A 144,179-nucleotide genomic window follows, 5' to 3' on the forward strand; every position below is an offset into this window, starting at 1 on the left:
AGTAGTCCTTATCGAGTGCGTCTTTTATATATATGTTTATAGGTAGTTTACTGTCTATGTGTTCATGTGAACCGCCTAACTTATATCTCCTCGCCACCGTTCTTTTTTGATAACCCTTTGTTTCCGTTGAAAGTCCATGGGTCTCTTTCTGTTTTTTAAACTATTTCAGTTGTGTGTATGTTTCCATTCCTCCTATAAGTGATATCATATGCTCTTGGTCCTCCTCTGCCTGCCTGAGTTCACTCAGTATTTTGGCATCCCAGGTCCATCCATGTTGCTTCCAATGGCATTATTTCATTCTTTCTCCTGGCTGAGTAACAGTCCCGTGTATACACGTAGCACCTCCTCTTTATGTATTCATGACTCGCTGGTCTATTTGTTTTTGTGTCTTGGCGATTGTAAATAGTGCCGCAATGAATGTTGGGGTGCATGTGTCTTTTTGAATTATGGATTTTCCCGAGTATCGACCAGGAGTGGGACTGCTGAAGTATAGGGTCGCTTTCTCTTTAGTTTTCTAGGAACTGGGATACAGTGCTTTCTAGTGGCGATTACCAATGTACATGTCCACTCATAGACTGGGAAGGTTCCCTTTTCTCCACACTCACTCCCCCATTGATTGTTTGTAGACTTCTTAGATTCTGGCCATTCTGCCTGCTGGGAGGCGTTCTGTCGTTACACTATGGATTTTTATTTCTGCAATAATGAGCCATGTTATGCCTCTTGTCATGGTGTGTATTTATTATTTTTTAAACAGTGTGAGTAAACTTTCCCTCTTGAAATTCGGCTGAATGAAAGTCTGTGTGTTTCTAATTTTATTTCGGTTACCTAACCCAGCTGATGTTTGAGGACACGTGTCATTAAAAGCCTCACAGGCTTCGTGAATATGAGGTGCCCTGAAGCACCGGTTGTAAAGTTGTTGTTACAGGAAATGTCCACAAGGCGGCAGCATTTCTTCGTGCCCAACACTGGCTCCTAGGCAACCAAAAGCTTTAGGAAAATTCATCGAACTGGGCTGTCAATTAGAGGGAAAGCTGCCAGAGGTAACACCCAAGGGCTTGTGTGTCACTACCTCTTCCCGGTTAAGCCTCACGCACCCGAACGTTTCGAACCCTGGCTAAAGCACTCTGCTGGGGTTCCTGCGGTGTGGAGGTGGGGTGACTCCTGGCAAGGAGGCTGGATGTGGGAACCCCACCACCAGCAGTTGTGGAGGCTCGGTCACTTTTTCAAGCTCCTGCAGCCCAGACGGTCCCCCATGGATTGGGTGCACTTGGCTTCCTTTTAACTCTGGGATGGCCCACCTGGATTCGTTTATTTTTTTTAAATTATTTATTTATTTATTTATTTATGGCTGTGTTGGGTCTTCGTTTCTGTGCGAGGGCTTTCTCTAGCTGCGGCAAGCGGGGGCCACTCTTCATCGCGGTGCGCGGGCCTCTCACTGTTGCGGCCTCTCTTGTTGCGGAGCACAGGCTCCAGACGCGCAGGCACAGCAGTTGTGGCTCACGGGCCAAGTTGCTCCGCGGCATGTGGGATCCTCCCGGACCAGGGCTCGAACCCGTGTCCCCTGCATTGGCAGGGGGATTCTCAACTACTGCGCCACCAGGGAAGCCCGGGCCACCTGGATTCTGAAGTTTTGGTTCCACCCAGAAAGGAAGCGACACTACAGCTTTAAGGGGATGCATTTGCATGCACATCTTACTCACCTCTCTGCTCTCCACCTCAGTGCTCCCTTGGGACCCTAGGCTGCTCAGGCTGCAGGGATGTGACACCAGTGCATATCACCGAGGCCGGAGGCGAAAAGTGTACCCATTCCTTTCCTTTTGCGTTCATAGTTCCTTTAATTCTTATGGTATGTTGTAGTAGACGTGATTTACAGTGTGCTGTTTGGTGTAGGTGTACAGCAAACTGATTCAGTTACACATGTAATATATCAACTGTTTTTCGGATTCCTTTTCCATACAGGTTATTGCAGAACGTTGAGTAGAGGTCCTGGTGTTGTACAGTAGTCCTTGTCGAGTGCTTGTTTTATATATAAGTTTATAGGTATTTTACTGTCTATGTGTTCATGTGAACCGCCGAACTTACATCTCCTCATCACCTTTCTTTTTCGGTAACCCTTTGTTTCCGTTGAAAGTCCGTGGGTCGGTTTTTGTTTTGTAAACGAGTTCAGTTGTGTGTATGTTTCCATTCCTCCTATAAGTGATATCATATGCTCTTGGTCCTCCTCTGCCTGCCTGAGTTCACTCACTATTTTGGCATCCCAGGTCCATCCATTTTGCTTCCAATGGCATTATTTCTTTCTTTCTCCTGGCTGAGTAAAAGTCCCGTGTATACACGTAGCACCTCCTCTTTATGTATTCATGACTCGCTGGTCTATTTGTCTTTGTGTCTTGGCGATTGTAAATAGTGCCGCAATGAATGTTGGGGTGCATGAGTCTTTTTGAATTATGGATTTTCCCAAGTATCGACCAGGAGTGGGACTGCTGAAGTATAGGGTCGCTTTCTCTTTAGTTTTCTAGGAACTGGGATACAGTGCTTTCTAGTGGCGATTACCAATGTACATGTCCACTCATGGAGTGGGAAGGTTCCCTTTTCTCCACACTCACTCCCCCATTGATTGTTTGTAGACTTCTTTGATTCTGGCCATTCTGCCTGCTGGGAGGCGTTCTGTCGTTACACTATGGATTTTTATTTCTGCAATAATGAGCCATGTTATGCCTCTTGTCATGGTGTGTATTTATTATTTTTTAAACAGTGTGAGTAAACTTTCCCTCTTGAAATTCGGCTGAATGAAAGTCTGTGTGTTTCTAATTTTATTTCGGTTACCTAACCCAGCTGATGTTTGAGGACACGTGTCATTAAAAGCCTCACAGGCTTCGTGAATATGAGGTGCCCTGAAGCACCGGTTGTAAAGTTGTTGTTACAGGAAATGTCCACAAGGCGGCAGCATTTCTTCGTGCCCAACACTGGCTCCTAGGCAACCAAAAGCTTTAGGAAAATTCATCGAACTGGGCTGTCAATTAGAGGGAAAGCTGCCAGAGGTAACACCCAAGGGCTTGTGTGTCACTACCTCTTCCCGGTTAAGCCTCATGCACCCGAACGTTTCGAACCCTGGCTAAAGCACTCTGCTGGGGTTCCTGCGGTGTGGAGGTGGGGTGACTCCTGGCAAGGAGGCTGGATGTGGGAACCCCACCACCAGCAGTTGTGGAGGCTCGGTCACTTTTTCAAGCTCCTGCAGCCCAGACGGTCCCCCATGGTTTGGGTGCACTTGGCTTCCTTTTAGCTCTGGGATGGCCCACCTGGATTCTGAAGTTTTGGTTCCACCCAGAAAGGAAGCGACACTACAGCTTTAAGGGGATGCATTTGCAAGCACATCCTACTCACCTCTCTGCTCTCCACCTCAGTGCACCCTTGGGACCTAGGCAGCTCAGGCTTCGGTGATGTGACAGCAGCACATGTTACCGAGGCTGGAGGTGAAAAGTGTACCCATTTCTTTCCTTTTGCTTTCATAGTTACTTTAATTCTTATGGTATGTTGCAGTAGAGGTGATTTACAGTGTGGTGTTTGGTGTAGGTGTACAGCAAACTGATTCAGTTCCACATGTAATATATCAACTGTTTTTCGGATTCCTTTTCCATACAGGTTATTGCAGAACGTTGAGTAGAGGTCCTGGTGTTGTACAGTAGTCCTTGTCGAGTGCGTGTTTTATATATATGTTTATAGGTAGTTTACTGTCTATGTGTTCATATGAACCGCCTAACTTACATCTCCTCATCACCTTTCTTTTTGGTAACCCTTTGTTTCCGTTGAAAGTCCGTGGGTCTCTTTCTGTTTTTTAAACTAGTTCAGTTGTGTGTATGTTTCCATTCCTCCTATAAGTGATATCATATGCTCTTGGTCCTCCTCTGCCTGCCTGAGTTCACTCAGTATTTTGGCATCCCAGGTCCATCCATGTTGCTTCCAATGGCATTATTTCATTCTTTCTCCTGGCTGAGTAACAGTCCCGTGTATACACGTAGCACCTCCTCTTTATGTATTCATGACTCGCTGTTCTATTTGTTTTTGTGTCTTGGCGATGGTAAATAGTGCCGCAATGAATGTTGGGGTGCATGTGTCTTTTTGAATTATGGATTTTCCCGAGTATCGACCAGGAGTGGGACTGCTGAAGTATAGGGTCGCTTTCTCTTTAGTTTTCTAGGAACTGGGATACAGTGCTTTATAGTGGCGATTACCAATGTACATGTCCACTCATGGAGTGGGAAGGTTCCCTTTTCTCCACACTCACTCCCCCATTGATTGTTTGTAGACTTCTTTGATTCTGGCCATTCTGCCTGCTGGGAGGCGATCTGTCGTTACACTTTGGATTTTTATTTCTGCAATAATGAGCCATGTTATGCCTCTTGTCATGGTGTGTATTTATTATTTTTTAAACAGTGTGAGTAAACTTTCCCTCTTGAAATTCGGCTGAATGAAAGTCTGTGTGTTTCTGATTTTATTTCGGTTACCTAACCCAGCTGATTTTTGAGGACACGTGTCATTAAAAGCCTCACAGGCTTCGTGAATATGAGGTGCCCTGAAGCACCGGTTGTAAAGTTGTTGTTACAGGAAACGTCCACAAGGCGGCAGCATTTCTTCCTGCCCAACTCTGGTTCCTAGGCATCCAAAAGCTTTAGGAAGAGTCATCTTACTGGGCTGTGAGTTAGAGGGGAAGGTGCCATAGACAACACCCAAGGGCTTGTGTGTCACTATCTCTTCCCCGTTAAGCCTCACGCCCCCCAAAATTCCAAATCTGGCTATACCACGCTGTTGGGGGTGCTGTGGTGTGTAGCTGGGGTGACTCCTGGCAAGGAGGCTGGATGTGGGAACCCCACCACCAGCAGCCGTGGAGGCTGGGTCACTTTTTGAAGCTCCTGCCTCCTAGATGGTCCAGCATGGTTTGGGTGCACTCGGCTTCGTTTAGCTGTCGGAGGGCCCACCTGCAGCTGGAGATTGTGGTTCCACGGAGAAGTGACCGACAGTACAGCTCTTTAGGATTCTCCTTTGTGGGCACATCCTCTCCTGCTCTCCCACCTCCACTTCAGTCCAGCTTTGGGACCCAAGTCTCCTCATGCTTAGGGTATATGATACCAGCCTAGATCACCCAGGCCGGAGGGCTTGTAGTAGGCATTTCTTTTTTTAATTTAACATGTATGGTATGTTGGTATATAGTTGATTTTCAATGTGGTGTTTGTTGTAGGTGTACAGTAACCTGATTCATTTATACGTGTAGTTATATCCTTTTTTGTTATCTTTCCCATACAGGTTTTTGCAGAACGTTGAGCAGACTTCCCTTTGCTGTACAGTAAGTACTTGTTCATTATTTTTTGTATATTATTGTGTATACATTAATCTAAAAGTCCTTATTTATTTCTGCCCCTGAGCTTTCCTGTTTGGGAATCCTAAGTTTGTTTTCTAAATCTGTAAGTCTGTTGTGTAAATAAGTTCATTTGTATCATTTTTTTTAGATTCTAGCTATAAGTGATATCATATGCTATTTGTCTTCCTCTGACTGACTTCACTTAGTTTATGATCATCCCTGTTCCATCCATGTTTCTTCCATTGGCATTATTTAGTTCTTGTTTACGGCTAAGAGTCCATTGTACACAGGTACCACATCTTTATCCATTCATCTATATGTGGGTATTTTGGTTGTTTTTGTCTTGGCTATTGTAAATAGTGGTGCAATCAACAGTGGGGTGCATATCTTCTTCAATCATGGATTTCTTCGGAAATACACCCCCATGTGGGACTGCTGGCACGTAGGGTAGCTCTCTTTTTAGTTTTATAGGAATTTCGATACTGCCCTTTATAGTGGCCGTTACCAATGTACATTCCCACGAACAGTTTAGGAGGATTCTTATTTCTCCACACTGTCTGCAGCATTTAGTATTTGTGGACTTTTTGATGATGGCCATTGTGACTGTAGTGAAGTGGTAGTTCCTTGTAGTTTTGACTTGCATTTCTCTAATAAATAACTAGTGATGTTGAGCATCTTTTCACATGTCTGTTGACCATCTGTACGTCTTCTTTATGAAATGTTTATGTCTTCCTATTTTTTTATTGGGTTGTTTTTCTGTTGTTGATTTTTATAAGCTGTTTGTATATTTTGGAAATTAAGCCTTTGTCGTGAGATCATTTCCAAATATTTTCTCCCCATCTCAGGTTGTCTTTTCGTTTTGTGTATGTTTTCCTTTGCTGCGCAAACGCTTTCAAGTTTTGTTTAGGTCATATTTCTTTGCTCTTCCTTTTATTTCTATTGCTTTGGGAGACTGGCCTATGAAAACATTATGTTGTATGTCAGAGAATATTTTACCTGTGTTCTCTTCTAGGAGTTCTGTAGTGTCATGTCTCATATTTAAGCCAATCTGAGTTTATTTTTGTGCATGGCATAAGGGAGTGTTCTAATGTCATTGATCGATCGATTTACATGCAGCTGTCCGACTTTCCCAGCACCACTTGCTGAATAGACTGTCTTTCTCCATCATATATTCTTACCTCCTCTGTCGAAAATTAATTGACCATAAGTGTGTGGGTTTTTGTCTGGGCTTTCTATTCTGTTCCATTGATCCATATGTCCATTTTGTGCCAATACCATGCTGCTTTGACTACTGTAGCTTTTTAGTGTTGTGTAAAGTTTGGGAGGGTTATCCCTCCAGCTTTGTTCTTTTTCCTCAGGATTACTTTGGCAATTCTGGGTCTTTTGTCGTTTGATAGAAATTTTAGGATTATTTGTCCTAGTTTTGTGCAAAATGTCACGGGTAATTAGATAGGTATCACCAGCCTGTTTTTTTGTTTTAAAAAGCAGACACACTAATCCAAGTACTTTTAAATAATTTTATTTAAAAAGATCATCCCAACAGCACCCCCCGCCCCCCACTCCCACGTCACTGCAAGTCGGTGGGGCAAATGTACACGTGGGCCCCAAGGAGACCCCAAGTGGCCTTTACAGTGCCACTCCCTGGCATGTTGTGCTTCCCGAGAGCCCTAAGAAAACCCCAAGTAGAAAAATACTTTACAAGGAATATGCTCCAATCTCAGCCAGAGAAAAATACAGCTTTTGGGGGGTGGAAGGGGCATGTCCCAGGGGCTGTACCCAAAATGCATAGGCAGGCAGGACGCTCACTGGGGGACAGGTGTCAGGAGGTGTCAATTCTGGGGTGAACGATCCCCATGAGAAGACAGAGGAATATTGCATATGAGAAGGCCGGCGTGGCCAGGAGATCCACCCACCGGGCCTGGTTGCATACATCTGGGGGAATCGCAGAGGCCTCAGCCCGAGGAGGGCAGAACACTGTTCAGGGTCAGGATGCATCTTCCTCGGCTGCTGTCGAGCATAGCTTTCCCAAGCCCAGCGGGCAGAGATGGTTCTGCCCTGACAGGCAGGCCAGTACCTGCTCAGAGACTGTCAACCCCTTAATTGTCCAGAGGGGGTCAGACCAGAGGGGTTCACACAGCAACGAGCAGTGACCCAGGGTGAAAGGAACAGATGTCTTGACTCCCTATCGAGTCCCTTGAGTGGAAGAGCCTTTTTCAGGCCTCTAGGGGATTCAGGGGTAGAGGAGGATGAAGGTGGGAGTGGGTGCCCCCTGTTTTCCTGAGACCCTATTAGGAGCTGGGAAGGGGCAGAACAGGTCCCAAGACCTGGCTGAATCCTTTCTGCCCACCTCCATCTCAGGGGCCACAGCCCAGACCACCAGGTGGAGACCCCGGGCCCTTCTCAAAACCAAAAGGGTTTCTGGACTGCAGAAAATGAGGAAAGCGATTTTAAGGGATGCTGGTGCTTCCAGATTTCAAGTGAGAATCAACTTCCTTGAATGACCACTTAGGACACTGTCGCTGCCGGGCGTGAGAAAGAATGGCCTGTCTCCCCTGCCTGTCTGTCCGTCTCTGCTTCTCTCTCCTCCTCCACTGATTTATTCGGCTAGGAGCTCCATCATCTTACATATCCTATTTATTTCCATGGTTTTCCCATCTTCACTGTAATAGCAGCTGAATGGAACCCCCTGGGTCTTTTGTCCTGAAATGACTCCCACCCACCCTGAGGGGCCTGGGCTAAGACGGGTGTACTCATCTGGTCCAGTGGCCACACGTCCTACTAAAGCAGCGGGAGGGGCTGACAGCCCAAAGCCTGACACCAAGCTCGCCCAACGGGCCCAGAACCGCGGCCTCAAACGACAGAGGCTTCGACCAGAGTCTCAGAAATGAAAGAACCCCTCAAAGGGCCTGTGCTTCCTGGGAATCCAGACACCCCAGTTCAGAGTCTCCTAAGTGGGGATGCTGGTGAGCCCTGAACACCAGACTCTGGAGAAGGGAAGCGGCTGGCCTCCTCCCCTGAGCAGCCTCCTTCCTGGTGGGAGGCTGTCCAGATGAAGTAGCCCCCACCCTCCCCCTCAATGCTCCCCCGGGGGACGCTAACCACCTGAGCCCGCACGACGCATCGCCGAGAAGCTGCACACCCCTGCCTGCGACCGCACAGGTGGGATCAGGTCCCGCTTGCTCACCTCCTGAGACAGGGCGCTCCCTCCTTCCTCACAGCCACTCAGGCCCCATAGCTCTTCTGGGAGGACGCTCCTCACGCGGAGCTGAGCTGTCCCCGCACTAGACGCTCTTCCCAGGGGGTTCTGCAGGGACTGGGGGCAGCCCCTGTACTGCCGGCTGAGCAGCCTGCCTCGATCCCTACTGGGCAGGCCCCGCACTGGGCATCTTGGAGGCCCAACTGGAGAAAGACCTCGATATCACCGCAACTGGGCCCGGGCCCCCGTTGCCGCAGACGTGGAGAAGAGAGTCTGGTCAGAGCCTGCCAGACGACAGATGGATGAGTGGGTGGCCACTTCTTCAGCCTGGCTGCAGGTGTGGGCGCCAGGTTCTTCCCAGGTGTCCAGACCACGTGCTGACTTCACAGCATCCGTGGGCCTCTGGGGCCCGGTGCTCGTGGGGCCCGGCTGCTCTGGGCCAGCGGGTTGCGGCTGATGACCAGCTCCACGACATCGCCCGCCTCGGCCAGGAGCGGCACCGTCAGGCAGCAGTCAAGGTCCCGCGTGCGAACGTGGTTGACCTGCACATGCACAGCCATGGGGCAGATGGCGTCAGCTCAGCCTGGGCTGAAGTGGGTGAGAATTTCTTCAAATACAGACCCTGCCCAGCCCAGACACAGGGTGAATCTGAAAACTCACACAGAGGAAGGCACTCTCATTTCAGTCTTTCAACCCTTCCATGCATCCTTCACCCTCCAGCACCTGCTTGTCTCCATTTTTTTTTCTCATCCGAAAAATCTAATTTTATTCATTTTTTTAAAATGTTTTTTTATTGTGGTAAGTCACATAATATAAAACATACTATTTTAACCATATTTAACTGTACAGTTCAGTGGCACTACGTACATTCACATTGTTATGCAACTCTCACCATCATCCATCTCCTGAATTTTTCACCTTCCTAAACTGAAACTCTGTCCCCATGAAACACTAACTCCCCATTCCCCCCCAACCACTGGCCCCTGGTATCTACCAGTGTACTTTCTGACTATATGAATTTGGCTATTCTAGGTACCTCATATAAGTGGAGTCAAACAGTATTTGTTTGCACCTCCTGTATATTGGAATGCATTTTTAAGGTTAACTTAATATATGTCCTGCAAACAGATTGGACCTTTTTTCCCCCCATGCTATACAGTAGGCCCTCACCAGCCATCTACTTCATATATAGTAGTGTACATACATCAATCCCAATCTCCCAATCCATCCCACCCCCCTACCCACTTGGTGTCCATATGTATGTTTTATACATCTGTGTCTCTATTTCTGTTCTGCAAATAGGTTCATCTCTACCTTTTTTCTAAATTCCACATATATGTGTTAATATACAATATTTGTTTTTTCCTTTCTGACTTACTTCACTCTATATGACAGTGTCTAGGAATAAACCTACTAAGGAGGCAAAAGACCTGTACTCAGAAAACTATAAGGCACTGATGAAAGAAATCAAAGACGACACAAACAGATGGAGAGATATACCATGTTCTTGGATTGAAAGAATCAATATTGTGAAAATGACTATACTACCCAAAGCAATCTCCAGATTCAGTGCAATTCCTATCAAATTACCAATAGCATTTTTCACAGAATTAGAACAAAAAATTTTACAACTTGAATGGAAACACAAAAGACCACAAATAGCCAAAGCAATCTTGAGAAAGAAAAATGGAGCTGAAGGAATCAGGCTCCTTGACTTCAGACTATACTATAAAGCTACAACAATCAAGACAGTATGGTACTGGCACAAAAACAGAAAAATAGATCAATGGAACAGGATAGAAAGCCCAGAGATAAACCCATGCACCTATGGTGACCTAATCTATGACAAAGGGGGCAAGAATATACAATGGAGAAAAGACAGCCTCTCCAATAAGTGGTGCTGGGAAAACTGGACAGCTACATGTAAAAGAATGAAATTAGAACACTCCCTAAAACCATACACAAAAATAAACTCCAAATGGATTAAGGACCCAAATGTAAGGCTGGACACTATAAAACTCTTAGAGGAAAACATAGGAAGAACACTCTTTGACCTAAATCACAGGAAGATCTTTTTTGATTCACCTCCTAGAGTAATGAAAATAAAAACAAAAATAAACAAGTGGGACCTAATGAAACTTAAAAGCTTTTGCACAGCAAAGGAAACCATAAACAAGATGAAAAGACAACCCTCAGATTGGGAGAAAATATTTGCAAACGAATCAATGGACAAAGGATTAATCTCCAAAATATAAACAGCTCATGCAGCTCAATATTAAAAAAACAAACAACCCAATCCAAAAATGGGCAGAAGACCTAAATAGACATTTCTCCAAAGAAGACATACAGATGGCCAAGAAGCACATGAAAAGCTGCTCAACATCACTAATTATTACAGAAATGCAAATCAAAACTACAATGAGGTATCACCTCACACCAGTCAGAATGGCCATCATGAAAAAATCTAGAAACAATAAATGCTGGGGAGGGTGTGGAGAAAAGGGAACCCTCTTGCACTGTTGGTGGGAATGTAAATTGATACAGCCACTATGGAGAACAGTATGGAGGTTCCTTAAAAAAACTAAAAATAGAATTACCATATGACCCAGCAATCCCACTACTGGGCATATACCCAGAGAAAACCATAATTCAAAAAGACACATGCACCCCAATGTTCATTGCAGCACTATTTACAACAGCCAGGTCATGGAAGCAACCTAAATGCCCATCGACAGACAAATGGATAAAGAAGATGTGGTACATATATACAATGGAATATTACTCAGCCATAAAAAGGAACGAAATTGGGTCATTTGTTGAGACATGGATGGATCTAGAGACTGTCATACAGAGTGAAGTAAGTCAGAAATAGAAAAAGAAATATCGTATATTAACGCATATACGTGGAACCTAGAAAAATGGTACAGATGAGCCGGTTTGCAGGGCAGAAATTGAGACACAGATGTAGAGAACAAACATATGGACACCAAGGGGGGAAAGTGGTGGTGGGGTGGTGTGATGAATTGTGCAATTGGGGTTGACATGTATACAGTGATGTGTATAAAATTCATGACTAATAAGAACCTGCTGTATAAAAAAAAAACAAAAACTACAATGAGGTACCACCTCGCACCAGTCAGAATGGCCATCACCAAAAAATCAACAAACAAGAAATGCCAGAGAGAGTGTAGAGAAAAGTGAACCCTCTTACACTGTTGGTGGGAATGTAAATTGACACAGCCACTATGGAGAACAGTATGGAGGTTCCTTAAAAATCTAAAAATAGAATTACCATACGATCCAGCAATCCCACTCTTGCGCATATACCCAGAGAAGACCATGATTCCAAAAGATACATGCACCCCAATGTTCACTGCAGCACTATTTACAATAGCCAGGTCATGGAAGCAACCTAAATGTCCACCAACAGAGGAATGGATAAAGAAGATGTGGTACATATATACAATGGAATATTACTCAGCCATAAAAAGGAACGAAATTGTGCCGTTTGCAGAGACATGGATGGACCTAGAGACTGTCTCTATTTTTTAACATCACAAGCAGACCACACGCTGAGCCTCCTGCCTAGAATGTGGGGCATGGGAAAGGGTGTGCCAGGGATGCCCCACAGCTTCTATCTGCCCACTCACATTTCCCAGGCTCCCTTGCTGTTAGTGAGATCACATGACTTAGTTGCCATGGAGTCCGAGGCATTTACTAGAGGGTGGAGCCTCCACCAGTGCAGGTGGAGCAAGGCCCACACTGGCCCACAGTGGACATATCATATAAGTGATAAATAAATGTTCATGTGTATTAAACCACTGAGATTTGGGATTGTTTGTTCCTGCAGCATAACTTAGCCTAACCTCACCAATACAACTGTGTTGTCATTCCCTTCTCTCAGATGAGAAACCTGGGGCTCAGGGCTTCCCTGGTGGTGCAGTGGTTAAGAATCCGCCTGCCAATGCAGGGGACACGGGTTTGAGCCCTGGTCCGGGAATATCCCACATGCCATGGAGCAGCTAAGCCCGTGCGCCACAACTACTGAGCCTGCGCTCTAGAGCCCGCGAGCCACAACTACTGAAGCCTGTGCACCTGGAGCCCGTGCTCCACAACAAGAGAAGCCACTGCAATGAGAAGCCCGTGCACCACAATGAAGAGCAGCTCCAGCTCACCACAACTAGAGAAGGCCCGTGCACAGCAATGCAGACTCAACACAGCCATAAATAAATAAATAAATAAATAAAATCTATAAAAAAATAAAAAATAAAGGATTATTTAAAAATAAAAAAGAAACCTGGGGATCAGAGAGGGGAGGCAACCTGCTCAAAGCCACTCAGCCAAGGTAGAAGTCGGGCTTTCTCCCCACTCTGGGGCTAGGAAAGGCCACTCCATCAACAGTGCCACCACCCAGCATTACCTGGAGGACCCTGTCAAAGGGCCGGAGACCCCCACGTTGAGCTGGCCCATCAGGGCGCACAGTGTGGACATAGACGCCCTTCTCCAGGAGGCCATCTGAGACACTAAAACCAAAGTCACTCCGTACAGGGTCCTTGTGCAGTGTCACCTGGGAACAGGAGGAGGAGGAGACCTCTGGAGCCCCGATCTTTCCCCCTAGCCTCCCAAAGTTGCCTAAGCCCCTTGGTCTGGCATCTGATGCCTCTGGGACCCAGCCCTAGCCCACCTGGCTGCTCTTCCACATGTGTTACTACCTTGGCATCGTGCCCAAGCCTTGGCTTCTGGAGCACCCCCTTCCCTCCACCTCCGCTGACCCTCCATCTACAGCACTCAGTCACAGTGGAAGCTGTAGGAAAAGGAGTTCCTTTTAGTTCTTTTTCAATCTTCCTGCTTCCATTCCAGGAGAAAGTCTCAGTGGGATGGCCATGTGTTTTCACCACCCTTTGACACTTCCCATCTCCCCATCCACCAAAGAGCTGGCTTCAGGCTCAGAGCCTTCTGAAGGCTATTATGGGCCGAGAGCTCTTTTTTCTCTTCTGTGTTTTGTTTTCCTAGACAGTAGCCTATAGATGACAAAAATGCTGGCCTCTCATTTAAGGTACTGATATGCACGCACACATACACATATATACACACATATTATAAGCCTTTATATGATACACACACACGATAACTTAAGTGGGGAAAAAGTGAGTCTACTTAAAGAAAAGTATCACATGTGTGTGTGTGTGTGTGTGTGTGTGTGTGTGTGTGTGTGTGTATCGCCCAAAAGGCAGGAGTTTTGGAAAACTCTACCTTCTACAAAATCTGTGTTTTATTGGTGGAGGAGAATGAAGTCCAGGGAGGAGCGGGGCCATCTGGAGCTATGGCGAATACCCACAGCATCAGGACGTGCATCCAGGCCTCCTGTGCTCCCCCAGAACCCACCTTGTGCATCTCCAAGGGTGTCGGCAGCAGCACCTCCTGCATTTCTTCTGGGGAAGCTCGTATCTCCTGGTTCCTCCTCCAGGGCCGGTGGCCAGGCCTGCCCTCGAGGGCCACGTTCTGCACGGTGCCTGTCATGATGGATGCCTGTAGGGACACAGCTCTTCACTCAGATGCTTCCCGCTCTGTGTGCGGTCAACATCTATGGACACCTACTGTGTGCCAGCCTTCAAGGTCACAATGGTGAACAGAATAGATAAGGTCCCTGCCTAGGGGACCTAGGGGACCTAGCCTAGGGCTCTCAGCCCAATGATAAGCAATCAAAATAATAATCATTGGCACTGAATTATTAGCATTTATACTGCGTTGGACTCAGTTCCAAGCACTTTATACACAGAACTCATTTTATGCTCTACAATATTATGAGCCAGGCAAATAACATTCCCCCCCACCCATTTTACAGATGAGGAAACTGAGGCTTAGAAAGATTAAGATTTGAACTCAGAGTCTGGCTCCAGGGTCGAGGGTCTTAACCACTCTGCTAACTTGCTAGTCACAAAACTAAAGAAGATGGAATTACACATGGCAGTAAATGTCACAGAGGCCAGGGTACACAGAATGTGAGAGGCTGGGACAGTGAACCTGGTCAGTGTGAGGGATCAGGGAAGCTTCCGGAGCCGAGATCTGAAAGATGAGCAAGAAATGGGGAGGAAGGAGAGTCCCCGGCAGGAAGAGGGAACAGCATGTGCAAAACTCCAGCGATGGATAGATGTGGACGGAGGCCCTGCATTTGAGAGGGTGCACAGGATGGGGCTGGGAGGGCAGAGGCTTAACCCTGCAGCACGTCCTCGGTGGCAGTGCTGGGGCCCCAGGGCAGTGGTTGGTGCCACGGAACGGGGAGAAGACACAGTTAGGGGCAAGCGGGACTGTCAGTGGCCAGCTAGAACAGGGGCAGATGACAGGGCGTAGAGAGCGGTGACACAGGACGCCTGGGAAGAGAGACAGACAGATGGAGAGACAGGCGGGGTGGGGGAGATCCATGGTGCAGCTCCAGAGGACAGTATTAGGAATTGAATAGACCATAAAAGTACAACTTAAAGCCTGTGGGAGGCAGGTAAGTGCTTACAGGTAAATTCCTACCTTTAAATGCACGATGTTAGGGAGCAAGAAAGACTGAAGACTAAGGAGTTAAGAAACCAGGAAAAGTATCAGGATTTAAACACAAATAAAGTAGAAGGAAAGGAATATCGAAGCTAGACATAAGAAAGTAAGATAGGGCTTCCCTGGTGGCGCAGTGGTTGAGAATCTGCCTGCCAATGCAGGGGACACGGGTTCGAGCCCTGGTCTGGGAAGATCCCACATGCCACGGAGCAACTGGGCCCGTGAGCCACAATTACTGAGCCTGCGCGTCTGGAGCCTGTGCTCCGCAACAAGAGAGGCCGCGATGGTGAGAGGCCCGCGCACCGCGATGAAGAGTGGCCCCCGCTTGCCACAACTAGAGAAAGCCCTCGCACAGAAACGAAGACCCAACACAGCCATAAATAAAAATAAAAATAATTTTAAAAAGTATAAAAAAAAAAAAGAGTAAGATAGGAAACAATGAAACATGAGACATAGTTAACAAAAACAAAACTTGGTTCTTTGATGAGCCTAGTAATTGGCAAGGCTGATAGAGAAAAAAAAAGGCTCAATCAATAATTTTAGGAACAAAAATAGGGCAAAAGCACAGATAAACAGAGTGTAAATTACTGCTCTCAGAATATGAAGGAGCTTCAGAATTGACCCAGTGAAATCCTCCCTAGGTCTCCCCAGGCAGCCTTTTCCATCGTGGGCAAGGCTGACCTCACAGAAAGCCGTAGTCACCTCTCGGCCTCTCATGTCCCATGCTGTTACTGATGTTGACATCCACAAGCTTCCACTGGGCATGCTAACGACATGCACACACAGACACCAAAACTGCCCTTATGCATCCAAATGTGCACACTGACACACGTGTTCTGACAATACTCAGCATTGTGCATGCATGAGCGTGCTCACCTGCATGCACACACACGTGTTCCCAGTGTGCACATACACGTTTTATGCCAGACATGCTCACATGTGCACACACCCCAATTAACGTGCCACACCACGGTGCTCTCAGTCACACTTGCACACGGGTCCATCCACAGTCTGTATGCATGTGAAGGCACCTTTACACGGAGGGTGCCAGGAGAGTACCCTTGTACGCGTTACACAAGAGCACAATGCCATCAACGTGCCACCTCCCACAGGGGCCTGGTGGGGGGGCAGGGCGTACCTCCAGCTCCCTCAGCAGCTCCGACTGACCACATGACTCCAGGTCTTCAAGGGCTTCCCCGAACATGCGCCAGAAGCCCTCCTCGCAGGCGGGGCCAGGGGCGGGGCTGTAACGTAGGAACCAGAGAGCGTCAGCTCCTGGCGGGCGGGCTGGGGCCTGAGGAGTCTTCGGGCCCTGGGGCCCTGCGTTGGGCTCAAGGGGCCATTGGGTGGGTGGGCGGGCAGGAAGGCAGGCGTCCTCGGTGGCAGTGCTGGGGCCCCGGGGCGGTGGTTGGTGACACGGAATGGGGGGAAGACGCAGTTAGGGGCAACCAGGACTGTCGATGGCCAGCTAGAACAGGGGCAGATGAGACGGGGTGGAGAGCGGTGACACAGGACGCCTGGGAAGAGAGACAGACGGACAGACAGACAGACAGACAGACAGGAGATCCATGGTGCAGCCCCAGAGGACAACCCCAGGCCCCACCCAGACACAAGGCATTGCAGGACAGCGACAGGGACAGAGCTGGAGCTGGCAAGGACACAGATGGATGGAGACGATGGAGTATTAGGGCTGGGGAAAGGGCTGCGCCACCCTATAACTTCCATCACAGGAGGTATGGCCCGTTATCAGCTCTAAAATCGGGTCTCATCAGAACGGTAACAAGCCACGTTTTCATGCGTCACCGTTTACAAAGCCCTTTGCTGTCTACAAAGCCCTGGACGTTATCAAGTGTGCTGTGGTGTGCAAAGCACTCTCACGAAGGCACGCAGGCTTTCCTCTGAAAGGGAGCCTCCAGGACAGTGATGCAAATTAGGTGCCTCCTTCCCTTCCCATTTCAGAGATGAGAAGACTGAGACTGAAGGCCATTTGCTCCAATCAAGTCAGTTCTACAAATGTTCTGAGCCAGGCCCTCTCCTGGGCACAGGGCTATGGAGGTGAATAAGGTGAAGGACCTGTTCTTAAGGAGCTGAGGGTCACTCATGGAGTGCGTGTGAGCAGCTACTGGATGGCTGGCTGAGCTAGGGATGCCAAGTAGAAGACACGACAGCCAGGTGATTAACAGGTAGACCCAAGGTGGCCAGTGCCACCAGGAGGCTCACGTGAGCAGCTGTGGGTACCAGCAGAGGGAGGGAGGATCAGGGAAGCCTTCCCGAGGCAGGGGAGTCTGAGGCTGGTCTAAAGGATGAGTAGGCATCGGCCAGGAAAGGGGAGGGGAGAGCATTCTAGGCAGAAGGAACTGCCCGACCAAAGCAGAGCCGTGGGAAGCTGGTGGCTGGGGCCGCACGAGAAGCAGCATTTCTCCACCAGGTGTGCTCCCCGCAGGAGCATCTGAATTCACTACAGCACCCACCATGTCCCCAGCCCAGGGCTGGCACTCGTGACCATGACCCGAGGGCCCCTGCAGGAGGCCATCACAATCTGGGCCAAGTTGGGAGGGTGTGGGTCCGGGCCCTCAGTGTCTGGGAACAGCTGATCACCAGGCGTGGGGAGGGCCGGCCAGGCTGCCTTTCCAGCCTCACCCCTTTGCCCCTGCTGTGCCCGCCGGCCAGCGTGCCCTTCCCCCCGCCTCGGCCTTCTGAGATGGCTCTGCTCCACACCTCCTCTCCTCTCCCAGGAGATGCCCTCCTGAGGCCAGACAAGACTTGCCCATCACCCCCATCGCCTTGGCACAGGGACCGGCTCCCCGCGCCCATCCTAGCCAAGAGGGCGAGCCGGTCTCCCTCGTGGAGTCCCCGCCACAGACCTAGCTGCTGGCTCCCAGTCCTCCTCCTCCTCCTCCTCCTCAGGGAAGCTCTCGTCGGCAGGGGCTGGGGTGTAGCTCGTCCTCCGGGGCTCGGTGGGTGGGGGACTGCTTCTCAGCCGGCTGCACCGCCACTCCTGGGGGGTCACGCCCCGGGCTGCCGCCTGCGGAGTGTAGGAACCTGGCAGGTGGACAGAGGGGGCGCCTATAACCTCTCTGTGCCCTCAGCTTGCCCTCCTTCCTGCCCCATCTCTAGCTGTGCTGGGTGGCCCAGGAGAGGTCTTTGCCCTCTCTGGGCCTGCCTGACTACCCAGAGTCCCCTGAGGACCCCTGCCACCCGGACCCCTACCCCAGAACCCCCTGGATCTCCTGATCAACAGCAGAGTTAATGCTGGGGCTCCAGGATCCTGTCCCAGCTCCACGGGGCTCGGCTTGGCCGACCCCTGCCTGAGAGGGAGGTCCACTATGTTAACCATCCCCTTCTCCCTGCCACGGGGAGCTCTGAAGGTCTTGCCCCAGGGGGTGATGCTGAGAGATGCTGACCCAGTTCTGGAAATGGAGAAGCTGAGACCGAGATCAGGCAGATATCCAGTGAGTGAGGACCAGGGCCGAGGGCCACCTGAGGCTACCTAGAGGCCTCACTCCACTGCTCCCTGAGCTGGGCCTTGGGGAGTCCCTGTGGTTCGGGGTCACAGAGGCCAGAAGGCCAGCCACCAGATTCAGATGCCCCCCAAGGGCACCCATGGGTCTCAACATGCATAGGCAGGGGAGCTTGTGTCCTTGGGGGCGCCCTGGGGGTGTCCACCCAAGAGGGCCTCACAGGATGGGGTGGGAGGGGGCTTTCTGCCTTCCTGTCTTCGATGGGATGCAGTCAACACCGAGCACTTGCTGTGTGCTGGCCGTCGGGCTGGGAATGAAGGAGGCAGAAGTAAGACCACTTGGTCCCAGGCCTCACGCGGGGGATCTGAATGGGCAGCTGCAGTGCTGTGGATGCCAATCAAAGCCCGGGAAGGCCTGAAGTCCACACTCTCAGGAGTGAGGCGCCCTCAGAATGGCTAATGGGGCCCAATCAGGTCTGCCTTCAGGAAGTGTCCCTAAAGGATGGGGCTAGCAGAAGGGGAGCAAGAAGAAGGGTTAGGCCGAGGGAACAGCCCCTACAAAGGCCCACGGAGAACACGGTGCTTGTCCAGGGGCCCGAGGTGTTACCTGGGCCCCCAAAGCCACCCTCAGTGGCCAAGCTGCCCCAGGACTCCACTGCGCTGTCCACACTGGGCACAGTGGACGAGGATCGGGCTGCCAGCAGGCTGCCTTTCAGCGCCTCTGGCGGGTCCTCATCCGCGTCGCTGGCTTCACTGAGGCTGCCCGATTTGCGGGGTAGGAGGGGGCCTGGGAGGAAAAGCGGGTGTCACTGCCACTGGCTTCTGACCTTGGAGACAGGTGCTCAACCAGCCTCAGTTTCCCCACTTCAGCCTGGTTTGGGAACTCACAAGCCCTGGGCTCCCTGAGCCTCCTGCTGGGCAAGCTGACAGGTGAGATGGGAGGCATGCCAATAGGCAAACCCATTTCAGAGATGTGAAAACTGAGGCTCAGAAAGGCTGCACAGCATGCCCAAGGTCACATGGTGAGCAACAGTGGAGCCCAGATTAGAAGGAAGGCTCTAAAGCTCAGGCTCCATCCACTCCCTACCAAAGAATGGGGGACAAATTCAGGGGAAACTGAGGAATGTGTGAGTGATGGCCACAAGGCAAAACAAGCAGGCACCTCAAGAGGCAGGAGGTGATGAAGAGCATGGTTCAGGCCCAGAGGGCCCCACACTGGCTGTATGACCTCGGGCCCATCGCTCTCATCACTCTGAGCCTTGTCTCCTCTGTCTCCACTGTCCCAGGTACCCTCCCACCTCCACAGGGTGAGCAACAATTCAGTGAGGTTGGGCCTCACAAAGCTTGGCACAGAGGCTGAGGGATCTCTCTTCCTAAATGGGCTGGACGGCGCCCAGGTGTGGGGTGAGGCTCACGGTCTAGCTGCTTCTTGATCTTCAGGGTGACGGTCTCACCAGCCACCTGCAAGAGGTGGATGGCCTCACTCAGTGGCCGGCCCTTGAGGCTAACACTGTTGATGGCCAGGATACGGTCCCCAATGTGGATAGCGCCAGTCCTGGGGAGGGGGCACAGGGTAGAGGATGGGAGTTAGACGGGCCTTGAAGTGGGGGTCTGCCCTTGGGGAAGTCAGGAACCCCAAAGCACAAGCCTGGCTGACCCCAGTTAAACCCACCTGTGGGGGGAAAAAAAAGCAAGTGTGATTGTATTAATAGAAGTATGAAGTCTAGCATCTGGGAGGGGATTTTCCTGCTCGACTCTAAAAGTTAGGTTCTGGAACCAGCGTCCAACATGAGTTTTGAGGATGGCTTGAATGCCACATACTAGCTGACAAATGCCATGTGGTCTTAGGCCAGTTCCTTAACTTCCCTGAGTCTCAGTTCTTTCATCTGTAAAGTAAGGGTGATAATACTTATTTTATCAAATTATAATTGAAGGATGGATGGGTGGAATGAATTCACGTTTCCCTCCAGCTGAAATCCATGTGTAGCCTTTCCCTCTCCCTGGGCCTCAGTTTCCCCACCTAGAGAATGAGCCTAATCCCCAGGGTCCAGCTGACTTCACAAAGGAGTATGGGGGGGCTGAAAAGGTCAAGCAGAAGCAGTGTACGAGCCCAGTGGTTTTCTACCTAAATACTATTAGAATTACCTAAGTAGCTTTTTAAAAAGTGCGGATGCCTGGCCCCTCCCCCTGACCAATGAAATCGTACCTCTGGGAGCGGGGCCAGGGAAGGTGATTCTGAGGAGCAGCCAGGGCTGAGGGTGGGGAGGGGGGCTGCAGCAGGTGCTGAGAATGCACCTGACCTGGGTGGGGGAGAAGGAAGCAGAGGACTGGAGTGGGGGGGGTCTTAAACTCTAAATGTGGATTTTGCCCCCAGGTGGGAGCTCACGGAGGGTCAAGCCCCTCCACGCCCAGCATTGCCCAGCAAGCTCCCCGAGGGCCTGGGGGAGTGACTGAGTCAGAATATGGTGGATTTGGGGAGGAAGGCCAGAGCTGTACCGTCCAGTACGATGGCCACCAGCCACATGTGGCTACTGGGCTCCTGAATTGCGGCTGGCCTGAACGGAGACGTGCTGGAGGTGTAAAATACACACCAGATTCTGAAGACATAATACGAAAGAAGAATGTAAAATATTTTGTTAATAATTTTTATACTGATGACGTGTTGAAATAAATACATATTTAAGATCTAAAAAATTTCTTTTTACTTTTCTAATGTGGCTGCTAAAAAGTTTATAAATAAATTTGTGGCTCACATCATACTTCAGTTAGACAGCGCTGACCTAGATCAGCCAGGCAAAGGCAGACAGGTTGTCTATTGTGCCCCGTAGGGCTGGCGCACAGTAGGTACCCAGAAAATGCCAGAGTGGATGAAGACATTTGAGGTCAGAACTGGTCCCACTGGCCTCTGCAGTCTGCTAGACACCCAGCAGGGGGCGATCCAGGAGCACAGACGCCAACAGGTTGACTCCTCAGCCCCAGAATACCTCCCATCCTCCTGCACCACCCCACCACGGTTTGGCCCCTTGTGCTGTGTCCTCCTCCAAGGGCCCATTCTGCCCGCCAGGCTGGGCAAGGCTTCCCTTTTACAGAAAGCTCTTCTCAGTGCCTGGAGCTCACTGCAAAGCTGTCCAGAGAAAGCCTGTCTCACCCACACTGGGATTGCCTCCCTGTGACCCCCGTGGAGACCAGTTCCACTTCTGGGCCCAGATCCACCTGCTTCCCCCTCCAAACTGGACGGCCTGGACACCCCTCTTCTCACATCTCTCCGTTCTGCCACAATTTCAGGAAAACTTTCTAGGGGAGAGGATAGCAGGGACCCCTGCCCCAGTGCCTCAAGAGAGGTGCCAGGCTGTGCTGGGACCCAGGTACCAGGGACTTGGCCCCTGTACTATGAAGGCACATAGCAGGTGCTCCAAAAAGACTCACATGCTGACTTTCCAGAAATGGGGTGATCTCCAGGTTTGGGGGAGCAGAGGGACGAGCATACATTTACCCAGCACTTACCTGAAGTCAGGAGGTCTGCCAGGGGCTGGCCCGCATCTGAGGAACTGAGGCTCAGAGAGGGATGGGACAGGCCCCATGTCACCCAGGCCATTGATGTTGGAACAAAGGTAAGATCCAGTCTGGCTGATCCCAAAGCCCAGCTCCTGCCCCATGGGGTCCCTGGGCTCACCTGTGTGTCCCCACAGAGCCCCGGCTCACCTCTCAGCCAAGCCACGCTTGGTGAGTCCCGAGATGACAATGGGATCGAAAGGCTCCTCTGTGCCTGAGATCGTGATGCCCAGGGGGCCCCCGTAGCGTTTCAACTCCACCGTGTAGCTGATGGCACCCGTGGTCTCCTGTTCATCTGCGGGGGGGCGGTAAGCATCAGGGCTGGGGGACGCCCATCAGGGGTAGGCGTAGGAATGGGCACTCCCAGAGCCCCGCCAAGCTTTAATGCACTTACACTCATCATACTCATCCATTAATTCACCCACTCCCTCAGCCATCAGTTCAACCATTCTCTCAGATTTAATTCAGCCATTCCCTCAGCCATTAATTCACCTATATCCCTCTGCCATTAATACACCCATTGCCTGAGCTATTAGTTCACCCATTCCATTATGCCAATAATACACCCATTCCGTCACCCATTAATTCATTCATTTCCTAAGCCACTAACAAACCCATTCCCTCAGCCAATAGTTCACTCTTTCCTTCATGCCATTAATACACCCATTCCCTTAGCCTTAATACACACATTCTCTCAGCCATTACTTCACCTATTTCTTCACCATTAAGCCTCCATTTCCTCTTACATTAAATCACTGATTCCCTCATCCAACAATACACCCACATTCCCTCAGCCATTAATATAACCATTCCCTCAGACATTAATTCACCCATTCCCTCAGGCATTAATTTACCCATTCCTTCATCCATTAATTGACCCATTCCCGCATGCCATTAATAGATGCACTCCCTCAGCCATTAAATCACCTAATCCCTCAGCTATTAACACACTCATTCCCTCATGCCATTGATTCACTCATTCACTCACCTATTAATATACACATTTCCACATCTATTACTTCACACACTCTCTCCCATTAATTCACCTATTTCCTCGGCCATTAATACACCCATTTCCTCATACTGTTAATTCACCCATTTCCCTCAGCTCTAATACACATATTGCATAGTCATTAATTCACTCCTTCCCTCAGCCATTAATTCATCCATTCCCACAGGCATCAATACACCCATTCCATCATGCCATTAATACAACCATTCCCTCAATCATTAGTTCACCCATTCACTCATGCTAATAACGCATCCAATCCCAAAGGCACTATCATACCCATTACCACAGCCATTAGTTCACCCATTCCTTCATGGATTTAATACACCAATTCCCTCAGCCATTAATTCATCCATTCCCTCAGCTATTGATTCTCCATTCTCTCAGCCATCAATTCACCCATTCCATCACCCATTAATTCCCCCATTCCCCCAGCCATTAATTTACTCATTTCATCAGCCATTAATTCACCCATCAACCAGGCATAATACACTAATTCCCTCATGGCATTAATACACCCATTCCCTCAGCGATTAGTTCACACATTCATTCATGCCATTAATAGACCCATTCCCTCAGCCATAGTTCATCCATTCCCTCAGCCATTCATTCAGTCATTCACTCTGCAATTAATTCACCTCTTCCCTCAGCCATTAATACAATTCCCTCATGCCGTTAACACCCATTCCCTCACCGATTAGTTGACCCATTCATTCATTCATGCCATTAACAGACCATTCCCTCTGCCATTAACATACCCATTCCCTCAGCCATACTTAATCCACTCCCTCTGCTATTATTTCACCAGTTACTTCAGCCATTAATTCACCCATTTAATCAGGTATTAATTCACCCACTTCTGCAGCCATTAAAACACCCATTCCCTTTTCCTTTTTTTTTTTTTTTTTTAAAGATTTTTTTGATGTGGACCATTTTTTTTTAATTTTATTTATTTATTTATTTATGGCTGTGTTGGGTCTTCGTTTCTGTGCGAGGGCTTTCTCCAGTTGTGGCAAGTGGGGGCCACTCTTCATCGCGGTGCGCGGGCCTCTCACTATCGTGGCCTCTCTTGTTGCGGAGCACAGGCTCCAGACGCGCAGGCTCAGTAATTGTGGCTCACGGGCCTGGTTGCTCTGCGGCATGTGGGATCTTCCCAGACCAGGGCTCGAACCCGTGTCCCCTGCATTGGCAGGCAGATTCTCAACCACTGCGCCACCAGGGAAGCCCCCCTTTTCCTTTAATATATCCATTCCTTCATGCCATTAATACATCCATTTCCTCATGCCATTAATTCACACCTCTCCTAGCCATTAATTCACCTCTTCCCTCAGATATTAGTTCACCCATTCCTTCATGCCATTAATACACTCATTCCCTCAGCCCTTAATTCACCCATTCCCTCAGTCATTAATACACACATTGCCTCATGCCATCATTTCACCCATTCCCTTGGCCACTCATTCAGCCATTCCCCCAGCCATCAATTCACCTATTTCCTGAGCCATTAATTCACCATTCCCTCAGCCTTTAGTTCACCCTTTCCTTCATGCCATTAATACACCCATTCACTCAGCCTTTAATTCATCCATTCCCTCAGCTATTAATTCACCCTTTCCCCCAGCCATTAATTCACCCTTTCCCCCAGCCATTAATTCACCCATTCCCTCAGCTATTAATTCACCCTTTCCCCCAGCCATTAATTCACCCATTCCTTCAGCCATTATTTCAGGCTTTCCCTCAGCCATTAAAACACCCATTCTCTCAGCCATTACTTCACCCATTCCCTCAACGATTGTTTTTCAAAGCACTTTACTTTTATTAAACTCACATAACCCTCATAACAACTTTATGATACAGGTGATATTTTAACCTTCATTTTGCAGATGAAGAAACTGAAGCACTGAGGTAAGTTGTTCACAGTCACAACTTAGTAAATGGTGTAGTTACAAGCAATCTGGCTCTAGAGTCTGTGCTCTGAAATAGAAGACTCTTGCCTTTCTAGAATATATGTAATCTGGGGGCTCTTACATTAGGTGAAAATTTCAAGTTATGTCATTATTGGGGTAAAATTGAGGATTTTTTTTTTTTTACAGTTTCTAAGGATCAGATTTATCAAAGCTGCATTGAATATCTACTGATATCCACTGTTCCTGTTCTTACAGAGACAAAAAAGCAACTGTACCCTGGGATAGAGAGCCAGGAACAGCAGTGAGAAGACACCTAACCAAACAAATACAAATCAGCAGAGTAACATAAGAAAACTGCTGGGTCCAGCCCTGCCTAACAGCCTCATTAGTGCCCCTACCTAAATATGTCTTATTTTCACTAATAACTTAGCAAATATCTGGTCAGATAGAATGGCTTGCCTTTCAGAGCAGTAAATAGGTATATCTACCAATTATATATATCGGGAGAAACAAAAACATTTCGAAACACATCACTTTTGAAAATCTCAACAGTAATATTCCCTTGTCAAATAGAAATAATCTAATATTCATTTCTTCTATTTTTTTCATGGAAAGGCACTTTATTTTTTAAATTTATTTATTTAATTTATTTTTGGCTGCGTTGGGTCTTCATTGCTGCACGCGGGCTTTCTCTAGTTGTGGTGAGCGGGGGCTACTCTGTTGCAGTGCACGGGCTTCTCACTGCAGCGGCTTCTCTTGTTGCGGAGCACGGACTCTAGGTGCGTGGGCTTCAGTAGTTGTGGCACGCAGACTCAGTAGTTGTGGCTCGCAGGCTCTAGAGCTCAGGCTCAGTAGTTGTGGCGCACAGGCTTAGTTGCTCTGCGACATGTGGGATCTTCCGAGACCAGAGCTCGAACCCGTGTTCCCTGCATTGGCAGGCGGATTCTCAGCCACTGTGCCACCAGGGAAGCCCGGAAAGGCGCTTTATTTTAAATATAGCAGTGTGTACATGTCAATCCCAAACTCCCAATCTATCCCTTCCTGCCCACCATCCCCTTTGGTAACCATAATTTCGTTCTCTAAGTCTGTGAGTCCGTTTCTGTTTTGTAAATAAGTTTATTTGTATCATTTTTTGGTATTCTGCATATAAGCAATATCATATGATATTTGTCTTTCTCTGCCTGACTTACTTCACTTAGTATAATATTCTCCAGGTCCATCCATGTTGCTGCAAGTGGCTTTATGTCATTCTTTTTAATGGCTGAGAAATATTCCATTGTATATATGTACCACATCTTCTTTATCCATTCTTCTGCTAATGGACATTTAGGTTGCTTCCATGTCTTGGCTATTGTAAACAGTGCTACAATGAACATTGGGGTGCATGTATCCTTTCGAACCATGTTTTTCACTGGATATATGCCAAAGAGTGGGATTGCTGGATCATATGGTAGCTCTATTTTTAGTTTTTTTTAAGGAACCTCCATACTGTCCTCCATAGTGGCTGCACCAATTTACATTCCCACCAACAGTGTAGCAGTGTTCCCTTTTCTCCACACCCTCTCCAGCATTTATTGTTTGCAGATATTTTGGTGATGGCCATTCTGACTGGTGTGAGGTGATACCTCATTGTAGTTTTGATTTGCATTTCTCTAATAATTAGCGATCTTGAGTATCTTTTCATGTGCCTGTTGGCCATCTGTATGTCTTCTTTGGAGAAATGTCTCTAGGTCTTCCGCCCATTTTTTGACTGGGTTGTTTTTTGATATTGAGCTACATGAGCTGTTTGTAAATTTTAGAGATTAATCCTTTGTCAGTCGCATTGTTAGCAAATATTTTCTCCCATTCTCTGGGCTGTCTTTTTGTTCTGTTTATGGTTTCCTTTGCTGTGCAAAAACTTTTCAGTTTAATTAGGTCCCATTTGTTTTTGTTTTTATTTCCATTACTCTGGGAGATGGATCGAAAAAGATATTGCTGCAATTTATGTCAGTGTTCCACCTATGTTTTCCTCTAAGAGTTTTATGGTATCCGGTCTTACATTTAGGTCTTTAATCCATTTTGAGTTATTCTTGTGTATGGTGTTAAAGAATGTTCTAATTCCATTTTTGTACATGTAGCGGTCCAGTTTTTCCAGCACCATTTATTGAAGAGATTGTCTTTCTCCATTTTATAGTCTTGCCTCTTTTGTTGTAAATTAATTGACCATAGGTGCGTGGGTTTATTTATGGGCTTTTTATCCTGTTCCCTAAACGATTAATTCACCTATTCCCTCAGCCATTAATACACCAAGTTCCTCATCCCAGTACATCCACTGCCTCAGCCATTAGTTCACCCATTCTTTCGTGCCATTAATGAACCATTACCTAATGGGTCACCTATTCCCCCATGCTATTAATATGATTCCCTAAGCCATCAATTCATCTATTCCCTCAGCCATTAATACACCCATTAATTCACTCCTTCCCTCAGCCATTAATTCACTCATTCCCACAGCCACCAATACACCCATTCCCTCAGCCATTAATGATTTCATTTCCTCAGCCATTAATTCACCCATTCCGCCAGCCATTAATTCAGCCATTCCCTCAGCCATTAACTCACCTATTCCCTCAGCCATTAATACACCAATTCCCTCATGAAATTGTTATACCCAACTGTCAGCCATTAGTTCACCCATTCATTCATACCATTAATAGACCCATTCCCTCAGGCATTAATTCATCCATTCCCTCAGCCATATTTCAAACATTGTCTCAGGCATTAATACAGCCATTCCCTCTTCCTTTAATAAATCCATTAGCTCATACCATTAATACATCCATTTCCTCATGCCATTAATGCACCCATTCTCTCAGCCATAATACACACATTCCCTCAGCCATTAATTCACCCATGTCACCAACTACTGATTCACTATATCCCTAAGCCATTAATTCACCCATTCCTTTAGTCATTAATTCACCCATTCTCGTCAGCCACTGGTTAACCTTCCCTCTGTTATTAAAACACCCGTTCCCTCAGCCATTAATTCAGCCATTCCAACAGCCATTGATTCACCTTTTCCCTAAGCTACTGATTGAGCCATTCCCTCAGCCATTATTTCAAACATTCCCTCAGCCACTGTTTCAAACATTCCCTCAGGCATTAATTCAGCCATTCCCTCAATTATTAACACACCCATTCCCTCAGCCATTAATACACCCATTCCTTCATCCATTAGTTCACCCTTTCCTTCATGCCATTAATACATCCACATCATCAACCTTTAATTCATCCATTCAGTCAGGCATTAATTCACCCATTCCTTCAGCCATTAATCACCCATTCCCTTATGCCATTAATTCACCCATTCCCTCATGCCATTAATTCACCCATTCCCTCAGCCATTAATTCACCCATTCCATCAGCCACTAATTCACCCATTCCCTCATGACACTGATACACCTATTGCTTGGCCATGGTTCATTTATTCCCTCAAAAACTAATACATGCATTTCCTCAGCCATTAATTCACCCATTGCCTCAGCCGTTAAACCACACATTCCCTCAGCCCTTAATACACCCATTCTTCAGCCATTAATTCATCCTTTCCTTCAGCTAATAAACCCATTCCCTCAGTGACTAATGCACTCATTTCTTCATGTCACTAATTTACCCATTCCATCAGCCTTTAAATCACCCATTCCCTGTCCATTAATTCACCACACCTCTCAGCCATTAATTCATCCATTCCTTCACCCATTAATATATCTATTGCCTCATGCCATTCAAATACCCATTTCCTCAGCCATTAATTCATCTATTCCCTCACCCATTAATACACCCATCCCACCATCCATTAATTCACCCATCCCTCAGCCATTAATTCAGGCAATCCCTTAGCCATTAATTCAGCCAACCCCTCAGCCATGAATTCACCCACTCCTCTGCCATTAATTCACGCATTCCCACAGCCATTAAAACACCCATTCCCTCATGCCATTATAGCTCACCCATTCATTCAGCGATTTTTTCACACATTCCCTCAGCTATTACTTCAACCATTCCCTCAGCCATTCCCTCATCCATTAATACACCCATTCCTTACGCATTTAAATCACCAATTCCCTCAGCCACTGATTGTCCCATTCTTTTAGCCATTACTCAACCATTCCCTCAGCCATTAATTCTGCCATTCCCTGAGCCTTTGAAACACCAGTTGCTGCAACCATTAATACATACATTCCCCCTTCCATTAATTTACCCATTCCCTCAGCCATTAACTCAGCCATTCCCTCAGCCATAATTCACTTATATACCCTCAACCATTAATACACCTATACTTTCAGCCATTTTTACACTAATTTCCTCATGCCTAATACACCCATCCCCTCAGCGATTTGTTCACCCACTCCCTCAGCCACTAATTCACCACTCCTCTCAGCCATTAATTCACCCATTCCCTCACCATCAGTTTACACCTTCCCTCAGCCATTACACACCAATTCCCTCTCTCATTAGTACACCTATTCCCTCCCACATTAACCCATTCTTTCCACCATTAGTTCACTCATTCTCTAATCCACTAATTCACCTAGTCCTTCAGGTATTAATTCATCCATTCCCTCAGCCATTAGTCACCCATTCCCTCAACTACCATAGAACCATTTACTAGGCCTCTAATGCACCCATCTCTCAGCCATTAATTCAACCATATTCTCAGCCATTAACTCAGTCATTCCTTCAGGCTGCCATACACCAATTACCTCAGCCATTAATACACACATTTCTCCTCCTGGTTTAATTTGCACACTCCCGCATCCATTAATTCACCCATTCCCTCACCTATTAATTCAGGCATTCCCTCACACATGAATTCATCCAGTCCCTCCGCCATTAATTCACCCATTTCTTGAGTCATTAATTCACCTAAACCCCCAGCCATTAATACACTAATTTGCCCATGCCTAATACACCCATCCCATTAGTGATTAGTTCACCCATTCCCTCAGCCATTAATTCACCCACTTCCTCAGCCACTAATACCTCCATTCCCATAGCCATTAAATCACCCATTCCCTCAACATTAATTGATCCCTTCCCACAGCCATTAATTCAGCCATTCCCTCAGCCATTAACACACCCATTCCCTCATGACATTGATACACCAATGCCATTGATCAGTGACGATCAATGGCATGGGTGTATCATTGATCAATCAGCCATTGATCACTTAATCCCTCAACCACTGATGCATGCATTCCCTCAGTCATTAATTCAACTATTCAATCGACCACTAATTCACCCATTCCCTCATCCACTAACTCACCCATGCCTTCAGCCATTACTTCAACTATTCCCTCAGTCCCTAATTCAGCTTTCCCTCAGCCTTTGATACACCAATTCCCTCAGCCATTAATACACACATTCCCACATCCATTAATTCACCCATGTCTGCATTCACTAATTCACCCTTTCACTCAGCCATTAATTCAGCCAATCCCTCAGCCATTAATTCACCATTCCCTCACCTATTTTCTCAGCCATTATATACTCATTCCCTCAGCCATTAGTTAATACATTCCCTCATCCATTACTTCACATATTTCCTCAGCCAATAATTCACCCATTCCCTAAGCCATTAACTCACATATACTTTCAGCCATTAATAAACCAATACCCACAGGTCTAATACATCCATTCCTTCAGCCATTAATTCACCCCTTCCCACAGCCATTAATACACCCATTCCCTCATGCCATTACTTCACCTGTTAATTCAGTGATTATTTCACCCATTTCCTCAGCTATTTATTCAACCATTCCCTCAGCCATTAATACACCCATTCCATCCGAATTTAAATCACCAATTTCTTTAGCTATCATTATGCTCATTCCCTCAGCCACTGATTCTCCCTTTCTTTTAACCATTACTCAACCATTCCCTCAGCCTTTGAAACACCAGTTCCCGCAACTGTTAATACACATATCCCCCCAACCATTAATTTACCCATTCCCTCAGACATTAATTCAGACATTCCCGGAAGCCAATAATTCAGCCAATCCTGAATTCATTAATTCAGCCATTCCCTCAGCCATTAATCCACTTATACCCTCAACCATTAATTCACCTATACCCTCAGTCATTTTTACACCAATTTCTCATGCCTAATACACACATCCCCTCATGATTGTTTCACACATTCTCTCAGCCATTGATACACCTTTCCTTCATTCATTAACATACCCATTCCCTCATGCCATTAATACACCCATTCCCTCAGTCATTAATTCATCTATTCCCTCAGCCATTACACATTTCCTCATGCCATTAATTTGCCAGTCCTCTCAGCCATTAATTCACCCATTCCCTCAGCCACTAATACACCTATTCCCTCAGCGATGAATTCCCCCATTCCATCAGCCATTGATACACCCATTCCTTCATCGATTAATACACCTATCCCTCATGCCATTAATACACCCATACCCTCAGGCATTAAATCGTCTATTCCCTCAGTCATTAATACACACATTTCCTCATGCCATTAATTTACCTATTCCCTCAGCCCTATACACACATTCCCTCACCCTTTAATTCACCCATTCCCTCCCCATTAATTCATCCATTCCATCACACATTACTATACCCATTGCCTCATGCCATTAATACATCCATCCTCTCAGCCATTAATTCACACTTTCCCTTAGCCATTAATTCAGCCAATCCCTCAGCCATTGATTCACTCTTTCTCTGCATCATTAACTCACCTATTACCTCAGCCATTAATACACTCATTCCCTTAGCCATTAATTCACCTATTCCATCAGTCATTAATATACCAATTCCCTCAGGCCTAATAAACCCATTCCTTTAGTGATTAGTTCACCCATTCCCTCATGACATTAATATTCCCATTCCCTCATGTCATTAATAAACCCTTAAGCCATTGGTTCACCATTCCCTCAATCATTAATTCACAGATTCCCTGAGCCATTAGTTTATCCATTGCCTCAGCCCTTACTACACCCATTCCTTCACCATTAATTCATCCATTCCCTCACCTACCAATACACCCATTCCCTCCATGACTAATACACCCATTTCTTCATGCCACTAATTTACCATTTCTTCAGCCACAATACCCACATTCCCTTAGCCTTTAATTCATCCATTCAGTCCTTATTTCACTGATTCCCTCAGCCATTAACTCACCCATTCCATAAGTCATTAATTCACCTATTTTCAGCTGTTATTCAACTATTTCCTCAGCCATTTATTCAACCATTTCCTCAGACTTTGATACACCAGTACCTTCAGCCATTAATACACACAATCCCCACATCCATTAATTCACTTTTTCCCTCGGCAATTAACTGGGGTATCCTCTCAGCCATTTATTCAGCCAACGCTTCAGTCATTAATTCACCCATTCACTCAGAAATCAATTCAGACATTCCCTCAGCCAATAATTTATCCAAACCCGAATTCATTAATTCAGCCATTCTCTCAGCCATTAATTCACTTATAACCTCAGCCATTTTTACACCAATTTCCTTATGCCTAATACACCCATCTCCTCAGGAATTGGTTCACACATTCTCTCAGCCATTGATACACCCACTTCTTCATCCATAAATATACCCATCCCCTCATACCATTAATACAGCAATTCCCTCTGTCATTAATTCATCTATTGCCTCAGCCATTAATACACACATTTCCTCATGCCCTAACTCATCACTCCTCTCAGCCATTAATTCACCCATTCCCACGGCCATTACATATCCATTCCCTCATGACATGCATACACCCCTTCCTTCAACCATTAGTTTACCCCTTCCCTCAGCCATTAGTACACCAATTCCCTCAGGCATTAATTCACCCATTCCCTCAGGCCATAATTCACCCATTCCCTCAGTCATTAATACACACATTGCCTCATGCCATCATTTCACCCATTCCCTCAACCACTAATACACCCTTGCACTCAGCCATTAATTCACCCATTCCTTAGCCACCAATACACCTATTCCCTCAGCAATTTGTTCTTCCATTCCCTCATGCCATTAATAGAGTCATTAGCTTGGACATTAATTTACCCATTTCCTATGTCATTATTTCACTCACTCCCTCAGCCACTAATTCACCCATTCCCTCAGCCATTAATTCACCCATTCCCCCAGCCATTAATTCACCCATTCCCCCAGCCATTAATTCACCCATTCCTTTAGCTGTTATTCAACTCTTCCCTCAGCCATTTACCCAGCCATTCCTTCAGCCTTTGATACACCAATTCCATCAGCCATTAATACACACAACCCCCACATCCATTTATTCTCCCATTCCCGCATCCATTAATTCACTCTTTCCATCAGCCATTAATTCTGGTATTCTCTCAGACATTAAATCAGCCCATCTCTCAGCCATTAATTTACCCATTCCCTCAGTCATTAACTCACCTATTCCCTCAGCCATTAATACACTCATTTCCTCAGCCATTACTTCACACATTCCCTCAGCCATGAATTCACCCATTCTCTCAGCTATTAGTATACCCATTTCCTCATGCTATTAATTCACACAAGCCATCAGTCCTAATACAAACTTTTCGTCAGCTATTAATACATCCATTCTCTCAGCCATTAGTTCTCCCGTTCTCTCAGCCATCAATACACCATTTCTGGAAGTCATTAATTCACCCATTACTTCTGCCATTAATTCACCCATTACTTCTGCCATTAATTCACCCATTCTTTCTGCCATTAGTTTACTTATTGTCCAAACCACTAATGCACCCAGTTCCTCAGGCATTAGTTCATCTGTTCCCTCAGCCATTAGTTCACCCATTCTGACAGCCATATTCACCCATTTCCTAAGACATTAGTTCACCCATCCCTCAACCACGAATACATCCATTTTTCAGCCACTAATGCAACCATTTTCTCAGCCATTTATTCACCCATTCCCTCAGCCATCAATTCATCCATTCCCTCAGCCATTAATAATACACTCGTTTCCTCAGCCACTACTTCACACATCCCCTCAGTCATGAAATCACCCATTTCTCAGCCATTAATATACCCATTTCCTCATGCCATTAATTCATGCAATCCATCAGTCCTAATACCTTTCGTCAGCTATTAATACATACATTCTCTCAGCCATTAGTTCAGCCGGTTCTCTCAGCCACCAATACACCATTTGAGGAAGTCATTAATTCACCCATTAGCCCTGCCATTAATTCACACATTCTTTCTGCCATTAGTTCACTCACTGTCTAAGCCACTAATGCACCCAGTTCCTGAGGTACTGATTCACCCATTCTCTCAGCCATTAGTGCACCCATTCTGACAGCCATATTCACCCATTTCCTAAGACATTAGTTCAACCATTCCCTCAACCACTCATACACCAATTTTTCAGGCACTAATGCAACCGTTCTCTCAGTCACTTATTCACCCATTCCCTCAGTCATTAATTCAGCCAATCCCTCTGCCATTATTGCACCCATTCCCTCAGTCATTAATACACCAATACTTTTATGCCCAATATACCCATTCGGTCACTGATTAGTTCACCCGTATCCTCAGCCATTAATTCAGCTAATCCCTCAGCCATTAATACACCCATTCCATCTGCATTTAAGTCACCAATTCCTTCAGCTGTTAATTCATTCATTCCATCAGCCACTGATTCTCCCTTCCCTTTAACCATTACGCAACCATTCCCTCAGCCTTTGAAACACCAGTTCCCCTCAACCACTAATACACACATCCCCCCATCCCTTAATTTACCCATTCCCTCAGACATCACTTCAGACAATCCCTCAGCCAATAATTTATCCAATCCCGAATTCATTAATTCAGCCATTCTCTCAGCCATCAATTCACTTATAACCTCGGCCATTTTTACACCAATTTCCTTATGCCTAATACACCCATCCCCTCAGGAATTGGTTCGCATATTCCCTCAGCCATTGATACACCCATTTCTTCATCCATAAATATACCCATCCCCTCATACCATTAATACAGCAATTCCCTCCGTCATTAATTCATCTATTGCCTCGGCCGTTAATACACACACTTCCTCATGCCCTAATTCACCACTCCTCTCAGCCATTAATTCACCCATTCCCACAGCCATTATATACCCATTCCCTCATGACATTAATACAGCCCTTCCCTCAACCATTAGTTTACCCCTTCCCTCAGCCATTAGTACACCCATTTCCTCAGCCATTAATTCACCCATTCCTTAGGCATTAATACACCTATTCCCTCAGTGATTTGTTCACCCATTCCCTCATGGCATTAATAGTCATTAGCTCGGCCATTAATTCACCCATTTCCTCAGCCATTAATACACCCATTTCCGCATGCTATTAATTTACCCATTCCCTCAGCCCTATACACACATTCTCTCAGCCTTTAATTCACCCTTTCCCTTAGCCATTAATTCAGCCCATCCCTCAGCCATTAATTCACCCATTACCTGAGTCATTAAAATCACCTATTACTTTAGCCATTAATACATACATCCCCCCATCCATTAATTTACTCATTCCCTCAGACATTAATTCAGACATTCCCTCGGCCAATAATTCAGCCAATCCCTAATCCATGAATTCAGCCGGTCCCTCAGCCATTAATTCAGCCATTTACTTAGCCTTTGATACACCAATTCCCTCAACCATTAATACAGATTCCCTGATCCTTTTATTACCTATTCAGGCCTCCATAATTGACCCATTCCCTTAGCCATTAATTCAGGCATTGCCTAAACCATTAATTAAGTCAATCCCTCATTCATTAATTCAGCCCATCCCTCAGCCTTTAATTCCCCATTCCCTCAGCCCTTAATTCACCTATACCCTCAGCCATTAATTCACCCATTCCCCCAGGCATTAATTCACCTATTCCCTCAGCCCTTACACCACCCATTCCATCAGCCACATTCACCAATTTCCTACGACTTAGTTCACCCACTAGTTCACCTGTCCCCTTAAACTCTAATACTCCCATTCATTCAGCCATTCACTCACCGTTTCCCTCAGCTATTTAACTAAGCCATTCCCTCAGCCATTAATTCAGCCATACTCATCACCATTAAGTAAGCCATTTTCTCTTCCATTATTTCACCCATTCTTTCAGCCACTAATACACTTATTCTGAAGCTATTCATTTATCCATTCCTTCAGCCATTAATGCACTAATTCTGTTAGGAGTAGTTCACCCACTCCCTCAGCCAAAATTCACCCATTCCCTCAGCCTTTAGTTCATCCATTTCCTCAGCCATTAATTCACCCATTCCCTCAGGCAATAATTCACCCATTAACTCAACTATTAATTCGCCTTATCCCTCAGCCAGTAACACAACTGTTGCCTTATCTGTAATACACCCATTCCTTCAGTCATTATTCATCTATTCCCTCAGCCATTAATACACCCATTTCCTCACGGAATTAATTAACAAATACCCTCAGCCCTAATACCAACTTTCCGTCAGCTATTTTAAATAATTAATTAATTAATTAATTTTATTTTTGGCTGCTTTGGGTCTTCGTTGCTGCGCACAGGCTTTCTCTCGTTGCGGCGAGTGGGGGCCACTCTTCGTTGCGGTGAGTGGGCTTCTCATCGCGGTGGCTCCTCTTGTTGGCGAGCTCGGGCTCCAGGCGCACGGGCCTCAGTAGTTGTGGCGTTCGGGCTCTAGAGCGCAGGCTCAGCAGCTGTGGTGCACGGGCTTAGTAGCTCCGCGGCACGTGGGATCTTCCCGGACCAGGGCTCGAACCCACGTGTCCCACACTGGCAGGCGGATGCTTAACCACTGCGCCACCAGCAAAGTCCTAATTCACCCATTCTTTCTGCCGTCAGTTCAGTCATTCTCTAAGCCACTAATGCACCCAGTCCTTCCGGCATTAATTCACCTATTACCTCAGCCATTAGTTCACCCATTCCATCAGCCACATTCACCCATTTCCTAAAAAATTAGTTCACCCATCCCCTCAAATTGTAATGCACCCATTCTCTCAACTATTAATTCACCCATTCTGTCACCCATTAATTCAGCCAATGTCTGAGACATTCTCTCGGCCATTCGTTATACTATTTCTTCAGCCTTTCCCCCATTCTCTCAGCCATTAATACACCCATCCCTTCAGCAATTAGTTCACCCATTAGCTCAGCCATTATTTTACCCACAACCTCATGCCCTTAGTTCACCCATTCCTTCAGCTATTATTTCAACCATTCCTTCAGCCATTAATTCAGCCATTCCTTCAGCCGTTAAATTCAACCAATCCCTCGACATTATTTCGGTCATTCACAAAGCCTTTGATACACCAGTTCCCTCAACCATTAATACCACATTCCCCCATCCATTACTTATCCATTTCCTTAGCCATTAATTCAGGCAATCCCTCAGCCATTAATTCACCCATTTCCTCAGTCATTAATACACCAATTCTTTCTTTCCTAATGCACCCATTCCCTCAGCGATTACTTCACCCATCCTCAGCCATTATTTCAGCCATTCCCCCCAGCCTTCAATACACCAATTCCCTCAACCATTAAAACACACATTATTTCATCTGTTAATTCACCCATCCCTCAGCCATTAATTCAGGCAATCCCTTAGCTCTTCATTCACCCATCCCCTCAGCCATGAATTCACCAATTCCTTCCGCCATTAATTCACCTATACCTTCAGCCATTTATACACCAATTCCCACAGGTCTAATACATCCATCCCCTCAGCGATTAGTTCACCCATTCCCTCAGCCATTAACACACCCATTCCCTCATGCCATTACTTCACCTCTTAGTTCAGCGATTATTTCACCCTTTGCCTCAGCTATTATTCAAGCATTCCCTCAGCCATTAATACACCCGTCCCATCCACATTTAAATCACCAATTCCTTTGGCTGTCATTACACTCATTGCCTCAGCCACTGATTGCCCCTTTCTTTAAGCCATTACTCAACCATTCCCTCAGCCTTTGAAACACCAGTTACCGCAACCATTAATACACACATCCCCCCGTCGACTAATCTACCCATTTCCTCAGTCATTAACTCACCTATTCCCTCAGCCATTAATACACCAATACTTGTAAGCCTAATACACCCATTCGGTCACTGATTAGTTCACCCATATCCTCAGCCATTAATTCAGCTAATCCCTCAGTCATTAATACACCCATTCCATCTGCATTCAAATCACCAATTCCTTCCGTTGTCAATTCACTCATTCCCTTTGCCACTGATTCTCCCTTCCCTTTAGCCAGTATTCAACCATTCCCTCAGCCTCTGAAACACCTGTTCCCGAAACCATTAATACACACATCCCCCCCATCCGTTAATTTACCCATTCCCTCAGCCATTAATACACTCATTCCCTCAGCCATTATTTCACCCATTCCCTCAGCCATTAATACACTCATTTCCTCATGCCATTAATTCATGCACTCCTTCAGTCCTAATACAACCTTTCTGTTCACTATTAATACTTCCATTCTCTCAGCCATTAGTTCACCATTCTCTCAATTATTACTTCACAGATTCCCTCAGACATTAGTTTATGGATACCCTCAGTGTTTAAAACACGCATTCCCCCAGCCATTAATTCATCCATATCCTCAGCTCTTAATACAGCCATTACCCCAGGGACTAATACACCCACTTCCTCAGTCATTATTTCTCCCTTGCCCTCAGCCATAGTTCACCTATTCCCTCAGCCATCAAGTCACCCAACCCCTTCGCCATAAATTCACCTATTATCTCAGCTACTAATACACCCATCTCCTGAGCCATTAAAACACCCTTGCCCTCAGCCATGATTCACCCATTTCTCAGCCATTAATATATCCATTTCCTCATGCCATTAATTCACGCAATCTGTCAGCCCTAATGCAAATTTTCTGTCAGCTATTAATACATCCATTCACTCAGCCATGAGTTCACCTGTTCTCTCAGCCACCAATACACCATTTCTGGGAGTCAGTAATTCACCCATTCTTTCCGTCATTAGTTTACTCATCGTCCAAGGCATTAACTAACGCACCCAGATCCTCAGGCATTAATTCAGACACTCCCTCAGCCCATAATTCAGCCAATCCTGAAATCATTGATTCAGCCATTCCCTCAGCCATTAATTCACTTATACCCTCAACCATTAATTCACCTACACCCTCAGCCATTTTTACACCAATTTCTCATGCCTAATACACCCATCCCCTCACCGATTAGTTCACACATTCTATCAGCCATTGATACACCCTTTCCTTCATCCATTAATATACCCATTCCCACATGCCATTAATACACCCACTCCCTCAGTCATTAATTCATCTATTGCCTCAGCCATTAATACACACATTTCCTCATGCCCTAACTCATCACTCCTCTCAGCCATTAATTCACCCATTCCCATGGCCATTACATATCCATTCCCTCATGACATCAATACACCCCTTCCTTCAACCTTTAGTTTACCCCTTCCCTCAGCCACTAGTACACCAATTCCCTCAGGCATTAATTGACCCATTCCCTCAGGCCATAATTCACCCATTCCCTCAGTCATTAATACACACATTGCCTCATGCCATCATTTCACCCATTCCCTCAACCACTAATACACCCTTGCACTCAGCCATTAATTCACCCATTCCTTAGCCACCAATACACCTACTCCCTCAGCAATTTGTTCTTCCATTCCCTCATGCCATTAATAGAGTCATTAGCTTGGACATTAATTTACCCATTTCCTATGTCATTATTTCACTCATTCCCTCCGCCACTAATTCCCCCATTCCCCCAGCCATTAATTCACCTATTCCTTTAGCTGTTATTCAACTATTCCCTCAGCCATTTACCCAGCCATTCCTTCAGCCTTTGATACACCAATTCCATCAGCCATTAATACACACAACCCCCACATCCATTTATTCTCCCATTCCCGCATCCATTAATGCACTCTTTCCATCAGCCATTAATTCTGGTATTCTCTCAGACATTAAATCAGCCAATCTCTCAGCCATTAATTTACCCATTCCCTCAGTCATTAACTCACCTATTCCCTCAGCCATTAATACACTCATTCCCTCAGCCATATAATACACTCATTCCCTCAGCCATGAATTCACCCATTCCCTCAGCCATTAGTATACCCATTTCCTCATGCCATTAATTCACACAAGCCGTCAGTCCTAATACAAAGTTTTCGTCAGCTATTAATACATCCATTCTCTCAGCCATCAATACACCATTTCCGGAAGTCATTAATTCACCCATTACTTCTGCCATTAATTCATCCATTCTTTCTGCCATTAGTTTACTTATTGTCCAAACCACTAATGCACCCAGTTCCTCAGGCATTAATTCATCTGTTCCCTCAGCCATTAGTTCACCCATTTTGACAGTCATATTCACCCATTTCCTAAGACATTAGTTCACCCATCCCTCAACCACGAATACATCCATTTTTCAGCCACTAATGCAACCATTTTCTCAGCCATTTATTCACCCATTCCCTCAGCCATCAATTCATCCATTCCCTCAGCCATTAATAATACACTCGTTTCCTCAGCCACTACTTCACACATCCCCTCAGTCATGAAATCACCCATTTCTCAGCCATTAATATACCCATTTCCTCATGCCATTAATTCATGCAATCCATCAGTCCTAATACCTTTCGTCAGCTATTAATACATACATTCTCTCAGCCATTAGTTCAGCCGGTTCTCTCAGCCACCAATACACCATTTGAGGAAGTCATTAATTCACCCATTAGCCCTGCCATTAATTCACACATTCTTTCTGCCATTAGTTCACTCACTGTCTAAGCCACTAATGCACCCAGTTCCTGAGGTACTGATTCACCCATTCTCTCAGCCATTAGTGCACCCATTCTGACAGCCATATTCACCCATTTCCTAAGACATTAGTTCAACCATTCCCTCAACCACTCATACACCAATTTTTCAGGCACTAATGCAACCGTTCTCTCAGTCACTTATTCACCCATTCCCTCAGTCATTAATTCAGCCAACCCCTCTGCCATTATTGCACCCATTCCCTCAGTCATTAATACACCAATACTTTTATGCCCAATATACCCATTCGGTCACTGATTAGTTCACCCGTATCCTCAGCCATTAATTCAGCTAATCCCTCAGCCATTAATACACCCATTCCATCTGCATTTAAGTCACCAATTCCTTCAGCTGTTAATTCATTCATTCCATCAGCCACTGATTCTCCCTTCCCTTTAACCATTACGCAACCATTCCCTCAGCCTTTGAAACACCAGTTCCCCTCAACCACTAATACACACATCCCCCCATCCCTTAATTTACCCATTCCCTCAGACATCACTTCAGACAATCCCTCAGCCAATAATTTATCCAATCCCGAATTCATTAATTCAGCCATTCTCTCAGCCATCAATTCACTTATAACCTCGGCCATTTTTACACCAATTTCCTTATGCCTAATACACCCATCCCCTCAGGAATTGGTTCGCATGTTCCCTCAGCCATTGATACACCCATTTCTTCATCCATAAATATACCCATCCCCTCATACCATTAATACAGCAATTCCCTCCGTCATTAATTCATCTATTGCCTCGGCCATTAATACACACACTTCCTCATGCCCTAATTCACCACTCCTCTCAGCCATTAATTCACCCATTCCCACAGCCATTATATACCCATTCCCTCATGACATTAATACACCCCTTCCCTCAACCATTAGTTTACCCCTTCCCTCAGCCATTAGTACACCCATTCACTCGGCCATTAATAAACCTATTCCTTAGGCATTAATACACCTATTCCCTCAGTGATTTGTTCACCCATTCCCTCATGGCATTAATAGTCATTAGCTCGGCCATTAATTCACCCATTTCCTCAGCCATTAATACACCCATTTCCGCATGCTATTAATTTACCCATTCCCTCAGCCCTATACACACATTCCCTCAGCCTTTAATTCACCCTTTCCCTTAGCCATTAATTCAGCCTATCCCTCAGCCATTAATTCACCCATTACCTGAGTCATTAAAATCACCTATTACTTTAGCCCTTAATACATACATCCCCCCATCCATTAATTTACTCATTCCCTCAGACATTAATTCAGACATTCCCTCGGCCAATAATTCAGCCAATCCCTAATCCATGAATTCAGCCAGTCCCTCAGCTATTAATTCAGCCATTTACTTAGCCTTTGATACACCAATTCCCTCAAACATTAATAGATTCCCTGATCCTTTTATTACCTATTCAGGCCTCCATAATTGACCCATTCCCTTAGCCATTAATTCAGGCATTGCCTAAACCATTAAGTCAATCCCTTATTAATTCAGCCCATCCCTCAGCCTTTAATTCCCCATTCCCTCAGCCCTTAATTCACCTACACCCTCAGCCATTAATTCACCCATTCCCCCAGGCATTAATTCACCTATTCCCTCAGCCCTTACACCACCCATTCCATCAGCCACATTCATCAATTTCCTACGACTTAGTTCACCTACTAGTTCACCTGTTCCCTTAAAGTCTAATACTCCCATTCATTCAGCCATTCACTCACCGTTTCCCTCAGCTATTTAACTAAGCCATTCCCTCTGCCATTAATTCAGCCATACTCATCACCATTAAGTAAGCCATATTCTCTTCCAGTATTTCACCCATTCTTTCAGCCACTAATACACTTATTCTGAAGCTATTCATTTATCCATTCCTTCAGCCATTAATGCACTAATTCTGTTAGGAGTAGTTCACCCACTCCCTCAGCCAAAATTCACCCATTCCCTCAGCCTTTAGTTCATCCATTTCCTCAGCCATTAATTTACTCCTGCCATTAATTTACCCATTCCCTCAACCATTAATGCACCCATTTTCTCTACCATTAGTTCAACCATTCCCTGATGCCATTAATACACCCTTTCCACCTGCCTAATTCATCTACTCTCTCAGCCAGTAATACACGCATTCCCTCAGCCACTCATACAGCTATTCCTCCAGGCATTAATAGCTATTCCCTCTGCCATTAATTCACCCATAACCTCAGCCATTAATTCACCCATTCCCTCAGCCATTAATTCACCCATTACCTCAGCCATTAATTCACCCATTCCCTCAGCCATTAATTCAGCCATTCCCTCATGCCCTTACTCCACCCTTTCCCTCAGCCATTATATCATGCATACCTTTTCCCACTAATACACCTATTCTCTCATTCGTTAGTTCACCCATTCTTTCATGCCATTACTACACCCATTCCCTCAGCAATTAGCTCAAACATTCTGTCAGTCATTAGGTCACCCAGTCCCCCGTGCCAGGACTTCCGATGGCACCACCTGAGGCCATCTTCTGCTTCTAGAAATGTCTCCTTCCACCCAAACAGCTATTCTAAAAAGAACAGAAATGTGGAAGCAGCGTTTTATAATAAAGATTTCACACACCACACAAAATAACAAGGATATGGTGGTGATGATAATATCGATAAGAAGACCCCAGATTTCCAGTTTTCCTTAAAAAAATTGGAAAGCTGCCCACAAGTGATCCTCTTTCCCAGGGTAGGAGCTGGCAGCTGCCTCTCTGAACAAGAGATTCTCTCCCCTTCCTTCTGTCTACCCAAACTGTATTGCTTTTCTTACCTTCAGCCCAATTCACTTACTCCTGTCAGCTGTCCAGCCTCAGATGTGTCTGAGCTTGCAGCCTCAGCTTACTCACAGCCACCCATGCAGTGGTACATCCCCCACCCCCACCCATTCATCGTCCCACCCAGTCATTTGCCCACAGAGGCTTTGCGCAGGGCTTGTTGGATCCAAGCTGCCGTCAAACCCCAGCCAACCTCGCAAGGGCCCTTGGAGAAGCCCAGACTCGGGGGTAGGGAGAAATCTGCCGTCCACCCCCCTGCATCTTCATTCAAGCGGTCACCACCAGCAGCCCCTGGGTGGCACCCACCACGCTCCCTCCTTGGCCACAGGGAGCCCCGGATTGCCAGCTGGGCACTGCTGGTCAGCGCGGGCAGGGTCGGGGGCTGGTGGTGGAGCGGTCGGAGCCCTCACCGGAGTTGTCCTCATCCTTGCGGATCTTCAGCTTCACCAGGTCCTCACACTGGCGCAGGATTTGTACAGCGTCCTCCATGGGGCAGTTGTCCAGGCGGATGTTGTCGATGGCCAGCAGCTTGTCGCCCGGCTCGAGGGTGCCAGTTCTGCAGGAGCAAGGTGGGGACAGGAAGGAGCCTGGCACACGCAGGCCCCGAGCCCACCCTCGTGGGCCAGCCCCCCGCCCTGCCAGGGGCTCCCCTACCTGTGCGCCACGCTGCCTTTCTTGATGTCAGAGATGACCAGGGGCTCCCCTCGCTTCCTGCTGGCCGCTGGAGGGAAGGAGCCATGAAGCCCACCTTTGGTCACCTCAGCCTTGCGGGGCCCAGGAGCTGGGCGTAGACTTGGAGCCACGCGCCCTGCTCCCACAGCTCCCTGGCTGGGTGACTGTGGGCAAATCAGCTCCCCTCTCTGTGCCTCAATTTCCCCTCCGTAAAATGGGGATGAGGCCACAGAGTTCACGGGGACATCAGAGATTAACTAGACAAAGTGGGACAACACCTCCCATGCTCAGCCCACCTCCCAGCAAACAGAGCTCCCTGAGGGGCTGTGCCTGGCTGGTGTCTGTGTCCCCAGCACCTGGCACAGGGCCAGGTCCCAGAACTAGGTGACTTCAACGACTGAGTTCTTCCTTCCCCAATGCAGAGAATGCTGGCTGCCATGGCTCACAGCAGGATCCTGCTGGGGAATGGCTTTTGGCTGAGGGAGCAACCTCACCCAATAAAATGCCTGCACCCAATGACTGGTTCACGCAGTGGTGCCAAGGCATGGCTCCCAGCCTCAGCTCAGGACAACTCCCGTGGCCTCCCCAGCAAAGAGCTCCCCGTGGGATTGGCCGAGCCCTCTGCTGGGACTACATCGCAGCACAGCTCCTCCCTTTGCCTGGTCCTGAGGCCTCCTCGGCCCACAGGTGTTGATCCTGAGAGCCCTCCTCAATAAGGCCCCTGCAGGTAACTCCTAGCGTGAAAAGCTGTTTCCCGGGGAGCATGATCTAAGACAATGGGTGGCTGAGTTTTCCTGCAGAAAGAATCCATTTGGGCTAATGGGTTTTTCCATGAGTGACCAGGTGTAAGGCGGTCCTTCTAGCCCATGCAGCATCTTTGCAAATGAGACAAAGGTGCCCCTTCTAATTAGTCTGTTGAGGAAATGTTACAAAACTGTAAGTGGGGCTTCCCTGGTGGCGCAGTGGTTGAGAATCTGCCTGCCAATGCAGGGTACATGGGTTCGAGCCCTGGTCCGGGAAGATCTCACATGCCGTGGAGCAACTGGGCCCGTGAGCCACAACTACTGAGCCTGCACGTGTGGAGCCTGTGCTCCGCAACAAGAAAGGCCACGATAGTGAGACGTCCGCGCACCGCGATTAAGAGTGGCCCCCGCTCGCCGCAACTAGAGGAAGCCCTCGCACAGAAACGAAGACCCAACACAGCCAAAAATAAAATAAAATAAATAAATAAATTTAAAACAAAACAAAACAAAAAAACTGTAAGTGTACCTTGAATGGGCACCTTGTGTCCTGTACAACCTGGGCAACTGCACCTGGTGGCCCTGCCCAGAGGTTCCTGGGCTGGAAGAAGCTTCTCCCCCTCAATTGCTTAAACTCCCACCGCCACGGACTGCAGGGTCCGGGGCAGGAAGGAGCTGCAGCTGCAGCCCTTCTGGACAGTTACCCCTCCGGGGCGTGATGGGGAGACGGCAGGAGATGAAGTCAGAGGACTTCAGATTTTCCTGAGTGAGATGCAGGCTGGGAAGGGTTCTGACTGTTCCCATGCTTATGTATTCTACCTTTCTCTTTCCATTCTGCAGTCCCTCACTTTCATTCCTTTGACAAACATGAATTAAGCACCTACTGTGTTCTAGGCCTTTTCTGGGCCCTGGGAACACAGAGGCAAACAGAAAACTAAACCTGGCCTGTATGTCTGGTGCCTTACAAACCACTTAACTACCCATGGAGACTAAAATGGCCAGGAGATTCCCATTGTGCAGAACGGGAAACCGAGGCCTTGAGAAGCCTTGCCTAAGGACACACAGCTGGGCACTGCGGTGGAGGAAAGCCACGTCAGCCAGCCCTCCCTCCCACCCAGAGCCTTCCCTCCTGGCCAGGTGCTGGGCGTTTTCTCGGGGCAGGCAGAGAGCGTGCGGGGAGGGGACTCACAGCTGATGGTGATGCCCAGCTCCACGCCACGCCTCTTGGGCAGCTTCACGTGGAAGGTGCCGCTACTCGGGATGACGGACTCTGGGTGCAAACACACACACACCCACGTGAGACTCAAGGGAAGGGCCTTAGGGAGTCCCTGACCCACACCCATTCTGGTCCAGTGGGGAGGGACCCCAAACAACCCCATCCTGCTTCTTGCAACCACAGATGAGGAAACTGAGGCACGGTGCACTGACTTGTCGCAGACAAGCACCCACCGGGTCAGAGCAGAGTCAGGACTAGAACCCAAACTTCATGGCTGCCGCCCTGCCGGGGGCCCCATGGCCCAGCCCAATCCGTTCGGATCCAGCAAGGACTTACTGGGCGCCTCTCACGGGCCGGGCCTCAGCTGGTGCTTTCACACGCTTTATCTCATCTAATCTGAACAACGCCCCTTGTGATAGAGGATTCTATTCACTATTTTACACTGGGGGGAACTAAGGGTGGGGGAGGAAGGGTCCTGTCCAAAGTCACACTGTCCAAATCACAGAACCAGAATTCTAACCGAGTTGTTTGGGGGTCTTTGCATAAACCCTCACCCCACCCCACCCCCCAGCTCCTGTTCCACTGCAAAAACCCTCATCAACCCTCACACTGGCATGTGCAATTCCTTCCACCCCGGCCAGTGCCTTTCTCCCACCATTAGTGCCAGGGACACATTGCAAATGCGGGGAGAAGGATCAGGGCAGGGCGGGAGGTTGCAGGGAGCAGGGTAGTGAAGGGGGGAGCACAGGGTCCCGAAGGAGAGGAGGACGCTCGGGGCACCCACTCACCGGCTACGTCAAACTCCACCTCCAGCACGACCTTGTGGGCCAGCGCCGCGTCCCGCAGCAGCTGGTTGGCTTCCTCCATCGTCCCGTCCTCGGTGGCAATGCCATTGATGGCCAGGATGCGGTCCCCTACCTGCAGCAGCCCACACCTGAACCCGGCAGCCCGGCAGAGAGAAGAGGCCCCATTGGGAGACAGGAGCATTGTGCGGGAGCAGGGCCAGGACAAAGCCTGGGCCCCGCCTCCCGGGCGGGGGTGGAACGCTCAGCTCCTCCCTGTGCCAGCTGTAGATCCTCAGGCAATTTACCACAGGACTCTGGCTAAAGTGTGACCTTGCTGGGCCTCAGTTTCTCTGTCTGTCAAGTGCGGATGATGCCATGCCTTAGGAGATGTATATAGAGGACCCTGGCTTCAGACACACAGGGGTTCACGTCCTGGGTCACTCGAGTTGTGTGACCCTAGGCAGGTGAATCAGCTTCTCTGAGCCTCAGATTCCTCATCTACAAAATGGGGCTGGTAATGGGGTTGACGTGATAGTTGATGAGATACAACTGTGCAGCCCGGCTCGGTGTGTGACTTGGTTTCCCTGGCTGCCCGTAAGCCCCCCACCCCCGAACTGGAGAGTGGAGAGTGGTAGGCCCAGTGGGTTGGGGACAGTAGGCTCACCTCTCCGCCGGGCTGTCAGGCTCAATAAAACGCACGAGGGGTGGGGAGGACAGGGTCTCGGTGGCGAAGATGCCTCCCTGCAGCTGGAGACCGAAGCCGCTGAGGGGGTCTCCGCAGAGCACGACCTCGGTGGTCTCTGCGTGCACAATCTGGCCGCCTGGCCCCACGGTGCTGGAGGCCAGCGACACTGCGGGGCAGGCAGGCATGGCGCTCAGGGCACAGCCCCAGGGACGCCTTCCTGCCAAAGCCCATCCTCCCTCGGCCCAGACACCTGAAGTCAGAGAGGTGAGTGAGCGGGAGGCCTGACTGGCCCGGGGTGGGGCGGGTTAAGTCGAGGCTCATTCTGAGCCTTGGTTTCCTCACCTGAGCAATGGGATCATGAGTCCCACCTGGCAGAGCTGTGGCAAGGATTAAGGAAGACAGCTCCCGGGACTGCCGTGTTGTAAAACAGAGGCTCTGAGGGTCGTTGACATTATGTCATGTCATGTTGTGTGATGTTATATTTCAACTTATTCTATTATTATATCATATACCAAATATCACATTATATTACTATTAGATATGATAGTATATATTATGCCATTTTTGGTAACAGCTTTTTTGAGATACCATTCGGCTACCACAGTATACACCCACAGAGTGTACAATTCAACACTCTGTTTTTAGTATATTGAATATTTAGTACGTTCAAGCTGTACAGCCATCCCCTCACTCAATTTTGGGACATTTTCAATCCCTCAAAGAAACCCTGTTTCCTTTAGTTAATCACCCAAATCCTCCCACCTCTTCCAGCCCTAAGCAACCACTAATCTAATTTCAATGTCTTTACAGTTGCCTATTCTGGACATTTCATATCAATGGAATCATACTATACATGGTCTTTTGTGTCTGGTTTCTTTCAATTAGCATAATGTTTTCAGGATTCATCCATGTAGCACATATCAAAATTCCCTTCCTTCTTGAAGCTAATATCTCACTGTATGATGATACCACATTTTTTTAATCCATCCATTGATGGACATCTGGGTTGTTTCCACCTTTTGGGTATTATGAATAACACTGTATAAACATGTGTAAATATGTTTTTGGGTGAACATGACATATGTTTTCATTTTTCTTGGGCATTTACTTAAGAGTGTAATTTCTGGGTCATATGATAACTCTGTTTAACTATTTGATATGTTATTTAACATATTTTATTTTATATTCCGTATATAAAATACATTTGTATTATTAATATGGATAAGGATATCAATTATTAAATAAAACTTATTGCATTTCATTCTATTAATTATACTGTTGTGTCTTTATTATTTTCTTATACTATTATATATTATATATACATTACAATATATGTAACACTTTATTGTTGGGTATATTGTGTTATTATATTTATATTCATTATTTTTTTCACTGTTGATTTTTTCACTATTTCATTATTTTTTCACCCCAATGATAAGAGTTGTACCTGGAACATTGGAGGTGTTCAAAAAATTTTATTTAACTAATTAATTGTTATCATCAAGGAAGGAGACAGATAAGGGGTCCCAAGAGTCCCCAGGCTCCATAAGCTCCTGCCTGTGAATGACACTTCTGAATCTTTTCACCTACACACCCCCTGCTTCAGTGGGTGACAAAGGTGGCTGGTGAAGGTGTATTGTATCTCTCATCTGACTCTGAATTCTGTTTCCCTTTTCACCTTGGCTGCCAGGAAGCTCATAACCATATTTAGCGCTTTTCAGGTGCCAGATGACTTATATTTCTCTCTTCCCTCACCTGGTTCAATCTTAAATGGCCCAGTCTGACCTTCCATTCTTTCTGGAGGCCTCCCCAACTCACATGGAAGGAGGCTGGGAATACTTTCAACATCAACAAAGGAAAGATTCTTCCCAGGAAAGATTTCAAAATTCTGGGCATTCTTGTGACTTTTGCTACTTCCACATGTTTCCTGCATTATCATTCATTACTATTTGTCTTTACATTTATTCATTTTTAAAAGTACTTAAATACCTTCATTTCAAAAGGAACTATAGGGCTTCCCTGGTGGCGCAGTGGTTGAGAATCTGCCTGCCGATGCAGGGAACACGGGTTTGAGCCCTGGTCTGGGAAGATCCCACATGCCGCGGAGCAACTGGGCCCGTGAGCCACAATTACTGAGCCTGTGCGTCTGGAGCCTGTGCTCCGCAGCAAGAGAGGCCACGACAGTGAGAGGCCCGCGCACCGCGATGAAGAGTGGCCCCCACTTGCCACAACTAGAGAAAGCCCTCGCGCAGAGACAAAGACCCAACATAGCCAAAAATAAATAAATTAATTAATTTTAAAATAATAATAATAGTAATAAATACTCCCTCACTCAACCTGATGTGGTCTCTCCCCGCTTGGAACCCTTAGCCATTTGTTTAAAAAAAAAACTTAAAAAAAAAAAAAAAAAGGAACTATATATAGTGATCATAAATAAAGAGAAATGTTTATAAGCAAAAGTTAAGTAGAAATATATATCTAATAAAACTAAAAATTACTACACTCTGGATGGCTAGTTTCAGGCCTGTGTGTCTCTTTCTTAGGGAAAATTAACAAATGTCAGAGAGGTGGTAAAGACAAAGTAACCACACCCTGGAATGGATCAGAGGGCTGAAAGAGAAAAATGAAATGGAGTTACTGTGAGACCTTCGTGCAAATCTGAAAAGGCATCCTTTCCTCAAGACACTTTGCCACCACCTGCTGGGAATTTTTCATAATAAAAATACAAGACAAAGTGTACAAAGTAACTGTCACCCCTCAGGTGTGCCCTTGTGCAGTGCACAACCTGCCCAACCATCCGCAGCAGCCTGGTGTACCACGCATGCTATTTAATGCCCCCCACCCACCCCTGGCCCTGCCCCAAATACCACATACCCTTTGGCAAATCTCTCTCTCAGGCACAGAGGCAGCCCAGAGGGGAGGGAAGAGACCATGGCTTACATGAGCTCTTGTGTTCTCTTCTTCGCTGCCTCCTCCGCCCCATTGTGGTCCGGGGGCTCATGGGCTGGGATCCGCGAGGAAGGGTGCTGGGATTGGTGCAGGGAAAGGTGTGGTTCAGGGTCGGCGAGGAAAAGGGAGATGAGGACAAGGCTGGGGGAGATGAGAGCACAGAACCATGAGCCCCAGCAGAGCCCTCCACCCTGCCTCAGGGAGACACAGGGATGCCTTCCCCCCTCCACCATGCTCGCTGTGTGACCTCTGCGAGCCAGTCTCTCCCACTCTGGGCCTCAAAGCTCGCAGGGTTTTCACAGACCTGGTGAAACCCAGCTGCCAGACAGGGGCCCATCTCATCACTAATGTGTGAGGTGATGCTGCGAGGGCCCCTGACTTCTCTGAGCCTTGGCTTCCTTCCCTATAAAGCAGGCTCAAGCCCCTCCCTAGGAATAGGGGAGAGTGACAGCGGGGAGGGCACTTTACATCGGCTCTGGTCCTGGCTGGCAGGGGTGGCCCAGGTGGGTGTCCTGCAGTGGCCGGGCCGGGGGCTGTGGCAGGAGGGCACGCAGGGGTCCCAGCGATGTGGCTGCTCGCTCCTCTGCACCTTCACTGTGGCGGAGAAAGAGGAGAGACAGACGTTGAGGGCTGAGCAGGTCTGGATCGCCACACCCCTGAAGGATGAGCTCCTGTCCGCACAATGAGGGGAGGAGAGCAGGAACAGAAGGTCCAGAGTTTCCCGAGCCAGGCCAGGCATTCGAGATCTTGCCCGAACGTCCTGGATGCCCACCGTGTGCCAGGCACTGTGCTCAGGGCTCAGCCCGAGAGGCAGGGACAGGAGAGGGAAAGCTGGCCCAGACCAAGGCCCACAGCTGGGAGGTGCTGGAGGAGCAGGACGTGAACCAGGCTGACTGGCTTTGGAGCTCAAGAACTGACCGGTCAGCTCCGAGGAGTGCAGTTTGCAGACGGTGACCAGCTGCAGCACCTTCGGAGTCTGCCGCAGTGCTGCAGCCTGGGCCGGGGGCTGAGCACGCAGGGCACCAGGGCCTGGCATTTCTGCCCCACGCTGGGCTCTCGGGGGCCACCTGGGTCCCTGTTGGGTTGGCCCAGGCCTGCCCGGACCTGCATCGCGGTCTGAGGCTGTTCCCGCTTCCTCCCCTCCACCTTCCACAGGCCTCAACCCCAGCGAACTCTTTACTCCAGCTAAGCATCTGCTTCCCAGGGGACCCCGCAGACCCTCTACCAGATCCTGCCCCCCTCACATCCCCAGCCTACCCTTCCTCCCCACTGCCCCAGGCCCTGTACTGGTTCTTCCTTCTGCTGCAGGACTTGCGGGGGGGATGTCCAGCCTGGTGCAACATGTTCTTGGAGGGATGGGTGAGGTCTCGGTGATCTCAGCCCATTGACTCTGCCTCCCTGTTTGGTGCCCCCAACCCCACCTGGGGGCTGGGCCACTTCTGGGGCCAGCAGCCGGGTCCAATCCTGGCTCCATCACTGACCAGCTGTGGGACTGGGACAAGTCACTTAGCCCCTCTGTGCCTGTCATATCTGTAAACTGGGACAAAGACAGTGGCTACTTCCTAGGGAAGCTGGGAGGATCAGAATGAGTTAGCACGTGTGACGTGCTTACAGCAGTGCTGGGTGCTTAGCAGAGGCTTGTTCAGTGAGAGCCAGGGGGACTGTCAGCAGCTGTGTGCTCTCGGAAGGACCTGCCCTGCTGGGAGCCTCAGCGCCTCTGTACCAACCTTGTAGACTTGTCATGTGGGTGAACCCAGATGACCCGTGGGAAGCCCAGGCACCACAGCAGGGGGTAGGGGAACAGATGACGGTACTTCAAGCCCCAAAGCCTCCTCTATCAGCCCCTGCTGTGGCTTGTCGGGATCCTTACCGACCCTGGCAGAGACCAGAGATGCCGGTTCCCACACATCTGATCTGCAGAATTTGTCTCTTCTGGAAGATTGGGCTTGCAAAGGGTGGGGCAGGCAGACTCCATCCTCGCCCCCCTCCCCCACTGTGCCCCAAAGGCTGGAATTCACAGCCTGACCTCCTTGACCAAGCCTGTGCACTCGGGGTCCTGACGCTTATTTACAGATGAGGCAGCTGAGGCTCAGAGAGGCAAAGCACCTGTCCAGCTGTTAGGGACGAAGCTGGGATGTGAAGTCGAAACCCAAGGGTTAGGCGGCTGGAAGCACTTGCCTGCCCTGAGCAGGAGGCTGCCTTCCTACGACCACCCTCCACCCTGCCCCAGGCCCCCGCTCTGCCCTCTGGAGCCCCAGACCATCTGCTCCCTCCGCTCTTAGAACTGCCCAGCGCCTAGGTCCCTGGTCCAAGCTGGGAGCCCCCGACTCCGAACAGGGGTGGCTCTAGGCCCTCCCTGACTGCTTGGCTGCCTCCTCTGGACCTGCCGAGGGCCCTGAGCTGAGTCCAGGGTCCAAACTCTGAGTAGCACAGGGCACAGAAAGACTGTCCCCTCCCTTGTTCTAGCCCTTATACTTCTATTAATGTAACCAGGGATGGAACTAGCTTTTGGGCCATCCATGCCAGCCAACTGTCAAATCAAACACCCAAATTGTTTATCTGCCCCACCTCCCCACCCTTAGCTGCTGCACTTGACAGTTCGAGCTTCCCTGTGGGAATGGACATTTGTTCCAGTAAATTTTAGCCTGCCCGGGGATTTGGTCCGTTAGCCTTCAGGTTTGAGCTCTGAGGTCTGCCAAGGGGACCCACCTGCCTCTGAGGGCTTCAGGGGCCGCCGACTCTGGGGCGCAGGTAGGATCTCCAGCTGCACTTTCTCCGACACGCTAGCCAGGAGCTTGGTGGCCTCAAGCAGCGAGCAGTGTTCAGTGCTGGTGCCGTCGATGGACAGGATGCGGTCTCCGGCACGCAGGGCCCCACTCCTGGCCGGGTCAGGGAGCAAAGGGGGAGGCTGGTCCAGCCGGACAGAGCTCTGGGCGGCTCTCCCCCTGCAGCCCCCACGCCGTGGCAGCTCTCAGTGGGTGCCCACCTGTCCACCACACTGGCTGGCTTGATGCGGTCGATGGTGATGACTGGCTTGTTCCGGTGGGAGCCGGTGGTGAGCGAGATCCCCAAGGCGGACCCTGGCGTCTTGGTTATTTCCACTATCAAGGGCCCTGAAGCGTTGGCCACTGTGTCTGGTAAGTGGAAGGAAAGAAGAGTTTGAGATGCAAATATTGAGCACCTTCCTCCATCTCGACTTAATCCTCACTGCCAGGGAGGGATCACTGCACCCACTTTACAGACAAGAAAACTGAGGTGCGTGGAGGCAAAGACCTCGTCCAAGGTCACACAGCCACTCAGAAGCAGATGACGGGCAGGAATTCAGGTCTCAGGGGCTCTGAGCCCAGGCCTTTGCTGGACAATACTAATTTGCTCACATATTATTCGAGAGCCGACTGAATACACGGAACTGTGGGTTTCACTACGAGCCTTCCCCCTTTCAGAAAACGGCATCCCATTCACCCACCCAGTGGCGGGAAAACAAAACCCAGCTCCTCCTACTTTCACCCCCACCCCCATGTCCAAACATCAGCAAACCAGGCCAGTGGACCTTCATTGTATTTCCTGAATCTGACCCCGTCTATCCCCCCGCTCAGCCCCTGGTCCAGCCACCATCACCTTTCTCTCACCTGGACGGCTGCAGATTAGAGGGCATCACCCAGCCTTCCCCATCTCTCTCCCTGATTTTTTTACACACTTATCATCATCTGACACACTCTATATGTGATTTATTCCATCTATTGTCAATCTCTCCCCACCAGAATGTCAGCCCCATGCGAATGGAGACCTCATCTGTGTTGTTCTCAGGTGGATCCCCAGTGCAACAAACAACGCCTGGCAGAGTATTACTACCCAGAGAGGCTCAGAGAGGCTGTGACTGGGCCAAGGTCACACAGCCTTTGCAGTGGTGAGGATCTGTACCCGCTACCCCATTCCCTCTATCCCTGGGCCTCTTCCTGCTCCAACCCTAGCCCTTAGGCCCCCAACTCACCTGGAATGGCCACATCGTACTCCACCTGGAAGAGTGCCTCGTGGCTGCACTGCCGCAGGGTGGCCAAAGCAGTGGCGTGGCTGGCCCCATGCAGCAGGATCCCGTCAACGCTGAGTAGCCTGTCCCCCACCTTCAAGGAGCCCTCCCTGCGGGGTAGGGCCCAGTCAGTCAGCCTCGCCCAGCACGAGCCAGAGAACAGAGGGAGGGCAGGGAGCGGGTGAAGGAGAAAGGGACAGAGCAGATGAGGGAAGGAATGCACATGTGAGTGAAAGAACCAGGGAGGTTATGTGGAAGCAGCTGAATAACTGAAGCGGGCACTGAAGATGGGGGTCAGGTCAGCTCTGACCCCTCCCAGAGGTGCTTAATAAATTCAGTCCCAGCTCAGCCCTCCAGTGTCTGAGCTGGGGATGCCCTTTGAGGTCACCACCAGGGCCCTGACAGGGTCCCAGCCCTGCCGGGGCACTCAGCATCGGGGGGGCAGTCTGGAGGCTTCAAGCTGCCAGCACAGCAGTCCCTGCCCAGGGTCCCCAGTGATTCTGGGCTGGTGAGAAACGCGCCTGGGAAGGAATTCCACTGGGCCCCAGGGGAGAGGCCTGAGGGGGTTCACCTTGGTTTGGGTCACATCCCAGCTCTGGAATGCCTGCCCAAACAGGTGGCCAAAGCTATTCTGGGAGGTTCTATGAATAACTCATCACAGACCCGTCCCAAGGACAGGTTTAGATTTCTGACAAGGCCATTCCAGGCGTTTCTTAAAATGGCCAGGAATCTCCCGCCGGGAGGTCATGGGGTCAGGAGCTGGGAACTGGGTGTGTTCCTACTCCACACTCTCTCCTCCTGGCGCTTCTGAGCTTCTGAGCAGGGCTCAGGCAGGGTCAGGCTGGCAGCGCAGCCAGGACTGGGGAAGCTGCATCACAGAGGACCACAGTGACGCCGGTCACCATGCCCCACACTTCCTTCACAGCAGCTCGTAGGGGCTGCACTATCGGACCCACTCCACAGACAGGAAAATGAAGGCCAGGGAAGGGGTAACATGAGGCTAAAGCTCACTCTCCATCCCCATCCTACCCCCTGAGACAGCAGGACCTTGGGGAAGAAAGAGCTTGGGGGTAGCTCTCATTTGGGGTTTAGTGCTGGCTCCACCAATACTCCGCTGAGCAACTCTGGGCAGGGGTGTCCCCTGTCTGGACCTCAGTTTGCTCATCTGGAGAATGTGTATGATGTCCCTTCTGCCTTCTTCCTAGGGGAGCTGGGGGAGGGCAGTGCAGGGTGAGGCTGTAAGCTTCATCCCGGCTCAGGCTCACCTGTCGGCAGGGCCGCCGGGCCGCACGTAGGTCAGGACGAGCGGCCGGGACTTGTGCCCGTCTTCATGGGCACCTCCTGGACAGAATTCGACAGTCATCTATCCACTCCCTCCCTGGCGCCTGGAGGCCCCAACCCAGACCTTAAGCAGGCTTCCTTAATTAAATCTGCTTGAGGATTCTGTCCTTGCTATTCATAGTCTCTCCTATGAGATATCAACCGTAAATCCCACCCAGAGTTCGGACAAAAAGTAGGGAATGGGACCAAAGTCCTCTCTCTGTTAAACAGCTTGCTTCCTTTCCTGCGACCTCATCCTATTTCCTTTTTTCCCCTGGTTGCTAGGCAGCTCCAAACTTCATTTTCTGTTACAACTTTTCCCTCTCACTCCCCCCAATCATTTGTTGCTTGGCCAATTTTTCCGTTTAATACTTGATTTTAATGGTTCTTAAAAGTCAGAAGGAAGATTATACATGTATGTAATTCATTAGAGCAAAATAGAACATACATAGAATTGGCATTAGCCTTCCCGTCCCTTGACCCCAAAGGTGACTCTTACACTGACCTCTGAGGACAAAGCCAAAGCTATTGCCCTCCTTGTAGAGGGAGACATCCACTGTCTTTGAAACGATCCCTGGGTTGTTCTCAGGGGCTGGGGAGAAATGGAGGACTCCTTGAGTCCTTCAGTTGCATCACCAAGCCAGCAGATGTCCCCAAAGCTCATTCCAGGAGAGTTGGGTGACCAGTCAAAGACATTACAGGAAGGGTAAATTCCCCTTGCCCCATTTTACAGGTAGGACAAGTGAAGCTTAGAGGCACCCTCTTCCCTAAAACCCACTCAGTCCACCACTTAGAGAGGGGAAAGGGCCGGCCCATGCTCCCACAGAGATAATGGCAGAACTCAGGCTTGAGCCCATGGCTCGCAGTCTTAGGCCAGAGCTGAATTCCAGATAGTTACTCAAATTTCAAGACTTCAGACCAACTTTGAAAATTCAGAGCTAAGCTAAACCCTGGGCCACTGTACTCAGTGCAGCATGGGAGGGCGGGGAACAATTTATTCAGCGACATTCCCAAAACCTTCCCTCCTAAAGGAGAAGCATGTGGAAACTAAATAGGCAGGATGACAAGGGGTTATAAGCAGGTCCCTACCACCTCCTGGTGACAGCGTACTGCAGTTGTAGACAAGGCCCCAGGTGCAGCATGGGTGTTTGTGGCCAGTCTCCAGGTCCAGCCCACCCCAGCTGGCATGATCCCCACCCACCACCCAGGTGTTGGCAAGGAGGCAGCCTTGTCCACCCATGACCAAGGCAGTGGAGAAAGTTCCCAGTCCAAGGGCACCCACCGGGCGGGGGCAGCTCATACTCCACCTCCAGCACCACACGCTCTCCCACATTCTTGAGCAGAGTGATGATCTCATCGTGGCGGAGCCTGGTCAAGTGGATCCCGTTCACTGACCGAATGTAGTCGCCCACATTCAGCAGGTCACTCCTGGGAGAAAGGAGGCCAGAGCACAAGCGTGGTAACAGGTGCTGGCATTTCATATCCCCCCTCCCACTGAATCCTTATGGTCTCTGGATCCCCATGTTACAGATGGGGAAGCTGAGGTTCAGAGAGGTCAGACATGTCCAGGGTCAGACAGCGAGTGAGTTAGGAGAGTGGGGATTCTAACCTAGACCTGCCCGACACCCAGGCCAGCTTTTCCCCTGATGCTGGTCTGCCTGCTTTCCCTCCTGCTGAGGTGTCACCCTCATAGTTATAGCTCTAACCGGTCCCAGACAGCCCACAGAGTGGCCAGATCATCACCTCCTTTGTTATTCCTTAATGCTCTTCCTGGGCCCAGAGGGGCAGTGATAGAGAGACTAACTCCTAGGTTTCATGGAACTCTTGGTCCAAGGGAGCCCCAGAGGTAAAATAATAGGTGCAGGCAGTGTGTGCAGAAGTGGCACACAGGGCTGTGCCAGCAGAGCCGAACGCCTGCCTCAGCCTGGGGTGCTGGGGGCTTCCCAGAGGCAGTGTGGAGGGATGAATAGGAGTCTGCCAGGAGGATGCCTAGGGAACGGGCCTTCTGGGCAGAGGAAACTACATATGCAAAGGCCTGGAGGGATGATTAGGAGTCTGCCAGGAGGATGCCTAGGGAACGGGCCTTCTGGGCAGAGGAAACTGCATATGCAAAGGCCTGGAGGGCCCGAGAGCGGTGAGCATGGGATGCTGTGGCCGAGCTGAGTCAGCTCTGGTGTAAAGGGAAAGAAGCAGCCGGGGCCTAGAATCCCAGCCTCCACTGGGGGCCTTCCCTCCACAGACACCAAGCTCTTAGGTGCTCCAGGAAACAGCTGTCTGATTGCTCTGCCGAAGGCCCTAGTACCCTCCTCCACTGCCCCCTGGCCCCTTCCTGCTGCCCCCACTGAGCCCACTTCTCACCTGGCTGCGAGCCCCCCAGGCCTCAGGTTGGAGACCCTGGGCTTCCCATCCTTGTCGGTGCCACCCGAGATGGTCAGGCCCAGCGTGCTGCCTTCCTTCTTGGTCAGCTCCACCATGGTGACCCCTCGGAACTCTTCTGCTGACAGATAGGGGGTGAGTGGGCAGCGTGGGGCAATTCTAGGCCCCCAGCTCCAGGACAAGTGAGGTCAATACTTGGTAAGACCCCTCAGTACCCTTGGCTGCATGACATTGGGTGAAATCATGTCCTTCTTACGAAGGAGGATCAGAGAGATTAAGTGACTAGTCTAAGGTCACAAAGTGAGTTAGCTGCAGAGCCGATGCTGTCTGACCCCCACCTGGAGCTCTCTATGCTCCAGGACAGAGAGGGGGAAGGACAGGAGGCTGGTTACCTGGAATGCTCTGCCTGCGGCACGCCAGAGCCACATCAGCCCCTGCTGCGTCCTTGCCTCCTTTGGAGTAAGGCCCATCGTCTGCAGGAGAGAAAGAGAGGAAAGGCCCTGAGTTCCGCTGTCATTTCCATCAGGCAAAGCCCTCCTGCCTTGGGAATCTTCTGCTTCGTGGATGTGGCCTGTTAGAGGGGTTCCTTCCTGCCACCAGCTCCACCTGAGTCTCCGCTGGGGGAGCCTCATGGCATCTCCCCGCAAGGGCAACTCTGTTTGTGCTCTTGAGTAACGCTCTTTGGAGCACCCACCACAGACTGGGCTCTTCGCGACGGTCCAGGGATTAACCATCTTCACAACTATCATTCCACGTATACAGAAAGCAGCTGAGGCTCAGAGAGGGACAACTCGTGCCCAAGGTCACACAATCCTTGGCCAAGGCAGCCTCTGCAGATAGCCAGGACCAGACCCCAGGCGCCTCTGCCCACCCTGCCCCATGCTCCAGGCTCCCTTGACCAGGTTCTTTTTTTCACATTCCTTCTCCAAGTCCCTTCTCAGCCCTGTACTGAGATGGGTAAGGTCAACTGGCAAACAGTCAAGCGGGCCAGCTCTCCCATGCTGCCTCTGGGGCCACCCCTGCCCCTCCAGGCACCTGTACACCCCCAGGCTTCTGCTGCTGTCTCAGGCCTCACCCAAGCCTACACCCCGGCCCACCTCCCTGCTCCGCCCCCACCCCCATTCACCATTCACCAGCTCTGGGCAGGCCACTCCCTCCCCAGCCCCCTGGCCACAGCAAGGCCTCACTCACAGGACTATCCCCCTCCTCACTCTTCAGAGGAGGGGGAGAGAAGGGGCTAGGGAGGAAATCAGCCCCAGCAGGGGGCAGAAGCCTCTTATCCCATCCCAGCCATATCCTTTTCACAAAGTGGGGAGGGGCTCAGATTAGCGTTCAGCCAGAGGTGGTGTCAACCTGGGTCAAGATCAGGACACAGCCTGGCCAAGGTCCGGGCTCAGTCAGAACCAGGAATCTACAATCTACAATCTACAGCAGGTTTCTCAACCTCGGCACTATTGACATTTTTTTTTGCTGGATGCTGTACGATGTTTAGCAGCACCCCTGTCCTCTAACCACTAGATGACAATAGCATCCCACCCCAGTCACCACACCAAAAATGACTCTAGACAACCCACATGTGCCCTAGGGGAGCAATACTGTCCCCCCCAACCCCCGCCCTGCCCCTCATTGAGAATCGCTGTTCTAGAGTCAGGGGTGGGGCTCAGGCTGGGTCACGGTCAGGTTCAGCTTGAGGTCAAGGCTGTAGCTCAACCTGGGTCCAAGGAAGCCTGAGAACCTTTACCACCTGCAGCTCTAACCATTGAGAAATGGCTTCTCCAGACCGGGGATAGCCTCCCTTAGCTTTGCCAGAAGGTGGGAAATAACGAATCATTTCCAGGACTCCGGGAATTGGCCCCCAGCAGCTTTGCTCACCTCCTCCACCCCCAGGCCCTGTGTTCACATCCGCAGCCACGGATTCAGGCAACACCCCATTAAGTATAATGCCTCCTATTACGGTTCCCTAATTCACACCTCATTTAGATTCAACAAGGCATTTCTGAGCTAATAAAATTAAAAAGACTGGGTTCTATCAACTGTGCGACAGTGAACATCTCTGGTATTTCATGTGGGCAACTCTGGAATTAAAATCTGTCTTATCCCATGCAAATTAGACTCTGCCACTGGAAAATCTTTCTCTCCCCGGCTGTCCTGGGAAGACCAGAGATAAGCTTGCTGGCTCCAAGTTTAGGAGTCTGGAGGTGGGGGAGGGGGAAGATTATCTCCTAAGGACAAGAAAACAGAGAATCAAGTTTGCCAAATTCAGAGCCGTAGAATCCCAAAGAACGGAGGGGAACAGCCGTGGGTTAATGCTGATTCTGAAGCAGAGGGTGCGGGATGTTGGCTGCTGAAGCAGAACACCCATTTCCTGGGGTGTCTCTGTGGTGTGTCTTCAGCACTACCTCTCTGCCCCTTCCTCATCCCAATATTCAAATTTTGATCCAGTGAATGACACGGTGCCAAATTGGGCTGCGATGGCACACTTGGCACAGCTGAGATGTGGGGTCTGCTGCCTTTGGGCTCAGCTGTCAGACAGGCCTGACTGTGTGACGATGCAAACCAAGACTCATGCAACTGTGCGCAGAGTCAGTGGGCAATAAGTGAGGACTTGAGAGACTCTTCTGTAGAGAAGGCACGTGCATTTTAGGGTGTGGACTTGATGACCTCTCTTGGCGGTAGAGGCCGCTCAGGATAGCTGATGGCCCGATAAAGGGCTTCTGGATATCTAAGACCCCTGCCACATTCAGAAAGGCACCCATAAGGAATGCTACAATGTCTGCTGATGCTTGTTCAGAGGGGACAGTGCCCCACTCTCACAAACATCCTCAGGTCAGGGGGAAACAGGCAGCATTCAAACCAAGAACCAAGGCAAGGACAGAATTACTAGTTAACCGTGTGACTTGAGTCTCTGTTTCTCTATCTGTAAAATGGGGGTGTCTCCCCCTATCGCTGGCTCCGACCAGCCCAGGCATGAGAATTTGAGGGAATTATTTTATTTATAGAAAACCCCAGGAGGGTTCGGACCCCAGTCCTCCTCCCTCGGAGAACATGCCTGCTCACTCCCGCTCTCTTTTTTGTTCTGGGACCTGGTAATTATATGCTTAGAGATGAAGGCTTTTCAAAAACATCTTTCCCACCAATTTTCAGCTGGAAACGTGCATAAAAAACAGAGATATTTTTATCCGAGTGGTTTTTTTCCTGTCTCCTCCTTCCAGCAATGGGCAATTATGAGCTTTTGCCTTCAGTCAATCTGTCCTGTAAGAACTCGCTTCAGAGGGAAAATCATTCCGCAGCAGTGCCAGACCATCCGGCAGACTCAGGCTGGGCAAGTCGGGGGAGCAGGAGGGAGAGACGCCGTGCTGAGCACAGACCGTACACCTGGTCCCCGGCCCCCAAGCTGCAGCCCGGGTGGATGGGTTTCTTTTTTATTTTATTTCTCCTGAAAGCACTGCTAATTTGCCTTCATTATCTCTGTTTCTCTGGAGCCCCAGGGAGCCACTGAGCTTTGAGAAAGGGAAAAAGGAAGTCAGCCCCTGGCCAGGCTGCCTTTGTCAGGGTCCAGCCTAAGCAGGACAGGGGCTTGGGAAGCAGGGGCTGGGGAGGGCCGTCGATGGGGGCGTGACTGATGCCTGGCTCTGCGGGCCTCCAGGAGGGAGCGTTCAGCATCTGAGAGGGGCCACTGGGAAAACCAATGCCCGGAGGCTCAACTTGGGCTGAAGAGAAAATAACCGCTTGACAGAAAGCCAGCAGCAGGGCCAGCCGGCCCGAGTGCCGCTGGGGAGAAGGGGGCCCCCAGTCGCCCCTGGGTCCAACCACAACTGCACACAGCGGCCCATTGCTGCTTGCACTCCTACAAGTGATCGGCCAATCCTGGCTGGGTCGGCCCCACCTCTGAAGGCATCTCTGGCTCTATGGAAAGGGAAGGATGGGCTTTGGATCCTAAATCTGCTGCCGACCGGCTAAGGGATCTGGGACAAGTCGCTTCTCCTCTCTGAGTCTCAGCACAGTGGGCGGGCTAGTGCCCACCTCATGGGTTGGTGGGAGGCATCAGAGAGGTTATGTGGTACACAGAGCCAGGACAGACGGAAGTTCTCTCCCTGGCCCTTTTACTCACCTCGTTAGAAAGATTTTCCCATTAGTGATGGTAACAGCTCCTCCTGATTAAGTGCTGGTGCTGTGCTAGGTGCTTCACAAGCTTTGTCTCATGTATCCCCATCACCTTCTGAGGTGGGATGATAGTTATTTCCATTTTACAGATGGTGGAGCTGAGGCACGGGCAGGTTAGGTGACTTCCCATTGTAAGGGGCAGGGTCAGGATTTGAACCCAGGCCATATTCTAAGAAATTTTAAATTATTACCACTTTATCCTCATGATAATCTTACGTCGTGGGTGTCATGATCATCCCCACATTATAGATGAGGAAACTGAGGCACAGAGAGGTTAAGGGAACTGCCTAGGGTCACACAGCTCCCAAGTGGCGGAGCCACGGGCCCCCTCCTGCCTTCTCCCCTCACCCCATGACAGTCCTGGGGGGACTCAGGGGTAATGCCTGTGGCCCTCCTGGCAGCAGTCCCGGCTCCTTTGGGCACGCCTGACCCACTGAATGATCGCCCTCTGGCCATGGCGGGCTGGACCGGGTCAGACAGCTGGATGGAGAGGCATCAAAGCCGGTGGCAGGCTGACCTCGGAGTGACAGCTCTGATTTCCGTAGAAGACAGGCCTCCCCAGAAGCCGTGAAGAGATCGGCTCGGCCATGGGGTGACCCTTGCTCTGTTCAATGCATGTTTTTAAGGGAAACAAAAAGAAATATATCAATAGATTTAAAAAGCAGACGCCTGCTTCACTTGGTGCCAAGGACTGAAAAAAAAAAAAAAGACTGACAAAGGAGTCCGGGGCTTGGCCCGCCCAGTGCCAGGCCTGCTCCAAGCACTTGACCAGCACTGACATGTTTAACTCTTCTGCGAGCTCACTAACAATCCCATTTTACAGACAAGGAGACTGAAGCTCAGACAGGCCACTCAGCTGGGGAGCTGCAGAGGACAGACTGGAATTGGTCTTTCTGGCCCCCAGCAGACCACATCCTTAATCCTCAGCTCTGCTCTCTCCCTCCAAACACAAGGGAAACAGACCCCAAAAGAGGGGTACCCAGGGAGGCAGCACCGGCCCCCAGGAGGCCCATGTTAGCGCTCAGGCACACCACAGGCTGGACACAACCAGAGAGGTTGCCAGCCCTGCAATCCCTCTTCCACAAGGCGTGCGGGGCTCCCGGCACTGGGCCCTGAGCCCACGCTTGGGCTGACACCCCCCTCCATGGGACCATGATGGCCCCAACGTCAGTGGGGTGGGGATGCAGGCTCCAGAAGGGCCATGGCCTTTTGGGTCTGTGCTCTCCCACGTCCCTCTCAAACCCACAAAACTGGGTCACCAACGGAGCAGTGAAGACTCAGTTCACCCGGCGCAGAATAAAATCAAACGTTCTCCCCACAACTGACAGTCCCCGGGCCTCCCTGACCTCACCTCCTAATGCTCTTTCCTGGGCTGCCTCCACTCCGGTGCGCTGGTCTCCTCGCCGCTCCACACACCAGACTCAAGCTCACCTCAGGGCCTTTGAACTGGCTGTTCCCTCTGCCAAGAATGCTCCTTCCCAGACACCCACAAAACCCCCTTCCTCACCCCCTTCAGGAACCTGTGGAATCTTCACCTTCTCATCTTTCCCAAGCGGCCTGTTTGAACTTACACCTGCACTCCCAACACCTCCAGCACTTCCCATCACCTTCCTTACCTAGCAGACCTCACTTTTTTTTTTCTTTTAACTTAGTGATCTTATTTCCTATCTGCCCCTTCCCACTATGATGTCAGCCCTGGGGGGCTGGTTTTTTGCCTGTCTGTTCACTGCTGTTTTTGGCATGGAGAGTCTGGCACACAGTAAATTCTCAGTAAATCATGTGAAATTCAATTCCCACTTACAGATTAGGAGAATGGGGATCAAAGAGGTGGAATGAGTTGTTCAAGGTCATAGAATCAGGAAGAGGCAGAGACAGGATGCAAACCCAGGGCTCCCTGGGTCTGGAGGCCTTGGCCTCCGTGGTCTGGGAACTGGGGTTTCTCCCACAGCCATGGCCCTGAGGAGGTCAGCCCTGCCAGAAGGTCCAGGTGGTTCTGGTGAGGGCCCCCCGGAGGAGTGGGCAGCTCAGGCCATGGCAGAAGTACCCTTCCACCCACCCCAACACACACACACCCTGTCTGAGCCTTCCCAGGAGCTGGGAACAAAGACCACTTTGTGGCCAGGAATCAGAGGATAGCGGACACTGTGGGGCATGGGGGTTTCCTGCCCAAATCTGCTTTCAAGCCTACTGTGTGCCCCAGCCCCAGTCACATCTCTTCCTGCAGGGGCTCAGGGTTAGTGGGGTGAACAAGCCTCCCAGGACCAAGACAGCATGGCCAGGGCATGGGCCTGAGAAAGGACTCGTGCTGGCAGAGTCCCTCGGGGAGGAGAAAGGGCCCTGGGCACTGTGCCCCACTGGCCCCAAGCCCCAGCCTGGCTCTCTCTGAGGAGCACTGCATGTGGCCTGACTGCTCAGGGTCTCAGCCTGCTCTGTGAAATGTGGAGAGTGCAGGGAGTGGCCACCTGTTGGGGATGTTTGCTGAAACTATTGGAAACAGGTTCTCTTTCCTTGAGGAGGATCAAGCTGTCTGACCATAAGCTCTAAGGTACTAGGGGCCCTCTGGGAGCCTCAAGGAGAGGAGTCTGCCTGGAAATAAAGCTCGCCTAAAAAGAAGCAGAGACCTGGAGTCCTAATCACGCTGAGCACCTGGATCCCACTGTGCCTGAAGCTCCATCTTTAGACTTCTCTTTAAAAAAGCCTCAGTGCTGACACCAAGTGAGACAGGTGTGATCATGAAGCTCTGTGACCTGGGGAGGAGACTAGGGTGGGGGCTGCAGGGGTGAAGGTGGGGGTCAAGGAGGTCATCAGAGAGAGAAAAAGCCAGGGAGATCATGAAGGGCCTTGAATGCCAGGATAAGAAGCTGCGATCAAACCTGAGTTTTTAGCAAACTCCCTCCTACAGCAGCATGGAGGTGGGGTGCGGTGGGGGGTGAGGGCCAGGAAGCCAGGGAGGAGACTGGGGCTAAGGTCTAGGCAGGTGATGCTGAGGCCTGAGCCTGGGTAGAAGGGGCAGCACCATGAGGAAGAGGAAGACAAAGACACCTCCTTAGCGGTGCCCCAGGTGAGGTCTCCAGGGCACTGCTGCCCTTGTGGCTCTGACCACTGCAGGACGAGGTGACCCCATTTCCTGGGCCTGACGTTGAGAGGACAGATGTGCCCAAGCCAGGAGGGCAGTGGAGTCACCAGGAAGGGGCAGGGGCAGACCGCATGGGGTCAAATCCCAGCTGTGCTACTTCTAGCTCTAGCCTTGGACAAGTCACTTAACACCTCTGTGCCTCAGTTTCCCCAACTGTAAAATGGGGAGAATAACAGTGCTGAATACACAGTGGTGTGAGGATTAAACGAGAAAATGCACAGAGAGAGCTCCGAACAGAGCCTGGCACAGAGTAAGGTCTCAACAGCTGTCAGCTACTATTATTAATCACATTATTATGATCTGGGGACCTAGGGGTAACCCTGTCTCTGCCCTCTGCGACAGGCGGGGAGGTGGGAGCCTAAGTTCACGGGCCCTCGGAAGCATGGTTGGGGGAGCTCTGCTATAAAAGTCATCTGGGGGCCAATCCCGGCTCAGCCACTATGGGCCTTGGTCAGCCACTGGCCCCTCCGAGCCTCAGCTTCCCCATCTGTCTGTCCACTGGGACCACAGTCCATACCCTTGGAGCTGCTACAAGGAGGTAACACCAGGAGTACATCGACTATGGGAAGGCATTGACGGGACGGCCCAGGACATGGAGTGAAGGGTGACCTAGCCTGCCCCAGAGCCCCTCCCAGGGTCCCAGCCCTGGGCCCACCCAGGAATATGGCAGCTGAGCAACACCTGTCCCCTCTGCATTCCCAGAGCCTGAGGCTCACCGACCAGACAGCACCAGGCCGGGGCCTCTGCCTCCTGCCATGAGCCCATGTAGGAGCTCCCCCGAGAGCACCCTGACCAGGGAGCCAGCGCCCACAGCTCACGCAGGGGCAGGACGCGCCTCCCTGGGGCACGCCTGAGGCAGGAGCGCTGCCCTCTGGCCGTGACGTGCAGGACAGCCCAGCGGACTCAGTCCCCGCATCCACGGTCAGACAGACAGCCCTCTCCCCTGTCCACTGGCCAGGTGTCCCACGCCTGCCCTCCCTCCAAGCTCTGGGTCTGGGAGTGGCTGTCCCAGGCTTCGCCATCCCAGGCCCCTCTCTGAGTGGCAGTTCCAGAGGGTTCGGCCCCGCCACTCTGCCTACTGGTCCCCATTACTCACCCGCCTCTCCAGGGGTCTCCCGGCTGAGCCCACACAGCATGTCTGCTCTTGTCTCCCCAGTGCCACTGACTCCCTTGGGAGCCAGGGAGGGGCTATGGGAGGGGAGCTCAGAGCTCCCACTGGCTGGGCAAGAGTCCACCCACTGCAGCGGGCGGCTCTCTGCTTAAAGGGGACACGGCCCTTGTCACGGCTGATCCTTGGATGGGGTTCAACACCCCCCCCCCCAGCCTGAGTCTGGGCAGGGGTCTTTGAAGATGGCAGGCCTCCCCCAGGGCCCGCAGGCAGACAGACCCCTGAGGCCAGCTCTGCCCCTAACTCGCCCTGGGTCTTTGGTAAACGATTGCCTCCCAGCCCAGACTCAGTTTTTCTACCTGGAAAAGAGGAACAGGGCCTTCCAAACTTTTTTTTTTTCCTTTTTTTAAGTAGCAGATTCCAACAGAATCTTGCACAGAATTCCCAGGACATAAGCCAGATAAAACACAGCCGTGGAACGATGCCAGGGTGTGTCTCAGTTTAGAAATCCTTGCACTCAGAGTCCCCTGGGCCCTTCCACTGAAGTTCCAGCTACCTCTCCCAGGCCTCGGTTTCCTTTCCTGTAAGGTGGGACTTGGGGAAGATCAGCCCAGCAGCCTGTTATCCAGAGCATCCCCCAGCTCTGTGGGAAGACAGAGCAAGCTGTGCGTCCCGGGTTGATGGGCAGGGGCAGCTGGTCACAACTCCAGCCCCAGCTGGACCTCAGCCCGGCACACTCCTAGCTTCCCCCGTACTAGCTCAGGATGACCCTGACGGACACCCAGGGCCCCTCCTCCAGCTCTCTAGCTGCTCCTGCTCTCCACCCACCAGTGCGTGTTGGTACCAGCTGAGAGTCAGACACCGCAGAGGTGCTGGGGAGGATGGGCGATAGTGACTCGGGGTGTCAACAGCCTGTACAACTAACTCCTTATTGCATCCAGCTGAACGCAGCAGAGAACGAGACAGATAAGGTCCCAGCTCCCATGGAAGCTCTCAGATGCATGGGAACAAGGGGGCTCAAATTCACCTCTGTCCTGCAGCAAAGGAGGGTGCAGCCCCGTGGTTAAGGACCAGGGACTGCATCTGAGTTTCTTCCTCAGCGGGGATGCCCACCGCAGAGTCCATCCCACAATTCCTGGGTTGCCCATGCTGGCTCCTGCCAGACCCACTAGTGGCACATTCAGAACAATCCAGGCTCTGAGTATGGGGTGGGGTCTTTTGTACCCCTGTATCCACAGGTCATATTCCTTGCCCCCCTCCCAAGGGTGCCTTCCTCTTCGGATGATTTCAGGTATGTCTCAGGGGCAGGGGCCCTTGGGCCAGTAGTGAGGCCAAAGGTCAAAGAGAGATGCAAAGGTCTCAGCCATGGGAGGGATGGTGAGCACTGAGTCAGACAGGGGGGACCCGAATTGGGAGGCATTTGCTGGGAGAATCGGGCCAGGCAGGAAGGGAGTGCAGACTCTCAGTGTGGTCCACGGTGCCCTGCAATGGTCCCAACAAGGCTGTTGATGAAGACCCTGCCAATCCCCAGGGCACTGAGAGCCACCTTGGAGCAGTCCCAGCTCCACACCAGGCAGGAAGGGACACGGCTCTTAACAGACCCTTGCCCTCTTTCCCCCCATTTACAACCGCTTCAGGGAGGAGGGCCGTGTGGTGCACAGGCCTTTGGAGTTCCATCCACCCCCTCGTAAGAAAATATTTGCTCTCTGTACAGACGCATTTAAATGAGCGATTAAGACGGAAGATCCAAAACCTTGCTGTGGTTCTGTCTCTCTCGCTGCTCCTTTGGAATTTACTTTTGTGGACAAGAAGCTCCTGGAAAGGTCATGCCATGGGTTATGGGAGAGCTTCCACGCAGCGTTTCTCTGAGCACCTGCTCTGCCAGGCAGAGGGGACCGAGACACCGGGAGACAGGCGAGGATCAGCATCTTCCCTCTGTCCTCTGTCCCTGTCAGCCCGCCAAGCACATTTTCACTTCATTCATTTTATCCAAAAGTGGGTTTGGAAGCAACTGTTGGTCCATTCTGGAACAAGGTAGGGTTTAAATAAATATTTGGCACAGAAAGGTTAACTGACTCGCCCAAGGTCACCCAGCTGTAAGTGTGGAGCCAGGTTCACACCTAAGAGGTCTGTTCTTAAAGGCGCTGCTATGTGCCTCTCAAGATGAAGGGGTCTGGGAGTGCAGATGAGGGGCAGTCAGCTCTGTCGGGGGTCCACCGAGGACGTGTTTGTGAGCCTGACTTTGAAGGATGGGAAGGAAGGTGCCATGAACGCAGTCCCAAGTGACAAGTGAGGACGAGACCAGGCAGGAGACGCAGCTGGAGCCAGGCCACAGACGGCCCGGCCCCCCTCGCTCCCCCAGGGGCGGTCTGAGGGCCAGCGGCACTGCCGGGGAGTCCTCGCAATGCCGGCTCTCAGGCCCCACCCGGACCTGCTGAATCAGAACCTGCATTTTCACCAGCTCCCCAGAGGATGCATACGAAGTTTAAGAAATGCTGTATTATGGGTTTGGCTTTCATCCTGCGGGCAACGGGAACCGCAGATGGTTGTAGAGCAAGGGTGTGAGAGGCTCTGCAAGGACCTCAGGCACAGAGGGCCTCTGAGGGAGAAGGGAGGAGGGCCTGGGAGTGAGCAGCAGAAGCCCTTTCTGGGAGCCGAGAGTGGGTGAAGCTGCCGCTGGGCCCTGCTCCAAACACGACCCCTCTCCCCCAGTGCGGCCAAACCTTGGGGAAGTAGAGGAAAAGGGGGACAGATTGCCGGGCCTGCACTGTGGCTAAAAGCCAGGTTTGCTAGGGGCCCGGGCTACCAGCAGCTCCTGGTCACAGAGTTTGAGTGTTCTACATTTCCAACACTATGGATGACAGTGACGGGGACTGGGCCGCCTGGGGAAGGTGGCAGGGCCACTGAGCTGACAGGCAGCCCCTCCATGGTCAGGAGAGGCCCTGACACCTCCACGTCCTCAGGTTTTATGAGACAACTGAAAGATGGATTGCTGTATGACCTGGGGCATGTGTCCAAACCTCTCTGGACCTCAGCTTCCTTAGCTGCACAATGGGAATAATAAAAGCACCACCTTCTAGGGTTAGGGAGTCCACATATTAGGTCAGGAAGCGTTTATCCATCCACCTTCCTGCCAAGAGTCTCACACCAATGCCTTGGATGGATCCAGGCCAGAAAGGCAGAACTTCAAGGTAGATGAGCACACTGGCCAGATGCGCCTAGGTTCAAACCCCAGCCCTGCCACCCAAGAACCTTGTCATTCGGGCAACTCACTTCTTTCTGCCTGAGCCTCTGCTTCCCCACCCGTGAGGAGTGAGGGCGAAGAGACCTCGGAAGGTCTGCCCAGCACACACTCTTGCCCTCTTCCCCACATGTGGCCAGGCCTGCAGGGCCTTCTCACAGTCTCTTAATGGGGAGCCACTGGCACCACTGCTCACTGGGCTGTCCTCACACTGCAGGACACCGGCATCCCTGGCCCCCGCCCCCCCAGGGGTAGTGACCCCCACAAGTGGGAACCGACCCCATGCTGCACAGATGGGAAAACCGAGACCCAGAGAGGACGGTGTCTGAGGCCCCCCAGAGCAGAGAGGGCCTGGACCCTGGCCTCTGTCCTTCCTCTCAGGCCCCAGGGCTGGTTAGTCATAAGCACAGCAGACCGTGTCCCGAGCTGCCAGGGACCCTGAGTGACAACCGGAAATGAAGTCTGGGTGGGAAGGATGCAGAAATGGCGATTCGATAACAAGAGATAAACCCTTTGTTGCTGTTCTGCTGCTTCTCCCTTCGTCCCTTCCTCCCTCCCTCCCTCCCTCCTCACACCACCCCGAGGGCCAGGCCAGGACAATCCCTCCCCTCTCCTGGTTGTAAGACAGTCCCATAAGGTGGGCACTGTTGCCCCCATTTTACAGACGGGGACACTGAAACCCAGTCTGTGATGCCATCAGCCACAGGTGAGGGCCACGAGGTGACCCCGCCTTAGGGGGTGCTGTTTGGCTGTGGCCCCCCCACTCCGCCAAGCTGCCCCATAGCCCCAGCCCCATGGCCCATCACCTGACTGCAGGGGTAATGCCCCACCAGTGGGCTGCACCCGGGCTAGGCCCCCAGGCCCACACCTGCCAGTTCCCAGCGCCCTTCACCAAGGCTTTCCTCCGGCCCTGGAGGGCACAGGTGCAGGCAGGGCCACGGGGTCGCAGGGGGCTGCAAGAGCAAAGAACAACAGGCTGTGTGCAGAGACCAGGGAAGGGCAAGGCTCGGGGGGGAGGTGAGAGGAACCACAGCTGGTTCCTTACACAGAACCTCTGTACCAGGCCGTGTTCTCAGCGTTTTCCAAATATCTTCTCGTCGCATCCCCACCTCAGAGACGAGGAAACAGGGGCCCAGAGAGGTGAAGCCACTTGCTCTTAGTCACACAGAGTGTGAGGCATGAGCAGGGATTTAAGCCCAGGCCCTGCTGACGCCGTCTACACAAGCACCCTATCCACAGCCCCCTGAGAAATGCACACTCACGGATATGGGAAGAAAGAGAGGGACTGTTGGGGGGCGGGGTCCCCAAGCTGCTGCTCCTGGGGAGTCTCTCTGAATCCTCTGACTAGGGAGGGCCAAGGGGCTGCAGGCCCAGGCCTGGCCACAGATGGGGCAGCTCCTTGGGGCTCCCTCTTGGCCTCCACGCTTGACACTTGCAATGGCTTCCCTCCTGGAGCGGAAACATGGGGCCATAACCGTGCAGGGGGCCTCTCTGAGCCCCAGGTCCCTCCTCTTAATGATGAAGATGTCTGTCCTCACAGGGTTTTGTTGAGAAACTTGGTGAATAAACAAAACGCCTGAAAAACTGTAGAGTGCAAGGCCCGTGGAGGTGGTCAGTGTGAACACGGCCTTGCCCTACCTCTCTGGTCACTCAGTCACCCAAAAGCACCCACTACCTGCCAGAAACTAAGCTGGGCACGAGGTTTCCAAGCGGGCAAAGCAGATGTAGAGCCTGCCTCTCGGGCTGCTGGTCTAGGAGAGGGACAGAGATCAAAGGAGAAAAACCTGCAAATACAGATAAGTCATCGAGACGGTGTGGAGGGCGACGGGGGCCAGGACAACATGAGGTGGGGGGTCGGGGAGCCTCTAAGAGGAGGTGCCTCTAGGCTGAGACAGGATGGGAAGGAGCCAAGGGCGGCTGCAGGAAGAAGTCTCCAGGCGAGCGTGGGCTGTCTGGGGAGCAGGCAGGAGGAGGAGAGAAGTCGGGATTCTGCTCCAGATGCAGCACCAGGGGAGACACTGGAGGGTTTTAAACTGGGTCCTATGTGATCTGACTTGTTTCCAAATGGCAGCAGGAGGGGATGGGCTGCAAGGGTCCGGATGGCATGGGGGGACCAGAGGCGGGGGGGGGGGGCAGGCACCTCAGGGGCAGGAGACCTGGAAGCCAATTTTCTCTGTGCCCCGGGCCTGTCCCTTCCTGCTCTGAGCCTGTTTCCTTTCTGATGACGATGGCCAGCAGTGCGAGTTTGGGGACCTGCCAGGGGTAGAGGTCAGAAGCATGGAGTCAGGATGCATCGTGATGCAAAACAAGAAGAAAAAGGAAAAGGGGCATGACGATGAACAGGCAGGGCACTAGGCGTGAAGGAAACGGCCCCAAATTCATGCAGAGCCGGCTCCACTCACTGGTAAGCAGAGAAGTGAAGGGGAAATGATACTTCTCCCACTTGACTCTTCAGGGTGGCAAATATGAGAAATGCAGGCAAGACCAGGTGCTGGTGAGCATCGCGGAGATGGAGAGGCAGGGGCACTGCTGGGGGGGTTGGTAAACTGAGGCAGCCATGAGCGAGCCAGCGCCCTCCGTCCTGGTAGTTATCCTTGGGTGACTCCCCCCACGGATCCCTAAGGGGCAGGAATAGGAATGTCATTGGTGAAGATGACCTGCATCTCCATCCTGGGGGAGGGGACAGCTAATGCGATGGCCACACCCCATGGAGGACAACCGGGCTGAGAAGCACAGCCATGTGGATAGGTTTAGAGACACGGTGTGAGTTAAAGGGAGAAAGGAAGGGGGGAGGAGGAAGGGGAAGGGGCGGGGAGAAGGGAGGGAGGACAGAGCAGGGAAGAGAGGAGACAGGGAGAAGGCAGGAAAGAGAATGATATTTCCCTGTAATATTACTTATGTAAACTAAAAACATACATAAAGCACTACATGTGCTGTAAGGGCACATACAAGTGTAAAGACCTGTTTCACAGAGTGATGGTTTCGAGGGAGGTAACTGGGAGTGGGGGTAGGGCATGAAGGAAACAAAATAAGATAAAACAGCCAGAGCAGGTGCCAGCTGGCTCAGGACCATGTGTGCCACACACTGAAGAATTCAGCTCACCCCCCAGAGCCTGGGATTAAAAATAAAAAATAAATAATTGCCTTGAATGGCACGTTCAGAAGTCAAAGCTCTCTCCTGAGGATACTGGGGAGCCATGGAAGGGTTTAGAGGGAGGGAGGAATGAGGACAGCCAAGTTCCTTAGAAAAATAACTTAACTGGGTGCTGAGAGAGCCCCTGGGTGGGGGTGGGGGCCTTGGCTGACCTCAGTCAGCCTCAGCCACCCTCCTTCCCACGGGCACCACTCAGACTCTGCCCACCTGCCCTCTTGGTGCCTGAGCAAAACGGGAAAATAAATGGGCAGGCTGTCAGGGCTCAGCCCCGTCACGCGTCCTCATCTCAGGGTGCCAAGGACACCACAGCAGTGCCCTCCCCAACCCCCCCACATGTCCAGCCCTAGAGAGAACCCTGGGCTGGGGGTCAATAGACCCAGGTTCAAGGCCCAGCTACTGCCCACACAGGACCAACTCTGTGCCAAGAACATCACACATGATGCAGAACATCAGTGTCTCTTGTGGAAAGGACTACACTCAACAAGGATTCACTACGAACCCAAACAAAACAAAGGGGGCCAAAGAGTCAGGCCACTCAGGGAGGCATCAGGGAAAGCTGCCCGGAGGAGGTGGTATCTAAGCTAAGTCTTGATGGACATAGGAACCAAACCCTCCAAGATGATGCAGGGAGGGAATTCCAGGCAGAGGGGCAGCCTGGGCAAAGGGTGAGAGGGGGAAGGTGCGCAGTATGGTAGGGAGAGGCACCAGCCGCGTGGCTGGGGTCGGAGGTCCCGCAGGAGCAGGTGGGCTGGGCAGGCAAGGGGGTGGGTCCTGACAGATGGAGACCTGCTTCAGGGGAGAGAATGCACTGAATGGGGCGTCCCGGCACTGTGGCCGCCTCATGGATGACATTTAAGGAGGGGCGGGCTCTCCTGAGCCCCCTCGATGAGATGCTGGCAGGGTGACACATGGAGGGCCTGGGCAGCCACACAACTGAGCTGTCGGGAGCAGGGCAGGAGTGGAGCACACAGGAGCCTGAGGACAGCAACGCCCCCTCGCGGCTGGTGATCGATGAGGCTTTGGGAGCGGCAAGCGCAGCCCTCATCCTGTGCCCTCGGCATCCAAGTGGAGCAGGAGGTTGGACTCAGGTTCAGCCTGTGGCCAACACTGTCCCTGGACTCCCACCACCCACCCTCTTGATCAAGCATTACCCTTTGGGGCTTCCCTGGTGGCGCAGTGGTTAAGAATCTGCCTGCCAATGCAGGGGACAAGGGTTCGATCCCTGGTCTGGGAAGATCCCACATGCTGCGCAGCAACTAAGCCCCTGCTCCACAGCTACTGAGCCTGTGCTCTAGAGCCCACAGGCCACAACCACTGAGCCCACACGCCTAGAGCCCGTGCTCCGCAACAAGAGAAGCCACCACAATGAGAAGCCCGCACACAGCAACGAAGACCCAATGCAGCCAAAACAATAATAATAATAAATAAATATTTTTTAAAAAGTATTACCCTCTGTGTAAATGCCCCAGAAAAAGGGTATTTACACAAGGTTTTACCACTTTATTGAGTCAGTGTCTCATGGAATCTTTCAAGAGCCCTTTGAGGTAGGCATTGCTGCTCCTGTCTTACAGAGGGAAAACTGAGGCCCAGAGAGGGGAAGGGACTTGGCCAAGGCCCCCAGCTAAGATGGGCTGAGGGTCAGATCGTCAGAATCAGGTGCTCCCTCCTTGGGTCATTTACATGGGCTCTTCCTTCTTCCTGGAACCCCCTTCCCCTTACATCCTTAGAGCCCGACTGAAATGCCACCTCCACCAAGAAGCCTACCCTGACCACACCAGGTGGATCCCCTTTACCCTCTCCCAGCCTTTCCTCCAATGCATTTGCTCACCTGTTCTTTTCCACCAAAGAGGGAACCCTCAACTGTCTTGCTTATTGATTTTGACCCTATGCCCAGGGCTGGGCCTCACACACAGTAAGCACTAAGTAAGTGTTTGCCGAATGAATGAATGAGAAATAAATGATGACTATACATCACCTCTGGATTGCTATACTGGAAAGAAACCAATAATTCATCCCTCTTCAATCTGATGCAGGAATCCTTTCTGCTGTCTGGTAGAGCTTGCATACCTCCACAAACAGGGAGCTCACCACCTCATGAGCAGCGCAGCCTATTCCTGAACAGTCATGAGGATGGGAGTCACTCCATTATCCTGAGCTGGAGCCTGTCTCCCTGTGGTTCCTCCAGGCCCCTGCCCCAGGACCAGCCTGCAGAGACTCAGTGGCCGTGCCTGGACCCAGGCCATGGCCTCTGAGCCCTGGAGGGAGAGGCCACAGTTCAGAGTCTGGATGTGGCTCAAGTGGGGTCCCACCAGCGCCCCTCCCACCTTGAGGCCCTCTCCTAGGTGTGTAGCTGGAAAGAGCAGGTGGCCATCCAAACCGCCCCCCCCCCGCCCCCCACCAAGTCTGGGGCCAGGCTCTTTAATCCCCTCTGGACGTCAGTGTGTTTTTAACTTCCAGTGGCATTTGCTTCAGGCCCATGAGGCTGGCACAATCACCTCTTTTTACAGACGAGGAAACTGGAGTCCAGAGGGGCAGGAGACAAGAACCCAGGTGTCTGGCTCCAAAGCCTTAATCCCAGCCCAACAGACACACATTCTCAAAAGGGCTTTGTGTGATAGTCTTATGTTTTGTCCTCCTGGTGGACTATTTGAAAGAGAACGCTGCAGTTGTGGACTCATTAGTGGTAGAAGCTCAAGGAGGGAGAGAATTTGGGAAGGCCCATCCAAGGAGCCCATACAGCCCAGCTGAGACTATACCAATAAGATCCAGGCAGGAGGACCCCACTGGTGGAGGTGGGGGGCAGGGGCTGCAGGGTTGGGGTGGGCCCTGGCAGAGGCCACTTATTTGAGGACAAGGCTTGACCCTGAGATTTCTGGGCCAGCGCCTGCTACCTGAGGCACCCCACATTCCACGGCCCCCTCAGCACCATTTAGGAAGAATCCTTGGGAGGTCGCCAACTGGTATCCAAAACTGGCCACCCTCCTCTGCAGCCTCGGCTCCCTCCATTGCCAGCACCCTGAGCCCATTCCCACCTCCAAGCCTTCACACTCTCAGTAACCCAAGAATGCGCTGGCCCGAATCCCTCCTCTGCCCAGCCAAATCCTGCAAGTCCTCCAGGGTTGCCCACTGTCACCTCCTGGGGGATACTCCAGCTGGTTGGTGTCCCATCTGCGTTTCCAAAGCCCTCGGGCATCCCTCAGTCCCACTGTCAACTCCCCAGACATCCCCCTCTGCCTTGCCCTTCCATCCCCGGATAAGCCTGACTCCTAAGTGGTGATGAACATTCACCACGTTGCCAGCACCGCCCCCTCCAGCAGTGGCAGCATGGGGGCCTGAGAGGGGACCCTGGGTTCAGGTCCTATCTCCGCCCCTGACTGGCTGGGTGACCTTGAGCAAAACTGGCCTCAACCTTCTCATGTATAAAATGGGGGTACATGCGTGGGCTGGGGCAGGAGCAGGACCTGTAGTCTCTGGGGACTGCTTCAGCTCCAACCTTGCCAGCCTGGGACACCCTCACCTCTGTCCCCAGCTTGGGCTCCAAATGACCCAAACCTCAAACAAACTTTCCTCAACAGACTAGTTTGCAAACGGGGTACCAAGACTCAGTGAGGGGCAGGGACTGTCCTCAAGGTTACCTGCAGGGACCCCAGCTGCCCCAGTTGTGTGGCTGTACGAGGTTGCTGGGTAGGTGCCCGCTCCCCTGCCCACACATCTGCTTATGAGTCACCGTCACCTTGGCCAAGTCAGCGAAATGCAGGGGCTAGAGAGACAAGGTCAGCCGAAGGAGAGCGATGGGCAGACGGGGAGGAGGGTGAGGAGGCTTCCAGACACGGGAGAGCAGTGGGGGCACAGAAGGGAAACTGAGGAGCAGTTCTCAGGAGGAGCAGGGAATTGCTCCAGGACCACAGAGAGGGGGGTTATCCATCCAGCCCTGTCTGATAGATGTTCTTTCTGCTCCATCAGCCCATCTCCCCAGGGAGGAGACAGGACCGGCAGCCTTCACAATTATCTGGGCAATTAAGACAGGCAGATGGTCCTGCTGGACTGAACATTCAGGCTGACGAATGGAGACAATGCTGGAACGTTGGCTGACAAGATCATCACTGGTGCTGGTGGATGACACGGCTGCTCAGCCTGGAGGGGGAACCCTGGGGGACCCCATCGCTGTTTCTGTAGGGCTGTCCTGGGGCCGGGGGAGCAGAGGGAGGGCGGATAACCTTGGGGGAGCCTGGGGAAGACAGACCAGTAGCTACACGCTGGGAATGCAACAGAGGGGTCCCCTGCTCCTGGTGGGGAGGCCAGATAACTGACCACTGAGAAACACGCCCGTGGTGAGATGTTTGGACTTGGAAGTCAGACGGCCTGGGTGGGTGGGTGGGTGGGGCGGGGCCGGTGCACAGACTCCACCAAATCCTTCCTGGCTGTGTGACCTTGGGAAGTTGGAAAGTCACTTCCTCTTTAAGCCTCAGTTTCCTCACCGGTAAAATGGGGCGATTTAGTTCATAGCTCATAGGACTGTTGTGAGGTTGAGAAAGTACACATGAAGTACTTAGCACAGCACCTGGCAAACAACAAGTGCTTAATAAACGCTTGGGAAACAAAGAACAGGTCCAGAGGTTCACTCCAGGTTGCTGGGATTCCAGGAATTATTCCAGGGATGAGAGTTTACCCTTGGCTCTTTGATAAAAGGAGAAGCCCCGGGGTCTCTAGACACCATAGCTGATCTGAAATTCTGATGCTCCCAGCATCAAGGAGGGCAGAGGCCGGGGAAGTGGTTGCTGTCTAGGCACTGGTGGGAGAGGGCTCGTTTCCACATCGAGAGTCAGATCTGAGACCCCAACACAGCTGCCGCAGTGTGAGAAATGCTGGGAGCCGGATGTGGAGGAGAGAGGCAGACAGAGGAGAGTCTCATTACGGAGGGGAAGGAAGGAGTGAACAATTCAACACAGATGTGCGCCACGGAGTGGGGGCAGAAGGAGAAGACTTGGGAGGGCCCGCGCAGGAGACCCCACTCAGCCGGTGGGGGGATTACTATCCTGAATAACCTCGTCACTGGGCTTCCCTGGTGGTGCAGTGGTTAAGAATCTGCCTGCCAATGCAGGGGACACGGGTTTGATCCCTGGTCCGGGAAGATCCCACATGCCGCGGAGCAACTAAGCCCGTGCACTGCAACTACTGAGCCCGTGTGCCACAACTACTGAAGCCTGCACGCCTAGAGCCTGTGCTCCGCAGCAAAAGAAGCCACCACAATGAGAAGCCTGCGCACCACAACGAAGAGTAGCCCCCGCTCGCCGCAACTACAGAAAGCCTGCGCGCAGCAATGAGAACCCAACGCAGCCAAAAATAAATAAGTTAATTTAAAAAGAAAAAAAAAGGTCGTCATCCCTAAACTGCCCGTGGCTCCTCCAGAAGCACAGGGGCCAGACCAGAGGTCTCTCACCCACCCTGCTCCAGCCTTGCTGGTCTGGGGACACCCAACACGTCCACCGCCCCAGGGCCTTTGCACTGGCTGTGGCCTCTGCCAGCCGCATTCTTCCCCTGGATAGCCACCTGGCTCCCTCTCCCACCTCCGTCAGGGCTTCGCGCTAATGTCACCTTCTCAGTGTGGCCTTCCCTCAACACCCCATTTGAAACTGTACCCCACTACTCACACACCCCATGCCCTCTCCCTGCCTCATCTTTCTTCACAGCATGTGTCACTACCAATCTTTCCTAATCGTCACTGCAATCTTGGGAGGGTGGCTTCTCTTGGGTACATTTTACCAATGAGGAAACTGAGGTTCTGAGTGAGCCACACAGGAAGAAAGAGCCAGGGGCACGATTTGAATCCAGGTCTGTCGGGGAAAATACAAGCACTTCCTGAATCTCCAAGATCCAGAACCTGATTCACGGCATGTAGCTGGCTGTTCTCCATATCCTGGGGAACACTCAAATCAGAAGCAGGTCAGACTATCCCTGCATGTGTCTGTCTATCCCTCCAGCATGGGAGGATTCCACTGGGTTCTCGGGCTGTGGACCTGAACAGGAGGATAACAGTCTTGATGGGGGAGGGGACTTCTCCCTTGGGGACAGTCCCAGCACAGGGGTCCCTGGGAAGCCCCAAGGGAAATCCTGTTCCTAATGCTCTCCAGGCATCAGCTACTCTGTCCCCAGGGAAGGGGCTTCCGGGGACCTCTGGGATGTCAGACCACCAGCTGTCCGTGGCCAGTGCAGGGTCTAGAGCCCTCCGTCATCCCACAGATCCTGCTACCTCTTGACCACTCCTGAAGCAGCCCTTCCCCCCATGTAGGTCCCTCAGTGTCTAGAAAATGCTCATGGCAATTATAAGAATTGGCTTGAGAAAACCTCTGGATGTCAGCTGTGTGGCCATGGGCAAGTTACTTAACCTCTCTGTGCCTCAGTTCCCCCCGTGTGCATTCAGGATAAGGACAGGGCCAACCTTGCAGGGCTGTTGTGAGGAATTAATGAGTTAGCACAATGCCTGGCACACAGTGGCACTGAATTAATGTCAGTTACTCTTGTTCTTATGAACAGTACAATTATTCTTAGTTCTGAGGCCTGAAGCATAGAGGCTGCGAATCCACCACCTCCCACCACCCCATGCTGCAGATGAGACCGCACAGGCAGGCCACAGCTGAGACCTGGGGTCACAGGGCCTGGAGGGCTGGACTCCCTGCTCTAGACACTCCTCCCTATCCCCCCTCCCACCACAGCCTCGCCTCCTTCAGGAGCCCCATTCTGGGGCTCAGGCACCCAGGTCCAAGTCCTGCATTTGCCCACGGCCCCCTGCACCAGCTCCCCACCACACACACACACACACACACACACACGCACGCACGCACGCACGCTGCTCCAGCTCCACCCGGACAGCCCCATGCCCTGAATCAGGAGAAAAGGAAAGGCCACCAGGGACATGCCATGTGAGGGGGCGATGAAGGAGACGGTGGCAAAGAAAAGTAGAGAGCAAGGGAGACAGTTGCAGAGAGAGCAGGAGAAGACAGACAGAGACAGGGACAAAGAGAGCAGGACAGAGTGGGAGAGGAGACAAGGAGCAGCAGAGGTCAGCTCAGAGACAGAGAGGTGGAGGGAGGAGAGCGAGAACCAGACAGAGAGACAGAGAGAGACAGAGGTGGAGAGAAAGGTGAAGAGATGGAGTTAGAGAGACCCAGATAGACAAAGAGATGGAGAGATGGGGAAACGGCCAGGGCAGAGAAAGGAGTCACACGCACAGATTCAGGGACAGAGACCCAGAACGAGCGGCACACAGGCAGATAGGGTCGAGGCGGAGCAAGGGGTAACAGGGCGGGGAGGGGAAGCCGGGACTCCCCAGGGCCTTTCGGCCACCGCCCTCCATCCGGACCCCGGTCCAGCCCCAGCCCCGGGGCCCCGTACCTTTGGGCCGCCGCCTCACCACGCCCAGCCGCCACTTGAGCGACACGGCCAGCATCACGCTGCCTGCCCTTGGGGCCAGGACCCGGCTGCCCGAGACGCCCGGTGCTGCTCCGCGTTCCTCGGAGCTGCCTGCGCTACTGGCAGAGGCTGGGCGCTCCCTGCTCCGCCCTCCCCAGTTGCTAAAATAGATAATCCTCCCCGGAGCCAGCAGCAGTGGCATCAGTAGGGCCCTTCCTCCCCCACAGCCCGGGCCTGGGGAGTGCGGTTCCCGGCTCCCAGCTGTACCAGACCCTGTGGTAAACCTCCACCGCCCCGATCTGGTCCTCTTCCTTCCAAAGTGCTCGCCTCGCCCACCCCTTCTTTTGCCAAAAATCTGCCAATCCCCCTCCTTCCTCCCTAGGCTGGGCTGTTTGATGCCCCCAGGCCTTTGCGCTGCAGGCCCTCCCCCTGGAATGCTCCCCCTCTCCGGCTTGACGCCTTGAATTTCTCTGCACAAGGAGGCTTGCTCAGCCTTCAGAGATCCCTGCCTGCTAGAGTCCTCGCCTGCTGGGTCTCAGTAATGCTTTCCAAACTAGGTTGAGATTGTCTGACCCCCTCCAAACCTGGAAGCCCCTGAAGACAAGGACAGGGTCCCCTGAGGTCAGCACAGGCATCTCAGGGGCCATCAGTGTAGAATGCTGAGTCCGAGGCCCTCCCACCTCACCCCCAATTGCCACGCTTACCCCGGTTTGTAACACAGGATAATGAGAGAATCCCCACCCAAGTGGCTGGGTGGGTGGAGTCAATGGATACCTATGAGTGCTCCAGGCATCCAGCAAGTGCTCAATAAATGCATCTGGCATCCCTTCCTGTCTCACACACAGCTAGCCTCCTTTCTGACCCCACCCCCACCCCCCATCCCCCCGCCTAGCCCCTGAGGTGGGCAGGACAATCAGCATTACACTCAGAGACAGGCAGGGGCGGCAGGGGGCTCAGGGTCACGGAGCAGATGCGTGGCAGAGGTGGACCGGATGCCAGGCTCTGGTCCCTCCCCACCAGGGCAGCTCATGCTTCCTCGTCCTTTCTCCAAACCACTGAGGCCCCAACAATGGATCAGGCCACAGAACACCTTCACGGGGAGGGCCAGATGCCCTCTCGGGAATCACAGCGTCACACAAATCAGAGTTCATGCTTGAACCAGCAGCTGGGCCTCCATTCAGAAAGTCGGAGGTTTCTCCCACACGCAGACTTCCTGCCAATCCCTGTCACTCTGCAATAATCCCACCTCCAGGCCTTGGCCCCATGTTCTCCAAGGTGCAGGATCCCTACTATGGATGGAGTGCAGGGCAATTTCAAGTAAACAGATCCAGCAGTTACTAGAAATGAATTACACAGGGAGACACTGATTCCCTCCTCACTGATCTCCCAGTCCTTCTCAGTCCACCCAGGAGTCTCCATTTGGTTCTGTCACGCCATAATGCCTCCCTGAAGTTTGCAGATCAACCTGTTTTAACAAAGAGAGCAGGCCCTAGGCTCAGAGTACCTCCCCAGCGTGGATTCCAGCCAAATGCATCGGGAGACTCTTGCTGGCAGAGATCAGGCTTGGGAAAGCCCTGTTGGGGCGACTCAGTGAGGCCAGCATTCCTGGGTCCTTTCTACTGACTCCAGTGGGGAATTCTGTCCCTTCATCCTTACGGCGAGGGTGGCAGGGGCCACTAGGGGGCAGCCCAGAAAGATGGAAGCAGGCACCTGAGAGAGATCACACAGCTCCTTCCCGAGACACGAGACAGGGTGTGGGCCACCCCCATCCCAAACCTACCCACTCCACCGCAAGCTCTCCCAAGAGAAGGGAGGCCCAGCGTCTTGCTGAACAGCAAATCTCCAAGAGAGCTGTGCAGAGTGAGGGGAGAAATCAGAGAACACAAGCCTTCGAGGATGGGCAGGCCTGAGTTTGAATCCTGACTCAGTGTGCCCCACTGAGCTTCAGTTGACTTGTTTCCCAACTCTTCCCAAGTTCAAAGTGCCGTGGGTTGTCTCCATCTAGAGGGGCAGAGGATCCACTCAGAAGTCACTCAAGTCCAGCCACTCGGCGCTGATTTGGGAGGTGGCTCCCTGGGTGCCAGAAGACCCAGGTCCTACCAAGAAGCTCCCTGGCACTGTCAGGTGCTACCCAAGGAGCAGAGCGAGGAGGACGTGGTCCCTGTCCTCCAAGAGCTCCCAGCTGAGGAAGTTTCCCCATCTGAACCCTGGGGGCAGGAATCTGCACTGCACGATAATTTTACATATTGGAGCATCTGTATACAGTAGGTGCTCAACGCTCACCTCCTCTCCCCATGCGCAGTCCAGCTTCTCCTCTAGACCATGAGCTCCCCGAGAACTGGCATCTGCACGGACCCCTGCTCTTTCTGCCTCCTGTTCCCTCTTCTTCTGGCAGCATCATCCCACTTTCCTGGGGGAGCTGCTCCTCCCCTGCACTCAGGCTGGGTGGAGCTCAGCCCCCCAGCTCCGGGAGGGCCCTTGACCCAGAGCCCGCAAACCAGCACACTCCCAGCCCGGCCATGGTGATGGGCTCAGGGACAAGCACACAACCCAAGTCAACCCAGTGAGAGACGATCCCAGGACTCAACCAAACGCCTGGGAAGAGGAATTCTGTCCACTGCGGGGTGCAGGGAAGTGGCGTCATGCTGGAGCTGCTAGTGGCCACTGTGACACCAAAACAGAAGGGGGGGGTGGTGAGAATGATCACATCTTGATGATGAGGTCACCTCAGCACCTGGAGACCACCGTGCCTGATGTCAGTAATATCCCTTTTCTGTTACTTTAGCCAATAAATTCCCTTCTTTGCTTAAGCCAGTTGGGTTGGGTTTTTGGTAACGTGGACCCCCAAAGAGTCTTCCTCATCTCAGGTTCCAGTGCAGAACAGGGCCTCAGTAAATGCAGAATGAATGAATGAATGAACGAACAAGTAAATAGAACATAGATTGATATGCTCCTCAAACTCTGCCTTCAGTGGTGATCCCAAACCCTGGACTTGAGTTCAAGGAGGCCACAGCTGGATGATGGGTTCCTTGCTGGCACAGGAGTCCTGACTGGCAGGGCTTGAGAAGGGAGATTGGGGGTTCTGGTTTCCAGCCATCGAGAGCTTGCCTGTTATCTGATCTGCATCTGCCAAGTGCTCCACTCCATGGTCCCCAGATTTTCACAGGGCTCCTTCTGCAGAAATGGTACCTTCAGGGAGAGTGTGGGAGAGCATACGACCCCCTCAGGGAGATGAGACCAGGGATGAATGAGCAGATCAGCCCAGGCAGGGAGCCAGGAGGCCTGAGTCCAGGTCCCAGCCAGCCCTGAGCTACAGGGTAGCCCCAAGCAAGTACCTGCTGTTCTCTGGCCTCATGGGCTATAGTCCATGGTCTTCCCTGGGTTCACCCTCCCTGTGAGTCTCACTTCCTCTGCCCCGAGGCCCGGAGATGTTCCTCCCATCACCTAAGGTCACACAGCCACTGAGGCAGCCAGGCCAGAATTCAAACACAGGGCCATCTGACTTCCCTCCAAAATGAGGTGACAGAGCCCAGGAGATGGGCTAAGAGAAGGAAACCAATCACAGAGGGATCCAGGCCGGGCTCCACCCTGGTCTCTGCTTTTCCATCCCTGCCTCAGCCTCACAAAGCCCCAGAGGCCACGGGTTGTTGCCACCGCTACCTGCTTCCCGAAACAAATCAGCATCTCATCAGACATACCTTTCATCTTCCCAGCCTGGCCCTTTCTTCCCCCTGGCCCTTTCTTCCCCATGGGCCAAGTGTGACATTTCTGCTGCCCAGCTCTGCTGATCTGAGTAAGACAGAGGCCCCCAGGCTCTGCAGGTGGAGGAGAGGGGGTCGGGGGCAGACCTCTCTTAACCACTTCTCCAGGCTTGGGGAGGGAGAGGACAATGGCCATCCATCCATCCATCCATCCACTCTTTCAACAAATGTTTGTTTTTGTTTGTTTGGGTTTTTTAAAAATTATTTTATTTATTTATTTTTGGCTGCGTTGGGTCTTCGTTGCTGCGCGCAGGTTTCTCTAGTTGTGTCGAGCGGGGGCTACTCTTCGTTGTGGTGTGCAGGCTCCTCACTGCGGGGGCTTCTCTTGTTGCACGGGCTCTAGGCGCACGGGCTTCAGTAGTTGTGGCGCATGGGCTTAGTTGCTCTGCGGCATGTGGGATCCTCCTGGACCAGGGCTCGAATCCATGTCCCCTAGCATTGGTAGGCGGATTCCTAACCACTGCATCGCCAGGGAAGCCCCTCAACAAATGTTTCATTAAGTGCCTTCTGTATGTCAGGCCGGTTGGTACAGCCACAAACAGAACCAAGCCTTCACAGTGCTGATATTCTAGTGGGAAGACAGAGAGTAGATGACCAATGTAAGAATCAAGTAAACGTCACAGGATGTTAGAAGGTGAAATATGCTAGAAATAAATGGAGCGGAGTGAGGGGTATCTGAGCACAGAGGGAGATGTTGCCAATTCTAAAGGGGGTGGTCTCCTCAGAACCCAGACGGTGGTCTCTAAATACCTTTTCCCACTAAAAGGGTCCCCAGGGCTCCTCCGAGAAGAGGCTGATTCCAGGACTGGTGCAGGGAACGTACAAGACGAGCCTGGTACATCTTGTGTTGCCATAAAGTAAGGACACGCTTGAAGGCTGATGGGGAGGGTTGAAAGAACACAGAAGCCAGCTTGAAGGGCTCCCACCGGCCACATGTGGGCCAAGTTGAGCATCAGAAAGACTAATGACTGCAAAACTGTAGAAATCCATGTGTTCAAAATTCTCAAAAGAAAGAAAAACCTCCTTGGTTCCTTTGGAGGTAGTCCAGGCACCAACTGAGTATTCTATAAACAGAAAATGCAGGTAAAGAATGAAGCATTTATCCTGTCTTCCTGTATGAACAGTATTTTAGGGGAACCTAATAAGGGAAAGTCATTCTTTACAGAAGAACCACTGCAAACAGGTGCAGAAGAAATAACAGAATTGGAAATCCTAATGAAATAAAGGATCCAGCATTGGACATCAATGGAATGTTGAACAGAACTATATGACAGAGGGACCAGGCAGACCGCACTTGAACCCCTGGACTGATCTTAGCATCACCAAAGGTGGAACATGCTGGCACATGTGCGTCTTGATAGGATGTGGAAGGAAGCCCAGAGCACCACCTGTGACATAGCCTTGCCTGCAAAATCGGACCTGAATTAAATCCAGCTCTAGATCCAAATCCTAGTGGACAGAAAGTACAGGAGACAGAAGAATATATTAATGACACCGTGAGACCATTCCACAGGCCAAATGACGGGTTTTGCCAACAAATAATTAGAGTGGGAAAAAAAAAAAAAAAAAGAGGGAGAAGGCACTGTTACAGATTAAGAGAGATTTGAGAGACTGATCAACCAAATGCAATTCTAGGACCTTGGCTGGATCCTGATTTGAATAAACCAAGTGTGAAAAGACATTTTGGGAGACAACGGGGGAAACTGCACAGGGACTGAATAGGAGGCAAGAGTAAGAAATATGGTGAATTCTGTTGGGTTGATGCTGTTATTTTAATTATATATATTAAAAAAAGTCTTTATCTGTTGGAGATACAGATGAAAGAAAAAAAGTTCATGATTTGCCCTTAAAATGCCTCAGGGGTATTCCTGGGTTATATGCGCCATTTAGAAGTAAATGAAACATTGAAATATAAAATAAAAAGAAATAGGGGGGTCCTAAAAGGCCTCACTTAGTGGGGGGCATTTGAAGAAAGGCTGAAAAGAAGGAGGGGATCATGGGGGGTTCTCCAGCAGGGAGGGGCCAGAGACAGCCTGGAGTATCCAAGGAGGAGGGGGTGCACTGGGGAGTAGAGGGGGTGTAAAGCTGGGCCTCCTAAGGACTCTGGCTTTTCCTCTGGGGAAGGTAGGAGCCACTGCAGTGTACGGAGCAGAGGAGGGATGGGGCCTGGCCTGTGATTTAACACCATCCTCTAGCTGCTGGAGGGAGAAGGGACACCAGGTGGCGAGGGTGTCGGTAGGGAGACCAGGGAGGGGGTCCCTGCACAACTTGGGGGAGGGCCGAGGGTCTCTGGCCCCAGGTGGGGACAGAGGAAGTGAAGAGATGGGTGGAAACTGGTTTCTTTTGAAAGTCACAAAAGCCTTTGTCTGCCAGGGTTAAACATTTGCAGAATGGGAAACAGTCTTCGGAGTGTGAGCTCTGGGGTCCAAAAGGCCTGGCTCAGAGGCCAGCTTTCCCCCCACTCTCTGTGTGGTTGCTTCCCCACTCTGGGCCTCAGTTTCCCCATCAGTATAATGAGGAGGATGATTAAGAACTCAGACAATCATTAAGCTGCTCTGTGGAGACAAAGGAGGTAAAAATGTCCTGCAAGCTGGTAAGGGCTGGGCATGCATTGCCAAGAGGGAAACAGCCTTTATTGGGCACCTACAAGGTGCCAGGCACAGAGTTCAGGGCTCCGAAGGCATCAAGCCTCACCTTATCACAGGTGATATCACCTGGGGAGCTTAAAACAACTATGGCTGAATCAGAAACATTTCGGGTGCCAGGATGGAGAATCGCTGTCTCATTGCCATCCTGTAACAAAGTCAGGGCACGGGCTTTCAGACAGGGAAAGTGACTGCTCCAGCATCACACAGCTTCCAAGTGGCAGAGGAGGGATTTCCAACACAACCCAGCCTACTACCCTCTCTGCCCATCCCCTGCCGTCCACCCTCATCAGAGCCGCTCTGAGCAGAAGCAGCCCCATGGGAGGCTCAAAGACCACCAGGCGAGCAGCTTATCCATCTGATGGTTCTGAAACTTTCCTGAGCCAGAAACAAAATGCCATCAAGCATTTTCCGAGTGGGCCAGGACGGCTGTCTGACAGGTGCACCGACAGGGCCACCTGCCAGGAAACAGGTGGCATATGCCTGTTAATAGTCCTGGCACTGCCTTCACAGCGCAACAATTAGGAGCAAACGCCTGGGCAGGCACACTGAGTATGCAGATTAAGTCGTGGGGCCCTTGGGTGGAGGTGACGGAAATGCTGCAATTATAGTAGGTCCCATGTGCCACAGGGGCTCCCCACTAGGCACGCCTGCACCCAGGCCTTCCCCACTCTGACCCCCAGGCCTCTTGCCCACTGAGTCCGCAGGAGGGGACGGCCTGGAGCGGGGAGGTTTAGAGTCCAACAGCACTGGGTTCAAATCCTGCACTTCCCTCATCCATGAATCGGGTATGACATCGCCCAAGCATCCCATGGTTGTAACAGCTTCACGAAATAACGCAGGTCTGGGGCTGGCCAGGGCTCTGTGAAAGGGACCTGCCTTATTATTACATGCCAGGTGTTTGCTCTCATACTACAGTTTCCTTGTCTGAAAAATTGGGATAAAAATAACTAAAGTTTGAGTTTTCCTCTACGGTAGACACTCCCCAGCTTTTGCATACAGCAACCCTCCCCATGACCCCATGACGTGGGGCTACGATTAGTCCCATGTACCTAGTAGAGACCTAGGCACGTGGAGCAGGGCGGAGGGCCAGGGGTGCGTGGCTCTGAGCCTGAAGCCCACAGCTAGGCTCCAGGCCCACCCTCACACCCACTCCGCTGTTCCTTCCAAACACAGATGCCTCTGTTGTGGTCCCTGCGAGAGTGTGTGGGTGCGTGTGATTAAATACAGCAAATGTGGCAAAATGAGGACCAGGGGCACAGCCCACACCAGGGCCTGGGTGAGCTTCCAGCCTCTGTGCCCTTCCCACCTTGTTTTCTACCGTGTGGCCATCCCTGCAGGCGGGCAGCTCCGGGGCCTGCGCTTAGAGGCAGACCAGGGCCAGGCCGTCCAGGGCTCTGACCAGCCGTGTGACCCTGGGCTCCACCTAGCCTGGGCCACCGTGGGGCTATCACCCGGCATTTTGGGAGGTTCGGAAGGCTCGCCTGGGTCTGCCCGTCTGCTTTAAGTGGACACAAGGCAGCAGGGTAGACAACACCACAGCCTGGGGGAGCCCGTGGGAGGACCCCGGAGGGAGCCATGTCCGAGCATCGCCCTTCCTGGGGTGGCCTGCAGGTCTGTATCCCCCAGCCGGGCACACAGAAGACCAGGAGCCCTCACAACACTTTCCTGGGTACAAGCACAGGGGCTTGTACCCATCCACCTCATCACCGGCACGGTCCCCATCCTGCTGTGCACTTCACCCCAAATCCCCAACATCAAGCACAGAAAAAGGAGGAGGTCCAAGGTTGCACAGCTCGTTAGTGGCAGCTACAGACTGAATGCTGGTGTCCCCCCAAAATTCTTATTAGGTGGTGGGGCCTTCAGGAGATGATTGTCATGAATGGGATTAGTGCTCTTATAAAAGAGACCCCAGAGAGGTCCCTTATTGCTCCCCCTGCGTGAGGACACAGCAAGAAGGCCCCAGCTATGGAAGTGGGCCCTCAGCAGAACCTGACCACAGTGGTGCCTTGATCTTGGACTTCCAGCCTCTAGAACTGTGAGAAATACATGTCTGGTGTTCATAAGCTACCCGGTCAGGGTATTTTGTTACAGCAGCCGGAATGAACTAAGACAGTGGCACAAGTGGGGTCAGAAATACCAATGCCTGTTACCCTGCCCCCAACCCCTGCAGGCAGCACCCACACACTCCAGCACCCAGAGGTGGCCCTGCCAGGGTCCCCAGATAAAGAAAGGGAGAATGTGTCCCAAGGGAGCCCTCTGGGCTCTCCTCAGAGAGACTGGCCCAGCTGCAGGATGGCCTCTGTCTGTCCACTTGTCCTCAGGGCAGCAGTGTCAGCGATCTGGACTAAGTCTTGGGACGCTGACCATTCAAACAAGCCACCACAGTGTGGGAATCAGAGCCCAGGCCAGTAGGAAACTGGGTGATACCCCACGAGGGCACAGAGCTCCCAAGGATAGGGACACAAAGCCACACAACCACAGGGGACTGGATAATCGTCCATGAAGCACACTAGATTGAAACCCTGGAGCCCCAGAATGTTAGTCTCATGGAGCTCCAGGATGGTGGGTCCAGAACCACAGAGCGCTTATCATGGGACCACACCACACTGGGACCTGACCACAGGCCCCTGGAACAGCAGCAGACAGTGTCAGAGTTACAGACACAGAAGCCACGGTGGTGAGTGAACCCAGCCACAAGTCATCAGATTTAGGGTGGGGACAGGGTAGAGGATGGCATCGTGGGACCCCAGGCCATGTCCAAAGGGACAGCATGAGTTATTGGTTTCTTGCCAAGCAGACTATAATCTCCCAAAAGTTCCTTTCCACAGCCCCTGACCCCTCCAACCTTGCCCTCAGTCCCACCAAACTCCTCTTCCCAGGGCTTTGGGTGAGAGAGGCAGTCACATGGCCACTGTGTGACCTGGGACAAGTTCCTGTCTGCTCTGGGTCATTTCCCCCACTGTAAAATTAGGGAGTTGGCCCTCTCTGAGGGCCAGTTCACCACCAATAATCTATGAAATGATCATCACTCTTCTCTCCCTTTGGATAAGCTTCTGTGGTTCCCAAAGGACCTCATTTGAATGAATGAATGAATGAATGAATGAATGGACAAGGCACCCTCCTGAAGTCTGACCACTGCGCTTATCTGGGCTCACCTCCCGTGCCCCTGGATCTCAGCCTCTACTGTCTGTCCCCTAGATAAACCACATCCTTCTGCTTTTCTCCTTCGTTTACTGCATAGTCACCTCCTTGGAAGGCCTCCTCTCCACCTTCTTAAATCCCCTAGACTCTGCCGGCCTATTCATGGGTCACCTCCCCCAGGAAGCCCTCCCTGACTCCTCTGGCCCTGGCTAACTTCTCTACCCGCACTGCTGGAACAACCGAACACTCCTCGAGACCCCACAGTTCCCTCCCCAACCCGTGTCCAGCCGTCAGCTTCGCTCTCCTGGACAGCAACAGCAGCCTCCTCAATGATCTCCCTGCCTCCACCCCCACCTTCCCTAACCCACACTCCTCATGGCAGTCAGAAATCAGATCTCATCTTTCCCCTGCTTATACCCTCCCATGGCTCCCAGGACACTAGATGAAACCCAAATTCCTCAAAAGGACTACAAGGTCCCATGTGATTGGTCCCCCGTGACCTCTGGCCTCATCTCTTGCCACTCCCTTCACACTGGCATCCCCCCCCCACCCTGTTTCTCAACCACAGGGCCTTTGCACCTGCTGTGCCCTCTGCCTGGAACACACCCCACCCCTACCCTCCACTCCTGCTGTCTGCACAGCTCCCTCCCTCCCTCTCCCCTTTAGGTCCTCATTCAAAAATCACCTCCCCGTGATTCAGTGATTCAGCTGGGTTCCATCTGGGAGGCAGTCAGCCACAGTGAGGCTATTAAGCGCCAGGCCCTTCCCTGGGGACAGGCGAGCCTCTGGGCTGAGGTGTCACATGGTGTCCTGGGAACCAGGAGAGACAGCAAGAGGTTAGGGATGACGCTACTCCAGAGATAAGGAACACCTGGAGTCAGAGTGAAGTCACCATACTCCTGGAGCTGCCGGGGGCCTCTCCTCTGCCTGAGGCTTGGGCAGCAGAGGCAACGAGAGAAAAAATAATGAGGACAACAACAGTGATAACCCAGTACCATGTGTGTCCAGACCCCATGCGTTCGGTTGTACCCTAGCAGTCATTCACTCACTGAAGAGATGCTGAGCAGCTCTTATGCGCCAGCAAGGAATAAAACTTGTAGCCCTTCTATTCCACTAGGAGACAAAGACAATAAGCAGAACAGGGCTTCCCTGGTGGCGCAGTGGTTAAGAATCCGCCCGCCAATGCAGGGGATACGGGTTCGAGCCCTGGTCCGGGAAGATCCCACATGCTGCGGAGCAACTAAGCCCATGCGCCACAACTACTGAGCCTGTGCTCTAGAGTCCGCAAGCCACAACTACTGAGCCTGAGTGCCCCAACTACTGAAGCCCACGTACCTAGAGCCCATGCTCCACAACAAGAGAAGCCACCGCAATGAGAAGCCCGCGCACTGCAGTGAAGAGCAGCCCCCACTCTTTGCAACTAGAGAAACCCGCGCGCAGCAACGAAGACCCAACACAGCCAAAAAATAAATAAAATAAATAAATTTATTTTTAAAAAGCAGAACAAAGAAGCAATATAATGTAGGTGGAAATAAGCACACTGAAGAAAAAAAGAGTGGCATGAGAGGATTGTGTGGGGGAGGAGGCTTCTCTGAGCAAATCTTCACACAAATGAAGGAAGTGGGGGACCCAGCCATGCAGATCTCTGAGTGAGGCAGAGGCTGCAGCCAGTGCAAAGGCCCTGAGGCAGGGCTGCACCTGGTGTGTTTGAGGACCAGGAAGGAAGCCAAGGTGGCTGGAAGATGAGTGAGCAAGGGAGTAGATGTCTCAGGATGTCAGAGGTTGTACAGCAGACCGCAGAAGGCTGGGGTGGCTGCAGGGAGGACTGTGGCTTTCCCTCTGAGGGAGGTGTGGGCCACAGGAGGGCGCTGAGCAGAGGAACAGGGGCTGTGGCAATGGGGTGAAGGTGGGGAGAAGACTTTAAGGACAAAGGTGTCTGACATTCAATTAGAAGATGTGTGAGTTTGTGCAGTGAAACCCCCTCCATTGCTTCCTCCTGGCCAGCATCTTAGTCAAGTCTGCTGTTCCATGTCACTCTCTAAGGCTTACTGTGTCTCAGCCTGAACCCAGATGGGCATTGTGGGGGCAGAGACCAACCAGGTGGGCAGGGATGTGACTCTTACACTGAAGCAGCAATAGCACGAGGACAGAGCCAGGGGCTGCGGAGGGAGGCTGCCCTGGGTGCACAGAAATCTTGGAGGGTATTTGGACCATGTGGGGCTGGGATTGGAGATGTTGAGGCAATTACAGCCCAGCCAGATCGAGAGTGGAGCTATGCAAAGTGCAGCCTGCGGACACAGGCCTGCCCTTGCATTATTTCTTGCTGGACAGCAACAGAAAAGTTCAGAAACAATAAACGGTTAGCAATTCGACATTGCCACAATACTCAAGCTCGTGATCAGTGGCTTGTGTTCTTCATGTCTTTCTGGTTTTACTTTATTTTTCAAGAATTCATTGCTAATGTACTTTTCAAGTGTATCAGTCTCCAGTAGATAAAAAAGAAAAATAAAATACTGGCCCTTCACCAGACAGTCCGAGAAGCAGTGCTTTGGAGGAATTAACCAGTGACAAGAAGCTGGCACCTGGCCTGATGTGTAATTCAACATAAAATCAAGCTGCAAAATAAAAGTTTAGCTTTTGAAATGACACAAAACTTTTACGTGTGCTGAAACGGAAGCAGGTTTGTCAGATCAGGGTTTCTCAACCTCTGGCACTACTGACGTTTTGGACTGGATAATTCTTTGTGGTGGGGCTGTCCTATGCATCCTAGGATGTTTAGCAGCATCCATGGCCTCTACCCACTAGACGTCAGCACACCCCTCCCCAGTTATGACAACCAAAAATGTCTCCAGCCATCGCCAAATGTCCCCAAGGAGGCAAAATTGTCCCCAGTTGAGAAATGCTGGCTTAGATGTTCTGATTCTGTGTGTGTGTGCGTGCACGCATGCATCTAGGTGAATGTTTGTATGTGTAGGTGTGGTTCTGTGTACACATGTATGCATGTGTGTGTGTGTGTGTGTGTGTGTGTGTGTTTACCCCTGGCCCCCCTTCCTCACTCACAGGGCCAGCCTGCCTGGCCCCTATAGCCAGGGCATCTGAATCTGCAACCCCTAGTTTCACCCATTACTCTAAGGGCTGCCTATCGGATCTCCCCTCCTTAAAGTTGGCCCATGGATGAGGCATGGCTATCACTGAGGACCAGTCTGAGAAGGTTGCCATGGGAACCTCAGAGATGCAGTCCACACAGGAGTAAAGCTGCCTTTAATGCTTCCTATACCACCTCAGCTCCCAGAGCCCAGGGGCAATAGATCAGCAGCTGCACAGAAACCATCGCCTTCCGCCAGAGGTTGAGACTGAGAGAAGTGGTCTTTGGGAACCACTGGTCAACAAGAAGCTGGATGGCAGCCTGGCAAGGGGCTGGTGGAGTAGAAACTCCTAAGGACACATCGGGGAACACAGCTTTCAAACCACAGGTGTCTGTGCTCCAGCCTGGGGTCTCTGATTGAGAGTGACCTGTGTGTGCTCTAACCTGGGGGTCTCTGATTCACAGTGACCTGGCAGGGACTCAGGGTCTGCATTTTTAAAGCCCACGAAGTGATTTAGATGGACAGCAAGAGTTGAGACCTCCCTCTGAGGGCATCAGAATCCCCTGGGAAGGTTGATAAAAATGAAAGAAAGGAAGAAGGGAAGGGAGGGAAGGAGGGATGGAGGGAAGAGAGGGAGGGAGGGAGGGAAGGGAGGAAGGGAGGGAGGGAGGAAGGAAGAAAGAAAGGAAGGAAGGAAGGGAGGGAGGAAGGAAGGAAGGAAAGAAGGAAGGAGGGAAGGAAGGAGGGAAGGAGGGAAAGAAAAAGCAGGCAGGGAGGGAGGGAGGGAGAAGAAAGAAAAAGTCTGACAACAACAAGTATTGGTAAGGATGTGGAGCAACTGGAACTCACACATGGCTTGGGGCAACATAAAATGGTACAACAACTTTAGAAAGAAGTTTGGCAGTATCTCTCCAAATATGCATACCCTAAAACATAAATCAATAAAGCTGTTAAGAATATGCTTACCCTGGACTTCCCTGGTGGCACAGTGATTAAGCATCCACCTGCCATGACATGACACTATACATAGAGAATCCTAAAGATGCCACCAGAAAACTACTAGAGCTAATCAATGAATTTGGTAAAGTTGCGGGATACAAAGTTAATGCACAGAAATCTCTTGCATTCCTATACACTAACAACGAAAGATCAGAAAGAGAAACTAAGGAAACAATCCCATTCACCATTGCAACAAAAAGAATAAAATACCTAGGAATAAACCTACCTAAGGAGACAAAAGACCTGTACTCAGAAAACTATAAGACACTGATGAAAGAAATCAAAGACGACACAAACAGATGGAGAGATATACCATGTTCTTGGATCGGAAAAATCAATATTGTGAAAATGACTATACTACCCCAAGCAATCTACAGATTCAATGCAACCCCTATCAAATTACCAATCACGTATTTCACAGAATTAGAACAAAAAATTTTACAACTTGTATGGAAACCCAAAAGACCCGAATACCCAAAGCAATCCTGAGAAAGAAAAATGGAGCTGGAGGAATCAGGCTCCCTGACTTCAGACTATACTACAAAGCTACAATAATCAAGACAGTATGGTACTGGCACAAAAACAGAAATACAGATCAATGGAACAGGATAGAAAGCCCAGAGATAAACCCACACACCTATGGTCACCTAATCTACAACAAAGGAGGCAAAAATATATGATGGAGAAAAGACAGTCGCTTCAATAAGTAGTGCTGGGAAAACTGGACAGCTCCATGTAAAAGAATGAAATTAGGACACTCCCTAACACCATACACAAAAATAAAACTCAAAATGGATTAGAGACCTAAATGTAAAACCGGACACTATAAAACTCTTAGAGGAAAACATAGGAAGAACACTCTTTGACATTAATCACAGCAAGATCTTTTTTGATCCACCTCCTAGAGTAATGGAAATAAAAACAAAATAAACAAATGGTACTAATGAAACTTCAAAGCTTTTGCAAAGCAAAGGAAACTACAAACAAGATGAAAAGACAACCCTCAGAATGGGAGAATATTTGCAAACGAATCAATGGACAAAGGATTAATCTCCAAAATATATAAACAACTCATGCAGCTCAATATTAGAAAAACAAACAACCCAATCCAAAATTGTGCAGCAGATCTAAATGGACATTTCTCCAAAGAAGACATACAGATGGTCAAGAAGCACATGAAAAGCTGCTCAACATCACTAATTATTACAGAAATGCTAATCAAAACTGCAATGAGGTATCACCTCACACCAGTTAGAATGGGCATCACCAGAAGATCTACAAACAACAAATGCTGGAGAGGGTGTGGAGAAAAGGAACCCTCTTGCACTGTTGGTGGGAATGTAAATTGATACAGCCACTATGGAGAACAGCATGGAGGTTCCTTAAAAAACTAAAAATAGAATTACCATATGACCCAGCAATCCCACTACTGGGCATATACCCAGAGAAAACCATAATTCAAAAAGACACATGCATCCCAATGTTCACTGCAGCACTATTTACAATAGCCAGGTCATGGAAGTAACCTAAATGCCCATCGACATTTAGGATATTTAGACGAATGGATAAAGAAGATGTGGTACATATATACAATGGAATATTACTCAGCCATAAAACGGAACGAAATTGGGTCATTTGTAGAGACATGGATGTATCTAGAGACTGTCATACAGAGTGAAGTAAGTCAGAAAGAGAAAAACAAATATCGTATATTAACTCATATACGTGGAACCTAGAAGAATGCTACAGATGAACCGGTCTGCAGGGCAGAAATAGAGACACAGATGTAGGGAACAAACGTATGGACACCAAGGGGGGAAACTGGAGGGGGTGGTGGTGGTGGTGGGATGAATTGGGAGATTGGGATTGACATATATACACTAATATGTATAAAATAGATAACTAATAAGAACCTGCTGTATAAAATATAAATAAAATAAAATTCAAAAATTCAAAAAAAAATTAAAAATTAAAAAAAAAGAATCCACCTGCCAATGCAGGGGATACGGGTTCGAGCCCTGGTCCGGGAAGATCCCACATGCCGCGGAGCAACTAAGCCCATGCACCACAACTACTGAGCCTGAGCTCTAGAGCCCGCGAGCCACAACAACTGAAGCCCACGTGCCTAGAGCCTGTGCTCAGCAACAAGAGAAGCCACCACAATGAGAAGCCCTCGCACCACAACGAAGAGTAGCCCCCGCTCGCTGCAACTAGAGAAAGCCCGCGTGCAGCAACAAAGACCCAACACAGCCAAAAATAAACAAAATAAAGTAAATAAATTTATTTTAAAAAAATGCTTACCCTATGGGCTGGCAACTGCACTTGAAGGTATACACACAACAGAAATGTGTGCATCTGGCTCCCAGGAGGCAGGTTCAAAAATATTCAGAGCAGCATTTTTCATAAAAGTCAAAAATTGGTAACAATCTAGAAGTCCATCAATAGTAGAATAGACGAATAAAAATGGTGGTGCAGGGACTTCTCTGGTGGCGCAGTGGTTAAGAATCCGCCTGCCAATGCAGGGGATATGGGTTCAAGCCCTGATCTGGGAAGATCCCACATGCCGCAGAGCAACTAAGCCCATGCGTCACAACTACTGAGCCTGTGCTTTAGAGCCCGCGAGTCACAACTGCTGAGCCCACGTGCCACAACTACTGAAGCCCGCGTGCCTAGAGCCCGTGCTCCGCAGCAATGAGAAGCCCATGCACTGCAATGAAGAGTAGCCCCCGCTCACCGCAACTAGAGAAAGCCCGAGCACAGCAACAAAGACCCAGTGCAGCCAAAAATAAAATAAATAAATAAATCTATTTTAAAAAAAGAAATGGTGGTGCATTCATGCAATGGAATACTACAGAGCAGTGAAAAAGAACATGGTGCTGCTACACACAACACAATGGATGGAGCTCAAAAACATGGTGGTGAGGGGAAAGAGCTGGACAGAGAAGACTACACACTATGAGATTCCATCTATGTGAAGTTCAAGAACAGGCAAAAACAAACTTTATCGTGTAGTGATATATGTTGATACAAGGGGGTAACACCATAAAGAAAACGAAGAGAATGATCATCCAAAAAGTCAGGACTGTGGGTACCTCTGGGTGGAGGAGTAAGGGGGATGCCATTTGAGATGAACCCCAGGGAACTTCTAAGGCGCTGGCAGTGTTCTATTTCTTAACCAGGGTAGTTACAAGGGTGTTCACTTTTCTTTATCTTTACACTCCTCCTCTGTGTTATAACCAGATGTATATTTTACAAATTTATTTATTTATTTATTTATTTATTTATTTATTTTTGGCAGCGTTGGGTCTAAGTTGCTGCGCGCAGACTTTCTCTAGTTGCAGCGAGCGGGGGCTACTCTTCATTGCGGTGCACGGGCTTCTCATTGGGGTGGCTTCTCTTGTGGAACACGGGCTCTAGGCGCATGGGCTTCAGTAGCTGTGGCACGTGGGCTCAGTAGTTGTGGCGCACGGGCTCTAGAGCGCAGGCTCAGTAGTTGTGGCTCACAGGCTCTAGAGCGCAGGCTCAGTAGTTGTGAAGCACGGGCTTAGTTGCTCCGCGGCATGTGGGATCTTCCCGGACCAGGCCTCGAACCCATATCCCCTGCATTGGCAGGCGGACTCTTAACCACTGCGCCACCAGGGAAGTACCTATTTTACGATTTTAAGTTGAAGGGAAACTAAAGTGTTGCCATCCCACTCCCAGCAATGCTGATTCCTCAGGCTTGGGTTGGGGCCTGGGGACGAGCATTTTAAACATGCCCCCACCCCCTGGAGATTCTGATTCCCAAGGTCCTGTGGCTATACCAGGGTCTAAAACACCCACTGAGGATGTGTCGGGATGAGGAGTCCAGAAAGCCAGCTTCCAGTTGGCAAGCTGGACCATTGCTAGTAAGAACCCAGAGGACCGCCAGCACCATGGCTGGCCCACAGCAGGTCCATTTCATGCCAGTGCCCTAAAGAATGGCCCTGTGGGCTTAACGAAGGAATTCCTACTGGTGGGTGCCACTCTGGATGCGGGTGATACTGGAAGGGAGGGCAGGACACAGCTGATGAGTCACTGAGGGGCTGGCAGAGGGGCTAGCAGCCTACTGTGCACACTCTGGGGGCCAGGCTGGGCGACAGCCCTTTAAGGAAAACAAAAAGGATGGGGTGGAAGCAATTAAGAGGCTGTCATCAGGGAGGCAGCTGGCATCTGCTCGGGCATCTGCCGAGACTCGTTCTGTCTCTTCAGAGCCCAGGTGGCAGGGGGCCGGGGTCGGGGGACGGTACCGGGGAAGCTTCAGGCCCACCCTCTGTGTGAGAGGCCACGGAAGACAGAGCTGCATGGATGCTATGAATCCTATCAGCCACGGGTGGCGCTGGCAAGTCTCAAACCCACCGCCGTCACCACCAGAGGGAGTGGGCTACCATCCAGCAGCCCCTGAATTGCTGATCGCCTGCTAAGTGCCAGGCTCTGGGGCAGTGCTGGGGATAGAAGGACGGCAGAACCAGCCAGCAGCTGTAGGGCTCAGGGCGTGAGAGGGTGTAACAGGAAGCAATGGGAGGCTTTCCTGCAGAGAGGATGCTGGGCCGAGGTCCGCAGGGTTAGTGGGGAGTAACCAGAGAAGCCCCTGCCAGCCCCCGATGCAGAGAGAACAGCGTGGGCAAGGTCCTGGGATGGCAGTAAGAATGAACACCCCTGAGTGCTCCCCTGAGGCAGGCTCGGCTCTGTGGCTTTCCTGCATTAACGCAGCTTATCACATGATGACACTCTCAGGCAGGCGCTACTATTCCCATTTTACAGATGAAGAAACACAGAGAGGTTAGGTAACCTGCACAAGGTCACACAGCTCATAAGGAGCAGAGAATGAATTTGAACCCCCCGTGCTACGCTGCCTCTCATTTGGCTGTTTTCCTGCAAGAATGGACAGGAGGCCAGTGTGGCTGGAGCCCAGAGATGGCGGAGGGAAGCAGTGAGAGTGAGGGTGGAGAGGGTGGTAGCGGTGGGCCGCATGGGAGGATGCTGACCTTGATCCTGGCAGCAGTGAGGAGCCACTGAAGATAGGAGGAAGTGAGGGCATCAGACAGGTTTTAAAGGTGCTGTCTGGCCAGGGTACAGCCAAAGTCGAGCAACGTTGGACCGTCCACAAACACCTCCTCTTTTGTTCTGCATTAACTGAGCACTTGAAGGCACCATGGTCTTTCCTACAGATGTCATGGTCTATATTGACCCCAGTTAGGTGGCAAGGACATCTTGAATACAAATGCACAAATTTTACAACTTGATGAACGTGAGGAAGCACTTTCTGGCACGAGCCTCAAACACCCCATTTAAACCTTTGTTCAATCCTCTACAAAGCTCAGTTAAGCCACTTCCACGGTTTCCGTTGCCGTTTTTGTTTTATTGAGGTCGATTTCACTGAAATGGAGTTGTTCCTAATTAAAATTTGCAATGAAGATTTGACTCATCAATCAGTTCCTTTACCCACAGCACACACACCACCAACTGCAGCAACTTCTGCCACCATGGATTCCCTGTTCCAGCCGTGATTTCTGTCAATTTCAATTCTCTGGGATCAGATTTTTGCGGATCTTAATGTTGGCATGGAGATTTGAATCTTCTGTCAATTTCTAGATCAATAACTATTTTTACTGTGCACAGTTTTAGCCAATGTCACTTTTATTTTGTGTTGGTTATTTCTACTGGTGATGTTCATGACAGATTGGATTGGAGACAAATGGTCCGTGATTCCTTCTTAGGGAATCTGTGACAAGTGGAAACATGCTTGCAAACCAGAAAAAGAAAAGGACTCTGAAGACAGAGACCACAGATAGAGGCTGCCACGAAGAGAGAGAAAGACACAGAGACAAAGAGCGGGAGGGAGACCCGTGAAATGACAGTTTAGCTCCTGACAGCTCAGCAGAGTCCAAACTAGTGAGCAACACTGCCCTGCTTCCTCTCTAGCCCCAGTAGGAACTGCCCCACCTCCAGGCTGTGGTCCTGCCTGGGAGGCCCTTCCCTTCTTGACACTCAGCTTAGGGTTTGCTCATCCCACTTCTCAGTAAAGCCTTTATCAAAATAAGAATAAAGGTCACTCGGATTGTATCCCAGCAGTCAGGACCTCTGGGCAGATACTGACCAGCTAACAACATCCCAGGTCCAAGTAAAACCAGGTCCAGGGCTTTCCTGGTGGCGCAGTGGTTAAGAATCTGCCTGCCATGCAGGGGACACGGGTTCGAGCCCTGGTCTGGGAAGATCCGACATGCCACAGAGCAACTAAGCCCGGGAGCCACAACTACTGAGCCTGTGCTCTGGAGCCCGCCAGCCACAACTGCTGAAGCGTGCGCGCCTGGAGCCCGTGTTCCGCAACGGGAGAAGCCACCGCAATAAGAAGCCCGTGCACTGCAACGAAGAGTAGCCCCCACTCACCGCAACTGGAGAGAGCCCACGTGCAGCAGCGAAGACCCGACGCAGCCAAAACTAAAATTAATTAATAATAAAAAAAAAATTAAAAATAAATAAATAAAACCAGGTCCAGCCCTTGGCCTGGAGCCAGGGAAGTCCCAGCAAAAGGAGGACTGCAGATGTGGCAGAGGGAGCTTGGGCGCTGGGCCAGGCAGGCCTGGGTTTGAGTCTGACTGTCTCTTCTCGGTCTCTAGGCCTCAGATCTCAGCTGCCTCATCTGAGAATGGGAGATAAACACACAGCTTGCAGGGCACATGTCAGACTTAGGCCTCATGTGAAGCATGTAACAGGCCCCTCTGCCTGGATGCCCTCTCCAGCCCCCACCCAGTTGGCCTGGCTGGGAAGGTGCAGACCCGCACAGTTCCGGCTTCAGAGCAACGGCCCCCTCCTCGCCCCAGGCTGTGGGGCGAAGAGGTTCTGAGCTTGGAGTCCTTTCTGGCTCAGCCTTTGGCTGGGGAGGGCCCTTCTGCCGGGCAGACCTGGACTCTGAGATGGGCCAGGGCCAGGGCTGGTTGTGGTAGCTCTTCTCTTGCCTGCCTTCCCGATCCATCACGAGTGGCTGCGTGGAGCTGTGTTAAAAAAGCCTCCGAGGCTGAGTCAGCAGGAAAGACTGCAGTGATCAATTGGCAATGGGCTGGGGAGTGGGGTCTTGTGTTCTCTGCATCTCTAGTTGGTGCAATGAAAGACCGAGGGCCTAGAGATCTGAGTTTGAGTCTCAGTCACACCATCACCTCTCTGGGCCTCCATTCTTCATCTGGGAAATGGGCATAATACTATGATTGGTGTCATAGGAACTGTTGTGAGGATTAAGTGAAATAAATGGTGCATACATAGGTGCTAATAAACATTATGAATGAAAGGGTTTTTTTCTTTCTTATTTATTGGGTGAGTCAATGATGAGGTAAGAGAGCCCTGGGCTGGATTGTCTTGCATTGGGTGAGCCACGTCAGCTGCTTTCTCTCTCTGACCCTCGATTTCTTCATCCATAAAATGGGTCTGCTTCTTATAAGTTAAACATACACTTGGGCTGCAACCCCGTAATCCCACTCCTGGGTATTTAGCCAACAGAGATGGAAACGTGTTTTCACACAAACCCTTTTCTATAAGGGCACCTGGCAGCTTAAGTCACAGCAATCCAAGACTAGGAAACACCCAAATGCCCATGAACAAGAGATTGAATAAAGACACTCCCTGGATACACTCGGCAAGAAAAAGAACGAGGTACTGAGACAAAGCAGCATGCGGGGCTCTCAAGACATGCTGAATGTGCAAAAACTATACACGTATGATCCCATTTCTATGAAACTCTAAAACAGACAAATCGGGACTTCCCTGTTGGTCCAGTGGGTAAGACTCTGTGGTCCCAATGCAGGGGGCCGGGGTTCGATCCCTGATTGGGGAACTAGAGCCCGCATGCATGCCACAACTAAGAGTCTGCATGTGCAACTAAGAGTCTGCATGCTGCAACTAAGACCCGGTGTAGGCTAAATAAATAAATAAATAAATAAATATTTTTTTAAAAAGACAAATCAAATTTATATTGATGAACAGCAAATGGGTGCTTGCCAGGGTCTGGCAGGAAGAGGAGTGGCACAAGATAGCTTTGGTGGGTGACGGGAACACTCTAATTATGCATGGATTGGGGCAGTGGTTATGCAGGTGTATACATCTGTCAAAACTTTCAAACTGTACACTGAAAATGAGTACATTTTACTGTATGTAAGTTATACCTCAATACAGTAAATTTTAAGAAGGTTCCCGGGACAACTTTCTTGCAAACTTTCCTGGGCTGGTCTGTGATCGGATATCACGTGCCAGTGGACAGGCCACACTTTGTCACCCTGCAACGAACTCTACAGGTGGGAGGGACTGGGGACATTTCTTTGGGTGGTACCAGAAAAGGAGCCCAGGGTGGCGGCTGCATTGGGATTCCTCCATGAAGGTGACAGTGCCACAGCTCTGGAATCAGGCTGACATGGCCTGGAATTCAGCCTCCCGCCTTCACCAACCTGCTATGCCACATGGGGCAAAGTAGTTTCTCTTCCTGAGTCTCAGTTTCTGGGACATTCCTGTGGGTCAAGGTGAACAGAGCTCCTGGCTCTGGGCTGAACACCAGGCATGCAGTCAGCCCTCATCAAAACCGGGAGACCGGGCTTCCCTGGTGGCGCAGTGGTTGAGAGTCTGCCTGCCAATGCAGGGGACACGGGTTCGAGCCCTGGTCCGGGAAGATCCCTCATGCCGCGGGGCAACTAGGCCCGTGAGCCACAATTACTGAGCCTGTGCGTCTGGAGCCTGTGCTCCGCAACAAGAGAGGCCACGACAGTGAGAGGCCCGCGCACCGCGATGAGGAGTGGCCCCCGCTTGCCGCAACTAGAGAAAGCCCTCGCACAGAAACGAAGATCCAACACAGCCAAAAATTAATTAATTAATTAATTAATTTAAAACAAACAAACAAACAAAAAAAACCGGGAGACCAGCACAGAGACGGAGCACCTCCCCAGAGGCTCCGAGCTCCGCAGTGGCAGAGGTGGCCAGAAGCTCTTCCACGCCATTCCTCTGGGCAGTGAGGCAGGCCTGTCCATTGCATGCATAATGGTCTCCTCTGCCACTAATTACCATAATTCTCCTGTCAGTGTCACATCATCCCCCTTTCCTCCAGCATAGCAGCTGATGGCTAAACCACCTCACGTCAGGGCACTCAGAGAGCTGCTGACCCCACCATGGGACTTCATGCCGGATGCAGGAGCTGCTTCCCCAGCAGCCTGGGAGACTTCACAGGGTGAACTGCGTCCCCTGCCAGCTGGAGGACCCTGCAGGACAGAGATGGTCTGGCCACCCCTGCACCCCAGAACCCAGAGCAGATGTGAACCAACACCTGTTAATGAGTAGGGAATGAAAACCACACCCAGTTCCCGGTGGCCCCAGAAGGTTCTCCTCCCCTCTCCCTCTGCTGAAGTCATGTGGCCTCTCCTGTCCTTCCCTCAGTGGTTTCTCCCAGCCTCTAGTGAGAAGCGGACAAATACATCTTCACATTGTCACATGGTGCTTATTTAAATAAGCACCTTTGTTGTTCGGTGATGGTTCACTTTATGTGTCAACTTGGCTGGGCTATGGTGCCCAGCTGTTTGGTCAAACACCAGTCTAGACATTGCTGTCAAGATATTTTGTAGATGTGATTGACATTTACAATCACCTGACTCTGAGTGAAGCAGATGACCCTCCATTATGTGGGTGGGCCTCACCCCATCAGTTGAACATCTTAAGAGCAAAGACCGAGGTTCCCCCCAGAAGAATTCTGCCTAAAGAGTACAGCGTAGAAACCCTGCCTGAGTCTCCAGCCTCCCTGAGCTGCCCTATGGATTTCTGTATGCCAACCCCACCATCATGTCAGCCAATTCTTTACAATAAATCTCTCTTTTTTGATAAATATATAAATAGATAGATCTCTTACCCATTCTGTTTCTCTGGAACTAATACACTCCGAGCCCACTCTCCTCATCCAAATGAACTGAGCCCTCCACCGTGGATGTCAGTTGTTTTTGCTCATCCAACATTTAGACTCTGGTCTTCTGGTAACAACACTCTAATTTTGCTCTGGGGAGACGCCCTCCCCCACCCTCTGTCCATGCAGTTCATGGGGCTAAGCTTGCCTCCAAGGCGGGCATAGCCATGTGTACCCAGTCAGAGCAGTTCATTCTCCAGGCCACAGTGACCGGCTGAGGAACAAACATGTGACCCAACACTGTCCAGTGGGGGACAGCCCCAGGACTTTTGCTGGAGCCATCTGTGCATTCTTTTTCCACTGGACTGTAGAATGGTATGAGTCTGGAGCAAAGCCATCAGCACAGAGAAAGAAAGACAGGGAATAGAGAGACAGAGCTCTGATGTCATCCTTTGAGCCCCTGGATTCAGCCCTTCCTGAAGCTGTTATGAGCATGTAAGTTCTCTTTCTTGCTTGTGCCAGTTGGGGTTGGGTTTCTGTCATTTATAACCCAAAGCTTCCTGCCTGATACTGCATCCTCTGCAGGCTTGAGAGTGAGCGGGTGGCCATGGCTCAGCTGAGACGGCCTGGTTTGTTTTGGACCCTGGTGTGTGCAAGCCTGAAGCAGAGCTGATGAGCAGAGAGGCCAAGGGAAGGCTGAGGAGGGAGGAGTGGGAAAGAGACCCAGCACCGGGCTGCCAGGGGGGGACAGGCTGGGAGAGAGGAGACAGAAGTTGGTGAATTTATCCCGTGTTGCTGTGGGTGTGATATACCTGCACTTCCTCTCTCCAGGGAACCTGCAGTAAAGTGACGTTTCCACTCCCACCCTCAGTGCATGATGGTCCCACTGCTCCACCTCTACACAGACACTCAGCAGTTTCAGCCTTTTGAACATGGGCCCTCTGATGGGTACCTCTCTGTGGTTTAATTTCCATTTCCCTCTGTGAGATGCTGCCGAGCACCTTTTCACACATTTACTGATCATTTGCATCTCCTTTATGAAGTGCCCGTTCAGGTCTCTTGGTCAATTTGCTATTAGGTTGTCTGTCCTTTTCTTGTTGATTTATAAGAACTCTTCATATATTCTGGATGAGTCCTTTGTCTGCTGGCAATATATGCTACATATGACTGCAAGGTGGGCACAGAGAGAGACCACAGGCCATTCACGAGACTCAGGCTTATTCAGGATGAGTCTAAAAGAGGTCAAGTTGCGAAGCTTAGATATTTTAGGACTCTCTGACACTCACACCTTGATTACATGAAGGACTCAAGCACAGGCCAGGGAGAGCAAGAAAGCAGGAGGGCAGGGGAAGGAGGAAGAGGACCAACAAGTATTTGTCCTGTGCCAGGCCCTATGCCAGAGGTGTCACTTGCTTCACCTCATGTGCCTGTGCAGCCCCGGACTTCCCAGAACATGAAGACCTGTCTGCACCTCAGGGCCACTGCACTGGCTATTCCCTCTGCCCGTGCAATTCCTTGCAGAGCGGGCTCCTTCTCATCGTCCAAGTGTGTGCTTGACCGTCACCTCCTCAGAGCAGCCTTCCTGAGGACCACAGCTGAAGGGGGTCCCCACCCCCTGAACACCCTGCCTTGGCTACATTCTCATTTCATGGCCTGTCACTAGAGTGGACATCCATTTGTTGACAAGGTGCTTGGCTGGCTCGCACACTAGGACGTAAGGTCCATTGGGCAAGGTCCTGTCTGTCTTATTCACACTGTACCCGCAGGGCCTAAGGCAGTGTCTTCACATATCAGCTGCTCAGCAAACATCTGTCGAACAAACAAACGAACAAGTCTCATGACGAACCTGTCAGGTAAATACCAACACTGTGCCCATTTCACAGATGAAGACACTGAGACTCAGAGGAGTTGGGTAACTTGTCCAAGGTCTCAGAAGGAGTGAGGGGAATCCCAGTCCTTCTGAGTCTGCAGGCTGCCCCTGCCCCCCGCCCCTCTCCACGTTTCTTTCAGCTCTGGGGGTGGCAGTTCCCTGAACTGTTATCCTGTCTTATAACTGGATTTCCTGGCTCCCAGATGAGCTGGGTGAGGGGAACAGAAGAACTGAATGCAGTGGGGAGAGTGTGAGGCTGGGGCCCCTGCCAAGACGCCAGTGGACGAACCAGAAACAAGTCAAGTTTGCAAAAACTCGGCCCATCAGAGTGGCCAAAGCATCTCCAGAGATGCCCCGGGAGTCCCCCAGCCCAAACCCCACCAGCCTTGACGGGGAGCTCACCCCCTCCCAGGGCAGTCTGGTCCAGTCTGGCCCAGTTCAGAGGGGAGCAAGAGGTGTTGGGGCCTTCCTTAACCTGAGCTTAGCTGGGAAGCCTGGAGGGGATGCCCAGCACTTCCTGAACTGGGAAATCTGAGCGCTGCTGGACACATGGCAAGAAATTAGGTTAAAGCAGGAATAATCAGCTCATTAACCCCCTTGCTAGACTCCACACACACACACAGAGCCTGCCTCAGGGCGACGCTGCCTACTGTTGCTGTCTGCCTGGATCTGGGTGGAACAGTACAAGTGAGATATTTTATTTATGTGTCGTGCATATTTATTAGGAAGAAGTAAATAAATTAGCTGCTTGCCATCTGCAACCACCAGCCCACATTAAGTTCCCTCCCTCCTCCTCCGCCTCGGGAGGGGCCACACCAGCAAAGTCCAGGTCCTGTAAAGAAGGGGCTCCTTTCTAGTAAGATTTTTCTCCAGAGTTTGAGCAGCCCTAGAATTACAATTTTTCTGAAAAGAAATTGATATTGGGTACTACTCTAGGCCATTTGCCAATAGCTGATCCTCCCATCAAGCCTGGGAGGTGGGCATACTGTAATCCTCATTTTAAAGATGAAGACATGGAGGCTCAGAGAGGTCAGGTCACTTGTCCAGGGTGACACAGCAAACGAGTGGAGGAGCTGAGCTCAAGTCAGGGGAGGCTGAAAGACTTCTGCAACGTACTGGGGAGAAAGGCTGGACCAGGAGGCAATTATATTCTGGTTCTGTTGCTAGTTGCTGTGGGGTCCAGCCTGGTCCCTTAACTCTCCTGGCCCTTCTCTGTTGAACGGGAAAATGAAACGCAATAGGACAGACTTCACATGGGGGAAAGGCAAATCGCCCCCCGTTGAAAACCTGAGTGGCCTTCAAGCACACCACAGAGGCTCCTGACTCCGCCCCCCCCTTAAAGGGGCCAGACAGCCCCCCACACCTGCCCCAGACTTGCTGTACAGCTCTGGGCACATCAGTGAACCTCTCAGAGCCTCAGTGTTCTCCTCTGTAAAATGGAAAAACAACTGGGTTGGGGAGGGCACAGGCTGTGGGGAAGAGGATCTCATGGATACGGAAAGCCTCGTAGGTCTGGTGGAGGCAGGCAGCAGGCTGGGGCCAAGGACAGAGGGGCAGGAGGGAACCCAGAATGCCTGATGGTGCTCCAGAGCCCAGAGACGGGCTGTGACTTGCCCAGGGCCACACAGCAATCACAGCCATGGGGAGTCTCAGACCATCTGCCTCCCAGGCTGCGGAGACAGCCCTGGGCACTGAGCCCAGCACCATCCAAGCTCAGCCTGGATCTGAATGTTTTATGAAGCACCATAAATCTCTCCAGAATCACTCCTGCCTGCAGCCCGCAAGCCCTGCCTCACTGCCTCTGCCTCTGCCTGCCTGCAGGCCCCTTTCATTAAATTAAGTGCAGAACCCAATGCAATTGCTTTTGATTTTCCCAGAGCGGCCACCTGCCACCTCCCTCCAGGGTGCCCGCAGGGCCAGGGCTGCTGCAGGGCGCTCACACATACCCTCACAGACAGTATAGAGATTTCTAGATAAAAAATAATTTTTTAAGATGTTTGATTTAGTATCTTCACAGCTGACATTAGTGAGCCCCCACTAGGTGCCAGCACAGCCCCCTGAAAGCCCCAGGAGGCAGAATCGGCCCAATTCACACAGAGGGACAGTTCAGAGCAAACACAGGCCCACAGGGTCCCCAGTTCCTGGACCAAGGGAGTTAGGGGGTAGGGAGCTGCAGACGTGCAAAGCCAGCTCGTCCTAGGGCCACTGTCAGAGAGAACAGCTGTGAGATGCAGCAGGAAGGAAACAGGTCAGACTCGAAGGAGGCCAGACGGCAACCCTGGTGCACTCTGCATCGAGCAAGTCTCAGCCCCCCGACTCCTTCACGAGGAGGGAACAACAGGAACAGCAGTTGTTCAACTGGGCACATAGTGCGGGCCAGGCCCTGCAAAGGCTTCCCAGGACTCTCCGAAGAAATCCAGCCTCCTCCCCTCGGCCTGCGGGGCCCTTCTGAGCCCTCCGGCCTCACCCCACTCCACTCTCCTGCACGCTGGCCTCCATTCCTCAAACACACCAGGCACATTCCTGCCCCAGGGCCTCTCCCTGCTCTTCCCTCTGCCTGCAGAGCTTCTCTCCCAGGTCTTCCCTTGGCTGGTCCCAGCACAAATGTCATCTCCTTCAGAAGGCCCTCCTTGACCACCTCGTCACCCTTTATCATCTCATCCCATTTCCTTGTCTTCCTTTGCTTCTGTGAACTCTTATTTATTTGTTCACCTATTCATGGCCCACCGCCCCGGCTCCGTAAGGACAAAGACTGTCTCGTTCGCTGCTATAGCCCCAGCACTTAAGAGCAGTGACCAGCACCTAACGGGTCGCGGTTAAACAACTGAAGAATGAATGAAAGCATGGAAGGAAGGAATCAGCCCACGTGGGGTCTGGTGCCGGGGCCAGGACACAGGCAGGAGGGAGGCAGCAAATGCCTGGGGTCCTGAAAGATGACGACAGCCCCTTCCCTGCCCCCACCCCCCAAGGTTAGTTCCCTGAATCCAAGGTGCTCAGGGGAGGGGGTGGCTTCCCAGAGGGAGCAGGGAGACCTCATGGGATATAGAGAGGGAGAAATGGTCTAGAACATGAGGAATCGCAACACTCCAGGAGATTATGTAGCCATTAAAAATGACAAGTGTGAGAAATAACATCTGCAGAGGAAAAAGCCCAAGCAGAACTGCCTTACAGGCTGATGACAACCACAAGTAAGCTGAGTCTCACTGCGCCTCAGCAAAATGCTGGAAACAACTTTGTTATCCGACTTGCAGGGGAGAGGAGCAGGTAAATAAACTATGCACCATACAGCCCCTCTACGGGGCATTCTGCAGCTAGAATAATCCAGGGAGATGCTGACCCTATATAAAGCTAAGTGAAGAAAATGCAAAACATAAAATGGTATATGTCATAGGATCTAAACAAAAATAGACAGTGGAAAAAAGACTGGAAGGAAATGCACCAAAGCGTCCCTGGATAGTGAGTTGATAGAGGATGATTTTAGTTTTCTTCTTGGTCTCTATCCCTCTTTTCAAAATGGTCTACATTTAACAATAATTGCATGCTTAATCAGGGAGAAAGCAACTCAGTTTAAAAGGATACTCTTATTATTTTTTTTTAATGATAGCAAGAGGCCAGAGGAGTGTGTACTTATCAGTGCTGCACGGGGTGGGGGGCTCTGCAATGTCTTTTTTTTAATTGATATTGCTGTGTTTAATTATTTTAAATAGTTTGAGTGCCCAACAAACATTTTACAGGATTTCTTTTTTGGAAATATAGACAAAGGAAGAACCAGGAAACTGGTCAACAGGAGGGTCAGGAGGCCAGTCCCAGCTCAGTGACCAAGTGGGGCCTTCTCCCCTCTGGGCCTCAGTCTCCTGGTCTGTAGAATGGGGTTAACCATCTTTGCCTCCCATTGTTGCTATAGGATCCAGGCCTCTAGAGAAGTGTGCCCGCGCCCAGCACTTAGCAGATGCTCAGTAAATGCTGGTGCCCTCTGCCCTCCAAGCAAGGGAGACCCCAGCCAGGGTCCTCCCTACTGCTACACTCCCATCAGGTGGGCAGGGAGTGGTCCCCAAACCCTTTTGATCTTGCACTCCCACCTATAGAAAATGTTTGTACATTCCTCTGCAGTAACATATGCATATTATTTATGTAATACCCATGTTTCACTATATCTGTGTATCACATCATACAATACACACAGACATAGAAAAAATTAAATTGTGATAAAACATAAATGTAAAGCAAAACTCTCAATATTTTTTCCATCTTCCTCCTCAAGAAATGTCCTGGGTGTGGCAGCCACACCCCGCTATGGGACCACTAGCTGAACCTGTGAGCTCCTGCAGGGCAGAGGGCTCAGGCAGCAAATTGTCCCAGCAAATTGCTGATGCTCACTCAAGAGCAGTTTGGAGGGAGGTTCAGGCTGGTTTACATTTGAAAGAAACAAAACAACCGCAAAAAGTAAATCACTCAAACCAGAATCTGACCCCTCCACCAAGAACCCGAGAGAGCTGGACCAGGTAATCTCTGAGGGGGGCCCTTCCTGCTGTCCCCAGGCATCACCCCCCCCAGCCCCTCCCCACCCACTTGAGGGAGGTGGCCTCTCTTCGGAGGCCAGGAGGCCACAGTGATTTACACCCTCCTAGGGCCTAGCCTCACTATAAAATACAGCTGCCCTCCAGGACTCCTGCCAAACCAGAGCCAGCTGCCCATAAACCCCAGACGTAAATCTCGAGACCCAGTTCTGTCAGGACAGAAGGCAGACAGTAAATTCATAGCTCCAGGGCCTCTGGCAGCAGACCCTCCTGGGAGAATTCATTTTTCACCCTAGGATAAATTACCCTTGCTGGAGGGGAAGAGGTGAAGAATTTGTTTATTCGGTTGAAAAAATGGTTGTTTGAAGGGCACCCCCATGGGGCTCCCCAACGGGGCTGCCAGCTCCCAGGGCTACGCAGCCAGATGCCTCCAGGACAGGGGTCTCTCAGCAGGCCCCTCCCACTCAGCGCCCTAAAACGCATTCCTGCACATCCCCCAGCTCAGTGAAAGATACCAGCATAACCCCCCAGGCCCTGAGGAATCCCAGTCAGGAAACCCTGAGTGTCACCAGGTGGGCCAGGTCCCCCAAATGGTCCTCTGCCATGTCTGGCCTATTCCGCTGCCTGCTTCCCTCTGCTTGGGGCTTCAGCCTCCACCCTGCTGGACAGACAGGCCTGAGGCCAAACCACAGCCACTACCTATCTAGCTTGGGGACCTTGAACAAGTAAAACCACCTCAAATCTTGATCTTTTTTGTAAGATCACACAAATTCCCTAAGGGAGTATAAGTCAGAACAGCCATTTTGGAAAGCCGCGTGGCCTCGGGGCTGGGAGTGATCTATTTCTCATCCCCAGTCCGATGTATCACTGATAGCTTTATGTTGATCTTTTAAAAGTACCAATGTTTGAGTCACTCTTCTTTGTGTCCAATATATCTCCTAATAAAAGAGCAAAGTGCAGAAATGCATGGTAGCAGGCCACCACTTGTGTAAAACAAGGGGAAAGAATAGGAATGTATAGTTGCTTATTATGCATAGAAGAAACTTCTAGAGGGATTCGCTAGAAACAGATGATGGTGTTTACCTCCTGTGGGAGAGGCGGGGACTTGGCAAACAGAAGACAGACGCTGGAGAATGCCTTTTCGCTGATGTGTTTTGAGGGGTTTTTTTGTTTTTTTTTTTATCTGAACCATGTGACCCTTGAGTTCTCATGCCAGTCCCCTATTGATGGACAGCTGGTTTACGCCCTTTGGTTTTCTTCATTAACACTGCAATGAACGTCCTTATGCACTTTGTTTTATGCATCTATGTTAGATTTGTCTTGAGAATACTTAGAAAAGGGATGGCTGGCTCAAAGGATGTGAGCACTTTCCATATTGACAAGTAACTGTCAAACTGGCCCCCAAAATGACGCTACCCGCTTGTTGCATACATCAGTCTCCGCTCCCCCACGGTCTCACCAGCAGTAGACTCTACTCATTTTTCCATTTCCCCTCAAAATTGATATTGTGCTGTTGTTTCTATGAGCATTTTCCTAATGCTAACAGAATCATCCCCTGAGATGGTGAGGTTGACCATCTTTTCATTCACTTTCTGGCCATTTGTGTTTCTTCATCTAGTAACTTTGTGCTTGCATCCGTTACATCCTCCTAGACTGCTTATCTTTTCTTATTGATTTGCAGACCTCCTTACACTCTGGATACTATTCTTTATCAGGGGTATATGTTTTAAAGACTTTTCCTCCTGGTCTGTGGCTTGTCTGTGAACCCTGTGAATGGTTTCCTTGGTCATACAAAAGTTTTACATTTTTATGTGGTCCAATCTCTCCATTCTTTCTTTCATGGCATCTGCTTTTGGAGCTTCTATTTCCTCATCTGCTAACCTGGCCTTGCAGGGTTGATGCAAGGAGTGAATAAGGCATCCAGCAATGCTGAGCAAATGTTCCTAAAAATTACAAGGATAGTCATTTGGTGGGGGGGTCTCCCTGCCTCACCCTGCCTCCCAGCCCCCTTGCAGCCAGCAGGAGCTTTTCGAAGATAATCACTCTCCTGCTTGAAACCTTTCAGCTACCTAAAGAAATGATGCTTAAACTCCTTTAGTGGGTGAGTTCAAGGTCTCATGCACTGGGCAGGTGCGTGAATGTGTCATCAGTTGGATGGGGGCTATGGTGACCACGCTCCACAAGGAATAGCAGAAACGCAAGCCCAGGGTTGCCAGATCCTCTGAAGAAAGCTGCACATCTGTTTTTCCTATGTGAAATCTCCCCATGCCTTCTCCCACACACAATTAAAATTTAATGGCAACTAATTTTTTTAAGCCACTGCCAGCGTCAAGCGAGGTCTATTTATGAGTTGTATGTGGCCATCTCTACCCTCACAATCTAGCCCCAACCCACCGTTCCCGAATTGTGCCCCACTCCCCGCACATACATATACCTCATGCAGCTGACATGCAAGCCACACTGCACAGCTGTGGACACAGCATGTTTTTTTGAACTCTGTTTTGCACATGCTGATCTCTTGGCCTGAAATGCCCTTCCCTGCTCCTTTCCTTCCTGGACAACTCACCATTACTCTTTGAAACTCAAGTCAGATGTCAACTTCAATTCCCCAACCCAGACAGAATTCCATGCTCCTTCCTTGAGCACCCCATCACTCATGACTCTTGGGACCGGAATTCCAAAGGAAGCAACCTGGGGTCACAGACAGAGCCCTGGCTCGGGAGAAAGACATTCCTGGGATGAAATTCCTGCTCTGCCACGTCCCAGCAGTGCATTCTCGGGCAAGTGACTTAACCTCTCTGTGCTTCAGGTGCCCAACTGTGAGACAGAGATAATGAGCCCTATACGTGGTTGCGTTTCTGGGAAGAGAAAATGCAATGGTAGAAGAGAATGACACAGCACATAGTAGGGACTTAATAATAGTTTGCGGAGTGAAAGAATAAACTTTAAAAACGAACAAATAGTGCTCGCTTCGGCAGCACATATACTAAAATTGGAACGATACAGAGAAGATTAGCATGGCCCCTGCACAAGGATGACACACAAATTCGTGAAGCGTTCCACATTTAAAAAGAAAAACGAACAAATATTTCCTCAGAATGCTCTGAACTCAGCACATGGAAAAGTTAGCTAATTTTCTGGAACGGAGCCTGGGGGTTATCTAAACTCCTGTGCCTGCCCTTTATTGCCATCTCCTGATTTCAGAGAAAGCCGTGGACCACCTACCCCTCAGTGGCATGCACTCTGAGGAGCCATTCAAGGCCAAGGACTGCAGAGGAGTGAGTCCCTGGAGTGTAAACTGAGGCAGACCAGCCAAAGGAAGAAGGGTGGGCACATCCAAGCCCCTGGTGTTTGGGAAGCACATCAAGAGGCAGCAGCCCACAGGGCTCAGCCCCACATCTGTATGCTCCGTGAGATCAGAGGCCTTCTTGGTCTTCAGTACTGTGTGCTCACGTCTGGCATACAATAGGTGCTCAAAAAATGTCTGCTAATTGAATGGATTATTAATTAAATAATACAAATAAGGATGCTTTGCAAAGCATAAACTGCCGTACAAATGCAGTTCCCCGTGAGCGGGGTCCCTGCCGCCTCCACACTCAGGCCTGTGCTGGCCTGCTCCCAGGTTGGCGTCCCTGGGCTGGTTACTGCAGACCCACAGATGGATGGGATGGGGTTTCTGCCCCATGGAGCTCTGAATCTAGCGGAGGAGACAGATGAACAAACACACAGTTATGCTCCTACAGGAGAGGGGCCAGGACAAAAACATGGTGGGAGACAGGGGGAGGGGGCAACAGGAAGCTTCACCTTGGCCTGGTCTCAGATCGGAACTAGAGGAAACGATATTTGCTGGGTGAAGAAGAGGGCAGGGGAGAGGCACTCCAGGCACAGGCAGCACCCTGAGCAAAGGCTCAGAGGTGGGGCAGAGCAAGGTCTGTGCACAATTAAGGAGGAAAGAAAGGTTACTGCAGCCAGATCCCAAAGGGCTTTGAATATCAGAGGTCTCCAGCTTCAAAGGGAGTGTCGTTTGACCCGTCAGAGTGCGTTTGAATTGGTGTTCAGCATTTTAAAGTTGGGAGGTAGTACGTCAAACTCTAGTTTTTTAGTTTTTCTAGAAAAAAAATCAGAAGATCTGGTGGGCTGAGCCAGGGCTCCTATAAAGTCTAACTCTCTGGTTCAACTTTGTCCCCCAGGCCCATTTCACTCCCTTTGCCCACAAATATTTATTCAGCAACTACTACGTGTCAGGCAATGTGCTAGTTCCTGAGGATACAATGAAGAATAAGACAGGCATAGTCATAGCCCTCATGGTACTTACATATTGGTGGGAGAGAAAGGCAATAAACAAGAACATAACATGAGGTCAGGCAGTACAAAGAGCTGGGAAGGAAAAGAAAGTTACAGGACTAAAGGGTGCAATTTTAGATGGGATGGCCGGGAAGGTCTCTGTGAGGAGGAGACAGTTGTGCAGATCTAAGTGTAGTGAGTGAACCATGCCCATATAAGGTGAAAGATCAACCCAGAAAAAGGAACAGTGAGTACAAAGGCCCTGAGGCCTCCTTCATCTTTTGGGTCACTTGCCTTGCCCCTTTAAGCATTTAAGTGTGAGACCCCTACTCTAGGTAATGGAGCATAATGGGTAACGGGTAAGCAGGTGTAAACCACCCCCAGATGCGTGTATCAGATAAAACACTTCTGACCCGTGGTGAGGGAGGCATGGGAAATAGGGATATGGGTGGAAGGCATCGTATGGTTTTTTTCCCGTTGGAAAAAAGTAATAGGATGACAAGGAAAAGGCAGAGAAGGTTCATCGTACATGGCACATTCAAACTTGAGCCCAGGACAGAGAAGCCAAGAGTGAGAGCAGGGAAATCCCCATTTCCTTCCTCACAAGCTGCATCACCTGCCAAGCCCTGCAAAGTGGGAAGAAGGGGTGGGCGGAGAGAGACGGATAATGATAAATCTCCTGCAGCCCTGGAGATGTTTACTGTTGTTGTGGTGGTTTTTTTCCCCCAAGCCTACCTGGGCTGCTGCTCTAGAAAGTCAACTGCAAAGCAAACACTTTGATGGGGTTTTGTTTTTTTGTCTCCCCATCCCCTTTCTGAGAAAAATTAAAGTGTAGATTCCTTGTCCTTTTGCCCACAAAGTAAAAGAAAAAGAGATACTATTGTTTTAAAAGAGGAGAGGAGAGAAAAACCCTACAATCTTATACCATTCTCCTTGGCTGCGCCAGGGGAAGGAGGCGATTCTGCACACTGACATCACAGTCTGTGTCACGGGACATAACTTCCGCCACTCAAAGCTTTATGTGCATTTTTGGAGGTACAGGGAAATGTTTAAAATCGGCTTCAGTGTTGACACTGCAGTTATTAAAACCAAACAAAAGATCCTTTCCCAAGTCTGGATGGTTCTTCTTAAATTTATCTGGGCCCTCACTACCTGATTTAAGGCAATGAGCAGATGTTTCACAGCAGGAAGCGCATTAGCTCCAGATGCCGCCGCTTTGTTCAAGACGTGCACATATATATACTGGCAGACACACACACACACACACACAGACACACACACACACACACACGGAGGACTTGGGGCAGCAAACGTTCGCAGCTCCCCTGCCAGCACTTGGCATGCCAGCATGGACCATTTGTAACCTCTGCCTGCAGTTCTGACAGAGAGATGAGCAGCGGGAGTAAGTAGCCAATCAGATCCCACCCCATCGTCTTCCCGTTGTCTCCTAGGTAACAGGCAAAGGGACACATAAGCTAGCTGGATACCACAGGGACTGGGACACACACACACACACACACACACACACAAGATCCCCTAAAAGTCCATAATTGCAGAGCCGCTAAATGTGCCTGTCAGAACCCTGGACAGTTCCCCAAAGGTATTCAATGCCTTTGGTTCCTGCGCACCGGGCAGCCGCAGCTCCTACAGCTTTCCCACCTCCGCCCCTTTACGCATGCCATTCCTCTGCCGGGCATGCCTCTCCCCACTGCCATCTCCATCACTCAAAACCTTGCTCATCTTCGGATCGAGCCCAAGTCCTTGGTCAAGACTTCCGATGGCTCCCATCACAGAATAAAATCCACGCTCCTGGGCTTCCCTGGTGGCGCAGTGGTTGAGAATCTGCCTGCCAATGCAGGAGACACGGGTTCGTGCCCTGGTCTGGGAAGATCCCACATGCCGCGGAGCAACTGGGTCCGTGAGCCGCAATTACTGAGCCTGCGCGTCTGGAGCCTGTGCTCCGCAACAAGAGAGGCCACGATAGTGAGAGGCCCGCGCACCGCGATGAAGAGTGGCCCCTGCTTGCCACAACTAGAGAAAGCCCTCGCACAGAAACGAAGACCCAACACAGCCATAAATAAATAAATAAATAGATAGATAGATAGATAGATAAATAAATAAATAAATAAAATTATTTAAAAAAAAATCCACGCTCCTCCCCTATGGTGATCTGGCCTTTCATGATCTGGACCAACCTCCTGGCTCATCACTCTCCTCCCTCACTCCTTCTTTCTCTTCCTCCAACAGGTCAAACCGGCCCTGCCCACATTATCCCCTGCAGACCAGGGCTCTTCGTGGTACTTGCTGTTCCCTCTGCCTACACAGCTCTTCCTTCTGCTCTTGGCATGGCTGAGCTTTCTTGTTCTTTAGTCTTGGCTCAAAAGTTACCTTCTCAGAGAGGCCTCCCCTGACCCACCTTGGCCACCCTACCTGAAGAAGTCTCCTCCCCTGGGACTCTCCACCACATCACCTTATGTTCCTGTGTTGTCTTCATTACACAGCTGACTCTGAAACGATCCCATTCCTATTTACTTGTTTACTTGTTGTGTCTCCCCCATTAAAATGTACAGTCTGTTACAGCAGGGTCTTTGTTTTGTTCATGGCTGTATCCCCAGCCCCCAGAACAGGGCCCAATAAATATTTGTTGAATGAATAAAAAGTCATTTCCTCCTGACTGCTTCTGTATTTCCCCCTCTCTCTAATAAGACAGTTGGACGTGATGACTTCTATTAAGCCTCCTGGCTAACATTCCAAGAGTCCATTAGAGAGCAGAAAGGACTGGCATAAAGAGGAAAATTAATCAGGCCACACCATGGGAAGAACCTGCCGGTGGAGATCTGACCTTCTCCACTGGGTCACAGCGCTCTCCTCCTGAGTGGCCCCCCTGATAGGAACTGGCTGTTGCTTTCAACTTCACGTTCCCCAGGCACTGGGCACCTTGAACTTTTGTTTTCTGAGGGACTGGGAGCAACTTGAAGCTGAGGACTGAGTTTTATTTCTGATCCCACACAGAGACCAGGAAGAGCCTGGGGGAGGGGGGAGGGAGCCCTCTAGAAGCATTTACTGTAGTGAATAGAAGAGAATGTGTCGCTGTCTACAGGGCCACAAGCCTCAAGGTGGAGGTTCATTACAACACAAGTCTCTCTCTCTCTCTCTCACACACATACACACACACACACACACACACACATACACACACTCAAAAGCATCATGAAGCTTGAATCACAGAGTTCCCCAATCCCTGTGGCTGCATGTATTTCTCTTCAAGGGACGTGACTACTACATAAGGTCCTAAAAACTGTGCAGTGATCCAAACACATATGCTGTGCAAGTGTGTGCTGAGCACAACCACACTTCTGGCCAACCTCACTGGGCAAGGCTGGGAGATGGACTCAAGTAGCCACATGGTAGACACAACCCAGACCGGATCCCCCAAACCCCAGGAGTGGGGAGCCTCAAGCTGATCATTCAGAATCCAGAAACACACTCTGAGTCCTGAGTTCTCCAATGACCAGTACACCAGATCACTTCTGAAGTGGATGTAAAGATCCAGAAAGGAAGAGCAGGATTAGTATTTCTTGAGCACCTACTACGTGCTAGGCCCTGTTAACATTGACTCTTCAAGACCACCTGCAAGGTTACCTTTCCCACTTCATGGATGAAAAAACCTGAAACTCAGAAGAATTAAGTAGTGTGCCCAAGGTCACACAGCTGGCAAGCAGAGGGGCTCAGCTGGGAACATAAATCTGGTCTCCAAGTCCACTCTTCTTTCCCCAGGGCCTTAAATTACACCACACGATAAGCAGATAAGCTGGTCTTGTTCAAAATGTCCTGCTGGCTGAAGCTCTCCTCTGAGGTTGTCAGGCCTGTGCCCCTATCTCTGCATCTCTCTCTGTCACACTCAAGCTTGGATGACCTCCCACCACAAGCCTCTCATCCAGCTGGACCCACATCTACATCTCAGAGTTTCTCATGTGAGACCCAGCCCACGGGATACAATTTTCCCATGGCCCAGAGAAAGCTGGGGATTTTGTCTTTTTAAAATAGTAATTCCCTGCTGGCGCGGGTGGATGCACCAGTCACCCTCTGATTTAGTGCTGCGGTCAAAGATCAACCTCAAGTAAGATTTTCCAAGGAAAACTCAAATTCTGGGTACCTCATGGCACTGAGGGAGGGAGAAGTGGCCTCCTCTCAAGAATGTGGCCAGTGGCAGGCAAAAGGACTGCAGGCATCACAAGACCCACACACCTCATACGTGTCACCCTGAGCCTCGTGCACACCCACATGCATCTCAAACATGCCACCCATGTGCCTGCATGCACACCACACACACACACACACACACACACACACACACACACACACACCCCACATGCCCCATCCATGCCACACACACGTGGGGAGTGGGGATCAGAAGCAAGAGAGCAACAACCTCCCTCTCAGGACATCACAGCCCCCACTTCTGAGCCTGCTCTGGGCTGTGCGCTGTGCCCCGGCCAAGGCGTCATTTCATCCTCCCTAGGCCCTCCCCTTACAGAGACAGAAAGCGAGCCTCGGAGAGAGGCAATTACTTGTCCAAGACCACAGAGCACGCCTGTGGCTGATTGCCGCATTTTCTGAAGGTTAGTGATGGGCACCTGGCTCTGCAAGATTTCCTTCTTAATTGACTCCACTCCTTGGGGGCAGCTCCATTGAGTAGAGATCCTCCTTGTGCAGCCCTTCTTAATTTACTCCACTCCTTGAGTGGCAGCCCTGTCCGTCTGCCTCCTCACTCACCGGAAAGGAAACCTGGGCACCCCCTGTGCAGGAGTTACACACCTGACTTAGCCTTGGGAACAGGAGAGGAGGGGCAGGGACCCGCTCTCGCTGTCCTCCTCCTCCCTTCCCCCCATGCCCCAAACAAGAGCTTCTGGCCTCGTTGGGAAATGGATCCTTTCCCATGAACTGAGCCGGGCCTAGCTCGGGGGGCAGATGGGAAGGGGGGGTACTGGCACTACCAAAATCTGGCCGGTAACATAGACTTAGGTTCACCTCCCAGCTTTACCGCCTACTGCCTGTGTGACCTTGGGCAAGAGGCATTCTCTCTGAAGCTCAGTGCCCTCACCTGTAAGGTGGAAAGAAGAGCGCCGTCCTGAGGCGTAGCAGTGAAGGTTAAAGACAGAGGCGGAAGTGAGGGCCTGGATACACAGTGCCTGCTGCCTGTAAGTCCGCCATCGTGCCCACTAAGTGAGCAGAGGGTGGGCAGCTGCCATCCCCACCTCACTCTGCCCCCGACGCGGTGCTGGCAATTCTCAATCAGCACCGAAGCCTAACTTTACTCAGCGGTGGCAGGACCTGGGCGCGGGCCCTTCTTCTTCCTCCCTCCGCGGCCAGCGGCTCAGACAACAGGTAAGCAGTGGAGCAGCCCCGGAGACGGCCGGGCGGAGGGGGCTGCGCCGCAGCGCTGCTGCAGGGCCAGGCCGCGCAGGGGGCAGTGCGGCCGGGTCCACGCCCGCCCCGCACCCGCTGCCGCCTCTGGCCTCTTTGCAACTTTGAGGAACTGCACACTCCGGGGTCGGGGCGGGGTTGCTGCAGGGTGTGCGAAGGAAAGTTGGGTCCCAGCGACTGCAGCCTCGGGATCCCAAGGCCACCGCCGTGAGCGCCCGCACACTCGAAGCGCCGGCGAACTCTCGGGGGGCGAGGAGGCACGCGGTCGCCGAGCCGGCCCCGGCCGCTCCAGGAACCGGACCCGCGCGCCGGTCCCGGAGCGTCCAGAGCCTTCGCCGCAGCCCCGCGCGGTCGCACTGTCCGGGTCCCACCTCCGCGCGCCTCGTGCAGCCCCCTTGCCGGCTTCCCCCGGCCCGGCTGCGCTCCGCACCGCATTTCCTGCGGTGACCCTTCGAGCTCCCCGCTTAAGGCGCTCCCCTCCCGCGCCTCGGAGGCAGGCGGACGCCCGCCCCCTCGCCTCCCGCGGGACCCCCAGCGGACGCCCGCGGTCAGCCCCGCGCTGGGCCCGCCCTCCGCGCCCCGCGCCTCGCGCTTCGCCGCGCCGGTGCTCACCGGCCTGGGCGGCGGCCGCGTCCTACCTTCGTCCGGCAGCCGCTGCAGGCAGAGCGCGAGGTTCCTCCGCCAGCCCCGCATCCCCGCGGCCGCCCTGCGGCCCGGCCCGGCCTCGCCAGCCCAGCCCCGGCCCCGGCCCCGGCCCCGCCCCCGCCGGGCCCGGCGGCGCAGCGCAGCGCTGGGGAGGGCCGCGGACCCAGGGCGCGGCGGGCATGGGCGGCTGCCGAGGGTCGTGGGGCCTGGGCGGCCGCCAGGCGCTCAGCTCAGCTCCGGAGCCCGCGGCTGAGCAGACGCTGCCAGAGAGCGCGCGCTTTCCCGGGCGCGGGGGCGGGGCGGCGGGCGCGGGCGGGGGCGGGGCGGAGCGAGACCGTGGGGTACCTGCAGCTGCTTGAGCCCGCTCGCCCGGCGAGCTTCCCACTGCCCAGCACACAGCACGTCCCAATAACGCTAATTACCACGAATTAGTTAATGAACGAGCGAAACAATAAATGGTTAAATAAATGGGTGAATATGTGAGGGAATGAATGAGTGAATGAATGAGTTGAATAAACAGGTGTATGGATGAGTAAGAAAATGGTGACGGAATGAATGAATGAATAACTGAGTGAATGAATGAGTTAGTGAATTGATGTATGATTTATGTAAATTAACGAGTGAATAAATGGGTGAAGGAATATGTAAATAAATGACTGAGTAAATGAACGAATGGGTGAATCAATGAGTGAGGGAGTGCTCCCAGGCCTCAGGCCTGTACGAGGCAAAGGACCTTCCACGGTAGCCCTCACCCCTGCCCTGAGAGTGGGGTGTTCCAGTTGCATCTTGCAGAGGAGGCACAGGGGGCTCAGAGAGGGCAGGGCCTGTCCGTGGACCCAGCAAAGGCTGGAGGCTGGTGGTGAGGAGGTCTGTCTGTCTGCAGGCTTTGTCCACTGAACCCCATCACAGTTCCCCACCATCAGTACGGCAGCCACTGAGCTCACCAGGTCTCAGAGGCTCTGAGGAAGAACAGGCAGGGGAGGGGCACAGGGGGTCCTATCCTTGGAAGTTAGATTTGCTTCTTCCATTAGAATGGGGTAGGGGGGAGGTGTGTGAGCCATCCAGACAAAGGAGTACTACACAGCTATAAAAAAGGAGGAAGGTACTCTTTGGAAGAGGGCAAAGTGAAGTACGTGTTTATAATATGCACAGAACAAAGGGGGGTAGGCTCTACCTTCATATTTCCTCTAGTGTGTGGAAAAGTATCTCCAGTGGACACACCGATGCCCTTGGCAAGGGGAGTCAGGTGGCTGGGGGCAGGAGGGAGAGACTCGATTTTCATTGAATCCTCTTTTGTGCCTCTTGAAATTTTGAACCCTGGAGATGCATTACCTATTTAAAATATAAAGTTTTTAAATAAATTAAATTTTATGACAATATGAAAAAGCATTTGTACCTCAGGAAATGCTGCCTCCCCGCTGCCCAATCAAGTAAGCCTATTTGCCTGGATGCCCTCCCTCCCACCTCCTGCTCTGGGAGGGAGAGGGTCTTGCTAGTCAACAGCAAAGTGAAATATGAACATGGGGGTCAGTGTAGAGCACGCTACCATCCATGAGTGCTGAGAGGAAAACAACTGGCCTCTGCTTGGATCTTGGGTTAGTCTGTTCTTAGCCAGGTTTCCTTGGGCAAACGACTTTATCTCTTTGAGCCTTAGATTCCCCACCTGCAAACTAGGGACCATCATAATGTCCTAACAGGATCCAGGAAAGCTGCAGCCAGGTGCTTGTATTCCAAAAGGGAGTCCAATGGTGGAACCCCAGGCATTTTGATCCTGTCAATGAAGCCACCTAAACCTTGGCCTTCAGAAGTACCCCTTCTGTAAGGTAAGGGTGGGCTCTTATGTGATCTTAGATCCCCGATATGTCTGCAAGGTTGGTATAATTAGCCCATTTTACAAAGGAGGGCAATGTGGCCCAGAGAGCTTAAGTGTCTTTCCCAAGGTCACACAGCCAAGAGTTGGCAGAACTGGCGTTCAAACCCATATCTGCCCAGCTCCAAGCACCCCCAGACAGCGCTGCCCACACAGTCTATCTGATATACCTATTGCCTATTTGTGCTCCTAAGACCCTCAGACGGGTCACATCCCAGCCCCGTATTAATCCTGAATTATAAATCACCTCAGTAAATAGGTTGCAGGCCCAGGGGATTGGGGCGAGGGACGGGCATATCAGTACGCAGGCCCGTGTTTGCAGAGTGCTGACTCTACAACTTGTCTTAATGGTCGTGAGCTTTTGACGAGGAAGTGAGTCTCCCCCGGCAGCAGAACTGTGAATCACTGCCGTCTGCATCCAGATTGATGGCCTCATAATCAGGATGCCCGCTGCTCAGAGGATGACGTGGCTGGGATCACTGATGGCAGAGGCAAAGGTGCCAGTGCCCAGGTCAGGAGGCTCTGACAGAAAAGGTCAGTTAGGAGGGCAGGGCAGAGGCCTGGTACCCCTCCAGTGGCGGGAGAGGAAGAGGAGTGATATGAGGACGATGGGCCGTGTGAGTGAGGGGAGAGTGTTTCAGTTACCTACTGCTGCATAGAAGGCCGCTCTAAACCTAAGTGTCATAAAGCAACTATGTTATTATGGTTGTGAGTTCTACGGGTCAGGAACTTGGGCAGGGTGGATGGAATGTCTCAGCTCCATGATATCTGGGCCTCAGCTGGGAAGGCTGGGGGCTGGAATCATCTGGAGGCTTCTTGCCTTGCTGGTGCCCGAGCTGGAATGACTCCCTGTGGCCTGGGATCCCTCACAGCATGGAGGCCTCAGGGCAGCTGAACTTCTCACGTGGGGCTCAGAGGTCCCAGAGCAAGTGTGCCAGCAGCACAGGTGGAAGCCGCTCCACTTTCATGACCCTGCGTCAGAAGTCACGAGCATCACTTCCTGCTAATCCTTGAAGCAGTCACAAGCCTCCCGAATTCAGGCACAAACTTCCCTCTTGTGGGAGGAATGTCAAAACATTTGCAAGTATTTCTGAAACCCACAGAAGGGAAAAAATGTCAGAGGAAAGAAGAGGAGGAAGAGTAATAGAAGAAATCCTATTAACTGAAGGAGAAGAAAGAGAAAAAGTAATAGGCATGAGGAAGTGTCGCGGAGGAAATCATTTGCCAGGAGGAGTGATCAGAGAAGTAGTAGTAATGGGAAGAGGAGTGATGCTTGGAGAGGTAACATTAAGGATAGTGAGAAGAAAAACAGTAGCAGCCTGAACAGGAGGAACTGTAGTAGGAATGGGAGGGTTAAAATAGGAGAGGCCATTATACCTGGGGGGGCGGGGAGGGGGGCAAGGAGAAAGTGAAGTTGTGCAAACAGCAGGGCAATATTTGGGGAGTAATGCAAGGAAATAGTAATAAGAATGGCAGCAAATGAATAACCTTGCAATGTAATAGGATGAGAGGAGGAAGGTAGTAGTAATGGGACGTGTAAGCAGAGAAGTAGAAAAGGGAAGAGGAGCAATAGTGTGGGAGAAATGAATGCATGATGAGGGCGGGAGCAGCGGTAACGGGAGGTGGTGTGGCACAGTGGTTTAGGACCCAGAAGGTTCTGGAAACAGGTGCCTGGTTTCAGATCCACCTCCAAACTGCGTGGCCTCTGGTGAGTTTCTGAACCTTACCTCAGTTTTCTTATCAGTAAAATGGGCATGGCGTTACTAATCACACCTCCCTTTTGAGGCTGTTGTGAGGGTTGATGAGTTAATTTGTGTAAAGCACTTAGTGCCTGGTTCCTACGGGGCCTGTGTAAGTGTTAGCTACTGTTACTAGTTCTGTTAAGACCACGGAAATGGGAGAGGTATCCCGAGCCAACGGCAGTCGCTGCAGGGGGACCTGTCAGGGAAGCAGGACCAGCAGAGTGAGGACGGTAAGCCCTGCCACGAAGAACAAGGCAGGGGCAGAACTCAGCCAAGGTCACTCACCAAGGGATGGCACCCAGGCTGCACCCAGGCCTCCAGGCCGCGGGCCAGGGCTCTCTGGGGAGAAGGAGAGAAGGTTTGGCTCCAGGTGCTCAGGGCTGGTGCCCTAGAACATTCTTGACCCCAGACTCTGCCTGCACTTCCTGGGAACCATCCAGTCTTTGGTGGGGGGCAGGCACAATCTGATCCGGTGAAGCAGGGGGGCTGAGCAAACCACCCGGCTGCAGGAAGGAACTATTACTACTTATTTTTCTCTTTATCGTCGAATATAAAGAAAGTAAGCTTTACTGGTATTTAATATATGGATTGAGCATGGTACATACATTTAATTTATAGGTATGCACATACTTAGGGGGTACATGCTCCCAAATTGTTTTGCCAAAGGGGGGGTGAGACCACAAAATTCAGAGAACCACGCGTGAAGGTAATCATACCCGAGCCAGCCAGCCCTCTGGGGAGTTTGCGTGGAGTCACGCCCTAACAATTGCTCTGCAATTACTGCAGGCCCCAGCAGGGCTCCGAGTGCCTGTCCAAGGCCTTGCTTCTCTTTCTAAGCCCTGAGTCTAGGGCTGGGCTCCCCATCGTCCTGAGCTTTTCTTTCACTCCTTCCCTGATTATTGTCATCAAAAAATTGGCATTCTACATTTTTATATGTCCTTCCCCTTCCAAGAAAATAATCCAAATATTTCCAGATGGACTGCCAGGACGCAGCATTGGGCACTGGAAAAAGCACAAGCTTCTGAGTCACCCAGGCCTAGGTTCCAATCCCAGCTCCACTCATTGGATCCTTGCCGAGCACCTACTATGTGCAAGGCACTGCACTTTGTGCAGGCGTAGATCAGCCACTTGGACAAAATCTTTGCTCTTACAGCTTACATCCTAAGGGAACAGCTGATTTGCTGCATGACCTTAGGCAGGGTCACTGTACCTCTCTGAGTCTCAGTTTACTCATCTGTGAAGTGCGGCTCATAACCCCCAACCTTGCAGTACGGCTGTGATGAAAGGAGGTCTGGAGTCTGGGGCATTTGAGGGATGTCATCTCAGGGGCCTAGACCTGGAAGGAACCTCAGCCCAACCCTCTATTCTGCAGCTATTGAGAAAAGCAGATGAGTGATGGGTAGTGACTTGTCCAAGGTCGCTCAGTGAGGTGGGGGCAGAGCAAGAACGGCCCAGGGGTCATCTCTTGTCCTTCTTTCCTCCAGTCTGAGGCTCTCTGCCTGGTCCAGCCAGGACTGAGGCCCATCATATTCCAGGGGAGAAGAAAGCACTTTGACTGCTTCTGCCGACTTCTCACCTTTCACTCCACCCCCGAGGGGTCATGAGGGAAACGTACCCCGGCTCCCCTGGAGAAACAGCAACTTCAAGTGTCTGGGCCAGAAAAACCTGTGGGAGCCCCAGGCAGTCCAGCCTTTGAGTCACATGGAGAAAACTATTCTTTAAGTACCAGTCCAGATCCATCCACGTCTCTACAAATGACCCAATTACTCAGCCTTTTTATGGCTGAGTAATATTCCATTGTATATATGTACCACAGGATCTAGAGACTGTCATACAGAGTGAAGTAAGTCAGAAAGAGAAAAACAAATATCATATATTAACGCATATATGTGAAACCTAGAAAAATGGTACAGATGAACCGGTTTGCAGGGCAGAAACTGAGACACAGATTTAGAGAACAAACGTATGGACACCAAAGGGGGCAGTGGTGGGGGTGGTGGTGGTGGGATGAATTGGGAGATTGGGATTGACATGTATACACTAATATGTATAAAATGGATAACTAATAAGAACCTGCTGTATAAAAAAATAAATAAAATTCTAAAATTCAAAGAAAAGCAAAAAACAAAAAACCAGTCCAGCCACAGATGCTCAGGGAAGAGGCGCAGCACAGTGTGGGGAAGGGCGAGGAGGCACGCGCAGGACCAGGAGCTCAGCTCCAACCACAAACCGGCACATGTTACCCAGCAAAACCAAAGCCTGACCCCTGTCCCGCCCTTTTGTCCGAAGACGAGTCGGTGGGCGTGCTTTCACCCTTCCTCTGGCTACAGGGGCTCATCAAAGGATGATTTCATTGAATCCACAGAGGACCCTACTCCAGAGCCCTGGGATATATAATTTTCTCCATCTTGATACATTTGCAGGGATGTTTTACACCCTAAGATTGGGGGACCAGGAAACTGCCTTCCTTGACTGACCCTCAATCCAGGTCAGTGTCTATGGGCTTGGACTAAACGTCTCCAGAGAAATGTCTTTAGATAAGCAGATTCCATACTTGAGATGTGGCCAGAACGGCCCCAAACCATCTCTGTTTGCCCTGTCACATTTGCACAGTTAAGTTTTTTGTTTGTTTGTTTTATAAATGTATTTATTTATGGGCTGTGTTGGGTCTTTGTTGCTGTGTGTGGGCTTTCTCTAGTTGCAGTGAGCAGGGGCTACTCTTCGTTGTGGTGCGCGGGCTTCTCATTGTCATGGCTTCTCTTGTTGCAGAGCACGGGCTCTAGGCACGTGGGATTCAGTAGCTGTGGCATGTGTGCTCAGTAGTTGTGGCACGCGGGCTTAATTGCTCCCCGGCATGTGGGATCTTCTCAGGCCAGGGATCGAACCCATGTCCCCTACATTGGCAGGCAGATTCTTAAGCACTGCGCCACCAGCGAAGCTCTGTTGGTTTGTCTGTTTGTTTGTTTGTTTAAACCAGTCATTGTCTCTTCTTCAAAAACCATGAGAAGGGAAGATATTAATCGCTCCATTCCATATGTAGCTTGTATCACAGGGCTGCACAGGCATCCAGGACTCAAGGGGTCAAGATCCTAGACAGAGGGCAGCTCACTGAGATGAGCCCAACATTCTCCCTTGGGTCATCTGCATGGTGCAGGGAGGTGGAGAAGCCAAATGAGGTCTAAGTAGTTTCCTGGGGCTGACTAGACAAAGTTCGAAGTTCAGGGCTACCAAAGCCACCAAGACTTGAAGATCCTAGAGAGAAGGGGGGCACAGAGATGTAAGTCCAACCCTCACTACCAGTTTTTCCCACAGGTATTTGCTACTGAAAAGCAGAATTGAAGTGTTCTCCAGTCTCACAGCACTTAGGAGACAAAGTTGCAGTTTGGAGCCCACCAGAGAGGAGAAGCTCTAGGAACCATCCAGGGTTTTCGTTGGGACCATGGCAGGGGAGGAGGGAATTATAGCCCAGGAGTAAGGGGGAACCACAGGTAGGCCAAGACTTGAAAATATAGCAACCCAGACTTGTATCAGCTGAGCCCCTGATGAGATTAAGGCAATATACCCTAACTCTAGCTATGTCACAGGAAAGGACAAGTCTTCTCTGGATGAAGCTAACATCATGAAGACCCTCTTCAATTTCTCATGCACAGTGTCTGGCATTCAATTTTAAAAAATTGTTTTAAACCAGACACACCAATAAGTGGAACCAAAATGAAAAAAAAAATAGCCAATAGAAATAGACCCAAAGGTGACCCAGATTTTAGTGTCATCAGCTGTGGATGTTAAAACAACTGTGATTGATATGTTCAAGAATATGTAACAAATGCTGAATTTCACCAGAGAATTGGAATCTATAAGAAATAACCAACTGGAAATTCAATAACTGAAAAACACAATCACTAAAATCAAGAACTCAGTGGATGGGTTTACAGATGATTGTATGCCTCTGAAGAGAGGATTTGTGAATTGGAAGATAGGTCAGTAGAAATAAGTACAAAAATATTTCCAATATAAAAAACAAAAATGATGGAAAATACAGCAAAGAGATGTACGGCCCACAGTGAAAATGTTTAACGTACATGAACTGGAGTCCCAGAAGAGGAAGAGAACTATAATGGGACAGAAGCAAAAGTCCTGATAATGATCAAGAATTTTCCAAAACTGATAAAAAGACATCAAGCCATAGTTCCAATAAATGCTACAAACCCAAAGCAGGATAAATATAAGGCAAACAACACCTAAGCCTGTACAAGTAAAATTGCAAAAATCCAAAGGCAAAAAGCAAACAAGCAGAAAAGACGTAAAAGCAGTCAGAGGAAAAAAGACGCATTACCTTCAAAGCAACAGCGGTCAGACTGACAGTTAACTTCTTAACAGAAACATTGGAAGGTGGAAGGCAATGGATGGCATCTTTAAATTACTGACAGAAATCAACTACCAACCTAAAATTCTGTACACAGAGAAACTATCCTTCCAAAAGAAGGCAAAATAAAGACACATACAACTGAGAGAGATGTTACCCACAGACCACACTGAGAGAAATTCTATAGGGAGGGAGTTCTCCAAGCAGAAGGTAAATAATCCCAGATGGAAACATGAACATGCAGAAAGAAACGAAGGGTAAATTTGCAGTAAATTGAAATGGAACTTGACTGCACAAAAAAGCTATAATGTTTTCTGGGGTTTAAAATACATGTACCATTAAAATGCACAAAAACAACGGTCCAGGTAAAATACTGTGAGGTCCTAGCATGGTCTCCAATGTGATGTAAGTACTAATTTACACTGGACTCTACTAAAGATGCATGTCATAATATTGAGGGTGACCACTAAATTAATCAGCAAAGAATATATAACTAATAATCTAACAGAGGGGGGAAATGAAATAATAAAAAATTCTTGATTAGTCCAAGACAAGGAGAGAGGAAACAAAACATAAAATGGGTGGTACAGATGGAAAACAAATGCTGACATTGTAGACGTAAAATAGAATCAATGCAACAGATACTGTAAAAGTACTTATTAAGTGCAGGACTTTGCTCAGTGCAAGACACACAGACAATTAAATCACAGTCCCTTCCACCATGCCATTTAGTTGGGATTTTAAGGAGAGGGAGCAATCTTGTCATCTCCTGTTGAAATTCAAGGGAGGCTTCATGAAGATGGTGGCATTTGAACTGGGCCTTTAAGGATGGGAAAGATTTTTCACAAGAGGTAGAGCAGGCTTGCTAGGAGGACCTGGGCAATGTGGGCAAATGGCCAGTGGCAGTAAGGAGCCCTGGGTGTCAGAGGAGCAGAACAGTGTGGATGGGGCAGAATGTTTACACATGTGACTCATAGGAGAGAAAGTAATGAAGACCTGTCGGGCCAGATGAGGAGTAACCCTCAGTTCAGCCCAGGGAGTAAGGACCACATTTCCAAACCATGAAAACAAATAGCTGGAAGGAGGTATTGAGTTCATCTGGTCAACCTTCCCATTTTACAGATGAGCAAATTGAGACTTGTAAGCTCAACTATTAAGCTTTCTTAGTACAAGTATAACATGGACTGATGTGGGTTTTTGAGATCTCATTCTTGTGGCCCTTGGGGAGGATGGATTGGAGAGGCAAGATCAGAGGCAGGGAGACCAATGAGGGGTGTGTGATGGTCCAAGTGAGGGTGAGGGGCCCTGCCCTGGGGCAGGGATCCTGGAGATGGCTGAAGGGGAAGAGGCACATATGGGTGACATTGTGTGATGTGACCATGCTCCAGCAATGAAGGCTGGCTGAAAACCCCATGTGAATGAGTCAGTGTTCTCCAGTGAACCAATAGGGTGTGTGTGTGTGTGTGTGTGTGTGTGTGTGTATACATACATACATACATATAGATATTGATATATCGATATATTGACATAGATAGATATAGATAGATAGAGAGATTTATTGTAAGAAATTGGCTCACGTGATTATGGAGACTGAGAAGTCTAGACCAAGGAAAGCTAATGTTGTAAGTTCCAGTCCGAGCCCTGAGGCTGGAGAAGACCAGTGTCCCAGTTCAAAGACTGGCAGAGAGAAAGGATTCTTTCTTACTTAGCCTTTTATTCTATTCAGGCCTCCAGTGGATTGGGTGAGGGCCACCCACACTGGGGAAGGCAAGCTGCTTTACTCAGTCTACTGATTCAGATGTTAATCTCATCCAGAGACACCCGCACAGACACACCCAGGATAATGTTTGACCACATATCTGGGCGCCCTAAGGCCAGCCAAGCTGACACAGGAAGTTAACCATCACGCCACGTTAGCCGTAGGCCCCTCTACCCAGCACACTCAAGGAGAGGCCAGCCTAGGCCAGAACACACAGTGTGAAATCATGCCCCCAAACTCAGGGTGATGGCATTGTGAACCTTCTGGGGAAAGGAACTAGCATTTATCAAGCCTCGGGCAAGTTGGCGCCTGGCTAAGCACCAAGGCTAAGCGTGATCGCATTTAATGCTCCTGATCACCCTCAGAGAAGGGTTTGTGCTTTTTCCTTTGCAGCTGAGGGAACTGAATCCCAGGGAGGCAAAGTGTGGCAGAGCTGGAGTCCCAGCTTGACTACTACGAGGCTCACACTGGTCCGCAGCATTAACCAGGCTTACAAATGACTCGACCCAAACGTATTAATTACAGAAACACTACCTGCTGTACCCCACAGACCCCCAAATGCATAGTGGCTCAAATATGATATAAGCTTATTTCTCACTCATGTGAAGCTCAACACCACCTTCTCCATGCAGTGATTCAGAGATCAAGTTTCTTCTGTGTTGTGACCCCACCATTTCCACATGGTTATACACATTGAGCTGGTGAAAAGGGAAACAGGAGTCAGGGACGTTTGAGAGGCCTGGAAGAGGCTTACATCACATAATATAGATATAGATATATTCTTTTTGTTGCACATATATACAATGGGATATTACTCAGCCATAAAAAGAAATGAAATTGAGTTATTTGTAGTGAGGTGGATGGACCTAGAGTCTGTCATACAGAGTGAAGTAAGTCAGAAAGAGAAAAACAAATACCGTATGCTAACACATATATATGGAATCTAAAAAAAAAAATGGTTCTGAAGAACCTAGGGGCAGGACAGGAATAAAGACACAGACGAAGAGGAGGGACTTGAGGACACAGGGAGGGGGAAGGGTAAGCTGGGACGAAGTGAGAGAGTGGCATGGACGTATATACACTACCAAATGTGAAATAGATAGCTAGTGGGAAGCAGCTGCATAGCACAGGGAGATCAGCTCGGTGCTTTGTGTCCACCTAGAGGGGTGGGATAGAGAGGGTGGGAGGGAGATGCAAGAGGGAGGACATATGGGGATATATGTATATGTATAGCTGATTCACTTTGTTATACAGCAGAAACTAACACACCATGGTAAAGCAATTATACTCCAATAAAGATGTTAAAAAGTAAGAAAAAAATAAAATAAACCTAAAGTTAAGCAAAAAAAAAAAGATATAGATATAGATATATAGTATCAATACACACACACACACACACACACACACACACACACACACACACACACACACACACACACACACACACACACACACACACACTGTCTTAGATTAGACCAAGCCTTAGGGACTCTTGGTGCAAGCATTTATTTAGGGAAAGCTCAGGAGTACCTGGTAAGGGAGGGAGGGAAGCCGGATGAGGCAGGGAAGAAACCAAGCAGGGAGGTGGTTTCAGGAGAAGTCTGGCCTCAGCCTGACCCCACAGGTTGCTCTGGAGCACGAACAATACTTGAGGGAACAATACTTCCCCCCATCCCACAGGAAGAGTGTAACATCCCAGACACTGCCCCCCACACCCCCAGGAGGTTCCTGTTGGCTGAAAGCCATTCTCAGGAGAAGGTGCGGCCAGAGCTGTGAGCAGCCAACACACACAGCAGCCGGGAGGTGGGTGCACCGTTTGGTGACAGGGATCCGGGTAGAGCGCTTGCAGCATCTGCTATGAGTGGAGAGAAAGAAAATGTTCCTGCAGGAGAGGTTTTTTGACCAGGGTCACAAAAAATAAGAGTTTTCCAAGAGTGGGGAATTAAAAATACTGATTTGGTACCTACTGGGAGCCAAATACTCTCCCCACATCTGGGCTTGTCTTGTCCCCGGATGGCAGCCCTGCCATCCTGTATGTGAGTGTCTGTTCCTGCCTGGACTGTGTGTGGCCTTCTGAGGGCAAGTTCTGGGTCCATTTGCTTTCGACCAGTGCCCCTTTCTCCAGCTCCATACTGTGTGCCAGGCCCGCAGGTGCCAGAATCCCCAAGGTGCTGGGGGACCAGTGAGGGACACAAACATGTAGGCAAATGGGTCACCACAAGACAAGACTGGCCAAAATACCCCAGGAGTAGTCCCAGCACCTGGCCCCGTGCTCATGTAGGACAGGGGCTAAGTGTTTGGTGAATGACAGAAGAATGTCCTTCCCAGTCCTCCCAGGTCTCCAAGGGCTTGCTGCATCCCTGACACAGAGTAAGGTGCTCAGTAGAAATTTGTGAAGTGGATGTCCCTGGGGCTGGATTTGGGCTCAGAAATTGTTTTCTGTTTACTCTTCACTGTGGCTAAGCTGGACGCTGAGTTTGGGAATGTGTCTATAGAGACCCCAGGGCTGCCATCCTGTCCCTGGTCCCCACCCCAGTAGCCAGGTCTAATGCCAGATCCCAGCGGTCCTCCTCCCCCTTTTCCCCCATTCCTGGTGTCTTTGTAGGAACATGGTATTTAGTGCCTTGGGTGCTAGAATGAGAAATGTATGCTTTGGTTCTACATCCACTGTGACCACTGTCTTTGTCAGCCAGGGCTGCCATAACAAAATGCCACAGACTTGGTAGGATTTAACCAAAATCTATTTTCTCACAGTTCTGGAGACTGGGGGTCCAAGGTCAAGGTGCCACCAGGGTCAGTGTCTGGTGAGGCTCTCTCCTTGTGTTGCAGACAGCCACCTTCTCACTGCATCCTCATGTGACCTTTCCTCATGCTCCCATGGAGAGAGAGACCTCTGGTGTCTCTTCCTCTTGTTATCAGGGCACTAATCCCATCTTGAGGGCCCTACCCTCATGACTTCACCTAAACCTAATCACCCCCAAAGGCCCCACTCCAAATACCATCACATTGGGGGGTAGGACTTCAATGTATACATTTTGGAGAGACACAGTTCAGTCCATAGCCACCATCTATGGTGTTGGTGCAGGCATAAAGGGTGAATGAGGTGTAAGAAGTCCCTGCCCTCACGGAGCTTAAATTCTAGAGGGAAGGGGGGAAATGGGGGAAAGTTATGAGGTATAATGAGATATAATGAGTGATTAGAAGAAAACAAACAGGTTGTGACAGAGGCAAAGTAGAATCTACTTTGAGAGGAAGATCAGGGAAGGCTCCTCTGAGGAGGTGGCACTTCAGCTGAGATTTAAATGACAAGGAGAAGGCAGTCATGAGAGGGTAAGGGGAGCATGATCTAGGCCCAGAAGAGAGGAACAAGCTGAGCTAGTTGGAGGCACTAAGTGAGGACTCTGGCTGCCCCCAAGATTTAGAGGAAAGGAGGCCATGGTCAGAAATGAGGTTGAGAAAAATGGCAAAGCCTTATCCCAAGGGCTCTGTGGTCCCGTAAGGAGTTTGGATTTCACTCTCAGGGCAACAGGAAGCCATGTAGGGTTTCCGACAGGGAAAGACATAGTCAGATTCACGTTGCCAGAAGTTCCTTTGGGATTCTTTTGGAAGTTCCTTTGGGATGGCCTGCAAAGGTCCATTCTGCAAAGGAATGGACTTCAAGAAGGGATGAAAGAGGGGTGGTCATCAGAGGCTGGGGAAAAAATTGAGCTAATTGGTGGTCTGGGGCAAAGCAGTGGGACACAGAAAAGGTGGGGGAAGCTACACCACTTGGTCCTAACTCTTTACCTCGTGAGGCCTTACCCTTTGCCGTTTAACTTTGCAGCGCCTGTTCCTTCGCGCTGGACTTGGCCACGTGAGTTGCTCCAATCAATGGGATGTCAGCAGATGTGACCCCAGCAGAGCCTAAAATGGGCCTGTACACTTGGGAGGTGTTCACCCTGAGCCTCTGCCATCACTATGCACTGGGCTGGCCTGGCAGAGGATGGGAGACGTGTGCAGTTGCCCCAGGCCAAGGCCAGACTAGATCCGTGGCCAGCCAGCAACCCCCAGACACATGAGAGTCCCTCCAAGATTAGAGAACTGCCCAGCCCACCCCCAGCTGATCCTGGGCACGTGAACAGATGCTATCATTGGATGCTCTGAGGTCTGGAGTTGTTTGTTATGCAGCAATACAGGAGCGCCACTCTGATCCTCGGGGGATACATTCCAAGACCCCCAGTGGAAGCCTAAAACCACGAGCAGTACCAAAACCTATATAGACTATGCTTCTTTTATGATAAAGTTCAACTTAGAAATTAGGCACAGGCAGAGAAAATATCTGAGATGCTGACATCACTACTCTTGCACTTTGGGACCATTGTTAAGTAAAAGAAGGGCTACTTGAACACAAACACTGTGACACCAGGACAGCCGATCTGAAACCAAGACGGCTGCTAAGTGACTAACTCCGGAAGCGTATCTAGTGTGGATGCGCTGGACAAAGGGATGATTCACGTCCCAGGTGGGAGGGAGCAGGACGGTGCAAGATTTTATCACACTACTCAGAACAGTGAGCGATTTAAAACTTCTGAAGTGTTTTTTTCTGGAATTTTCCACTGAAAATTTCAGAGCACGGTTGACCCCAGGTAACTGAAACCGCAGAAAACGAAACCGTGGCTGGGATGGGGGGTGGACTACGGTATTGTCTTTCTGTATCTTTCTAGCAGATACAGGAGGAGATAGAACCAGACCACCTTGCTGATGTTTGTATGTGAGAGTGAGGGGTGGGGGGAGTCTGGAGGACCCCAGTTTTCTGGGTGGATGGGGTCACCTAAATAAAGACAAGGAAGAGGGGGTTTGGAGGCTAGCAAGGACGCAGGTCTGTGGAGAGGATCAGAAGTCCCGTTCTCTTTGCTCTGAAGGACAACAGCGAATCACTGAGGGCTCTCGAAGCAGGATAGTGACCTGGGACGGCAAGGAAGGGGGTATCCTGAACTGAATTCTCCCGTCCCCAGTGCATTCCCTGCCACCACCACCCCACCCCACCCCCCCACACCGTGGGCCTTTCCCAGAGGTTGAACTTAAACAAATATCTTTTGTCCATTCTGTTCCCAGAGAGAAACAGACCATTTCTCCCCTTTTCCAGTTGCTAGGACACTAATCTGTTTGAGAAAGGCGTGGGAACATCTGGTTGGCAGGAACAGTGCTTCCGGGAATTTCCTTTGTATCTGTGATTCTATCGACTCTCCTGGTGCTCCTGAGGGCCGGGGCTCTCCAGCGAGGAGGGGGCAGCTCCGGCTGGTCACCTGGGCAGCCGCGAGGTGGGCGGGGCCCCTTTCAGTGAGCGCTGCCTGGATGCTAGTAAGTCCAAGTGCACGGGTGCTGCGCCCCACCCAGAGGGGCAGCGCTCAGAGTAAAGGGCCCACCCTAGCTTTTTCCTGCTTTATCTTTCTTCCAAAGATAGACGTTAGTTTTGTGTCTGTTATTACCTGTCTCCCTCACTAAACATAAGCTTCGTGAGGCCAATGCTTTGATTGGTCACCACTGTACCCCTGGTGCATAGAAAAAGGTCTGACACGTAGTAATAATAGTACTAAACGTTTGTGGAGGGCTTACCAGCTGCATGGCATTTTTGTGATTTCTTTAGATATACTAATCCTTTTAGACTTCAAAATGACCCTTCAGAACTTGGGTAGTATTTTTGTCTCCATGTTATAGGTGAGGAAACTGAAGCACATCAGCATCATGCAGTGGCTGACCTCTTGCCCTGTGCCTCCTTTGTGTCTTGCACACTCCTTAGCATGACTCTTGGTAGCAGATGGCTTAAGATAAAAGATTTTTTTCCTTTTACATCATTGGTTTATTTAATGGAAATGCCCGTGTGGTAGAACTGCTTTGAACACAGCTGAGACAAAGGGTTAAACTGAGCCACTGAGACTCTGCTTCTAGCATCGACTGGCTCTGACTTCCTTTGTGTGGGAAGTTCAGCCCAAGGCTCCCATCTCCCAGCAGCCTTGCAGAAGTCCCAGAATTGAGTCTCGTTGGTCTGGCTTGGGTCATGTGCTGGTCCTTGAACCAGTCACTGTGGCCAGGGGATCGACAACTCTGATTGGCTTAGCCTGAGTCGCATGGCACGCCTGGATTCCAGGAACTAGAATGGGGAGGGGCAGCTTCCGGAGGGAAAAATCAGGGTCCTGGAACCTGAGGCCAAGGGGGGACCCAGCAGCCAGAACCCACAAGTGCCTACCACAGACGCCTCTTAGAGCCCTTTACACACTGTACAATTATCTGTTCATATGTCTGTCCTCCAGCTGGTAGGGAACAAGGGTCCTTCTCATTTATAATTCCAGAACATCATTCCAGCCCAAGGGAAGAAGAGCTTAATAAGTGGCCATTAAATTGTACGTTTTAGGCATTTCCTTGCTATGTGACCTACATAGCAAGTAAATCAGAACAGAGTCTGACAAAGACTTTTGTGACATGTATATTAAGGTAATGCTTCCTGACATTTAAAACATCATAAATTGAGTGTCTTCTCAGTGTCCGTGTCCACACAGGGTGAGTCCATATGTCTCTCGTGGAATCCTCACAACGCTTGGGAAAGGAGACTCTCTCCTTGACAGGTGAGAAAACTGGGGCCCAGATGCCTTAAGTAGCTTATCAACGTACCACAGCTGGCTAGTGGCATTGCTGGGAGTTAATCCCAGGCAAGCTGACTTTCCAAGAGTTTCTGATGGTTTGCTGAAGGGGTTCTTAATTCAGCGGGACAGAGGGAAGGATCTTGGGATCACCTTTGGGGCTTTTTGAAAATATTCCTCTGTCTTAGTTTGGGTTCCCTCAGAGGCGGAACCTGAGTGGAGAATTTAAGTGCATACATTTTTCTTGGGAGGGGATCCAGGATGCATGGCTGACAGAGCCCGAGTGAGACAGAGAGGGGAAGGCAGCCAGTGAAAATTGCTCAGATGTGGACACTGCTGGGGACAGTTGGAGCGGAAAGCCGTGGAGACTAGCTGAGGGTCAGGGAGGAAGTAGCTCACAGTTGTCCTACCTGAGGGGTGAGGGAGCTGGCATGCTTACACCCCGACTCTCTGCAGCCATTGGTTGGGGCTGCTCCCAGGGGGCGGTGCTTTGCCAGCATGTCCAGCAGCCAGAAAAAGGCCTCAGGCACCACCAGATGGACAAGCCAGGGTCCCTCGCAGGACACTGACAGAGGCTGCTGGGACCCTTGTCCTCCCAAGCTGAGAACTACTCTGTAGAATCACAGACCAAAATACCTGAAATTGGGGCCATCCCAGACCCTTAATGGTGGAGCAGCTCAGCCACCTGCCTCATTCCCAGAGCCCGAGGAGCCCGAGGGGTAGGTGGCCGGCAACAATAGATGTTCTTGCAATATTATTGAACATTGAATGATTTCTCTTTGCCCCCAAGAAAGTACAGGACCGGACTCGCCTGAATGCCACGTAGCTGGCGTGAGATGCAGTTTGTCAAGAGCAGGGTCTGTCAGGAAAGCAGCCCCCGGACGGCGCTCGGTGAGAACAGGGACCCCTCTGCACCAGCGCAGCAGCCGGGACGTCGTCAGTGCCAATCCATGTTCACTTATTGGACAAGTGATTGGATAGTCTGAGACGTTGTCTTGAATCCCAAACTCAAGACTAATGTGGGGCTACCCCAGAGCTGAGAGCAACGGGCTTGCCTCTGAGCAGGGGCACTTCTACAGTGTGGAGGGCGCCCCCTGGGGCTGGGTAGCCACCCTGGCTTCACGCCTCCATGTCCTGGGTTCTGGACCCGAGAGAGAGGCGATGGTCCAGTGACCGTGGTGCCTTGTGGAACCTGTCACAGTCAGGGAGCAGCAATTCAGACTGTGACATTTCAGAGGGGTCACATTCTATGTGAATTTGAGGCAGTGCTTTGTAAAACATTAACAAAACCCTATTTTAAATGCAAAACTGAAGATAATACAAATATTGCCCCCTACACACACACACACACACACACACGCGCGCGCGCGCACACACACACACCAGCGAACGGAAGGAAATGCAAGTGTCAAGCGTTTTCATAGCTGGCAGGCCTCCACAATTCTGTCATACTGCACTGCTGCCACACGGTGGCGCCACTCAAACCATAAACAAGTTGCCTCTGTCCGGTGCTTGGGGGTCTTGAATTATGAGAGTTTTGAATTATGCACGGTCTTCGGGAGCACATTCCTCACACACTCCTCGTTGTGTTTTTTGCGTTGTGCTGTTTAAAATGTTCATTCTTTCATTCGAATAATTTAAAATATATTACTTTGTGACACCATTTCTTCATTGTTTAGTCTATCAGGCTGGCTTAGCGTCCTGGTCCCTGAGAGGCCCCAGAGATTTGCTTTCCTGTTGACCCTGGAAAGTCATCCATCCATCCCCTTCCCTCATCCATCCATCCCCAGAGATTTCTATGTGTATGTTCACGAAGCAAATACTCCCCAGCACCCACTCTGGGAAAGGTCTGGTGTTGGGAACTGGAGATCAGAGATGGACCACCCAGGACTCCCCAGCACCTAGAGGCTGGGGGAATCCAGGGAGGCCTCCTGGAGGAGGTGATGCCTAAGCTGAGTCTTGACATCGTTAGGTTGAGAGTGTGGACGTGAACATGAAATTATTAATTACCCACCTGTTTGTCTCATTGGCTGGACCACAAGCTACTTGAGGTCAGGAAACACCTATTCACCTATTTTTCTGCCTTTCTAGTTAACATAGGAACTGGCAAGTGAATTAAGTATACTAAGTGCTTAGAGCCATGCCTGACTATGCAAGTATAGCTGCTATGATGGTGTTGTCATGCTGCTATTGTTGCTTTTAGCCAAATCACTGCATATGGAATAAATGAAAGAGTGCAATAAGCAAGCGGTGTGGCGGAAAGAGCCTCAGACCAGAGATCAAAGGCTTGGATTTGAATCCAGGATTTGCCTTTGACTAGCTCTGATCCTCAGGTAACCATCTATAAAATGAGGATAATAAAATCTTTCAGGACTGGGTGTTATGATGGTGAAACGAAATTAGAGGACACCCATATAAAGCATCCAGCATACACTAGATGTTCAATGCTAATTCTGTTCACCCTTCTCATGTTATGGTCCCCGGGTACTTAGCACCAGACTAGGCAAGCGTATGGGCCCAATAAGTATTTATTAATGGTTTGATGACTAATATTCGTATTGCTTTAAAAGTATTAATCATGGTTCATGCTCACTGTCTCAAACAAACCCTTAGCCAGGAATGGGAAATATCTGCCACATGAACCTCTGCTCCCTACTCACTTCCCAAAGGCAGACATTACTAATCAATCATAGCATTCTGTTAGAACTCTTGTGGTTGGAAATGACAGACCAGCTTAAGCAAAAAGGGGTTTGTTGTACAGCTACTGGAGTAGCTCAGAAAGCCAGAGAAGGAGCTGCAGGCAGCAGGGAAGCTCTGGGCCCTCCTGGGAACCTCATCAGGTCCCCGTCACCTCCTCATTTCTCGTCTAGGTGTTTGGATGTTTGCTGGCATTATTCTCTCAGGCAAGGCTCTTGGTGACTGGTAGCTGGCAGCTCTGAGGTTACCTCCTTTCTGTTTCCTAACCTGGAGGAAAGGTTGAGAGCATGCCCCTCTCCCTCCAATTTGAAAATTTCAGGAAAGGTCTCAGATTGGCCAGCTGGAGTCATGTGTTCAGTGGTGGGGCTGGGTGTTGGTTACCAGGACTGGCAGCCCACGGAATCACAAAGAGTCGGGAAGGAGCCATTCATTCTCCTGAAAAAAAGGGAAAGAGTAGCTGGGCAGACACCAGTGATGACGGTCTAACTCCTCACTACAGATCCTAGATGAAGCCTCAGAATCCTTCTCAACACAGTGACCAGAGTCAGCGCTCAAGGCAAAGTCTATCTGATGTTTGGATCAAGACCACAGGGAGGTTCATGGTGCAGGAAAGAGGTGATTTTTTTTTTTTTTTTTTAAAGGATTTTCTTATTTATTTATTTATTTATTTTATTTTTGGCTGTGTTGGGTCTTCGGTTCCTGCGAGGGCTTTCTCCAGTTGCGGCAAGCGGGGGCCACTCTTCATCGCGGTGCGGGGACCGCTCTTCATCGCGGTGCGCGGGCCTTTCTCTATCGCGGCCCCTCCCGTCGCGGGGCACAGGCTCCAGATGCGCAGGCTCAGCAGCCGTGGCTCACGGGCCCAGCTGCTCCGTGGCATGTGGGATCTTCCCAGGCCAGGGCTCGAACCCGTGTCCCCTGCATTGGCAGGCAGATTCTCAACCACTGCGCCACCAGGGAAGCCCGAAAGAGGTGATTTTATTGGAAACTGCTCAGCCTGGGTTTGAATCTGAGTTGTCAGCCAGCAGGTAAGTTGCTTCACCTTCCTGAGCCTCAGTTTTCTCGTGTGGTGAGTGAGCATAGCAATGCTGACCTCAGAGGTCTCGTAAGGGTAGGTGAGATAATCTGTGCAAAGTTTAGCTTAATCCCTAAACATTCGATAAATGTGAGCTCTTAGGAGTTTGGGTTCCCCCAAAGCAGACTCTGAGACTTAAGATTTCCATGCGAGTAGTTTACTTGGAGGTAATCCAGGTTGTAATGTAAAGGAATGGGGGCGTGAGACAGGGAAGAGGAGGTGCAATAATGTGCAGGCTGTGGGCAATGGAACTTGATGCTGCTGGGGAACTCCGAGAGATGGCTGAGGATGCAGCTCAAGAGTTGTACCCTTCCCAGGGGGCAAGAGGGCTGGGGTATTGATGCACCAGCTGCCATTGGTAGTTGTTGGAGGGCTACTTCTGGGCATTACCTCCCAGGCATTTCCAGCGTGCCTTGCGCCTGGTCCAAGTTTACTCCTGTGGTCAGAGAAGCACCTGCAGGCAGAGTCACAGGTGTTTGCAGTAAGAAGCCACAGGCAGGAGGGCAGGGACAGTGTGGGCTGCAAATGTTATCATTAGTATCTGTAAGCTGTAGAGCCCTGTGTACACATAAGGGATGGTTTTAAGAAACCGTCTTTTCTAGGGGAGCTGGAATTGCGTGGCATGGTCCTCACCCCCTTCAGTCCACAAATCCTGGCACCCCGTTTCCCCACTGTTTCTTGACCTCAGCTTTCATCTGCCACGCATGATTGTTTTCCCCTGGGACCCAAGTACTCCATTCCTCATCTCTGATCTGGGCAACGCCCCAGCTCCGCGGGGACCCGACACCTATGGGCAGGCTGGAGGCCGGCTCACTTCCCCCCACTGAGGCAAACCTAGGGGCAGGTTGACTCCCTGGAGCATCCATCGCTGGGTTCTCGGTGGCTGAGTGCTGGGCATTCAACCCATGCATAAGTGTGGTATTTGTACAGAAAATAAGCTCGGTCTAAAATTCATTATACTCTTACCTAGTTATTCATCTCTGGGCCACTCCCTTCTAACCAACTTCCTTCACATGAACGAGGTCTTGCCTGGTTTCTTTCAGCTCCTCCCAGCAGAGCTGGTTTTTTCTTTTCTTCTCTTATATAGCATTTTTCAAGATAACACTTCACATAATATAAAATTACCATTTTAAAGTATATATTTTAATGGTTTTTTAGTATATTCACTATATTGTGCAACTATCTAATTCCAGAATATTTCCATATCCCACAAAAGAAACCCCATACCCACTAGCAGTTAGTCTAAATTTCTCCCTTCCCCACTCCATGGCAACTATTAATCCACTTTCTGTCTCTGTGGATTTTCCTATTCTGTACGTTAACTATAAATGGAATCACACAATATGTGACCTTTTGTGTCTGGCTTCTTTCACTTAGTGCAGTGTTTCAGGACTCACCTGTGTTGTAGCCATACCAACACACGTTCCTTTTATGGATGAATAATATTGCATTGCATGGATAGACCACATTTTGTTTACCCATCATCTGTTGATGGGCATTTGGGTGGTCTCCACCTTTTGACTATTGTGAATAGTGCTGATATGAATAATTTGTGTACAAGTTTTTGTGTGAACAAAAACTTTTCTAGAGTATAGACCTTGGAAGGGAATTGCTGGGTCATATGGTAACTCTATATTTAACCTTTTGGGGAACTGCAGACCGCTTTCCAAAGTAGCTGCACCATTTTACATTCCCCACAGCAGCGTATGAGGGCTCCACTTTCTCTCCATCCTTGCGGAGGTGCTTTTTTCCACTAAAATTCTGATCATCCTAGTGGGTGAGAAGTGGTATCTCATTGTGGTTTTGACTTATGTTTCCCTGATAACTAATGATGTTGGGCATCTTTACACAGAGGATTGGTTTTGATTACCACACAACATGGAGGAAAATTCCTAATCTTGGGCTTCGACCTTTAGCATCTACCAGACTCAAGCTTCTTAGCTATAAGCAGGCACCCTCAGTCTGCCCTTGAACTGAGCCCTGCCCTAATTTCCTGGGAGCATCAGATCCCTTGGTTAAGTAAATGTCTGGTGTGAGTTAAGAATCTCCTGGTAGGGCTTCCCTGGTGGCGCAGTGGTTGAGAATCTGCCTGCCAATGCAGGGGACACGGGTTCGAGCCCTGGTCTGGGAAGATCCCACATGCCACGGAGCAACTGGGCCCGTGAGCCACAATTACTGAGCCTGCGCGTCTGGAGCCTGTGCTCCGCAACAAGAGAGGCCGCGATGGTGAGAGGCCCACGCACCGCGATGAAGAGTGGTCCCCACTTGCCACAACTAGAGAAAGCCCTCGCACAGAAATGAAGACCCAACACAGTCATAAATAAATAAATAAAAGAACGTAAATTTCTAAAAAAAAAAAAAAAAAAAAAAGAATCTCCTGGTAGAAAGTGTTAGAAACCCAATCTACACTGGCTTGAGCATAGAGGGATATATGACCTCACTTATCTAATACAGCCCAGGGCCATGATAGCTTCAGGCACGGGTGGATCCAGGTGCCCTAGAGATGGCATCTGGAAGCTTTCTATTGCTCATATTCTGAGCTCTGCTTTCCTCTAGGTCAGCTTTATTCTGTGACAGGCCCTCCCCTCTTGGTGGCAAGATGACTTTGAGCAGCCCCAGCCTCACCTCTTTGCTGTTAGCAATACCAGTGAAAAGAGAACTTCCCTTTCCCAATAGTTCCAGCTAAGGTCCCAGACTTGTCACTCACTGGACTAATTTGGGTCATGTACTCATCCTTAAACCAATGACTGAGCCCATGGCAGTGGTATTTGCTGATTGGCTGGGCCTGGGTCACATCTTCATCTTCAGAACTAGGAGGGGGCCAGCTCCTCCCAAACCATGTAGACTTAAGAGTGAGGGAATGGTGGTTCCCCACAATAAATCGGGGTGCTCTCACCAGAAGGGAGATTGGACACAGGTCAGAGAGAGACCTCAGGTGTCCACTGGACCCCCTAGACCTGGCTACCAGAAGTCTGTCCCTATTCCCAATGCCCTAGCAAGACACCCACCGTCTGGTCTCATCCCAGGACAATGTGATAGACCAAAGGCTGGGAACACACCTCAGGTAAGGACAGTGAGAATGCAGAGCTGTCTCCCTGATGATCCAAGGGAGGAATAAACGGAAGCCTTGGTAAAACTCA

At 50.6% G+C, this 144,179-nt stretch overlaps 1 protein-coding gene and 1 non-coding gene across 8 annotated transcripts; one reads left to right on the top strand and one right to left on the bottom strand.

Annotated features, from left to right (window-relative positions):
- Nucleotides 1-6,894: 6,894 nt before the first annotated feature.
- GRIP2 (glutamate receptor interacting protein 2) lies at nt 6,895-66,904 on the bottom strand. 7 transcript variants are annotated; one of them, XM_057555516.1, is made up of 24 exons: nt 66,839-66,904; nt 58,835-58,915; nt 58,425-58,560; nt 57,349-57,494; nt 56,572-56,658; nt 56,012-56,087; nt 54,711-54,856; nt 53,706-53,853; nt 53,429-53,598; nt 51,188-51,313; nt 50,711-50,860; nt 47,750-47,936; nt 47,089-47,234; nt 46,274-46,354; nt 44,327-44,393; nt 44,083-44,228; nt 22,255-22,399; nt 19,968-20,107; nt 19,160-19,339; nt 17,957-18,134; nt 16,231-16,336; nt 13,935-14,078; nt 12,970-13,116; nt 6,895-9,091 (listed from the first exon to the last, which is right to left on the bottom strand). In XM_057555516.1, the coding sequence occupies exons 1-24, from the start codon at nt 66,876-66,878 to the stop codon at nt 8,933-8,935; spliced, it is 3,132 nt and encodes a 1,043-aa protein (XP_057411499.1). In that variant the 5' UTR covers nt 66,879-66,904; the 3' UTR covers nt 6,895-8,932. The 7 variants fall into 7 exon arrangements, with proteins under 7 accessions (XP_057411499.1, XP_057411498.1, XP_057411500.1 ...); XM_057555515.1 differs by having other exon boundaries at nt 58,425-58,563; XM_057555517.1 differs by lacking the exon at nt 46,274-46,354 and having other exon boundaries at nt 58,425-58,563.
- Nucleotides 66,905-113,525: 46,621 nt separating this feature from the next.
- On the top strand, nt 113,526-113,632 carry LOC114239164 (U6 spliceosomal RNA). Its single transcript, XR_003624362.1, has one exon. It is a non-coding gene; the product is annotated as a U6 spliceosomal RNA (small nuclear RNA).
- Nucleotides 113,633-144,179: the final 30,547 nt, after the last annotated feature.

Source organism: Balaenoptera acutorostrata, chromosome 10 (genome assembly GCF_949987535.1).
Source record: "Balaenoptera acutorostrata chromosome 10, mBalAcu1.1, whole genome shotgun sequence".
In the NCBI taxonomy this organism is placed as follows: domain Eukaryota; kingdom Metazoa; phylum Chordata; class Mammalia; order Artiodactyla; family Balaenopteridae; genus Balaenoptera; species Balaenoptera acutorostrata.

Coding starts and splice junctions, on each gene's coding strand:
- GRIP2 (XM_057555515.1), bottom strand. CDS start 66,878: ATGCTGTGTGGGCTCAGCCGGGAGACCCCTGGAGAGGCGG. Junction 58,564..58,834: donor CCGCAGGCAGAGCATTCCAG/GTAACCAGCCTC, acceptor CCTATCTGTCAG/CAGAAGAGTTCCGAGGGGTC. Junction 16,337..17,956: donor GACTGGGAGCCAGCAGCTAG/GTCTGTGGCGGG, acceptor CCTACGTTACAG/CCCCGCCCCTGGCCCCGCCT.